The sequence below is a fragment of the Ranitomeya variabilis genome, chromosome 1 (assembly GCF_051348905.1).
Source record: "Ranitomeya variabilis isolate aRanVar5 chromosome 1, aRanVar5.hap1, whole genome shotgun sequence".
Taxonomy (NCBI): Eukaryota; Metazoa; Chordata; class Amphibia; order Anura; family Dendrobatidae; genus Ranitomeya; species Ranitomeya variabilis.
This window is the reverse complement of record NC_135232.1, coordinates 507,321,508-507,465,686: the sequence shown is the minus strand read 5'-3', so window position 1 is coordinate 507,465,686 and position 144,179 is coordinate 507,321,508. Positions and strand designations below refer to the sequence as shown.

At 45.2% G+C, this 144,179-nt stretch overlaps 1 protein-coding gene across 3 annotated transcripts; it reads left to right on the top strand.

The window, feature by feature from the left end:
- Nucleotides 1-74,162: 74,162 nt before the first annotated feature.
- On the top strand, nt 74,163-130,805 carry SLC35E1 (solute carrier family 35 member E1). 3 transcript variants are annotated; one of them, XM_077253039.1, is made up of 6 exons: nt 74,163-74,713; nt 114,518-114,588; nt 114,686-114,823; nt 117,567-117,692; nt 123,938-124,183; nt 127,698-130,805. In XM_077253039.1, the coding sequence occupies exons 1-6, from the start codon at nt 74,359-74,361 to the stop codon at nt 127,923-127,925; spliced, it is 1,164 nt and encodes a 387-aa protein (XP_077109154.1). In that variant the 5' UTR covers nt 74,163-74,358; the 3' UTR covers nt 127,926-130,805. The 3 variants fall into 3 exon arrangements, with proteins under 3 accessions (XP_077109154.1, XP_077109171.1, XP_077109162.1); XM_077253056.1 differs by having other exon boundaries at nt 74,346-74,457; XM_077253047.1 differs by lacking the exon at nt 74,163-74,713 and adding an exon at nt 105,281-105,340.
- The last annotated feature ends 13,374 nt before the right edge of the window (nt 130,806-144,179 follow it).

Genomic DNA, 144,179 nt, shown 5'->3' with positions numbered 1-144,179 from the left:
CAGAGGCCAGGTAGTGTTTGAACCTCTCTGTCACTGCCCAGACGATGGCAAGGAATTCCAGCTTAAAGGAACTGTAGTTATCAGGGTTTCTTTCCGTGGGACGGAGTTTCCTGCTGGCGTAAGCGATCACCCTTTCTTTGCCTTTCTGGACCTGGGACAGTACGGCTCCTAATCCCACATTGCTGGCATCTGTGTACAGCACAAACGGTTGGTCGTATTCGGGGTAAGCCAGTACCTCTTCTCCCGTCAGTGCCGACTTCAAACAAGTGAAGGATCCCTCCAGCTCCTCGTTCCAATCAAAGGGGGTGTTCCTCCCCTTGGTCCTCTTTGGTTGGCCCACCAACAGGTTTTGCAAGGGTGCGGCCTTCTTGGTAAAGTCCTTAATGAACCTCCGGTAATAGCCTACCAGCCCGAGGAACTGCCGGACTTCGTGAAGGTCACTGGGCTTTGGCCAGTCCTTGATCACCATGACCTTGTCGGGGTCTGGGGCCACTCCTTCAGCGCTCACCACATGGCCCAGGTACTGCACTTTAGGTTTCAGCAGATGACACTTGGACGGTTTCACCTTTAAGCCAAAGTTGGATAGGGCTTCAAACACCTCGGCCAGGTGCTTCAGATGGTCTTCGTAGGTCTTAGAGAAGACAATGACATCATCCAAATACAGCAGCACGGTTTCGAAGTTCATGTGTCCCAGGCAGCACTCCATCATCCTCTGGAACGTCCCGGGAGCATTGCACAATCCGAAGGGCATGTAATTGAATTCGCAGAGACCCATTGGTGTCGTGAAGGCTGTCTTCTCTTTGTCCGCCTCCGCTACAGGAACCTGCCAGTACCCACTGGTGAGATCTAAGGTAGAGAAGTAGTTAGCAGATTTTAAGGCAGCCAGAGACTCCTCTATCCTGGGCAGTGGGTATGCGTCCTTATGTGTAATGCGATTCAACTGCCTGTAATCAACACACATTCTCATTGTACCATCTTTCTTTTTAACAAGGACTAACGGAGCTGCCCAGGGGCTACAGCTGTCTCTCACCACCCCAGCCTCCTTCATTTCCCGCAACATGTCCTTGGCACACTGGTAATGAGCTGGGGGTACAGGGCGATATCTCTCTTTTATGGGTCGGTGATCTCCCGTGGGGATATGGTGTTGGATCCCTTTCACCTGCCCAAAATCTAAGGGGTGTTTGCTGAATACCTGCTCGTACTCGTGTACCACCCTGTAGGCCCCCTGTTTTTGATGGGATGGGGTAGAGTCAGTGCCCACATGCAATTCCCGACACCAGTCTTTCGAGTGCTCTGCAGAACCGTTGTCCTCCGCCACGTTTGACGGGACCAAGGGTTCAGGTGTCTGTATCACACTATTATTAACAGTGAACAATTTGGCAAGCGTAGCATACTTGGTGAGGTGAACCTCTTCCTCCCCACAATTGAGGACACGTACGGGCACTCTCCCCTGGCGAACGTCGACCACCCCCCGGGCTGTCAGAATAGTAGGCCTATTGTCTGAATATACGGGTTCTACCAAGGCCTGGTAGTCCTTTCCCCTGAGGCCTATGGCTGCCCGACACCATATTAACATTTCACTCCTGGGGGGTATCGCGATGGGGTTTGAATCACTCACAGTGACACGACCAATCTCACCACCAGTCAGCTCTACCTGCTGTCTCTGCATCAGAGCTCTGATTTCCTTCTGCAGGGCACGTTGCTCACTGTGGCCAGCGGTTTCTGCCACCTGCTGCAATAAAACAATAACTTCTGCAAGACAATTTTCTATAACATTAGTACCAAGAGTCATCATGGGATTACATTCTCGACGGTCAATATCAACAATCACAATCCCTTGGGCTTTCAATTCCACCCGCCCCACCTTGATGGTGACCTCCTTATACCCCACTTGTGGCAACGGCTGACCATTACTGGCTATTATGGTGAAATCATCATCAGGGCCACGAGTAATATCGGTGTCCTCCCAATACCGTCTATAAAGCACGTAAGGTATAGTCGTCACCTGAGAACCGGTGTCCAGCAAAGCGTTCAAGGGGATTCCATCAACCACTACAGGGAGAACTGGTCGTCCTCCAATGTACTTGGTTCTCCAATGCTGCGGGCCTGACCGTCCTACTCCTGGGGGTTGGCCCTTTGCCCCAGGGGTTGCTCGTTTAAAGGACAGTACCTTGCAAGGTGGCCCACCTGGTGACAGCGGCGGCAGATGGGTCGTCCGTCCTGGTGGAAGCGATCGTCGTTCCGGCCTCTGGTCGGCGGAGTCCTCCTCTGTCGCATCCAAGGGACATCCTCTGGTCTGGAGGCCAACTGGATCTTCTCCTTGGGGGCCTCCTGTAGGGACTGCACCGTCCGGGCCAGGGCAGCAACGCTCTTGGTTAGCTCCTGCATCTGGAGGCGAAGTCCTGCAGGGGAGTCGTCCTCTAGGCTCTGGGCATCGGTCTCGGCGGCGACTGGGGCATCCGACGCCACCTCCTGGTGGTATGTGAGCGCGGGGCGCCGGGGAGGTGCTGCACGGCTGGGCTGTCGCTCTTGCAATGCCTGGATAGCTTTATCTTTGAATTGCGCAAAAGTCAAGTCTGGATTTTGCATGGCCAAGAAGTGCAATTGGCCCCGCTGGTGACTGCACAGGAGCCCCTCAATGAACCGCTCCTTCAGGAGTTTATCCTCATCCTGCATGCTGCCGGGGTCACTCTGCTTAATGGCCCGCATCGCCTCCTGGAGATTAAGGGCATAGTCCCGTAAGCTATCCTGCGGTCTCTGTTTGCATCCATAGAAAGTCAGTTTAATTTCTGTAGCAGTGCGAGTATCGAAGGTGGCTTTAAGCTTTGCGAAAATCTGCTGTGCAGTTCCCTTATCCTCGGCGGGTCAGGACTTGAATTCTCTCAGAGCCGCCCCAAAGAGTTGGCCGGTTATCATATGAACCTTCTGAGGCTCTGTCAGGGGATAGAACTCGAGCAGGCTGCAGAGCCCTTCCTTAAAGTCAGTGAATGTATGCGACTCCCCGGAGTATCGCGGGAGCCAGGCCGCTCCGGGCAGGTATGGCATAGAGAAGAGCATTATGGCCTTTGTGGTAGCGGCAGTGTCCGACTGACTGCTGGGGGCAGCGGGTTCTGCGGCAGCCGGTGGTGGTATTAGGGCCGCGGCTTCGCCCGCTGCGGGGCCCGGAGGTGCCCCTGCATCCCCGGTTGCGGCCTCCTTCTCTGCTCCTCCCGACTCGGACATGGCTGGCCCTTCCTCCACTAACCTGCTGGAGATCGGGGTTCCTCTTCCGGGATCGGCACGTTCCCGCGCTTTCTCGTTCCGCGCTTCTTTTGGCCGGTTCCGCCCACGAAGCTGTGGCTCCTCCCTCTGCACACTGCGATGGCGAATCGTGGCGGGAACTCTTGGCGGCAATTGTCGACGTACAGTCTTTGCAATAAGTTACAGTCCAAGCACAATAAATCACAGTTCCAAGGCACACATGACCTGATTCTTCAGGCTTAAGTAGATCCTGTTCGTGACGCCAAGTTGTAGCGCCCCCACTGCCGCAGGGCCGAGGGGTACCCGGTACCGGGCCTATGAGTCTCTGCTCTGGGGTTGTCACGGTGGCTAGACCCGGTCCGTGACCCTGCTGAGGGGCACACAATGATAGATGTGATGGTAATGTTGCGGTGCAGTGTAGGTCGAAGTAAATAATGAGGACACCAGGTTGCAGTCTCTTTACCTCTTTACTGAAGGTTTTAGAGTCCTCAGTCCAGAGTGCTGTCAACAGGGCTGTCAGAGACCGGCCGGTCCAAAGGCACATCAGGAGTTCCCTTTACAGGTGGGAATCAGTGTCTACCTTCTAGCGCTGGGTGTTGTAGTTCTTCCCTGCTGAGCTCCCGGGATAGTCCTCACAACTGATTCTGCCTGTCTCTGATGTTCGTTCTCTCCGTCCCCCAGGTGATATGGTAGGACGCACCCGTATGACGGGGTAGGCCTGGAGTTCTTCCGGGACCCTAGAGTCGCCCCTCTCCCACAGCTGCCTCCGTTGTCTGCTTAGGTGATTTGTGTGAGACAGCCAACCTATAATTGGCTGTCCGGCCGTGGTTTGCAGTAATACTTAGAGTCTCTTACTTGCTCGGCGTTCCGGCCACCGACTGTTTGCGCCTCAGAAGGATGTTGCCTCGGTCTAACAGCACGACTCCTTCTGGTCCTAATTCCTCTTTACTGTATTCCCGTTGTTCACTGGTTAGTTCTGCTCTTAGGAGTCTGCCAGGATCCCATCCCTGACAGGTCCTCTCACTAGCTCTTCCCAGTTACTTCTCTCTCTGTCTTCCTGTCCAACCCCCAGTTTTACCAGAGTGTGAGGAGTGGCCTACTAGATAGAACCACCCCCCCTGGTGGCCGGAGTGTGAAGTGTAGTGTGAGTGTTACCTGGTCAGAGAAACTCCTTTAGTGCAATCAGACGTAACATCACTCCCCTTAGTGGCAGAGCGACATTACTGCAACGACCAGGACTCTGGGGTGCTGCATAATCAGTGGTAGTCGTTTCTTGCCTAGTTTTTGCTTCACATGAGGCATCTTTTTATCAATTTGTATTTATATGTTTAATAAAATGAATTTGTAAGATACACTCCTTTTCCCTTTTATTGTCTGTGAGGGTTTGTTGGATGCATATATTTTTGCCTAGCAGCATTAGATCAATATTTCTGAACATGAGGTTCTTAGTTTAACACTCAGATCAGACTGTATGAAGTCCACTGCCACGTCAAGTCGAACCTCTCAGGGTAGTCCTAACTTTCATTGCCTTAAAGGGAACCTGTCACCCCCAAAATCGAAGGTGAGCTAAGCCCACCAGCATCAGGGGATTATCTACAGAATTCTGGAATGCTGTAGATAAGCCCCTGATGTATCCTGAAAGATGAGAAAAGGAGGTTAGATTATACTCACTCAGGGGTGGTCCTGCTGCGGTCCGGTCCGATAGGTGTCGCGGTCCGGTCCGGGGCCTCCCATCTTCTGACGATGATGTCCTCTTCTTGTAGTCATGCTGCGGCTCTGGCGCAGGCATACTTTGTCTGTCCTGTTGAGGGCAGAGCAAAGTACTGCAGTGCGCATGCGCCGGGAAAGGTCAGAGAGGCTCAGCGCCTGTGCACTACAGTACTTTGCTCTGCCCTCAACAGGGCAGACAAAGTACGCCTGCGCCGGAGCCACAGTGTGAATACAAGAAGAGGATGTCATCGTAAGAAGATGGGAGGCCCTGGACTGGACCGTGACGCCCATCGTACCTGGACCACTCCTGGGTGAGTATAATCTAACCTCTTTTTCTCATCTTTCAGGATACATCGGGGGCTTATCTACAGCATTACAGAATGCTGTAGATAAGCCCCTGATGCTGGTGGGCTTAGCTCACCTTTGATTTGGGGGTGACAGGTTCCCTTTAAAGGAGTGGCGTTGTGCACCAACCACCGTCACAGCGACAATGCACCAGCAGGGTGGGTGGTCGGGTGCTTCACAGCACCCATGCTGCAAGCCTGACTCCCCAGGAGACTGCAAAAGGGGGCCAGCCTAGTTTTGCTCCTTTCACTTGGTGTTGGTGCTGTGAGGCGGCCATTGTTGCTGTGATTTTGTGCATGTAGGGCGGTGCCGACTGGAGTCATGGGGACTCAGTCTTGCAGCATGGGCGCTGTGAGGCACCTGGCCGCCTGCCCTGCTGGTACATTGTCGCTGCCATGGTGGTTAGAGCACAACGCCTCTCCTTTAAAGCAATAGAAGTTAGGAAACGTTAGGACCCCCTGAGAGGTTTGCTGTGACATGGCAGTGGACTTCATACAGTCTGATCAGAATGTTAAACTAAGAAACTCATCTTCAGTTATAAATATTTATATTTTACATATGGCTCTAGATCAATGTATGGTTTTTGAAAGTGCTGTCCATACTTTTTTTTTAAAGAATAGTTATTCATTTTGGATTATTACTTGAAAGAGGTTGTTACACACCCTGCACCATCTGAATGAGCTAGTTAAAAGGAACCTGTCACTGCTAACACCGTTGGGTCACACACCTCCCACCACTGTGATCACTTTGTCACAAATGACACCATTGCCACCTTTTGTCAAGGGAACGCAACTCAGCTGCTCCAATCATCAGGATAATTACACAATTGACTGATGAGCAATGGACGAGACCACCACTGCTTCCACTACTAGGTCATTATTTTGGAACTAACAGTGAGCATATGGTATATACACCTCTGATTTCAAATCATGGAATATATTTATATCCCCCCTGTATGGTCATACTGCCAGCTCTATAATAAAAGGAACTGGTAGCTTCCACCACTAATCGCTTATACAACTGATTGGACACCCATTACAGTGGTGGCTTCAGTGGTGCGGTTTACAGAGCAAGAGGAACATCTATTAAATTTTATATTTAATCCAGAAAGATAGGCAGTGATTATGAAAAAGTATACAAGATGGTATAAAATGGGTACAAACAATACGATATGTACAATTACTTTTTTTCAAACCATACATGTTTATTTAGAATAAAAATGTCATATTACATCATAATGACAATAAAATATTTGAAATTTAAACAGTATTGTTCTTGGTTATCTTAACATTTCAAGTCAGACATTTTACAATAGCTTCTTGATATAACACAACACATGTTTGGGGATTAAGAGGGGGATATAATTACATTAAAAAAAAGGAATATCTAAACCTGATGTCACGAAAATGGCTCAGAGCTGAGAGAAGGAAGGTTCTCCAGAAAAGCGGACAGAACTGACAGTAAGCTGCAAGAGCTTCCAAGAGCTGACAAATGACCCAGACCCAAATGCTGCTTTTTATTAGCTCAACGTTCAGTCACAATCCCCCTTTATGAGCTCATGTGGGGGTGGATTGTGGTATGTGCTGGATCTATTATAATTTTATGAGATCCCCAACTTACAGGATGTCTTTGCCACTGAAGGTTCCAGGCTGCAGATATTGATGTTCTATTTCTTTTACCAACAATTTTTATTGGTTTTATAACATTTTAAAGGATAGGGATATATGATAAAGGGCAGAAGGAAAGGAAGATAAAATAGTGGGAAGGAAAGGGACAAGTAAATTAGGGCAAGAAGGAAAAGGGACAAGAAATAAAAAGAAACCCCTATAAAGATAGGGGATAGACAAGCGCACATACACTTCCTTAGGTTTACACATAGTTAAAGGGGTTGTCCACTACTTTCAATTAACCCCCCAATGTATCCCCCCGGGGCCCCTGACGAATTGTGTAAATACCTTCCTTAGCCGTTTTCGCCTGTGAGCGGCGCTATGCTGGTGGCTGAGTCTGGGTCACGTGACCCCCAGGCTTCAGCCGCCGCTCATTTCCGCCGACGTCACGTCAATTTCCAGACTCTGGAAATTGACGTGACGTCAGTAGCAGGCGTGACCCCAGGCTCCACAGACAGCAGTCACTCATAAAGAGTGACTGGGCTGTGGGCGGGGCTGAGGCTGCCTGCGGGGCTGTGCTGGGGGCGGGCAGGGCTAGGCAGGGATGTGCGGGCGGGCGCTGGTGCTGTGCGGTCCCCGACGCCGGTGCTGTGCGATCCCGGGCGTCGGTGCTGTGCGGTCCCCGGCGCTGGTGCTGTGCGGTCCCCGGTGTTGTGCGGTCCCCGGCGCCGGTGCTGTGCGGTCCCGAGCGCCGGCGCTGTGCGGACCGGCACCGGTATGTGCTGGGGTCTGCTGGGGGGGTGGTCTTTGGGGTGTGAGTTGTGTGTGGTGTGTGTGTGTGTGTGTCTCTGTGTGCAGGCATCGTCCGATGGGACTACAAGTCCCATCGGGCTCTGCCTGCTACAGTGGCAGTGAGTGACACATTAGCCAATGATGGGACAGTAGTAGTCCCATCATCTGGCTAATGTGATGAATGTAAAAAAAAACAAAAAAAAAACACATATACATATACAGTACATACATACATACAACACACACCATGCGACGACACTCACCATGCGGCGCCATGCGCCATGCCACGACATGCACCATGCGGCGACATGCACCATGCGACGACATGCGCAATGCGACGACATGCAGCATGCGACGACATGCAGCATGCGACGACATGCGACATGCAGCATGCGACGGCGTGCAGCATGCGACATGCACCTTGCGACGACATGCGCCATGCGACGACATGTGGCATGCGACGACATGCGCCATTCACCAGGCGACGACATGCGCCATGCGACGACATGCAGCATGCGACAACATGCGACATGCAGCATGCGACGGCATGCAGCATGCGACATGCACCATGCGACTACATGCGACATGCAGCATGCGACGACATGCGACATGCGACGACATGCAGCATGCAACGACATGCAGCATGCGACTACATGCGACATGCACCATGCGACGACATGCGCCATGCGACTACATGCGACATGCAGCATGCGACGACATGCGACATGCGACGACATGCAGCATGCAACGACATGCAGCATGCGACTACATGCGACATGCACCATGCGACGACATGCGCAATGCGACTACATGCGACATGCACCATGCGACGACATGCGCAATGCGACTACATGCGACATGCACCATGCAACGACATGCACCATGCGACTACATGCGACATGCACCATGCGACGACATGCGCAATGCGACTACATGCGACATGCAGCATGCGACGACATGCGCCATGCGGCAGCATGCAGCATGCGACGGCATGCAGCATGCGACATGCACCATGCGACGACATGCAGCATGCGATGACATGCGGCATGCGAGACATGCAGCATGCGACGACATGCAGCATGCGACAACATGCACCATGCGACGACATGCAGCATCATGCGACATGCCACATACAGTACATACATACAGTACATACATACATACAGACATACAGTACATGTAACATAGAGTACATACTCACCATCACTTGTCACTTTAATCCCCGAAGCCAGTGTCATCTGTAAAAAATATTAAAATAATAAACAAACACTATACTCCCTGATCCGCAGAAATCCAATTAAAACTAGTGTCCCTCGATGATCTTCTGTGGAGAGCAGGAGCATCAGATGATGCAACCACTCTCCAGGGGCTCCAGGAACACAATGAGGGGAGGAAGGTATCCTTCCACAATGTATTCCCCACAATGTATTCCTACGCCCCTGTGAGAAAATAGTCCCTAGTCTCACTTTATGGCATTGCTGTGTGAGGAAGTTCCCACTCAGCTTTTTGCCATAAAGTGAGACCAGTGAACTATAGTAACCTCTCAGTGATGCACTGCAGGAGCCATTGTCTCCTGTCAGTGTGTCACTGAAGGTCCTATAGAGCGGTGACATCACCCGATGTCACTGTTCTATAGGAGAGATCGTCGTGGGACACTCGTTATTAATTGGACTACGGCGGACAGGTAGTATGCGGTTTATTATTTTACGTTTTTTGCATGGGCTGAAGTATGGTAAGTATGGTGAAATGAAGAATATGAAAATACTTTTTCCTAATGTGTGCGTGTTTTATTAACCCTTTTTTAGTATTGGATTAATAACGGATAGGCGTCTTATTGACGCCTCTCCGTTATTAACCCGGCTTAATGTTACCTTACAATAGCAAGGTGACATTAACCCCTTATTACCCCATATCCCACCGCTACACGGGAGTGGGAAGAGAGGGGCTAAGTGCCGGAATTGTAAGATGCGCCATTTCTGGGGCGGCTGCGGACTGGTATTTGTAGCCGGGGGGTACCAATATCCATGGCCCCTCTCTAGGCTATGAATATCAGCCCGCAGCTGTCTGCGTAGCCTTTCTGGCTATAAAATATGGGGGGACCCCATGTCATTTTTTTGGGGGGGTCCCCCTATTTTAATAGCCAGTAAAGGCTACGCAGACAGCTGCGGGCTGATATTCATAGCAGGCTACAAATATTGGCCCCCGGCCGTCGGCTTTCCCCCTCTGGTGCAGAAAATTGCGCGGGAGCCCACGCCGTTTTTTTTTCCGTTTTTTTAATTAAATTAAACGCTCATTAAGGCCTGTTTCACAGTTGCGTCGGTAAGGGTCCATCGCTATGCGTCGGGCCTACATACTGACGCACGTTTTGAAATTTGTGCACGTTGTGGGCAGCGGATGCAGTTTTTCAACGCATCTGCTGCCCATTCTGAAGTCCGAGGAAGAGGGGGCGGAGTTTTGGCCGCGCATGCGCGGTAGAAAATGGCAGACGCGACGGACGTGCCAACGGTCCGCCAAAACATGACGCATCCGTTGCACGACGGACGCGATGTGTGGCCATCCGTCGCGATCCGTCACTAATACAAGTCTATGGGTAAAAAACACATCCTGCGAGCATATTTGCAGGATCCGTTTTTTTACCAAAAAGACGGATTGCTAAAAATGCAAGTGTGAAAGTAGCCTTAGAAACATCGGCCTTTCTAGTATATATCTATGGATATATCTATCCATAGATATATTTATAGATAGATATATCTATAGATACATAGATGTATCTATCCATATATTTGGCTGCTTTCACACATCAGGTTTTTGCCATGAGGCACAATCCGGTGAGTTTTGAAAAAAACGGATCAATTTTTTCCGCAGGATACGTTTTTTTCTCATAGAGTTGTATTAGCGCCGGATTGCGCCTGATGGCCACACGTTTCATCCGTTTTTTGCCGGATCCGTCAAAAAAGCTGTTTCCGCCGGATGGAAAACACATACAGAGGAAAGTTTTTTCTGTCCGGCGAAAAAACGCACAGCGACGGATCCAGCAAAAAAAAACCTATGAAACTGAGCTGTGAAATTATGAATCCGGGCTTGGAATCCGTTTTTTCATGCATGTTTCCATTCAAATCATGCACATTTTCCGTTTATTTACTTATTTCAAAAAACGGCATTAAAACCGCGCATAAACCGCACCAAAAAAAGCATCAAAACTGCACCAAAAACTGCATCAAAACCTAGTGCAGTTTTGCTGTTTTGTTGCAGTTTGCAGTTTTGGTGCGGTTTTGATGCAGTTTTTGGTGCGGTTTTGATGCAGTTCTTGGTGCGGTTTTGATGCAGTTCTTGGTGTGGTTTTGGTGCGGTTTTGATGGAGTTTTTGGTGCGGTTTTGATGCAGTTTTTGGTGCGGTTTTTGTGCATTTTTGATGCAGTTTTTGGTGCGGTTTTGGTGCAGTGTTGATGCAATTATGGTGCGGTTTTGATGCGTTTTTTTTCAGTTTTGATGCGTTTTTATGCAGTTTTTTGCACGGTTTTGATGCATTTTTTAAATCGCTTTTTTTGCGGTTTTTGCATGGTTTATAGGCGTTTTGGTGCGTTTTTGAAAGCAAAATAAAGATGTATTATTGAACAAACAAAAAAAAGATTTGTGATGTCATTATTGTCCCACCTCCTCTTTTACAGTCCCGCACACACACGAACAGTCCTGCACAGGGCTGTACACATCTGAACAGTCCCAAACACATCCGAACAGCCCGCAGATCCCGCACACACCTGAACAGTCCCGCACACACCTGAACAGTCCCGCACACACAAGAAACAGTCCCGCACAGGGCTGTACACATCTGAACAGTCCCAAACACATCCAACAGCCCGCAGACCCCGCACACACCTGAACAGTCCCGCACAGCGCCGCACACATCCGAACAGCCCGCAGACCCCGCACACACCTGAACAGTCCCGGACAGCGCCGCACACATCCGAACAGCCCGCAGACCCCGCACACACCTGAACAGTCCCGCACAGCGCCGCACACATCCGAACATCCCGCAGACCCCGCCCGCACACACATACACGCACACCTAAGCAGTATATAAATGGCCGACAGCACTCACTTATCTGGGGCGCCTGTTCCAGATCCAGGGAACCCTCCTGGGTATAGCATAAATTCCAAAGTAAAAGGACAGCGCTCCAACCAGGTGTTTATAGTCCAATAAGAAAAATCTTTATTTTAGCCATGATAAAACGACAGCAACATTTCGACCGCAACCGGTCTTTTTTAAGCTTGAAAAAGACCGGTTGCGGTCGAAACGTTGCTGTCGTTTTATCATGGCTGAAATAAAGATTTTTCTTATTGGACTATAAACACATACACGCACACCGTCACCGCCCACACACTTCCATCCTCCCGAGCTGCAGCGTTTCTCGGACCCACATCCACCGCAAAACTGCAGATCTTTTTTACATCTGCGGCTTTGCTGCGGATGTGCCCAACTCAATGAAAGTGTAAAGTTGCAGAAACGATGCAGTTCCGCACAAAAGAAGTGACATGCTGCGAGAAAAAAAAGCTGCGTTTCGGTGCGGCTTTTTCCGCAGCATGTGCACAACCAGTCTGCGGCTCCCATAGACTTACATTGGTTGTGCACTACACTGCGGATTTGATGCAATTCAGTGCGGCAAAAAACGCTGCGGATCTGCAATCAAATCCGCAACGTGTGCACGCAGCCTTAACATTTAGTGAACCTAGCAAAAAAGCCAAGCAAAAAGCAAGTGTGGGATTGCAGTTTTTTTGCCATTTCATTGCACTTTGAATTTTTTTCACATTTTCTGTTACACGACATGGTAAAACCAATGATGTCGTTAAAAAGTAGAACTTGTCCCGCAAAAGATAAGCCCTCACATGGCCGTATTGATGGAAAAATTATGGCTCTGGAAAGAAGGGGAGCGATAAGCGAAAAAAGCTCCAGGAGTGATGGGGTTTAGAAACATGGATATGGACATATCTATGGAAATAGACATCTATCTATCTATCTATCTATCTATCTATCTATCTATCTATCTATCTATCTATCTATCTATCTATCTATCCATCTATCTATCCATCTATATCCCTCTATCTGTGTGTAATGGAGTGTGGGTTGGACAAATGTAAAAGAGGAGGTTGGACAGAAATGACATCACAAATCTTTTTGAAGCTAGAGGGGGGAGAGGAGGGAGGGGTTGGGGTGTGTTTTGGAGGGGGTGTGGTATGTTCGGGCTTAGAGGCCAGTGCAATGCATCATGGAACTTGTAGTATTAGAGCACAATATCTCAGGAGAAAGGAAGTTGTTGATTAACCCCATGAGAGCTGAATCCAGCACTAAAGCACTCAAGCACTACAGCATGATAAAAGGTAATATTGCTAAATTAAACACAGTAGATGTTTTCAGTGGCACATAATAGCAAGATTTATGGAAAAAAAAAAAAAAGGTTATAGTAGTGGACAACTTCTTTAAGTCTTGCTTAGTATTTCAGCACCTAGAAATATGCAAATTGTCTCTTCAGAGAGGAGGAGGACTAGAACTCTAGTGCCACCTATTGGAAGTGGCAATCTTAACAGTCAATGTCGACATGTCACTCTCCGCAAGGAGAAACGATACTCCTTGGATCTTGGTCAGACGCCTCTCAATCAGCCAAACCAGATCTCCACTTTGCACTGACAAGGGGCAGTACCTTGAAACACAGTGTCTGCAAACTGAGATTCTGTTTTGGCTTCCCCATTGCTACCGCTTCACACTATTCTTCTTTATCCCAGACCTCTCTGCAGTCGACATACTCCTCCAGGCCGGCGACGAGGATGACTCAGCATTCAACGCATACCGGCTTCTTTGCTCCACTGAAGACTTCTTTTTTCACAGAGTCCATGATTTCTTTCTTGAAATTCAATCAGGGCATGTTCCCACCAGTCTTCTGCTACCAATGGCTCCAAAAGTCCACTTTGTAAGTATGCCAAAGATGCTCTTTTTAAGGGAATCTCAGGAGCTCCCGTAGAACGCAGCTGCTCCTGGCCCTTGCAAACCACGCCCCCCCACGTTATATTTCTAATCATGATTTTACCATTACATAAAGATCAAACATTGCCTGGTTCGCATAATTTCCTAGACAGTTAAACTGGAGTGGTTCTAGTGGACTCATGGCATTATGAGTGAATGCATCACGTCCATTCCTCTGTTACGACACCAAAAATAAAGTTGAAACCAGAAGTTTACATACACTATATAAACACACATATGCATGATTTTCTCAATATCTGACATGAAATCAGAATAAACCTTTCCCATTTTAGGTCAATTAGGATTACCATAATTATTATTTGCCAAATGCCAGAATAATGAGAGAGAGAATGTTTTAAGGCATTTTTATTACTTACTGCAAAGTCAAAACTTTACATATATTAAGATTACTGTGCCTTTAAACAATTCTGGACTGCCCATATAGTGATGTCAAGAAGTTTCGGACAGTTTTTTTTTGCAACATCTGAGTTAATTAGAGACATACCTATTGATGTATGCAATCCTTATGAGAAAAGATGAGGGCACTCACCGGTCTTCAGTAAATTACTTCTTTATTAACAACGACAAATCCAGATAAAAATCATGGCCGGGGGAGAGGGAGCCGAAGCTCGTGTGAGCAGAGGAGGACAGTCCTCCTCTGCTCACACGACCTTCGGCTCCCTCTCCCCCGGCCATGATTTTTATCTGGATTTGTCGTTGTTAATAAAGAAGTAATTTACTGAAGACCGGTGAGTGCCCTCATCTTTTCTCATAAGGATTGCATGGATTGAAGTCTGTTGTTCTATGAAGGAGCACCTGAGGTCTCAAATGTACGGCGCAGTGAGGAGTCACATCTGGCATCCCCGCAAAGAGTTCATTTTCCTAGTTGGATAAAGGGTCGGTGCCGCTCAGTTTTTTACCTTTTGGTGGTTCTTTGGACATACCTATTGATGTATTTTAATGTACACCTGCAACACACTGCTTCTTTGTGTAGCATCATAGGAGAGTCTAAAGAAATCAGCCAAGATATCAGGAAGAGAACTATGGACTTGCAAAAGTCTGACTCATCCTTCTTGGGTACAATTTCAAGATACCTGAAGGGGCCTCATTCATCTGTACAAACAATTATAGGCAAGTACAAACAAGATGGAATTGTCCAGCCATCACACCGCTCAGGAAGTAGATGAGTTCTATGTCCCAGAGATGAATGTGCTTTGGTCCGACATGTGCATATCAACCCAAGGAAAAAAAGCAAAAGACCTTGTGAAGATGATGGCGGAAGCTGGTAAGATTGTGTCAGTTTCCACAGTGAAACGAGTACTGTATCAACATGGGCTGGCAGGCCACTCTGCCAGGAAGAAGTCATTACTCCGAAAGAAACATAAAAAAGCCAGATTAATGTTTACAAATGCACACAGGAACAAAGACCTTAATTTTTGGAGATATGTCCTGTGGTCTAATGAAACTAAAATTGAACTTTTTGGGCATAATGACCAACGTTTCGTTTGGAGAAAAAAGGAAAAAGCTTGGAAGCCTAAGAACACCATCCCACATGTGAAACACGGAGGTGGCAGCATCATGTTGTGGGGTTGTTTTGCTGCAGGAGGGACTTGTGCACTTCACAAAATAGATGGCATCATGAGAAATATGGATTAAGATAAAATAAGATTATGTGGCAATACTGAAGCAACATCTCAAGACATCAGCCAGGAAGTTAAAACTTGGGCGGAAATGGGTCTTCCAAATTGACAATGATCCCAAGCATATTGCCAAAATGGTAATAAAGTGGCTTAAGGATAACAAAGTCAATGTTTTCAAGTGATGTAGAAATATTTGGCACTCGTATAGGTATGTTCAAGAGCTTATTTATTGAGTGAAGAAATTCCAGAAATAAATGAGACGTTTCGGTCAATACCAGACCTTCATCAGTCATCTGGATAGAGGAGATCTGTGTTAGGCTGGTTTCACACTTGCGTTTCTAAACGCATGCGTTTAAAAAAAAAACGCATGGTGAAAAAAACGCATATAAACGCGTGTAAACGCGGCGTTTTAATGCGTTTACATGCGTTTTTTCCTGCGTTTGCATTTTTTAAACGCATGCAGAGAAGTGTGTGACAGCTGCCAATCATCAAAATCAACTATAAAACCCACAATAAACAGAAATAGGTTGGGTTAGGGTTAGGGTTAGGGTTATGATCCCTTGAAACCCTAGGGATCCTAACCCTACCCCTAACCCTAACCCTACCCCTAACCCTACCCCTAACCCTGACCCTAACCCTACCCCTAACCCTAACCCTAGGGAACCTAACCCTAACCCTAAGGGATAGGATCCTAACCCTAACCCTAAGGGTTAGGGTTAGGGTTAGGATCCCTAGGGTTTGGGTTAGGGTTAGGATCCCTAGTAACACTAGGGATCCTAACCCTAACCCAAACCTTAGGGATCCTAACAATAACCCTTAGGGTTACTGTTAGGATCCTATCCCTTAGGGTTAGGGTTAGGGGTAGGGTTAGGGTTAGGTTCCCTAGGGTTAGGGGTAGGGGTAGGGTTAGGTTTTTCATGTTTTTTCTTGTGTTTTCTTGTGTTTTTTCTATAAAAACACATGCGTTTTTAACGCAAATAAACGCATGTGCTTAAAAACGCATGCGTTTACATAGACAGCAATACAATTTTTTGCCACAAAAAAACGCATGCGTTTTTTTTCGGCAAAAAAACGCCGCTCGAAATTACTACATGTTGCATTTCTGCAAATGAACGCACGTGTCCAAAAACGCATGCGTTGCCAAAAAAGCATCAAAACGCACGCGAAAAAACGCATGCGTTTTCAATGTTAAGTATAGGAAAAATAACGCATGCGTTTTTTACCGCAAAAAGCTGCATATCAAAACGCAAGTGTGAAACCAGCCTTACTGCGTGCTGTGTGAGAGTCTGCAGTGTCCACTGCTAAGACAGGAAGCGTATTGACTGGAACGTCTCATTTATTTCTGGAATTTCTTCACTCAATAAATAAGTTCTTGAACGCGCCTATAAAAGTGCCAAGAATTTCTACATCACAGCTGACGAATTTGGTTATCCTACTTGTGCACCACCAGAATTCCAGAAGTGTCATGTTTTCCTAATTACTTAAATGTTTTAGAGTGGCCATCACAAAGTCCTGATCTCAATCCTATTGAAAAGTAATGGGCAAAGCTGAAAAGTCCGGTGCGAGCAAGGCGATCTACAAACCTGGGATTAGTTACACCAGGTTTGTCAAGAGAAATGGGACCAAATTCCAACTATTGTGAGAAGCTTTTGGAAGGAGATCCCAAATGTTTGACCCAAGTAATTCAGTTTAAGGGCAATGGTACCAAATACTAATGGAATGTATGTAAACTTTTGACTTTGCAGTAAGTAATAAAAATGCCTTAAAATATTCTCTCACTCTCATTATTCTGGCATTTGGCAAATATTAATAATTATTAGTGATGAGTGAATATACTCATTACTCGAGATTTCTCGAGCACGCTCGGGTGACCTCCGAGTATTTTTTAGTGCTCAGAGATTTAGTTTTCATCGCCGCAGCTGAATGATTTACATCTGTTAGCCAGGATGAGTACATGTGGGGGTTGCCTGGTTGCTAAGGAATCCCCACATGTAATCAAGCAGGCTAAGAGATGTAAATCATTCAGCTGCGGCAATAACAACTAAATCTCCGAGCTCTAAAAAATTCTCGAAGGACACCCGAGCGTGCTCAGGAAATCTCGTGTAACGAGTATATTCGCTCATCACTAATAATTATAGTAATCCTAATTGACCTAAATTGGGAAAGATATTCTGATTTCATGTCAGATATTGAGAAAAACGTGAATATGTGTGTATTTTCATATAGTGTATGTAAACTTCTAGTTTCAACTGTATATATCCTATAAATATCGGATGAATACAAAACCCCAATATTCAAATCTGAACAACAAAGACACAAAGGTTGGACCATTCTGAGAAGCATCCTTTGAACCCAGGTTGCTTCTTCCTTGGAACAGAGGCAACTTCACTTCTCCTCTGCATAAACAGATCTCACAGCTTACTGTCTATCCCCTAGAAGATATTGCTTTACTCACCGGTCCACAGCAGGAGGTCTCTGCTTCAAAGGTTGTCTCCTCCCTGGAGATGTCTTATTGATTTTAATTTTCCTCTATGAGAGATCCTGTCACCAGGTTTTTCCAATATAAAGTACAGCCACCACCTTTAATGCCTATTTTACAGTAGTCTAGCAAGATATATAGAATTCTCAACCCTCTCTGCATAACCCAACAAATACCTTTTATAATCCCCTGGTCCTATGGACATTGCTGGTCTTCCTGCGGCTCCTTGTTTGCTATCGCCATCTTCCTACTTGCTTCATGCGGATGATGGATCCTACGTCAGTACAGCATCCACACAGTGTCCCCTATTGTGCTCCTGCACAGGTGTACTTCGAGAGAGCAGAGTAAAGTACTGTAAAGTTTATGCGCCAGGAGAGGCCAAAGAGCGACGATGACCTGAAAGTAAAGCCGGCACATGCGCATTACAATGCTTAGCTCTACCCTCAGTGTGTGGATGACTTAGGACTCATTTTGCAAAGAGTGTGAGAAGCAGGGAAGGAAACAAACAGAAAAACATTGTATAGCACTCTGTAACAAATGGTTAAAGAAAACCTCCCATTAAGTTTTTTTAATTTTTACTAAATCTGTGTATATGTTCATGTAGTATAGTATGTGTGTGCTAATATACTTATCTACCACCACCTTCTCCAATATCCAGCACCGTTCTGTTCTACTTTTCTGTGACATCCCTGCTCTTTAGACTGTCCGGGTCACACTGCTCTCTGCATGACCCAGAAGTGGCTTTTACAGTGTAAACCTAGGCTCCATAGACTTACATAGTTAAGGAGACTTCAGGCTGAGTCATAGAGTATAGAGTAAAGGTACCATCACACATAACGATTTCGTTAACCATATCGTTGCTTTTTGTGACGTAGCAACGATATCGTTAACAAAATCGTTATGCGTGACAGCGACCAACGATCAGGCCCCTGCTGGGAGATCGTTGGTCGCTGCGAATGATCAGGACCTTTTTTTGGTCGCTGATCACCCGCTGTCATCGCTGGATCGGTGTGTGTGACACCGATCCAGCGATGTCTTCTCTGGTAACCAGGGTAAATATCGGGTTACTAAGCGCAGGGCCACGCTTAGTAACCCGATGTTTACCCTGGTTACCATTGTAAATGTAAAAAAAGCAAACACTACATACTCACATTCCGCTGTCTGTCACCGTCCCTCGCCGTCAGCATCCCGCACTGACTGTGAGCGCCGGCCGTAAAGTAAAAGCAGAGCACAGCGGTGACATCACCGCTGTGCTGTGCTTTACGGCCGGCACTGACACAGTCAGTGCGGGAAGCTGACGGCGAGGGACGTGACAGACAGCGGAATGTGAGTATGTAGTGTTTACCCTGGTTACCCGGGGACTTCGGCATCGTTGGTCGCTGGAGAGCTGTCTATGTGACAGCTCTCCAGAGACCACACAACAACTTACCAACGATCATGGCCAGGTCGTATCGCTGGTCGTGATCGTTGGTAAATCGTTAAGTGTAACGGTACCTTAAGAGTGGTGACATCATTGAGAAAAGGAGAATAGCAGCACGGGATCCCGGAGAGAGCAGTGGTAGGTGATTATATTAACACACATACACTACTCTGCAAACAGATATACACAGATTTAAAAATAAATAAATAAAACACCTTAATGGGATGGCTTTTTTCAACTTACATCAGAGCTTGATTCAGATCAATACCGCAGAGCTCTGCTATATAATATTTTCCATGCCGCTTACTGTCTGTGTCTCTGTGAGCTAAAAAAAATGAAGGAAGAGCAGGCATTCCCTTGTCTGTGCTGTGCTGTCTGGTCTGTGGGTGAAGTGACTGCAGCTCATGATTGCAAACTACAGATAGAGCATGCAGAGGGGAAAATTGGTGAGAATGCAGAATATAAGTCACTTAATGGCCAGCAATAATGTTATTATTCATGTCCACACACAGGACATGTTCCTCTGGATACTTTATTGAAAGTATGGTATCCCTTTAGGCTACGTGCGCACGTTGCGTATTTCCTTGCAGAAATTTCTGCCAGTTTTCTGCATCTCTTGGCAGAAAAACACAGCTGGAAATCCGCACGTTTTTTATGTTTTCGCATGTTATTTTTTCATGTGTTTTATAAATCCATAGCGCTAAATAAAGATATATGATTAAAAAAAAAATTGTGATGTCATTTCCTTGTTCAACCTCTTCAGCCAGATGCCCTCATTAATATTAAATAAAGACACACACACACCAGCCTATGTACGAGCATTAACATAATTAACCTACATATGCTGTAACAAAAAAGCAACTGTCAGAAATCTGCGTGAAATGCAATATCTGTTTATTTTTAAAAAAATGTAAAAAAAAAATTGCGTGGACTCCCGCATAATTTTATTAACCAGCAGAGGGAAAGACGATGGCTGAGGGCTGATGTTAATATTCTGGGAAGGAGAAAATTGCCAAAGATTCCCAGGCTATTAATATCAGCTCACAGCTGTTAGCTTAGCCTTAACTGGCTGGTTTACAGGGGAACCCCAGAAAAAATTTTGACATGGGGCCCCCCTATAAAATCGAACCAGCAAAGGCTAGGCAGACAGCAGCGGGCTGATTTTAATAGCTTGGGAAGGGGCCAATGGATATTGGCGTCCCCCCAGGCTAAAAACATCAGCTCTCAGCCACCCCAGAAATGGCGCATCTTAGAGATTGTTGGAAAAGTAGGCGGATGAGTTACCCCTGTGTGTCCTTGCTGGTGACGAGGATGAAAGACTGACCCATGAAAATGAGATTCCAGAGTTGGGAGTTTCTGGGGGTAATATTGGGACTGCCCAAATGCAAGATCTTATGTTGAAAGGGGCTTTTGATAATGTGTATGTGATAAATGGGGTCGCTCAAGAGCCGGTGGCCGACACCAGGTTTCCATATTTTACTTTAAATGAGAAGCTGCTTTTTCTGGTTACTAAACTAAGACTGGAAGTGATAGAGCAGTTACTGGTGCCGGGTCCCTATAGGCGTAGGGTATTAGATTTGGTCCATTCTTATGTCATGGTTGGTCATCTGGGAGTAGACAAAACTCAAAAGTGGGTCCTTCAGAGGTTCTACTGGCCTGGATGTTGTTTATTTCTGCCGAACCAGTCCGCTAACTGTCCACTTCCACAGTCCCCTAGTGCCTTTGCCCATAATAGAAGTCCAGTTTGACTGTATTGCCATGGAACTTATTGGGCCTTTAGTTAAGTTTGTACAGGGTCATGAATACATCCTTTGGTAATGGACAATGCAACCCTGTACCCGAAGGCGGTACCACTGAAAAACTCCTCCGCTAGGAGTATAGCGCGAGAGCTAGTCCATATGTTTTCCCAAATGGGCCTGCCAAAGGAAATCCTGATGGACCAAGGGACCCCTTTTATGTCCAAAGTGATGAGGAAGTTGTGTTGTGTAAGGCCCTCCATTACAGAAGTCTTACAGGCCTCTACGGGTTTCTCACCATTCAAGCTGTTATACGGACGGCACCCTCGGGGACTTTGGAACATAGCAAAGGAGACCTGGGAATCGGAGGTTACACCCCACCGAAGCGTCATTGATCATGTGGCCGATATGCAGGACAGAATCGTGAGAGTGATGCCGAATATCAGGGAGAGCCTCCTTCAAGCACAAGAGGCCTAGGCAAGGGTCTACAATCAGTTGGCAAGACTGAGACAGTTTAGCCCTAGACACCGGGTGTTGGTGTTGATCTCCACGGTGAAAAATAAGATGCTGGCCAAGTGGCAAGGGCCATACAAGGTGGTCAAAAAGTTGAGTGACATCAACTAAAAGGTCCACCAACCAGAGAGAAGAAAGTCGTACCAGGTATACCACATTAACCTGCTGAAACCGTAGAGAGACAGGGATCCGGTGGAAGCAATGCGCTTATGGGCCAATCCTGAAGCCAGGGTCGAGGATGTTACAGTTGCAGAGACACTGTCACCAGCCCAGAAGCAACAGTGCCGCGAGCTGCTTCAGTGAAACTGGAACCTGTTTTTGGAGTTGCTAGGTTGTATGCGAGTTGTGGAGCATGAAATCCTGACAGAACTGCATGTGAGGGTGAACCAAAATCCGTATTGAATTCCCAAAGCCTGCGGCGAGGTGATCTCCAAAGAGGTGAGGAGGATGATGAGCCTCGGCGTCATGAAGGAATCAAAGAGCAGCTGGTCCCTATTGTCCTTTTGTTGAAGCCACATGGAGAGTGGCAGTTCTGTAATGACTACAGGAAACTGGATGAGGTGCCCAAGTTTGACACGTATCTGATGTCCCGAGTTGATGAGCTCATTGAGAGGATAGGGTCAGCCAGGTATATCACCACCCTGGACCTAACGAAAGGGTACTTGAAAATTCTGCTATCCCCAAGTGCCAAGGAGAAGACGGCCTTATCTTCAACTGACTGGTGCTTTCAGTATACCAGGATGCCCCAGCTACCTTCCAGAGAGCTATGAACCGGATCCTAGACCCTCCAAAAAAAGTACACCGCAGCTTATCTGTCACGGAGTTAAGGTACCGTCACATTAAGCGACGCTGCAGCGATATAGACAACGATGCCGATCGCTGCAGCGTCGCTGTTTCATCGTTGTGTGGTCGCTGGAGAGCTGTCACACAGACAGCTCTCCAGCGACCAACGATGCCGAAGTCCCCGGGTAACCAGGGTAAACATCGGGTTACTAAGCGCAGGGCCGCGCTTAGTAACCCGATGTTTACCCTGGTTACCAGTCTAAATGTAAAAAAAAACAAACAGTACATACTTTCATTTCGGTGCCTGTTGCGTCCCCCGGCGTCCGCTTCCCTGCACTGTGTAAGCGCCGGCCCTAAAGCACAGCGGTGACGTCACCGCTGTGCTTTGCTTTACGGCCGGCACTGACACATTCAGTGCAGGAAGCTCTGAGCAGCAGCGCGGACGCCGGGGGACGTGACAGACATCAGAAGGTGAGTATGTAGTGTTTTTCTTTTTTCTTTTACAATGGTAACCAGGGTAAATATCGGGTTACTAAGCGCGGCCCTGCGCTTAGTAACCCGATATTTACCCTGGTTACCATTGTAAAACATTGCTGGCATCGTTGCTTTTGCTGTCAAACACAACGATACACGTCGATCTGATGACCAAATAAAGTTCTGGCCTTCTATCTCCGACCAACGATATCACAGCAGGATCCAGATCGCTGCTGCGTGTCAAACACAACGATATCGCTATCCAGGATGCTGCAACGTCACGGATCGCTATCGTTATCGTTGGAAAGTTGGTCAGTGTGAAGGTACCTTTACCGCGACAGAGCAGTACCAGAAGACCACGGCGTCTGATGGCTTCTGCTTCATCTCTGAGAAGAAGCACTTCTCCTGTGTATTAATGGTGTTTTGTTTTGTTTTCTATCAGCAGGACAGGGGTTAATAGGCCATGTGGAAATTCCTGCTTTCAGCTGTGCTTGGTTAGCCACTCCACTCTCCTATAAAAGCTAGGCCTTCTGATCAGACCTTTGTCTGAGATAGCACTTGCTTGATAGACCCGGAGTAGTGAGGATCTGGTGTTTGGAGAGCTGGAGGAATTTATTGTGCGACAGTTGTATGGTTTGTACGCTTGGAATATTCCTCATCCTTACCTGCCTTATTTACTCTCCCCGTCCTTCACACCCTGGTAATTACCCCTGTTATTTGTGAGAGCATATTTTGTGTGAGTGGAGTTTTCTTTTTACCCTTGTCTTCGTTCCCCTGTTTGTCGGGTTGGTGTACTGTTGTACACGGTAGCGCCTCTCTTCCCCGGGTGGGGAGGGGAACAGACGCAGGGCGGCAGTCAGGAGACAGGGCAAGGGCGGAGGCCCCGGCATCCTCGCCATCTGAGGTATCCCGGGGAACAGGGCGAGTTAGGGCGCCCCTAGAGCTAGGGCCAGGAAAGGTGCCCCTGGTCCCAGTTTACTCGCCAGTCCAATCGTGACATTATCTCAGACCCGAAAGCATTTTCTGATCCGTTATGGATCCTATTACAGCGCTGACAGGGCAGTTGCAGCAGCTCAGTCTGGAGGTGGCGGATTTACGCACGGTGGTTTCACAGCACTCTGTTACGTCTGGTGTGGGGATCTCACTTTCCAAACAAACCATTGTGGAGCCCAAAGTCGCGCTGCCAGACAGGTTCTCCGGAAGACGGGGCAAGTTTGTTGTGTTCCGGGAGGCCTGCAAACTTTATTTTTGGCTGCGTCCGGTATCCTGTGGTACGGAGGAGTAACGGGTGGGGATTGTTATCTCGCTCCTACAGGGGGACCCGCAGGCATGGGCATTTTCTCTTCCATCTGACTCACAGTCACATCAGTCAGTAGAGGGCTTCTTCCAGGCTTTGGGCTTAGTGTATGATGATCCTGATCGTGTCTCCTTGGCTGAGTCGTCTCTGCGCCAACTTCAGCAAAGAGACCGTCTAGCATAGGAATACTGCTCCGAATTCCGGCGGTGGGCCACTGACACTAGGTGGAATGACCCGGCCCTCCGTAGTCAGTTCTGCGAGGGTCTCTCCATAAGAGTAAGGGATGCTTTAGCTCTCTATGAGACTCTGGATTCCCTTGAGGCAGCCATGTCTCTGGCGATCCGGATTGATCGCCGTCTTCGCCAGAGGCATAGGGAGACACCTCTGGGGGCAGGAGGTCCAAGTTTGAGCGTGACCAGTACTGATTCTACTGTTGAACCCATGCAAGTGGGTGCAGCGTCCCAACCTAGCAAACTTGCATTTATTTGGCGTAAGGGGGGAGTGTGCTTTTGTTGTGGCAAGTAAGGTAATTTTGTGGGCGAATGTCCTACCCGTCACTTGTTTAAACAACCGCCGGAAAACTAGAGAGGTAGGCAACCCGGGTGTACTCCTAACCTCTGTGGGAAAGACTCGTTTTTTCCTTCCAGCTATTTTATATGTGGGTGAAAATAAGGATGACGTGTCCGCCTTCTTGGACAGTGGGGCGGGGTTTAATTTGGTCGACGCAGTGTTCGTCCGGGACCAAGGCCTTGTCTCACAAACCTTGTCTGTTATGATTGAACTGGTGGTTAGGAGCACTAGAAATGACCAGATGAGCAAACTAGTAATACAGGACGAGCTCTGGGAAGTGGGAGCTCTGCTGACCGCAACCCCTAATCCTATCACAACAACTAGAAATAGCCGTGGAGCGTTCCTGACTCTGCCTAGACGCCTCTTCACAGCCTAAGAGCTAACTACCCCTAAAGATAGAAAATACAGCCTACCTTGCCTCAGAGAAATTCCCCAAAGAAATAGGCAGCCCCCCACACATATTGACTGTGAGTTAAGATGGAAGTCACAAACACAGGAATGAAATAGGTTTCAGCAAAGGGAGGCCAGACCTTACTAAACAGACTGAGGATAGAAAAGGTATCTTTGCGGTCAGCATAAAAAACTAACAAAAAACCACGCAGAGTGTGCAAAAGAGAGCACCGCACCGACTCACGGCGCAGTGGTGCCACTCTGCATCCCAGAGCTTCCAGCTAACAAGACAAAATCATAATAGCAAGCTGGACAAAAACACAGTGGTAACAAATAAGCTAGCAGGGACTTAGCTTTTGCTGAAGTAGACAGGTCATCTGAAAGATCCAAGAGAACTGAACCAGTACTAGGACATTGACAGCTGGCATCAGGTAACGATCTGACTGGAGTTAAATAGAGCAGCCAGCCAAGGCCTAAACGAGGTCAGCTGGGAAAGGAACCTCAGAACCAGCAGCTCCACTCACAGCCACCAGAGGGAGTCCATGGACAGAACTCGCCAAAGTACCATTCATAACCACAGGAGGGAGTTCGAGAACAGAATTCACAACAGTACCCCCCCCTTGAGGAGGGGTCACCGAACCCTCACCAGAGCCTCCAGGCCGATCCGGACGAGCCAAATGAAAGGCACGAACAAGATCGGCAGCATGAACATCAGAGGCAACCACCCAGGAATTATTCTCCTGACCATAACCTTTCCACTTCACTACTAGATACTGAAGTTTCCGTCTCGAAACAGGAGAATCCAAAATCTTCTCCACCACATACTCCAACTCCCCCTCAACCAACACTGGGGCAGGAGGATCAACGGAGCGAACCATAGGAGCCACATATCTCCGCAATAACGACCTATGGAACACATTATGGATGGCGAAAGAAGCTGGAAGGTCCAAACTAAATGACACAGGATTAAGAATTTCAGAAATCTTATAAGGACCAATGAAACGAGGCTTAAACTTAGGAGACAAAACCTTCATAGGAACATAATGAGACGACAACTAAACCAAATCCCCAACATGAAGTCGGGGACCAACACAGCGACGGCGATTAGCGAAACGTTGAGCCTTCTCCTGGGACAATGTCAAATTGTCCACTACGTGAGTCCAAATTTGCTGCAACCTGTCCACCACAGAATCCACACCAGGACAGTCCGAAGGCTCAACCTGCCCTGAAGAAAAACGAGGGTGGAAACCAGAATTACAGAAAAAAGGCGAAACCAAAGTGGCCGAGCTGGCCCGATTATTAAGGGCGAACTCAGCCAAAGGCAAGAAGGACACCCAATCATCCTGATCAGCAGAAACAAAGCATCTCAGATATGTTTCCAAAGTCTGATTGGTTCGTTCGGTTTGGCCATTTGTCTGAGGATGGAAAGCTGAAGAAAAAGACAAATCAATGCCCATCTTAGCACAAAAGGACCGCCAAAATCTTGAAACAAACTGGGAACCTCTGTCCGACACGATGTTCTCCGGAATGCCATGTAAACGAACCACATGCTGGAAAAACAATGGAACCAAATCAGAGGAGGAAGGCAATTTAGGCAAAGGTACCAAATGGACCATCTTAGAGAAGCGATCACAAACCACCCAGATAACTGACATCCTCTGAGAGACAGGGAGATCTGAAATAAAATCCATGGAAATATGCGTCCAGGGCCTCTTCGGGACCGGCAAGGGCAAAAGCAATCCACTGGCACGAGAACAGCAGGGCTTAGCCCGAGCACAAGTCCCACAGGACTGCACAAAAGAACGCACATCTCGTGACAAGGAAGGCCACCAAAAGGATCTAGCCACCAAATCTCTGGTACCAAAGATTCCAGGATGACCAGCCAACACCGAACAATGAACCTCAGAGATAACTCTACTAGTCCATCTATCAGGGACAAACAGCTTCTCCGCTGGGCAACGGTCAGGTCTATCAGCCTGAAACTCCTGCAGCACCCGCCGCAAATCAGGGGAGATGGCAGACAAAATTACCCCCTCTTTGAGAATACCAGCCGGCTCAGGAACTCCCGGAGAATCAGGCACAAAACTCCTTGAAAGGGCATCAGCCTTCACATTCTTAGAACCCGGAAGGTACGAAACCACAAAATTGAAGCGGGAGAAAAACAGCGACCATCGAGCCTGTCTAGGATTCAACCGCTTGGCAGACTCGAGATAAGTCAGATTCTTGTGATCCGTCAAGACCACCACGCGATGCTTGGCTCCTTCAAGCCAATGTCGCCACTCCTCAAGCGCCCACTTCATAGCCAACAACTCTCGATTGCCCACATCATAATTGCACTCAGCAGGCGAAAACTTTCTAGAAAAGAAAGCACATGGTTTCATCACAGAGCCATCAGAACCTCTTTGAGACAAAACAGCCCCTGCTCCAATCTCAGAAGCATCCACCTCGACCTGAAACGGGAGCGAAACATCTGGCTGACACAACACAGGGGCAGAAGTAAAACGACGCTTCAGCTCCTGAAAAGCCTCAACGGCCGCAGAGGACCAATTGACCACATCCGCACCTTTCTTGGTTAAATCAGTCAATGGTTTAACAACACTAGAAAAATTAGCGATGAAGCGACGGTAAAAATTAACAAAGCCCAGGAATTTCTGAAGGCTCTTCACAGAAGTAGGCTGAGTCCAATCATAAATGGCCTGAACTTTAACAGGGTCCATCTCGATAGTAGAAGGGGAAAAAATGAAGCCCAAAAATGAAACCTTCTGAACTCCAAAGAGACATTTAGACCCCTTCACAAACAAGGAATTAGCACGAAGGACCTGGAACACCATTCTGACCTGCTTCACATGAGACTCCCAATCGTCCGAAAAGACCAAAATATCATCCAACTATACAATCATGAATCTATCCAGGTACTTTCGGAAGATGTCATGCATAAAGGACTGAAACACAGATGGAGCATTAGAAAGCCCGAATGGCATCACCAAGTACTCAAAATGGCCCTCGGGCATATTAAATGCTGTTTTCCATTCGTCGCCCCGTTTAATACGCACAAGATTATACGCCCCTCGAAGATCTATCTTGGTGAACCAGCTAGCCCCCTTAATCCGAGCAAAAAAATCAGACAGTAGCGGCAAAGGGTACTGAAATTTGACGGTGATTTTATTGAGAAGGCGGTAATCTATACAAGGTCTCAGAGAACCATCCTTCTTGGCCACAAAAAAGAACCCTGCTCCCAACGGTGACGACGACAGGCGAATATGCCCTTTCTCCAAGGACTCCTTTATATAACTCCGCATTGCAGCGTGTTCTGGCACAGATAAATTGAACAGTCGGCCCTTCGGAAACTTACTACCAGGAATCAAATTAATAGCACAATCGCAATCCCTATGAGGAGGTAGAGCACTGGATTTGGGCTCATCAAATACATCCCGGTAATCTGACAAGAACTTAGGGACTTCAGAAGGATGGGAAGACGAAATAGACAACAATGGGACATCCCCATGTACCCCTTGACAACCCCAACTGGATACAGACATTGATTTCCAATCCAATACTGGATTATGGACCTGTAGCCATGGGAAACCCAAAACGACCACATCATGCAGATTATGCAACACCAAAAAGCGAATATCCTCCTGATGTGCAGGAGCCATGCACATGGTCAATTGAGTCCAGTACTGAGGCTTATTCTTGGCCAAAGGTGTAGCATCAATTCCTCTCAATGGAATAGGATACTGTAAGGGCTCCAAGAAAAAACCACAGCGCCTGGCAAACTCCAAGTCCATCAAATTCAGGGCAGCGCCTGAATCCACAAATGCCATAACAGAATAGGACGACAAAGTGCAAATCAGAGTAACGGACAAAAGAAATTTTGGCTGTACCGTACCAATGGTGGCAGACCTGGCGAACCGTTTAGTGCGCTTAGGACAATCAGAGATAGCATGAGTGGAGTCACCACAGTAGAAACACAGCCCATTCTGATGTCTGTACTCTTGCCGTTCAGCTCTGGTCAAGGTCCTGTCACATTGCATAGGCTCAGGCCTCTGCTCAGAAAACACCGCCAAATGGTGCACATTTTTGCGCTCACGTAAGCGTCGATCGATCTGAATGGCCAAGGACATAGACTCATTCAGACCAGCAGGCGTGGTGAATCCCACCATAACATCCTTAAGGGCTTCAGAAAGACCCTTTCTGAAAATTGCCGCCAGGGCACATTCATTCCACTGAGTAAGCACAGACCACTTTCTAAACTTCTGACAATATACCTCCGCTTCATCCTGACCCTGACACAAAGCCAGCAAAATTTTCTCTGCCTGATCCACTGAATCTGGTTCATCATAAAGCAATCCAAGCGCCAGAAAAAAGGCATCTACATTACGCAATGCAGGATCTCCTGGCGCAAGGGAAAATGCCCAGTCTTGAGGGTCGCCACGCAGCAAAGAAATAATGATTTTTACTTGCTGAATGGGGTCACCAGAGGAGCGGGGTTTCAAAGCAAAAAACAGTCTACAATTATTTTTGAAATTCAGGAACTTAGATCTATCCCCAGAAAACAAATCAGGAATTGGAATTCTGGGTTCTAACATCGGGTTCTGAACTACATAATCTTGAATGCTTTGTACCCTTGCAGTGAGTTGATCCACACAAGAGGACAGACCTTGAATGTCCATATCTACACCTGTGTCCTGAACCACCCAGAGATTTAGGGGAAAAGAGATACCAAACACGCTGCAGAGAAAAAAAAAAAAATGGTCTCAGAACTTCTCTTATCCCTCTATTGAGATGCATTAACACTTTATGGGCCAGCTGTACTGTTATGATTGAACTGGTGGTTAGGAGCACTAGAAATGACCAGATGAGCAAACTAGTAATACAGGACGAGCTCTGGGAAGTGGGAGCTCTGCTGACCGCAACCCCTAATCCTATCACAACAACTAGAAATAGCCGTGGAGCATTCCTGACTCTGTCTAGACGCCTCTTCACAGCCTAAGAGCTAACTACCCCTAAAGATAGAAAATACAGCCTACCTTGCCTCAGAGAAATTCCCCAAAGAAATAGGCAGCCCCCCACACATATTGACTGTGAGTTAAGATGGAAGTCACAAACACAGGAATGAAATAGGTTTCAGCAAAGGGAGGCCAGACCTTACTAAACAGACTGAGGATAGAAAAGGTATCTTTGCGGTCAGCATAAAAAACTAACAAAAAACCACGCAGAGTGTGCAAAAGAGAGCACCGCACCGACTCACGGCGCAGTGGTGCCACTCTGCATCCCAGAGCTTCCAGCTAACAAGACAAAATCATAATAGCAAGCTGGACAAAAACACAGTGGTAACAAATAAGCTAGCAGGGTCTTAGCTTTTGCTGAAGTAGACAGGTCATCTGAAAGATCCAAGAGAACTGAACCAGTACTAGGACATTGACAGCTGGCATCAGGTAACGATCTGACTGGAGTTAAATAGAGCAGCCAGCCAAGGCCTAAACGAGGTCAGCTGGGAAAGGAACCTCAGAACCAGCAGCTCCACTCACAGCCACCAGAGGGAGTCCATGGACAGAACTCGCCGAAGTACCATTCATAACCACAGGAGGGAGTTCGAGAACAGAATTCACAACACTTGTCCAGACCTATACCCATAATAGCTATCGATTCCGGTCCTTTAAGACAGGGGCACTTCACGCAGGTAGTCCATGACTTACGGTTACAGGTAGGGGCCATACACTTTGAGGTGTTAAAATGTTATGTGCTTGAGGGCCTGCCCTCACCTGTGGTACTGGGACTTCCTTGGCTCACTCTGCACAATCCAGTAATTGATTGGCAGACACAGGAAGTGGTAAAGTGGAGTACATACTGTCAAGGACACTGTTTGGGTACCCGCTTGGCAAGGGTGGATACCCAGTCTGTGCCCCATTACCTGTCAGACTTCGTGGATGTGTTTTCTGAGCAGGGGAGCCAAGAGCTTCCCCCACATCATCCTTATGATTGTGCCATCAATCTGGTTCCTGGTGCCAAGCTGCCCAAGAGCAGACTCTATAACATCTCAGGTCCAGAAAGGCAGGCCATGAAGGACTATATTACAGAAAGTCTGGCTAAGGGCCATATCTGACCTTCCTCTTCTTCCCTTGCTGCAGGGTTCTTTTTCGTAAAGAAGAAGGATGGTGGGTTACGTCTTTGCCTGGATTTCTGGGAACTTAATGCTATCACGGTCCGTGATCCGTATCCGCTACCTCTTATACCTGACCTTTTTAATCAAATTGTTGGGGCAAAATGGTTCTCTAAAATGGACCTCAGGGGGGCGTACAATCTCATCCGCATTAAGGAGGGTGATGAGTGGAAGACTGCATTCAATACGCCAGAAGGACACTACGAGAATCTAGTGATGCCTTTTGGGTTAACGAACGCACCCGCCGTCTTCCAGCACTTTATTAATGACATCTTTATTCACCTTGTAGGCAGGTTTGTTGTTATCTACCTGGATGACATTCTTGTGTACTCACCTGACCTTGAGTCACACCAGCAACATGTCAGACAAGTCCTACAGATACTTCGTGACAATAAATTGTATGTCAAACCTGAAAAGTGCATGTTCTCGGTTGAGGAGATCCCTTTCCTTGGATATGTATTATCTGCCACCGGTTTTCGCATGGATCCAGCGAAAGTCCGGGCGGTATTGGAATGGGATCGTCCTGAGGATTTGAAGGCCTTACAAAGGTTTTTGGGTTTTGCCAACTACTACCGTAAGTTCATAAAAAACTTTTCAGTAGTAGCTAAACCGCTCACTGATATGACTAAAAAGGGGACGGACTTCTCCAAGTGGTCCTGCCAGGGAGGCATTTGACACTTTGAAAGGGTGTTTTGCTTCTGCGCCGATTCTTATTCAGCCTGATGTCACTCAGCCATTCATTGTGGAGGTGGATGCATCCGAGGTGGGAGTGGGGGCTGTATTATCGCAAGGTGCATCTCCTGGTAAATGGCAACCATGCGCTTACCTTTCTAAAAAACTGTCACCAGCTGAGAGAAACTATGATATTGGTAATAGGGAACTCTTAGCTATCAAATGGGCATTTGAGGAGTGGCGTCATTTCTTGGAAGGAGCAGTTCACCCTGTGATGGTGATCACTGACCATAAGAATCTGGTTTACTTGGAGTCAGCAAAACGTCTTACACCTCGTCAGGCAAGATGGGCTTTGTTCTTTACCAGATTTAACTTTTTTGTTACTTTTAGGCCGGGAAGCAAAAATGTTAAGGCAGATGCTTTGTCCCGTTGCTTTCCTGGGGGAGGCGATAAGTGCAAACTAGTACCTATACTACAAAAAGGGGTAGTGATGGCGTCCATATGCTCCAATCTTGAAAGAGATGTGGCGGACGCTCAGGGGGATGCCCCTGCTACCTGTCCTCTTGGTAAACTGTTTGTACCAGTAAATCGCTATCTTAGAATCCTCAGTGAACATCATGATACGGTGCTGGCTGGACATCCAGGGATTAAGGCTAACGCGGATCTACTTATTCGGCGTTTTTGGTGGCCAGGTACTTATAAGGATGTTCAGGAGTATGTCGCCGCCTGCAATATCTGTGCGCGTTCTAAGACTTCACATACTCGTCCGTCAGGGGCTCTCCTACCATTGGAGATTCCCAGCAGACCTTGGACTCATTTGTCGGTCGATTTTATTACGGATCTACCTGTGTCTGCAGGGAACACTGTTGTGAATTAGACTTTTTGGCTCCCTCTTGTGGTTACTAGTGATATGACTCTGGGATTGTCTTTCCTCAGTTTGGCACCCACCTGGGTCGTTAGTCCAGGGGTGTTGCTATATAAACTTCCTGGATCCTTAGTCCAGTGCCTGGCATCGTTGTAATCAGATCCTTTCTGTTTGCTCCTGTCTGCTGGTCCTGGTTCGTGCAAAATTAAGCTAAGTCCTGCTTCTTTGTTTTTTGGTTATCTGCTTGCTCTTATTTTTGTCCAGCTTGTACTAAATGTGATTCCTGACCTTGCTGGAAGCTCTAGGGGGCTGGTGTTCTCCCCCCGGGCCGTTAGACGGTTCGGGGGTTCTTGAATATCCAGCGTGGATATTTTGATAGGGTTTTTGCTGACCATATAAGTCATCTTACTATATTCTGCTATTAGCTAGTGGGCCTCTCTTTGCTAAATACCTGGCTCATTCTTACGTTTGTCTTTTCCTCTTACCTCACCGTTATTATTTGTTGGGGGCTTGTATCCAACTTTTGGGGTCTTTTCTCTGGAGGCAAGAAAGGTCTTTCTTTTCCCTTCTAGGGTTAGTTAGTTCTCCGGCTGGCGCGAGACGTCTAGGACCAATGTAGGCACGTTCCCCGGCTGCTGCTATTTGTGGTGCTAGGATTAGATATATGGTCAGCTCAGTTACCACTGCCCTATGAGCTGGTTTTTTGTGATTGCAGACTTAGTAATTATTTCTGAGACCCTCTGCCATTGGGGTCATAACAGTATGCCAGGCCAACATTGAATGTTTAATGCATTGCAGAAGTGGGATAATAAGAAAGGAAATTCTGAGTTTTTTTTTTTTTTTTTCCTCTCTTCCTCCCCTTTACCTCTGAGTGGCTTGTGCTTGCTGCAGACATGAATGTCCAGACCTTGATTACAAGTGTAGACCAGCTTGCTGCTCGTGTGCAGGGCATACAAGATTTTGTTACCAGTAGTCCAATGTCTGAACCTAAAATACCTATTCCTGAACTGTTTTCTGGAGACCGATTTAAGTTTAGGAATTTCAGGAATAATTGTAAATTGTTTCTATCTCTGAGACCCCGTTCATCTGGAGATTCAGCTCAGCAAGTTAAAATTGTTATCTCTTTTTTACGGGGCGACCCTCAGGATTGGGCTTTCTCGCTAGCGCCAGGAGATCCGGCATTGGCAAATATTGATGCGTTTTTTCTGGCGCTCGGATTGCTTTACGAGGAACCCAATCTTGAAGTTCAGGCAGAAAAAGCCTTGCTGGCTATTTCTCAGGGCCAGGATGAAGCTGAAGTGTATTGCCAAAAATTTCAGAAATGGTCCGTGCTTACTCAGTGGAATGAGTGTGCTCTGGCCGCAAATTTCAGAAATGGCCTTTCTGAAGCCATTAAGAATGTGATGGTGGGTTTCCCCATTCCTACAAGTCTGAACGATTCCATGGCGCTGGCTATTCAAATTGACCGGCGTGTGCGGGAGCGCAAAACCGCTAATCCTCTGGTGGTGTTGTCTGAACAAACACCTGATTTAATGCAATGTGATAGAATTCAGACTAGAAATGAGCGGAAAAATCATAGACGTCAGAATGGGTTGTGTTTTTACTGTGGTGATTCTACACATGTTATATCAGCATGCTCTAAACGCCTAACAAGGGTTGTTAGTCCTGTCGCCATTGGTAATTTGCAACCTAAATTTATTTTGTCTGTGACTTTAATTTGCTCATTGTCTTCTTACCCTGTTATGGCGTTTGTGGATTCAGGCGCTGCCCTGAGTCTTATGGATCTGTCATTTGCCAAGCGCTGTGGTTTTGTTCTTGAACCGTTGGTAAATCCTATTCCTCTTAGAGGTATTGATGCTACGCCATTGGCGGAAAATAAACCGCAGTTTTGGACGCAGGTAACCATGTGCATGACTCCTGAACATCGGGAGGTGATTCGTTTTCTTGTTCTGCATAAAATGCATGATTTGGTCGTTTTGGGTCTACCATGGTTACAGACCCACAATCCAGTCTTGGATTGGAAGGCAATGTCTGTGTCAAGTTGGGGCTGTCAGGGAATTCATGCTGATTCTCCGCCGGTGTCTATTGCTTCCTCTACTCCTTCGGAAGTTCCTGAGTATTTGTCTGATTATCAGGATGTATTCAGCGAGTCCAGGTCCAGTGCTCTGCCTCCTCATAGGGACTGTGACTGCGCCATAGATTTGATTCCAGGTAGTAAATTTCCTAAGGGAAGACTATTTAATCTGTCTGTACCTGAGCATGCCGCAATGCGTTCGTATATCAAGGAGTCTCTGGAGAAGGGGCATATCCGTCCATCCTCTTCCCCTCTTGGTGTGGGATTCTTTTTTGTGGCCAAGAAGGACGGATCTTTGAGACCTTGTATTGACTATCGGCTTCTAAATAAAATCACTGTTAAATTTCAGTATCCTTTGCCTCTGTTGTCGGACTTGTTTGCCCGGATTAAAGGTGCCAAGTGGTTCACCAAGATAGATCTTCGTGGTGCGTACAACCTTGTGCGCATTAAGCAAGGAGATGAATGGAAGACTGCATTTAATACGCCCGAAGGTCATTTTGATTACTTGGTGATGCCTTTTGGGCTCTCTAATGCTCCCTCAGTGTTTCAGTCCTTTATGCATGATATTTTCCGGAAGTATCTGGATAAATTTATGATTGTTTATCTGGATGATATTCTGGTTTTCTCTGAAGATTGGGACTCACATGTGGAGCAGGTCAGGATGGTGTTTCAGATTTTGCGTGAGAATGCTTTGTTTGTTAAGGGCTCAAAGTGTCTCTTTGGAGTACAGAAGGTTCCCTTTTTGGGGTTTATTTTTTCCCCTTCTGCTGTGGAGATGGACCCAGTCAAGGTCCGAGCTATTCATAATTGGACTCAACCCACGTCAGTTAAGAGTCTTCAGAAGTTCTTGGGTTTTGCTAACTTCTACCGTCGTTTTATCGCTAATTTTTCTAGCGTTGTTAAACCTTTGACGGATATGACCAAGAAAGGTTCTGATGTTGCTAACTGGGCTCCTGCAGCTGTGGAGGCGTTCCAAGAGTTGAAGCGCCGGTTTACTTCGGCGCCTGTTTTGTGCCAGCCTGATGTCTCACTTCCCTTTCAGGTCGAAGTGGATGCTTCTGAGATTGGGGCAGGGGCCGTTTTGTCGCAGAGAGGCCCTGGTTGCTCGGTAATGAGACCATGTGCTTTCTTCTCTAGGAAGTTTTCGCCTGCTGAGCGGAATTATGATGTTGGCAATCGGGAGTTGCTGGCCATGAAGTGGGCATTTGAGGAGTGGCGTCATTGGCTTGAGGGTGCTAAGCATCGTGTGGTGGTCTTGACTGATCACAAAAATTTGATGTATCTCGAGTCTGCTAAACGCCTGAATCCTAGACAGGCCCGCTGGTCATTGTTTTTCTCCCGTTTTGACTTTGTGGTCTCGTATTTACCAGGTTCAAAGAATGTGAAGGCTGATGCTCTTTCAAGGAGCTTTGTGCCTGACTCTCCTGGAGTCGCAGAACCAGTTGGTATTCTTAAAGAGGGAGTTATCTTGTCAGCCATTTCTCCTGATTTGCGACGTGTGTTGCAGAGATTTCAGGCTGGTAGACCTGACTCTTGTCCACCTGACAGACTGTTTGTTCCTGATAAGTGGACCAGCAGAGTCATTTCCGAGGTTCATTCCTCGGTGTTGGCAGGGCATCCGGGAATTTTTGGCACCAGAGATCTGGTGGCTAGGTCCTTTTGGTGGCCTTCCTTGTCACGGGATGTGCGGTCATTTGTGCAGTCCTGTGGGACTTGTGCTCGAGCTAAGCCTTGCTGTTCTCGTGCCAGCGGGTTGCTCTTGCCCTTGCCTGTCCCGAAGAGGCCTTGGACACACATTTCCATGGATTTCATTTCAGATCTCCCGGTGTCTCAGGGCATGTCTGTCATCTGGGTGGTATGTGATCGCTTTTCTAAAATGGTCCATTTGGTGCCTTTGCCTAAGCTGCCTTCCTCTTCCAATCTGGTTCCTGTGTTCTTTCAGAATATGGTTCGTTTACACGGCATTCCTGAGAATATTGTGTCTGACAGAGGATCCCAGTTTGTTTCCAGGTTCTGGCGATCCTTTTGTGCTAGGATGGGCATTGATTTGTCGTTTTCGTCTGCCTTTCATCCTCAGACTAATGGACAAACGGAGCGAACTAATCAGACTCTAGAGGCTTATTTGAGGTGTTTTGTTTCGGCAGATCAGGATGATTGGGTGACCTTCTTGCCGTTGGCTGAGTTTGCCCTTAATAATCGGGCTAGTTCCGCTACTTTGGTTTCGCCATTTTTCTGCAACTCTGGTTTCCACCCTCGTTTTTCCTCGGGACATGTGGAGCCTTCTGACTGTCCTGGGGTAGATTCTGTGGTGGATAGGTTGCAGCAGATCTGGAATCATGTGGTGGACAACTTGAAGTTGTCACAGGAGAAGGCTCAGCGTTTTGCCAACCGCCGCCGCGGTGCGGGTCCCCGACTTCGTATTGTGGATTTGGTATGGCTGTCTTCTCGATTTGTTCCTATGAAGGTCTCCTCTCCTAAATTTAAGCCTCGCTTCATCGGTCCTTACAAGATATTGGAAATCCTTAATCCTGTGTCCTTTCGCTTGGATCTTCCGGTGTCGTTTGCCATTCACAACGTGTTCCATAGGTCTTTGTTGCGGCGGTACGTTGTACCTGTGGTTCCTTCTGTTGAGCCTCCTGCTCCGGTGTTGGTTGAGGGCGAGTTGGAGTACGTGGTGGAGAAGATCTTGGATTCTCGTCTCTCCAGACGGAGGCTTCAGTATCTGGTCAAGTGGAAGGGCTATGGTCAGGAGGAAAATTCCTGGGTGGTTGCCTCTGATGTGCATGCGGCCGATTTAGTTCGTGCCTTTCACGCTGCTCATCCTGATCGCCCTGGTGGTCTTGGTGAGGGTTCGGTGACCCCTCCTTAAGGGGGGGGTACTGTTGTGAATTAGACTTTTTGGCTCCCTCTTGTGGTTACTAGTGATATGACTCTGGGATTGTCTTTCCTCAGTTTGGCACCCACCTGGGTCGTTAGTCCAGGGGTGTTGCTATATAAACTTCCTGGATCCTTAGTCCAGTGCCTGGCATCGTTGTAATCAGATCCTTTCTGTTTGCTCCTGTCTGCTGGTCCTGGTTCGTGCAAAATTAAGCTAAGTCCTGCTTCTTTGTTTTTTGGTTATCTGCTTGCTCTTATTTTTGTCCAGCTTGTACTAAATGTGATTCCTGACCTTGTTGGAAGCTCTAGGGGGCTGGTGTTCTCCCCCCGGGCCGTTAGACGGTTCGGGGGTTCTTGAATATCCAGCGTGGATATTTTGATAGGGTTTTTGCTGACCATATAAGTCATCTTACTATATTCTGCTATTAGCTAGTGGGCCTCTCTTTGCTAAATACCTGGCTCATTCTTACGTTTGTCTTTTCCTCTTACCTCACCGTTATTATTTGTTGGGGGCTTGTATCCAACTTTTGGGGTCTTTTCTCTGGAGGCAAGAAAGGTCTTTCTTTTCCCTTCTAGGGTTAGTTAGTTCTCCGGCTGGCGCGAGACGTCTAGAACCAACATAGGCACGTTCCCCGGCTGCTGCTATTTGTGGTGCTAGGATTAGATATATGGTCAGCTCAGTTACCACTGCCCTATGAGCTGGTTTTTTGTGTTTGCAGACTTAGTAATTATTTCTGAGACCCTCTGCCATTGGGGTCATAACAGAACACTGTAATACTGGTGGTGGTGGACAGGTTCAGTAAAATGTCTCATTTTATTGCTTTGCCTAATGCCAAAACTCTGGCGCAAATCTTCGTCAGGGAAATAATAAGACTGCATGGGATTCCTACGGATATTGTTTCTGATCCCCCCCCTGCAGTTTATCTCCAAATTCTGGAGGGCGTTTTGCACCTGTCTGGGGATCCATTTGTCTTTTTCTTCGGCGTTTCACCCACAGTCTAACGGGCAGACTGAACGGGTTAATCAGAATTTAGAGACATATCTTAGATGTTTTGTATCTGAGAATCAGGAGGACTGGGTTACCTACTTACCATTGGCTGAATTTGCAGTTAATAATCGCTGTCAGGAATCAACTGGTAAGTCCCCGTTTTTCGGGGCATATGGGTTTCATCTGCAGTTTAGTTCGTTCAATGGTGATCACCCTTCTGTTTTACCGGAGGAGGAACGGTTCTCTTCTTCTATTTCTACAATTTGGCAGGGGGTGATTAATAATTTGCAAAAAATGGGCTCCAAATATAAGAGTGTGGCTGTTCGGAGACGTTTGCTGGGTCCGAACCTGAGTGTTGGTGACTTGGTGTGGCTGTCCTCAAGGAACATTAAGCTAAAGGTTCCATCTTGGAAATTGGGTCCCAGGTTTATTGGTCCCTATAAGATCCTAGCCGTTGTCAATCCGGTAGCATTCCGCCTTGCTCTACCACCTACTTTTAAAATCCACAATGTGTTTCACCGTTCTCTTCTCAAGAAGTACGTGGCATCTGCATCTTCACCTCTGCCACCTTCTCCTGTCATTGTCGATGGTAATCTGGAGTTCCAGATAGCAAAGGTTTTAGATTCTCGTCTTGTTCGTCGGTCACTTCAATACATGGTGCATTGGAAGGGATACGGTCCTGAGGAGAGGATGTGGGTTCCAGCTTCCGACGTTCATGCGACCAGACTGGTTCGGGCCTTTCATTCGGCCCACCCAGATAAACCAGGTCCTGAGGTTCCGGAGGTCCCTCATAGAAGGGGGGTACTGTCACGGAGTTACAGCGACAGAGCAGTACCAGAAGACCACGGCGTCTGATGGCTTCTGCGTCATCTCTGAGAAGAAGCATTTCTCCTGTGTATTAATGGTGTTTTGTTTTCTTTCAGCAGGACAGGGGTTAATAGGCCATGTGGAAATTCCTGCTTTCAGCTGTGCTTGGTTAGCCACTCCTCTCTCCTATAAAAGCTAGGCCTTCTGATCAGACCTTTGTCTGAGATAGCACTTGCTTGATAGACCTGGAGTAGTGAGGAGCTGGTGTTTGGAGAGCTGGAGGAATTTATTGTGCGACAGTTGTATGGTTTGTACGCTTGGAATATTCCTCATCCTTACCTGCCTTATTTACTCTCCCCGTCCTTCACACCCTGGTGATTACCCCTGTTATTTGTGAGAGCATATTTTGTGTGAGTGGAGTTTTCTTTTTACCCTTGTCTTCGTTCCCGTTTGTCGGGTTGGTGTACTGTTGTACACGGTAGTGCCTCTTTTCCCCGGGTGGGGAGGGGGACAGACGCAGGGCGGCAGTCAGGAGACAGGGCAAGGGCGGAGGCCCCGGCATCCTCGCCATCTGAGGTATCCCGGGGAACAGGACGAGTTAGGGTGCCCCCTAGAGCTACGGCCAGGAAAGGTGCCCCTGGTCCCAGTTTACTCGCCAGTCCAATCGTGACATTATCTGGATGATATTGTGATATTCAGCCCGGACTTGGGAAGTCTCCTACAGAAGGTCCAGGCAGTACTGGATGCACTGAGGAAGGCAGGGTTTTCCCAAAGAAGTGCACCATAGGAAAAGAAGAGGCAAAATACTTGAACTACGTAGTCAGGAGGAGCAAAACAAAGCCTCAAATAGATGAGGTGGAGGCAATCCAGAAGTGGCCTCAACAGGTCTCCAAAAAGCAGGCTAGGGCATTCTGGGAATTGTGGGATACTATTGGCGATTTATCCTGAATTTCGCCATGATAGCCGCCCTCCTGACTGATCTTCAATGCACAAATACGGTGATGGCCAAATGGTCCTCTGAAGCAGAGATGGCATTCCAGAAGTTGAAGCTCGACCTCTGCAAACAGCCTGGCTTCACTAAGGAGTTCATGCCCCAGACGGACACCTCCAATGTCAGTTTGGGAGCTGTGTACTCCTATGAAATAGATGGGGATGAACATCCAATCCTATACCTGAGTAGGGAGCTCTCCTCCTGTGAAAAGAAATATGCCATTGTAGAAAAAGAGTGCTAGGCCATCAAATGGGGAATTGACACGCTGAGATACTACCTGTTAGGCCGGAAGTTCAGGCTAGTGTCAGATCATGTGCCCCTGAGATAGATGAGGGAAAGGAAGGGGAAGAATGCCCTGTTGAATAGATGGTGATTAGTGCTCAAGGACTTTAGTTTTCATGTCGAGCACAGGCCAGGGAAGCTGCATGGTAGCGCAGATTCCCTGCCCAGACTCCCCTGTTTGGCAAGTGAAGGTGCCAAAACTCCTGGCTTTGGGCAGGGGGAATATGTGACAAAGTCACTAGCAAGATGCTGGAGGGGAGATACAGTATGTTTCACGGAGACTATTTGCTTCCATGATGTGAAACCAGAAGTTTCCTCCCGCACATTAAGTGTTACAAGAAGTTAACATACCAATTTATTTAAGGACTGGGTTTTTGTGGACAGACAAAGAGCGGGTGGAAGGTTGTCCACCATATCTCCACCCCAGGGTGTGGTCTAGGGTTTAAATAGAAAGCCTCCTAAAGTGTGTGTATTTGTGCTAAAACCTGAACTGAGTGTTGCTAACCCTAAACAGGCTGATTCTCCCAACACAAGGACTGTGTTTTGCTATACCACTTTGTTTTGTTTTGCCTGTTTTTGCCCAGAGGGCTGTGTTTACTTTTTGCTTCATCTTGCTTTATGCTGCATGTAATAAACAAAGGAAGTTCCTGCCTTAAGTACATCTTCATTTCTACCTGGTGTTCACATCTTTTATCCCAGTCTCTGATTATGACTCACTATTGGTATACATTTCCCTATACCTTGGTATATACCAATATATTTTTTCCAGAATTATTACGTTTTGTTTATTAATTCTACCTCTGGAAGAAGGTAGAATCTTGCAAGATGTCTTATTGTTTGGAAAAAGTGACCAATTGAGCGGGAGTCTTTAATTCAGGGGTGGGGGGCAAACTTTTCTCTAGAAAGATTTAAAATGGTGATAAGATATAATCTGTGGAGGCTACAAGGGGTCGGCCTGGGAAATTGGTGAGGAATTTGTGGATGTTGGGTAAGATAAAAAATAGGAATAAATGGGATAAGATTTGGTAAGGAATGTAGCGGTTATTTTATCAATGCTATTCAGGTTTAGGTGTCTAGTATTAAATGTTGGAATTTGTTTCTGATGGTGGAGTTGGGGGTCATGAGGGATTTTTTTTATATGTAGATGTGTCAGATAATTAGCGATTGATTTCACCTAAATATTGATAGCGGTCCATTACAACAATAGTCCCACCTCTACAGTGGGGAAAAAAAAGTAGTCAGCCGCCAATTGTGCAAGTTCTCCTACTTAAAACGATGAGAGAGGCCTGTAACTGACATCATAGGTAGACCACAACTATGAGAGTCAAAAGGAGAAAACCAATCCAGAAAATCACCTTGTCTGATTTGGCAAGATGTATTTTGCAAATTATGGTGGAAAATAAGTATTTGGTCATTAACAAAAGTTCATCTCAATATTTTGTTTTATATCCTTTGCTGGCAATGACAGAGGTCAAACGTTTTATGTAAGTCTTCACAAGGTTGGCACACACTGTTGGTGGTATGTTGGCCCATTCCTCCATGCAGATCTTCTCTAGAGCAGTGATGTTTTGGGCCTGTCGCTGGGCAACACGGACTTTCAACTCAATCTAAAGGTTTTCTATGGGGTTGAGATCTAGAGACTGGCTAATCCACTCCAGTACCTTCATATGCTTCTTATGAAGCCACTCCTTCATTGCCCTGGTGGTGTGCTTGGGATCATTATCATGCTGAAAGACCTGTTTCATTTTCAATACCCTTGCTGATGGAAGGAGGTTTGCACTCAAAATCTCACGATACATGGCCCCATTCATTCTTACATGTACATGGATCAGTCGTCTTGGTCCCTTTGCAGAGAAACAGCCCCAAAGCATGATGTTGCCACCCCCATGCTTAACAGTAGGTATGGTGTTCTTTGGATGCAACTCAGAATTCTGTCTCCTCCAAACAGGACGAGTTTTGTTTCTACCAAACCGTTCTACTTTGGTTGCATCAGACCATATGACATTCTCCCAATACTCTTCTGGATAATGCAAATGCTCTCTAGAAAACTTCAGGCGGGTCCGGACATGTACTGGCTTAAGCAGGGGGACATGTCTAGCACTGCAGGATCTGAGTCCCTGGCGGCATAGTGTGTTACTGATGGTAGCCTTTGTAACGGTGGTCCCAGCTCTATGCAGGTCATTCACTAAGTCCCCACATGTTGTCCTGGGATTTCTGCTCACCGTTCTTGTGATCATTTTGACCCCATGGGGTGAGATCTTGCGTGGAGCACCAGATCGAGGGAGATTATCAGTGGTCTTGTATGTCTTCCATTTTCTTATTATTGCTCCCACAGTTAATTTACTCACAACAAGCTGCTTGCCTATTGCAGATTCAGTCTTCCCAGCCTGGTGCAGGGCTATTTTGTTTCTGGTGTCCTTCGACAGCTCTTTGGTCTGCACCATAGTGGTGTTTGGAGTGACTGTTTGAGGTTGTGGACAGGTGTCTTTTATACTGATAACAAGTTCAAACAGATGCCATTACTACAGGTAATGAGTGGAGGATAGAGGAGTCTCTTAAAGAAGTTACAGGTCTGTGAGAGCCAGAATTTTTGTATGTTTTAGGTAACTAAATACTTACTTTCCACCATAATTTGCAAAATAAATATTGCCAAATCAAACAAGGTGATTTTCTGGATTTGTTTTCTCATTGTGACTCTCATAGTTGTGGTCTACCTATGATGTCAATTACAGGCTTCTCTCATCTTTTTAAGTGGGAGAACTTGCACAATTGGTGGCTGACTAAATACTTTTTTCCCCACTGTATCAGCTGTTTTGATGCTATTTTTGTTAATCCTAAGTGAGTCAATAGCCTGTTTCTCAATATTAGTTAGGTAGTTGTGTATCGGGAAGAAGACCCTATCCTGTTTGATTAGTATATCATTAATATTTCTGTGAATAAGGTCAATATAGGCCTCAGTCGCGTGATATGTATGCAGGGGTTGAATGTACTTGGGTACAGGAGACCCAGTTGGGATATTGACAAGTCCGGAATACAGATACCCTCAGTAAGGGTTCTGTTCTCAGTAGTCGCATCTTGTCGCCTGAAGTGAGACTTCAGTCTAATATCACGAACAAAACGCCGAAGATCCTGCTTCAGCTGAAATTTGTTGCAGTTGGGAGTTGGACAAAAAGATAAGCCACATTGCAGTAGTTAGTTCGGTGTTATGTGTATAGGTTGACCATTAGGTTTCAGGTCTTACCTTTGATCAAGTGGTCATTCGATCTCCTGTGCCTGTGGGTGGACCTCCGTATTGATCTCCTCTTGGTGGTCGTGTATTCCCTCCTCCTGTTTGTCACTTTGAAAAAAAACAGGGACACACTGCTGAAATCGGAAGTCCCCCCCCCAGCATATAACTTTGAAACAACTCCCCCCGCTTCACATTGACTCAGAAAAGTGTGTGCTGCGCCTATATCACTCCAGCCATCCTTCTCTATGGAATAAGGCAATCTCCCATAGCTGGTGCTCATGCGCCTATCTTTATACATTGATGTGTATATATGTTTCTCCTATGCCATTTTTCAGCATCAAAAGATTATAAGTTTGAGTGCGATTGATTTATCTACAATTGACTATTTGGGTTATTACCCAGTTCAACCCGCACCTCTTCACCACACTGAGTGCACACCAAATCTCTCATTGATATTACCATCATACATATTGTGCTAAAATCAGTTCTACACCAGTGCTCTGCAGACCATATAAGTGTACACTGCATGCAGAATTATTAGGCAAGTTGTATTTTGATCACATGATACTTTTTATATATGTTGTCCTACTCCAAGCTATTCAGGCTTGAGAGCCAACTACCAATTAAGTAAATCAGGTGATGTGCATCTCTGTAATGAGGAGGGGTGTTGTCTAATGACATCAACACCCTATATAAGTTGTGCTTTATTATTCGTCAACTTCCTTTCCTTTGGCAAAATGGGTCAGAAGAGAGATTTGACAGGCTCTGAAAAGTCCAAAATTGTGAGATGTCTTGCTGAGGGATGCAGCAGTCTTGAAATTGCCAAACTTTTGAAGCGTGATCTCTGAACAATCAAGCGTTTCATGGCAAATAGCCAACAGGGTTGCAAGAAGTGTGTTGGGCAAAAAAGGTGCAAAATAACTGCCCATGAAATGAGGAAAATCAAGCGTGAAGCTGCCAAGATGCCATTTGCCACCAGTTTTGCCATATTTCAGAGCTGCAATGTTACTGGAGTATCAAAAAGCACAGGGTGTGCAATACTCAGGGACATGGCCAAGGTAAAGAAGGCTGAAAAACGATCACCTTTGAACAAGAAACATAAGATAAAACGTCAAGACTGGGCCAAGAAGTATCTTAAGACTGACTTTTCAAAGGTTTTATGGACTGATGAAATGAGAGTGACTCTTGATGGGCCAGATGGATGGGCCAGAGGCTGGATCAGTAAAGGGTAGAGAGCTCCACTCCGACTCAGACACCAGCAAGGTGGAGATGGGGTACTGGTATGGGCTGGGATCATCAAAAATGAACTTGTGGGACCTTTTCGGGTTGAGAATGGAGTGAAGCTCAACTCCCAGACATACTGCCAGTTTCTGGAAGACAACTTCTTCAAGCAGTGGTACAGGAAGAAGTCGATATCATTCAAGAAAAACAAGCCCCCAACTACTCCACAGCGTGGTTGGTCAGTAAAGGTCTCAAAGAAGAAAAAAAAAATGACATGGCCCCCTTGTTCACCTGATCTGAACCCCATAGAGAACCTGTGGTCCCTCATAAAATGTGAGATCTACAGGGAGGGAAAACAGTACACCTCACGGAACAGTATCTGGGAGGCTGTGGTGGCTGCTGCACGCAATGTTGATCATAAACAGATAAAGCAACTGACAGAATCTATGAATGGAAGGCTGTTGAGTGTCATCATAAAGAAAGGTGGCTCTATTGGGCACTATTTTTGGGGATTTTGTTTTTGCATGTCAGAAATGTTTATTTCTATACTTTGTGCAGTTATATTGGTTTACCTGGTGAAAATAAACAACTGAGATGGGAATATATTTGTTTTTTATTAAGTTGCCTAATAATTCTGCACAGTAATAGTTACCTGCACAAACAGATATCCTCCTAAGATAGCCAAATCTAAAAAAAAAAACACTCCAACTTCCAAAAATATTAAGCTTTGATATTTATGAGTCTTTTGGATTGATTGAGAACATAGTTGTTAATCAATAATAAAAATAATCCTCTAAAATACAACTTGCCTAATAATTATGCACGCAGTGTATACTTTACAGGTTCTCACTAGTGGCGTTCTTGCTGATCACATTAACCCTTTCGCGTCAGAGCCTGTTTTCGCCTTCATGATCAGGCCAATTTTTTGAATTATGACCAGTGTCACTTTGACGTAATATCTCTGAAACGCTTCAATGGATCCCACTGATTCTGAGATTGTTGTCTCATGATATATTGTATTTAATGATAGTAGTAACATTTGTTTGATATAACTTGTGTTTATTTCTGAAAATATTAGAAATTTTAGAAAATGTTGCAATTTTAAAATTTTAATTTTTATACCCTTAAGACAGAGTTAAGTCACACATAATAGTTAATATTTCCCACATGTCTACTTTACATCAGCACAATTTTTTAAACATTTTTTTTTCTCATTTTTCCAACAAAATTTACAAAGCCAGTTTTTTTTTAGGACTCACATCACATTTGAAGTGACTTTGAGGGACCTATATGACAGAAAATACCCCAAAGGTACACCATTGTAAAACCTGCACCCTTCAAGGTGCTAAAAAAACACATTCAATAAGTTTATTAACCCTTCAGGTGCTTCACAGGAATTAAGGGAATGTGGAAGGAAAAAAATGTACATTTAACTTTTTCCCATAAAAATGTTACTTTAGTAAAAAAAAAATATTTTCACAAAGGTAGCAAGAAAAATAGACCCCAAAATTTGTTGTGCAATTTCACCTGAGTATGCTGATGCCCAATGCTGTTGGAAAACTAATGTCTGGGAGGACGGCAGAGCTCGGAAGGGAAGGAGCTCCATGTGACTTTCGGAATGAAAAATTGGCTGGAATTGATAGCGGACACCATGTCGTGTTTTCAGAGCTCCTGATATGCCTAAACAGTGGAAACCTCCCACAAATGACACCATTTTGGAAACTAGACCCCTTGCGGAATCCATCTGCTGGTATGATGACCATCTTGATGCCACATCTGCCTCACAGAATTTTAAGATATTGGGACATGAAAATGAAATATTCCTTTTTTTTGTGAAAAAGTTGATTTAGCCTCAAATTTCTTATTTTCACAAGGGTAAAAGGAGAAAATGGACCCCACAGTTGATTGAACAATTTTACCTGAGTACGCCAATGCCCCCTATGTGTTTGGAGACTACATTTCAGCCACAGTAATAAATAGAAAACACATATAGCTAGGGAGATACGGCATATTAGCGTTTAGTACCATACATATATACATATAAATACCCCATAGCAAATCGCAGGACGTGTTTAGACACACTGAGATCCAACTAGATAAACACCACAACACTATTCAGTGTAATAAAGTCCAAATAATACAAAACTATATTGCAAAAATGTTTATTAATAATTACAAAAGATACATGGCAGACACATGGCTAAAAATGACAGATCTTACCACACAGCGGTAAGGGAGCATGTGACCACCCTGGGAGACAGCACTAAGTAACAAACGTTAATAGAAAGGCCATGAATAGGCAAAGGTCATAATGCACAGTGGCAGCGTCTCCAATCACATACCTGATGACGCAGGGAAACACACACTCACTCGCCCGCCCTCCCCAACGCGCGTTTCGGAAGTGGTAACTTCCTTCCTCAGGGGGTATGGGTAAGGGGCCGCAGGCACAAATAAATACAGCGCCAGACCGGAAGTGTACGCCAGCCGACAGGGGAAGCACCGCCCCTCCACAGGCACCGTACAATACAGCCGACGTCAGATCACATGGGGCCCCATGTGACCAAAACGTCAGACAGTAGGCGGAGCCAAGGGTAAGGCGGGGCAACACCCAACCCAGCAGCACACACAGGCAGCCATATTAGTATTGGGCAGAAGCCCTGTTTACATCCAGTGATAATTAATAACAGAAAAAAATACATAAGTGCAATTGCGGTACAGTAGTAACATCCAAGAGCTTCGATGCACGGCGGCCGACAGGTGCATGTCACCCACCCAGAGGCGCCGCCATCACCACGGACGCCAGGACACATGAGACATGTGACCAGCGCGTCAGACAGCGGGCGGGGCCAGAGGGTCCGGCAAGCAGCGCCCCACAGCCGACGTGCATCAACCACAGTATTCAGCGTGAGCAGCAAAACAGAGTATGTATACAAGAGAGTACATGACATATTGCACACTAAGACCAAACAAAATTATAACACAACATATAAAATACATAAATACAGACATATAAAATACATAAATACGGACATTAGTAGCATGCAACCACCCCAACAATACAGCATAATAACAATAATAAAGTAATAATAAGGTGATTGTAATGCAAAATATCAATACTTGTAATACATACATATAGCATTAACATGCATATCACGTGCAATCCATAAACAACACAATAATAAACATAGTACCAAAAACACGTTTCACATAAGGAATATAATAATTGGACAACATGTGGAAAAAAGCAAAAAACCGCAACGACTAAGTCCTAAACACATAGGATATAAACAGATGACATCACTTGGGCCACTTCTTTCCCATAGAATACATAACATATACGGCAGATGGAACATTGTCACTGAAATATAAGTAGAAGAAAAAACAGTTAAAAACAAATAAAACAATGTACATGGAAGAATCCGCATTTATTAGTGCACATCACCCAGGGGACCCCAAGAATGGGGCAAACGACAGGCACTCATTAAGACCGAACGGGTGGACCGTGTTCAATGTCCAAATCCACCTTGTCTCCAACCTCGCCAGTCGCCCAGATAGACCTCCACCTCTAATATTGATCTTCAAAGCATCGATACCACGTGCCCTCAACAGGATACTATCACAATTATGTAGATTTTTAAAATGTCGTGGTATCGTCTTGAGGGTGGAAGTGTTCGTGTGGCTGGCCGCCGCCTGAATACCCAACACGTGCTCCCTCGTACGTACCTTAAGTTGGCGTGTTGTTAATCCAACATATATAAGGCCGCAAGGGCACGTGGCATAATAAATCACATACCTCGTGGTACATGTGATACGCTGACGAATCTCAAAGGACCTAGTGCCGTCAGAGCTGGAAAAACTATCGCAGCGGTCAATGTTGGGACAGGCGACGCACCTGCCACACGGAACACACCCACCCCTCATCTCAAATCTATCCAAAAAGGTGGGAAGTGGGCGCTGATTGAGGTTGATTTAGCCTCAAATTTCTTCTTTTCACAAGGGTAAAAGGAGAAAATGGACCCCACAGTTGATTGCACAATTTTACCTGAGTACGCCAATGCCCCCTATGTGTTTGGAGACTACATTTCAGCCACAGTGCAAAGCTCAGAAGGGAAGAAACGCCATATCACATTGTCAGATCCCCTGAGGTGCCAGAACAGCAGAAGTCCACAAAAGTGACCGCATTTTACAACCTTTCCCCTAAATGAATTCATCTAGTGGTGCAGTGAGCATACTGACACCACAGCTGTTCCATAGAAATTCATACCATTCGGGAGTGAAGAAAAAATAATTACACTTATATCACTAAAATGTTGTTTTAAACTCAGATTTTACATTGGAAAATAGGTAGATACAGTGGGTACGGAAAGTATTCAGACCCATTTAAATTTTTCACTCTTTGTTTGATTGCAGCCATTTGTTCAATTCCAAAAAGTTAAATTTTTTCTCTGCACCCCATCTTGACTGAAACCCCTCCCCCCAGAAATGTAGTAATGTTTGCAAATTTATTAAAACAGAAATATTGAAATATCACATGGTCATAAGTATTCCGACCCTTTGCTTAGACAATGTAGTAATGTTTGCAAATTTATTAAAAAAGAAAAGCTGAAATATCACATGGTATAAGTATTCAGACCCTTTGTTCAGTATTGAGTAGAAGCAGCCTTTTGAGCTAATACAGCCATGACTCATGAGTCTTCTTGGGAATGATATAACAAGTTTTTCACACCTGGATTTGGGGATCCTCTGCCATTCTTCATTGCAGATCCTCTCCAGTTCCAAATCAAGTCCTATCAGTTTAATTAAACACAGCTGGCCTCCAATGAAGAAGTAGAACCATCTCAAGGAGGATCACAAGGAAATAGACAGAATGTGACTTAAATATGAGTGTCTGAGCAAAGGGTCTGAACACTTATGACCATGTGATATTTCAGTTTTTCTTTTTTAATAAGTTTGCAAAAATTTCTGCATTTCTGTTTTTTTTTTTTTCAGTCAAGATAGGGTGCCAGAGTGTATGTTAATGTAAAAAATGAACTTTTTTTGAATATACCAAATGGTTGCAATGAAACAAATAGTGAAACGTTTAAAGGGGTCTGAATACTTTCCGTACCCACTGTAGGTAAATGATCACTACACCCATAGATGAATTCCCAGAGGGGTGTCATTTCCAAAAGGGTGTCACGTCAGTCGGAATTCTGCTGTTTTGGCTCAAAAATGAGGTCACTTCAGGGGGGATTCTGCTGTTCTGGCACTTTGCAGGACATCTAAGTGCCAGAACAGCAGAATCCCCCCTGAAGTGACCCCAATTTTGGAAATTACACTCTTCTTGAAATTTATCTATGGCTGTACTGACCATTTTCACTCCATGTATGATTTCCAGAAACAAGCACATAGTGGAAGTTTTAGAGCACAAATTGCAAATACCGTATGCCTTTGTAGTGCCAAATATATTGTGTCCAGCTTATGTGAGCTCTACTCCAATGTCATTCACCAAATAAACCAAATGCTTAAATGACAAAATGGGATAAATTAATACAGTTTAAAAACGTGGTTCTGCGTGGAAGATTTTAAAGCAGTCAGTGAGGCATAAGGCTGGCAAAGATGAGCATTGTGGGCAATAGTAGCGAGTATCATGCCTCATTCCTCTCTTGGAACATACCCATCTTCTATAGGGGTTCTTTCTTGTTTCTATTGCTGGGATGAGTGCAATAAAATGTCGCTTAGTGAGTTTTTTTACATCTTCAGAATCTAATGGATGAGCGGGCCAATATTTTCAAAAACAATATTTTCAATTACCTTTTCCTGATAATCAAGGAAAGTATCTGCATTTCCAGCTTTTTTGTATTACAAAAGAATTATATGTGGCCACCTGAAACAAATATGTATATGATTTTTGTGATACCTGGTATGGCTGTTGTAGTGCAGTGGTATCCTCGCTGTGCAGTGATGAGGCAGTGACCCAGCAAAATTTCAAAATAAAGTCTCTTTTAATGTACAGCGTACTCACAAACAGAAAGTAAATCGGATCCTCCGGATTGCAGCCAGGAAAACAAAGTCCGTGACCGGTTGCCGTGGGCTACGGCACTGCCGTGTATGCTGAGGGTGCAAGGCCTTTTGGCTTCGCTTGGCCCTGTGTTGTCCCACACAGGTAGTGCTCTGCAGAACCGACTGCTCTGTACGCTTGTAAGACCAAAACTGACACACCGAACCCTCTGCTGCAGGGGATTTTACAAAAGAACCTGTGGCAGTCGCCACATGGAAAACCAGGGGCCGAGGAGGAAACGGACTGCCCTGCTGCCATCCTGTAGTCCATTTAAAAAATAAAAGCCCAGAACAGGTTTTCTTATATCTGCCCTGGACACATAGCATGCCCAAGACCCATACTCACTTTTATTTTGCATTGCAATCACAGCTATGCCTGTGACTGCAATGCACTCCTGCGGCCTCCATATGCTTCTTTGCACATCCTGGGGGACACATAGCGACTCTCGCACATAACACCGGTCACTGCCTCACTCTGTAAAACCTGGTCTGCAAGGACCACACCCCCCATGTATGTGTTGTAGTCATTGACTGACACAGATTTTTTCTTTGGAGTAGTGGATCCTAGTTCTACAGTGGCCCTTGTGGCATCTGTGTTGATCGAGCTGAGGATGAAAATATCTATCTTATTCTCATGGGCAAGCAGCTCTCCATTGTGTACAGCCCCCGACTGCCACTTTTGGAACTTTTTTGTTGACCAATGATTGTGGAAACCCTTGATGGTTTTAACGAATGGTCCTACAAGCCCCTATGTTATGTTCAACCAGACTTTTAAATTCAGGTATGCTGATGTAGTCATTGTCACCATACAGATTGTAGCCTTTTTGCAAAAATGGACTTAGCAGATCCCAAACATCCTGGTGGGTTTAGTTGTCTGTTTAGTAGTTAGTAGTCTTTCCCCTCATAAATGCAAAAGCTGATGTGTATCGAGTTGAACTGTCGCACATTTTATAGAGCATTATTCCGAACCTTGCCCTCTTAGACAGAATAAATTGCTTGAGGTGCAATCTTCTTTTGCATTTGAAGGGACTCATCAATAGAAATGTTTTCTGTCAAGTCTTAGATGATGGGTCTGATTTTGTGTAGTCCGTCCAAAAGGGTCTGATCTTGGACTGCAATGCACAGACTGACCGTGGCTCTTTGAGCATTTCAAGTGGAAACTACTTCATGAAACGCTAATTTCAGCGCTGTGGAGTCGGTAAGCCACAGTTGCGACTCCGACTCCTGGATTTTATCAGGTTCCGACTCCGACTCCGACTCCTTCATAAATGGCCAATTCGTAACAATAAATTTACTGTTGTAAAATATTAACATCGTGCTTATTCAATTTCTCACCATCATATAAGTAATCAGACCACTTAGAGCAAAAACTATATTTATTAGAATACAATTAGAATATAGCAATTAACTTTTATAAACTTTTCTAAACTCTTGTAAGTAAATATGCAATAAACACTGTTATGCAGTTAATAAGGAGAAATCTATAAATTTGTCCTCAGAAAAAGTATTGCCTCTGTCAGATCCTCCTTCATGGATGCCCTCAAATCTGATCTAATTATTTTGAGAGCAGAGAACAACCTCTCTACACTAACTTGGGTTGGTGGCAAAGCAGTAACCACTTGGGCAACATCTCTGACAATGTCAGGATACAGAGGAATCGCTTGTTGCACTGTTATTTTTGATGCACGGTCAAATTTCTCAATTTCTTTTAGTGCACATTAAAAATTCTGCTGAAATGTACTGGCTGTGTTCTTTGATGGGGATGACTCTTCTTCTATGCGGGAACGCTTTGCACGGTCCTTATGATTCAAATATTTTTCGAAATTAAATTCTTCATCAGTTGATGAGGGTGAAGATGTGGCAGGACGACCAAATTCTTCTTGTTCCTCCTGACTGTTCTGCAACCCTTTCATCCTTACTGCTATTTCAAACAGAGCTTCTTTTCCTTTAGTTAGTTGTTGATCATCTAGAAGAATCCGATGCATTGGGTCTACATAAACAGCTGCCAAAAGAATGTTATTTTGTAATAGTAGCTCCTCTCTCCGTTTCATTGATGTAGCAATGCCACTTGCAATTAACCAGGCTCGGACTGGCCCACCGGAGAACCGGAGGATTCTCCGATGGGCCCAGGCACTGACACCTGCTGGCATACTGGCCAGCAGCTGCCTAGGGCCCCCATTGCTCCAGGGGCCCCTTGCCAGTGGCTATAGGGCCCCTGAGTCAAGGGGGCCTGCCCTGTGCCAGTAGCAGCAGCTGGAGACAGGATCCTGTCCCTGCTGCTAAAGCCAAATGAATATTCATGCTTCCCCACGCCCCTATGGGCGTGGAGAGGCGTGAATACCATTTCTCTTTAATAGCGGGCAGCGTTAGCCGCAGGGTGCAGCTAACACTGTCCGCATGTAAAGCCGCACCACCCCCCCACACACACACAGCACCGCACACATACACACACATATGCAGGCACACAGACTCAGAGCAGCTCACCTCCCGGCGTCCTGCTTCCTGTCTGAGACAGCCCAGCTGGATGACGTCATCATCCAGCGTGCTGCTGTCTCAGAAAGCTTCCAGGAATCCAGCGAGGAAGAGGCTGCTGGAATAAGCTGCTGCTGCAGGGAGGTGAGCTGTGCTGTGTGCCTGTGTGTGTGTGTGTGAGAGTGTGTGTGAGAGTGTGTGTGTGTGTGCGAGAGTGTGTGCGAGAGTGTGTGTGTGTGTGAGTGTGTGTGTGAGAGTGTGTGTGTGTGAGTGTGTGTATGAGTGTGTGTGAGAGTGTGTGTGTGTGTGAGAGTGTATGTGAGTGTGAGAGTGTGTGTGTTTGTGAGTGTGTGAGAGAGTGTGTGTGAGTGTGTGTGTTTGTGAGAGTGTATGTGTGAGAGTGTGTGTGTGTGAGTGTGAAAGTGTGTGTGTGATGAGCTGCTGCGGTGAGCTGTGTGTGTGTGGTGAAGGACAATGATATTGGTGGGGGGAGACAATGATGGAGGTGATGGGCAATGATGGAGATGATGGGCAATGATGGTGGTGGGGAGGCAATGATGGAGGTGAGGGGAGGCAATGATGGAAGTGATGGGCAATGATGGTGGGGAGACAATGATGGAGGCGATGGGCAATCATGATGAGGGAGGGAATGATGGAGGTGATGGGCAATGAGGGTGAGGGGAGGCAATGATGGAGGTGATAGGTAATGATGGTATGGGAGGCAATGATGGAGGTGATAGGCAATGATGGTGGTGAGGCAATGATGGAGGTGATGGGCAATGATGGTGGTGGGGGAGGCAATGATGGAGGTGATGAGCAATGGTGGGAGGCAATGATGGAGGCGATGAAATGGGCAATGGTGGTGGGATGTTGTGAACTCTGTTTTCGGGCTCCCTCTTGTGGTCACTGGTGGTATGGTGTGACTTTTGCTTTGGGCTCCCCCTGGTGGCTTTGTTTGTTATCCTGCTGGTCTCTGGCTATCAGCTGGTTCGTTATCCTCTGGGAGGTTCCTATATAGCTCTGTTTTACTTCCTCTTGTTGCCGGCTGTCGATGTAATCAGTGCTACTCAGATTCCTTCTGACTACCTTGCTCCCAGTCCATCCAGGACAAAGCTAAGTTTTGTTTGCTCATTTTTTGATCAGCAGTGTTTATCATGTTTTCTTGTCCAGCTTGCTAAAATGTGATTTCCTCGCTTGCTGGATGCTCTAGTGGACTGAGTTTCTCCCCACACACCATTAGTTGGTGCGTGGGTTCTTGTAATCTCAGGATGGATATTTTGTAAGGGTTTTTTATTGATCGCATAGACCCCTGCTCTATTTTCTGCTTTCTAGTACTAGTGGGCCTCTTTTGCTGAATCTGATTTCATCCCTACGTATGTGCCTTCTTCTTACTTCACCGTTAATATTTGTTGGGGGCTTCTATATCTTTGGGGATTATTTCTCTGGAGGCAAGCGAGGTCTTTCTTTCTCTTTAGGGGTAGCTAGTTCCTCAGGCTGGCTCGAGACGTCTAGGAATTTTTTAGGCACGTTCACCGGCTACCTCTAGTTGTTGTGGATAGGTTCAGATTTGCGATCAGTCCCTAGAGCTTGTCCTTAGTTTATTCACTTGCTGGTCTATTCGTGATCCTCAGTCACTAAGGATCATAACAGTACAGCCGGCCAGTAAAGTGTTAACTGCATGGCAGAAGCAGGAGAAAAGAAGCATTGAGAATTTTTTTTTTTTTTTTGCCGTGTGTCTAGCTGCTGTGGCTAGCTTCTCTCCTCCTCTTAATCTTGGTGTGGCTCTGAGTTCAGCTGCTGACATGGATGTCCAGAGCTTGGCTTCCAGTCTGGATCATCTTGCTGCTAGGGTTCAAAGTATTCAGGATTTTGTTGTTCACAGTCCTAGTTGTTTTCTGGAGATAGATCTAGGTTCCTGAATTTTAGGAACAATTGTAAGTTGTTTCTTTCTTTGAAACCTCGTTCCTCTGGTGATGCCGTTCAGCAAGTTAAGATTATCATTTCCTTTTTGCGTGGTGACCCCCAAGATTGGGCCTTCGCATTGGCGCCAGGGGATCCTGCATTGCTTAGTGTAGATGCGTTTTTTCTAGCCCTTGGATTGCTCTATGAGGAACCTAATCTTGAGAACCAGGCTGAAAAAACGTTATTGGCCCTCTCGCAGGGGCAAGATGAAGCAGAGGTGTACTGCCAGAAATTTCAGAAATGGTCGGTGCTTACTCAGTGGAATGAGTGTGCCCTGGCTGCAAATTTCAGAGAAGGTCTTTCTGAAGCCATTAAGAATGTCATGGTGGGGTTCCCTACGCCTGCAGGTCTGAATGAGTCAATGACTCTGGCCATTCAGATTGATCGGCGTTTGCGGGAGCGCAAACCTGTGCACCATTTGGCGGTGTCTTCTGAACAGACACCTGAATCTATGCAATGTGACAGAATTCTGACCAGAAGTGAACGGCAAAATTATAGACGGCAAAATGGGTTGTGCTTTTACTGTGGTGACTCAGCTCATGTTATCTCAGCATGCTCTAAGCGCAAAAAAAAGGTTGATTAATCTGTCACCATTGGTACTTTACAGCCTAAGTTCATTTTGTCTGTTACCCTGATTTGTTCCCTGTCATCTTACCCGGTTAATGCTTTTGTAGATTCAGGTGCCGCCCTGAGTCTGATGGATTGGTCATTTGCCAGGCGCTGTGGTTTTGATTTGGAGCCTTTAAAATTCCCTATTCCACTAAGGGGAATTGATTCTACACCATTGGCTACGAATAGACCTCAGTACTGGACACAAGTGACCATGTGCATGACTCCTGTTCATCAGGAGGTGATTCGCTTTCTTGTACTGCATAATTTGCATGATGTCGTCGTGTTGGGTCTACCTTGGTTGCAGACTCATAATCCAGTCCTGGATTGGAAAGCTATGTCGGTGTCAAGTTGGGGTTGTCAGGGAATTCATGGTGACGCTCCTGTGGTGTCTATTGCTTCGTCCACTCCTTCTGAAGTCCCTACGTTTTTGTCAGACTACCAGGATGTATTTGAGGAGCCCAAACTCAATTCTCTACCTCCTCATAGGGACTGTGATTGTGCTATAAATTTGATTCTTGGTAGTAAGTTTCCTAAGGGACGACTTTTCAATTTATCTGTGCCGGAGCATGCTGCCATGCGGAGTTATATAAAGGAGTCTTTAGAGAAGGGACATATTCGCCCGTCCTCATCCCCTCTTGGTGCAGGATTCTTTTTTGTGGCTAAAAAGGATGGTTCCCTGAGACCCTGTATTGATTATCGCCTTTTGAATAAAATCACGGTCAAATTTCAGTATCCTTTGCCATTGTTAACTGATTTGTTTGCTCGCATTAGGGGGTCTAGTTGGTTCACCAAGATAGATCTTCGTGGTGCGTATAACCTTGTGCGTATAAAACAGGGTGATGAATGGAAAACTGCATTTAATACGCCTGAAGGCCATTTTGAGTACTTGGTGATGCCTTTTGGACTTTCTAATGCTCCTTCAGTCTTTCAGTCCTTTATGCATGACATCTTCCGTGAATATCTGGATAAGTTTATGATTGTGTATCTGGATGATATTCTGGTTTTTTCGGATGATTGGGAGTCTCATGTTAAGCAGGTCAGGATGGTCTTTCAGGTCCTACGTGACAATGCTTTATTTGTGAAGGGCTCAAAATGTCTTTTTGGAGTCCAGAAGATTTCTTTTTTGGGTTTAATTTTTTCTCCTTCTACTATTGAGATGGACCCAGTCAAGGTTCAGGCTATTCATGACTGGACGCAGCCTACATCTGTTAAGAGTCTTCAGAAGTTCTTGGGTTTTGCTAATTTTTATCGTCGCTTCATGGCTAATTTTTCTGGCGTTGTTAAGCCTTTGACGGATTTGACCAAGAAGGGTTCTGATGTGACTAATTGGTCTTCTGCGGCTGTGGAGGCCTTTCGGGAGCTGAAGCGTCGGTTTTCTTCGGCTCCGGTCTTATGTCAGCCAGATGTCTCACTTCCCTTCCAGGTGGAGGTTGATGCTTCCGAGATTGGAGCGGGGGCTGTTTTGTCGCAGAGAAGCCCCGATGGCTCTGTGATGAAGCCATGTGCTTTCTTTTCAAGAAAGTTTTCACCTGCCAAGCGGAATTATGATGTCGGTAATCGGGAGCTGTTGGCTATGAAGTGGGCATTTGAGGAGTGGCGACATTGGCTCGAGGGAGCTAAACATCGTGTGGTGGTCTTGACTGACCACAAGAATTTGATTTATCTCGAGTCGGCCAAGCGACTGAATCCCAGACAGGCTCGTTGGTCATTGTTTTTCTCTCGTTTTGATTTCATGGTCTCGTACCTGCCGGGTTCGAAGAATGTGAAGGCTGATGCTCTTTCTAGGAGTTTTGTGCCTGACTCTCCTGGAGATTCAGAGCCGGCTGGTATCCTTAGAGAAGGGGTGATTTTGTCTGCCATCTCCCCAGATTTGCGACGTGTGCTGCAAGAGTTTCAGGCGGATAGACCTGACCGCTGTCCACCGGAGAGACTGTTTGTCCCGGATAGATGGACCAACAGAGTCATCTCCGAGGTTCATTCTTCGGTGTTGGCGGGCCATCCTGGAATATTTGGTACCAGAGACTTGGTGGCCAGGTCTTTTTGGTGGCCTTCCTTGTCGCGGGATGTGCGTTCCTTTGTGCAGTCTTGTGGAATTTGTGCTCGGGCGAAGCCTTGCTGTTCTCGTGCCAGTGGTTTGCTGTTACCTTTGCCTGTCCCGAAGAGGCCTTGGACGCACATTTCCATGGATTTTATTTCAGATCTCCCTGTCTCTCAGAGAATGTCTGTCATCTGGGTGGTGTGTGATCGTTTTTCTAAGATGGTCCATTTGGTGCCCTTGCCTAAGTTGCCTTCCTCCTCCGAGTTGGTTCCACTGTTTTTTCAAAATGTGGTTCGTTTGCACGGGATTCCTGAGAACATTGTTTCTGACAGAGGATCCCAGTTTGTGTCTAGATTTTGGCAGACCTTTTGTGCTAAGTTGGGCATTGAATTGTCTTTTTCGTCGGCCTTCCATCCTCAGACGAATGGCCAAACCGAGCGAACTAATCAGACCTTGGAGACTTATTTAAGATGTTTTGTTTCTGCTGACCAGGACGACTGGGTTACTTTTTTACCGTTGGCCGAGTTTGCCCTTAATAATCGGGCTAGTTCTGCTACTTTGGTTTCTCCTTTTTTTTTTAATTCGGGGTTTCATCCTCGTTTTTCCTCGGGTCAGGTGGAGCCTTCTGACTGTCCTGGAGTGGATGTTGTGGTGGATAGGTTGCATCAGATTTGGAATCATGTGGTGGACAATTTGAAGTTGTCACAAGAGAAGGCTCAGCTCTTTGCCAACCGTCGTCGCTGTTTGGGTCCCCGACTTCGCGTTGGGGACTTGGTGTGGTTGTCTTCTCGCTTCGTTCCTATGAAGGTCTCCTCTCCTAAGTTCAAGCCTCGGTTTATCGGTCCTTATAAGATTCTGGAAGTCCTTGGCCCTGTGTCATTCCGTCTGGACCTCCCGGCATCATTTGCTATTCATAATGTGTTCCATCGCTCGTTGTTGCGGAGGTATGTGGTACCTGTGGTTCCTCCGGTTGAGCCTCCTGCCCCGGTGCTGGTTGAGGGAGAATTGGAATACGTGGTGGAGAAGATCTTGGATTCTCGTGTTTCTAGACGGAGGCTCCAGTATTTGGTCAAGTGGAAGGGCTATGGTCAGGAGGATAATTCTTGGGTTGTCGCCTCTGATGTTCATGCGGCCGATTTGGTTCGTGCCTTCCATGTGGCTCATCCTGATAGCCCTGGGGGTTTTCATGAGGGTTCGGTGACCCCTCCTTAAGGGGGGGGTACTGTTGTGAACTCTGTTTTCGGGCTCCCTCTTGTGGTCACTGGTGGTATGGTGTGACTTTTGCTTTGGGCTCCCCCTGGTGGCTTTGTTTGTTATCCTGCTGGTCTCTGGCTATCAGCTGGTTCGTTATCCTCTGGGAGGTTCCTATATAGCTCTGTTTTACTTCCTCTTGTTGCCGGCTGTCGATGTAATCAGTGCTACTCAGATTCCTTCTGACTATCTTGCTCCCAGTCCATCCAGGACAAAGCTAAGTTTTGTTTGCTCATTTTTTGATCAGCAGTGTTTATCATGTTTTCTTGTCCAGCTTGCTAAAATGTGATTTCCTCGCTTGCTGGATGCTCTAGTGGACTGAGTTTCTCCCCACACACCATTAGTTGGTGCGTGGGTTCTTGTAATCTCAGGATGGATATTTTGTAAGGGTTTTTTATTGATCGCATAGACCCCTGCTCTATTTTCTGCTTTCTAGTACTAGTGGGCCTCTTTTGCTGAATCTGATTTCATCCCTACGTATGTGCCTTCTTCTTACTTCACCGTTAATATTTGTTGGGGGCTTCTATATCTTTGGGGATTATTTCTCTGGAGGCAAGCGAGGTCTTTCTTTCTCTTTAGGGGTAGCTAGTTCCTCAGGCTGGCTCGAGATGTCTAGGAATTTTTTAAGCACGTTCACCGGCTACCTCTAGTTGTTGTGGATAGGTTCAGATTTGCGATCAGTCCAGTTACCATCTCCCTAGTGCTTGTCCTTAGTTTATTCACTTGCTGGTCTATTCGTGATCCTCAGCCACTAAGGATCATAACAGTGGGAGGCAATGGGAGGTGATGGGCAATGATGGTGGTGGAGGAGAGGCAATGACGGAGGTGATGGGCAATGGTGGTGGTGGGAGGCAGTGATGGAGGTGATGAAATGGGCAATGATGGTGGGAGGAGGCAATGATGGAAGTGATGGGCAATGATGGTGGTGGGGGAGGCAATAATGGAGGGGATGATGGAGGTGATGAATTGTTGGACAATGATGGTGGGGAGGAGACAATGATGCAGGTGGTGGAATGGGCAGTGATGGAGGTGGTTGGGGAGAATGATAGGGGTGGTGGGGAGAAGGCAATGATGGAGGTGGTGATGAGGACAATGATGGCGGTGGAGAGGGGCTGCATTATACTTTATGAGGGGGCTACACTATATTCTGTGGGGGGACTGCATTATTCTCAGGGGACTGCATTATATTATGGGGGGCTACATCATACTATGTGAGGGGGCTACAGTATACTCTATGGGGGGCTGTATTATATTCTGTGGTGTGGCTGCATTCTCACAGTTGATTACATTATATTCTGTGGTGGCTGCATTATACTATATAAGGGGGCTGTATTATACCCTATGAGGGTGCTGCATTATATTCTATGGTAGGGACTGCATTATACCTGAGGGGGTTGCATTATATTTTGTGGGGTGCTGCATTATATTCTGAGAGGGGACTGCGTTATATTTTATGAGTGGGCTAAATTGTATTCTGTGAGGGGGCTAAATTATATTCTGCTAAGACGTGAACTACCTTATATTATACCCTGATAGTAGCGCTTTTTACCGCATAATTGGAGGTCTTGTATCTATTTCTATGTAGCTACATAGTGGGCCCCAAGAATGATTTTCTCTGGTGGGCCCAAGGTGCTCCAGTCCAACGCTGCAATTAACCCTCCTCTTTGGGACAGGCAAAACATCAGGTTCTTCCACTCCTTTAAGAAAATACCTGGAGTTAAGTCCTCTGCTTGTAATTTTTCAGTCACTGTAAATGGGTGCTCTAGCAATTTTTCCAGCTCAGTCACCTGATTCCACTGACTTTCATTTAGCGGCAGTTGAGGGTTAGCCATGTCTACAAGAAAGGTTTTCAGTTCAACCAAGCGCTGAATCATTAAGTAAGTACTGCCCCATCGTGTGGCTTGATCAATAATTGCCCCTTTTCTAGCACGTCTCTTCAAAATTGAGTCAACTTTAGGGGTTCTGGCAACAGTAGCCAATTTTCTCACCTTGCCAATCAGTGCAGCATGTCCTTCTTGCAGACTGTCTCTTATAGCCAGCTGTAGTGTATGCACAACACAGCGCATGTGACGAAAGAACGTATTGACACAGTTTCAACAAGATCATCTAAACTATCATGTTGCTGTTCATCTGAAGCAACTTCAGTTTGCTCCTCAGTTACAATACTGTGTTCCTTTATTTCAAACATTTCTGTGTCTGTGGACCCAGAATGTTCTTCTAGCTGCTGGTCACCATCATTACTCTCATTCATTAGCTTAATAGTACTTATCATATTTGAAGCATTGTCAGTTACGACAGAAAGAACTTGCTCTTTTTTAAGTTCATAGTCTTGCAGAACCTTTTCCACCAAGACCTGGAGAAACTCACTGGTGTGATGAGCTTTGGTGTCTTTTACTGCCAATGTCTTGGTAACTATTTCATTTTTGTCACAAACAAATCGGACATTGATGGCAAAATAGTTCACTCTGTGACGTGTGCAGGCATCCATTTTAAGAAACAGAAAGCGTCCCTTGAGAGTTTTTTTAAGTTCTTCCTTTTGTTTAAAAGCTTCTTCGATTACTAATTTTCTAATACTCTCTCTCTCCAGAGAAACACCAAGCTTGCGGGCCATTTCCCCATTCAGACACATAAAAGCTGGTCGTGAAAATAATGAAATAGGCACACTATCCTTTACAACAAGCTCTATGATTTGTTTTTTAAATGTATCTACTGTCATTGTCACAGTAACTTTGTCACTGACAAAATATCTTGCAACTGATGGCTGCAAAGTTCTCTGCTCCTTTGTTTGGCTGGAAGAGCTGGGCACTGGTTCATTGGTTTGGATGCACTTTCTCATCCACTGCTTTCAGTACTTCTGGATGAAAGTGCTGTAAATGTCTCTTTAGATTAGAAGCTCTGGTAGGAGCATTTTTATCTTTGCCTGAACATGCACTGATCTTGGCTTCACAGCATTTGTTTTCGTCTGGATCATTTGTCATACACTGACAGACATAATGTTTTCTATCTTGAGTGATGGTGAAATGTTCAAATACAGCTGATTTAATGTGACGCTTCTTTGACATTCTCAGGTTTTTAATTCTGCATTCACAATCTAAATGACAATTGTTTTTCCTAAAAACAATTATACAAAATTATTGCCAGGTCGTACAACTGATATAGTGGTCAGTAATACTGTTATTCCTCAAGTACTCACAGTTAACTGATGCAAAGTTTGTTGAAAGCATAATACTTCTTACAGTCTTCCTCTTCTGAGTAGCAGCTGTGAGATGCTTGGAAGACGCACACCTAGTAAACATCTAGTCTAGAGGAGGAGCTTTACTACTAAGAATTTGCAACACATTTTCATTTTCAGTTTCATACATTGTAAGTAGGGGGGTTGGGGCACCATGAGGTTAACCAACTATAAGATTAGATAAGGGCAGTGGAGAACAGTGACACACAAGAAGTAAGAAATGTCTCTATCTTCAGCAGAACTGCTTATCACTGTTGTTCATAGTTTGATAGAACATATATATTTGAGTAACATTTATAAAATTCATATGAAAGTTCAATTATGAAATATTAATACATTTTTTTTTAAAGCTGGAGTCGGAACATTTCTACCGACTCCGACCAAAACTAACTCCAACTCCACGACTCCGACTCCACAGCCCTGGCTAATTTTGTGGAGTTTTTAGTTTTATCAAGAGATTTTAAAGTGTTTTGAGTCTTTTGGTTTTTGCAATCTTCTGATTTCAGGGTGCCTAGTTTGTAGGGGATTCCATCAGAATCCACTTCTGAGAAGAGACATGCATTTTATTTTGTTCCACATTACACAGGGAAAAAAAGCTTTCAAAGGGTATATGCACATGACTTCTTTTTCAGATGGATTCCGCCTAGAAAATCAAGGCAGAAATTAACATAGTGTATGACAATGTAAAAACTGCTTTGCTGGGCATATGTTCCGCCATGGTTCGGAAAGTAACATGTTCTTTCTTCATTTCCACTATAATGGAAAATAGAGAGAAAAGGCACCAGTGCCTGAGTGGCCGCAAAAAGTCTTTTTGAAGTGGCTTTTGATAAGGATTTTGGAGCAGATCGGTTTAGAAAAACTTCCTGTGGTATGTGCAGCAGATGTCGGCGGAACTGCCGAGTTTTCCAGGCGGTCATTTTCCTGAAGTGTCTTCTTAGCCATCTTTTCAGCCTTGTCTACGGACTTGAAAACATAGAGCAAAGACAGAGCCTCCCACACTGGAGAAAAAGGAAAATCCAGCAATTGCCAGAAAAAATATTAAAAACCTCATATTTATTTTAGATTATTAAAAAAAGTGAAAGAATTAAAAATGCATATTAGCGCTAATGTTGACGTGTTTCGAGTTGTACAAGCTCTTAATTTTGACCAAGTGAACATAGCCTTTGAAGTATTTCCGTCATCCCTTCATTGATATTCCTATTTATGGAGCTGAAATAGCAATTTTTGGGAACCACTCAACAGATTGACACTGCCCAAACCATGGGCAGCAAGAACTAGAGTCTGATGGGCTCTGATGCAAGATTTCGACTCCCCCCTCATCCTGGGGTGCATGCGTGCGTGTGTGTATGTATATATATATCATCCATCCTGGCATGTACAGGGGCTTCTCGCAAAATTAGAATATCATCAAAAAGTTAATTTATTTCAGTTTTTCAATACAAAAATGAAACTCATCTATATATATATATATATATATATATATATATATATATATATATGAGGCATCGTGATTACTCGCTAATCCCGCCCCCTGCACAGTAGCTCCGCCCCCACCACATCACCACACACAATCCCGCCCCCCACATTACCACCGATAATCCCGCCCCTCACATTACCACACATAATCCCGCCCCATCACATTACCACACATAATCCCGCCCCCCACCACATTACCATACATAATCCCGTCACCCCACATTACCACACGAGGCTCCATCCCCACACATTACCACACGAGGCTCCGTCCCTACACATTACCACACGAGGCTCCGTCCCTACACATTACCACACGAGGCTCCGTCCCCACACATTACCCCACGAGGCTCCGTTCCCCCCCATTAGCACACAATACTCCGTCCCCCCACATTACCACACGAAACTCCGTCCCCCCACATTACCACACGAAACTCCGTCCCCACACATTACCACACGAGGCTCCTGAGCGTGCCGAGCGTTAGGTGGCTGGAAACAGCTAGTATATTATACAGAGTCATTACAGACTGATCCATTTCATGTGTTTATTTCTGTTAATGTTGATGATTATGGCTTACAGCCAATGAAAACCCAAAAGTCATTATCTCAGTAAATTAGAATAATTAACAAAAATTGCCTGCAAAAGCTTCCTAAGCATTTAAAAAAGGTCCCTAAGGCTACGTTCATACTTATCCGTCGGTACGGGCCCGTCGCAATGCATCGGGCAAACGTACCGACGGACGCTGTGAATAACTGCAAGACGTGGGCACGGATGCAGTTTTACAATGCATCCGCTGCCCATTCTGCAGTCCGAGGAGGAGGGGGCAGAGTTTCGGCCGCGTATGCGCGCTCAAAAATGGCGGACGCGACGCACAAAAAAAGTTACACGGAACGTTTTTTTGTGCCGACGGTCCGCCAAAACACGACGCATCTGTCGCACGACGGATGCGACGTGTGGCAATCCGTCGCAATGCGTCTCTAATGCAAGTCTATGGAGAAAAAACGCATCCTGCGGGCAACTTTGCAGGATGCGTTTTTTCTCCAAAACGCGACGTACGTCACATGACGCTAGTGTGAAAGTAGCCTTAGTCTGTTTCAGTAGGCTCCACAATCACGGGGTAGACTGTTGACTTCACAGATGTCCAGAAGGCAGTCATTGACACACTACGCAAGGAGGGTAAGCCACAAAAGGTCATTGCTAAAGAAGCTGGCTGTTGACAGAGTGCTGTATCCAAGCATATTAATGGAAAGTTGAGTGGAAGGAAAAAGTGTGGTAGAAAAAGGTGCACAAGCAACCAGGATAACCGCAGCCTTGAAAGAATTGTTAAGAAAAGGCCATTCAAAAATTGCAGGCCGGGTGAAAGGGTTAACTCCAATTTCACCCGACCTACAGGGACATGGGGAGTGGTACTTCAGCCCGGGGGAGGGGGGGGTGTGGCTTCGCCCCCCCATGGCTACGATGGCTCTGATTGGCTGTTGAAAGTGAAACAGCCAATCAGAGCAATCTGCAATATTTCACCTATGAAAATTGGTGAAATATTACACTCCAGCCATGGCCGATGCTGCAATAGCATCTGCCATGGCTGGAGACCCCGATCTGCCCCCCCCCCACCACCACCGATCTCCTCCTCTCCGTCCTTTCATGTCCCATGCTCCCCTCCGTCCTCCTGTCCGCTCCCCCGTCCTCCTGTCTGCTCCCCCCGTGCTCCGATCCCCCCGTGCTCTGATTGCACCCCCCCATACTTACTGAGCTCCGATGTCCCTACCGGTGTCCTCAGTCTTCTCCATGGGCGCCGCCATCTTCCAAAATGGCGGGCGCATGCGCAGTGCTCCCGCCGGATCTGCCGGCCGGCAGATTCTTTCCAGGTACATTTTGATCGCTGTGATAGGTTCTATCACAGTGATAAAAATAAAAAAAATAGTAAATAACCCCCCTCTTTATCACCCCCATAGGTAGGGACAATAATAAAATACATAAATTATATTTATTTTTGTTTTTCCATTAGGGTTAGGGTAGGGATAGGGTTGCACTTAGGGCTAGGGTTGCACTTAGGGTAGGGTTAGAATTAGGGTTAGAATTAGGCCGGCCTCACACTCAGCGTATGTAAATACGGTCCATTTTTTATGGCCGTAATACGCAGAAAAGTCCCCAAAATAGTGATCTGTATGTCATCCGTAGGCAGGGTGTGTCAGCGTATTTTGCGCATGGCATCCTCCATATGTAATTCGTATGGCATCTGTACTGCGATATTTTCTCGCAGGCTTGCAAAACTGACATCTAATGGATTTATGTGCTCAAATGCTCGTTAAAACATATATACAGTTAGGTCCATATATATTTGGACAGAGACAACATTTTTCTAATTTTGGTTATATACATTACCACAATGAATTTTAAACAAAACAATTCAGATACAGTTGAAGTTCAGACTTTCAGCTTTCATTTGAGGGTATCCACATTAAAATTGGATGAAGGGTTTAGGAGTTTCAGCTCCTTAACCTGTGCCACCCTGTTTTTAAAGGGACCAAAAGTAATTGGACAATTGACTCCAAGGCTATTTCATGGACGGGTGTGGGCAATCCCTTCGTTATATCATTCTCAATTAAGCAGATAAAAGGCCTGGAGTTGATTTGAGGTGTGGTGCTTGCATTTGGAAGGTTTTGCTGTGAAGTAAACATACGGTCAAAGGAGCTCTCCATGCAGGTGAAACAAGCCATCCTTAAGCTGCAAAAACAGAAAAAAAAAACATCCGAGAAATTGCTACAATATTAGGAGTGGCAAAATCTACAGTTTGGTACATCCTGAGAAAGAAAGAAAGCACTGGTGAACTCATCAATGCAAAAAGACCTGGGCGCCCACGGAAGACAACAGTGGTGGATGATCGCAGAATAATCTCCATGGCGAAGAGAAACCCCTTCACAACGGCCAACCAAGTGAACAACACTCTCCAGGAGGTCGGCGTATCAATATCCAAATCTACCATAAAGAGAAGACTGCATGAAAGTAAATACAGAGGGTTCACTGCACGGTGCAAGCCACTCATAAGCATCAAGAATAAAAAGGCTAGACTGGACTTTGCTAAAAAACATCTAAAAAAGCCAGCACAGTTCTGGAAGAACATTCTTTGGACAGATGAAACCAAGATCAACCTCTATCAGAACGATGGAAAGAGAAAAGTATGGCGAAGGAGTGGTACAGCTCATGATCCAAAGCATACCACATCATCTGTAAAACCCGGCGGAGGCAGTGTGATGGCTTGGGCATGCATGGCTGCCAGTGGCACTGGGTCACTAGTATTTATTGATGATGTGACACAGGACAGAAGCAGCCAAATGAATTCTGAGGTATTCAGAGCCATACTGTGTGCTCAGATCCAGCCAAATGCAGCCAAACTGATTGGTCGGTGCTTCATACTACAGATGGACAATGACCCAAAACATAAAGGCAAAGCAACCCAGGAGTTTATTAAAGCAAAGAAGTGGAATATTCTTGAATGGCCAAGTCAGTCACCTCATCTCAACCCAATTGAGCATGCATTTCACTTGTTAAAGACTAAACTTCAGACAGAAAGGCCCACAAACAAACAGCAACTGAAAACCACCGCAGTGAAGGCCTGGCAGAGCATCAAAAAGGAGGAAACACAGCGGCTGGTGATGTCCATGAGTTCAAGACTGCAGGCAGTCATTGCCAACAAAGGGTTTTCAACCAAGTACTAGAAATGAACATTTTATTTAAAACTATTTAATCTGTCCAATTACTTTTGGCCCCTTTAAAAACAGGGTGGCACATGTTAAGAAGCTGAGACTCCTAAACCCTTCATCCAATTTTAATGTGGATACCCTCAAATGAAAGCTGAAAGTCTGAACTTCAACTGCAGCTGAATTGTTTTGTTTAAAATTCATTGCGGTAATGTCTATAACCAAAATTTGAAAAATGTTGTCTCTGTCCAAATATATATGGACCTAACTGTGTATATATATATATATATATATATATATATATATATATATATATCATTGAGACACATATATATATATATATATATTCTGTATTTATATTTAATTCAGCGCGATATATGTGAAAAGCCAGTAATTCAATTGCCGGCTTTTCATTTCTCCTTCCCAAACCCGACAGGATATGAGACATGGTTTACATACAGTAAACCATCTCATATCCCTTTTTTTTTTTGCATATTCCACACTACAAATGTTAGTAGTGTGTATGTGCAAAATTTGGGCGCTGTAGCTTGTAAAATAAAGGGTTAAATCGCTGAAAAAATTGGCGTGGGCTCCCGCGCAATTTTCTCCGCCAGAGTGGTAAAGCCAGTGACTCAGGGCAGATATTAATAGCCTAGAGAGGGTCCATGGTTATTGCCCCCCCCCTGGCTACAAACATCTGCCCCCAGCCACCCCAGAAAAGGCACATCTGGAAGATGCACCTATTCTGGCACTCTTCCCACTCCCGTGTAGCGGTGGGATATGGGGTAATGAAGGGTTAATGTCACCTTGCTATTGTAAGGTGACATTAAGCCAGGTTAATAATGGAGAGGCGTCAATTATGACATCTATCCATTATTAATCCAATAGTACTAAATGGTTAATAAAACACACACACGATTACAAAAGTATTTTAATGAAATAAAGACACATGTTGTTGTAATATTTTATTAGACTCTTAATCCACCTGAAGACCCTCGTTCTGTAACAAAGTTAAAAAAACAAACAACAATATTCCATACCTTCCGTCGTTATGTCCCACGATGTAAATCCATCTTAAGGGGTTAAATCATTTTACAGCCAGGAGCTGTGCTAATGCACTCGCTCATGCCTGTAAACCCCGGGTACTGAATGGAAAGCTGGGTGATCTGTAGTTACCTTGAGTTGCGGTGATGCGCCCTCTGCTGGATGTCCTCATATGAACTCGAGCATGGGAACTTTTCCAAGGCTCCAGTTCATGAGGACATCCAGCAGAGGGCGCATCACACTGCTGGTCCGTGTGGAATCCGTATTTTTCTCGCCCCCATAGACTTTCATTGGCGATTTTTTTGCGCAATACGGTGACAAACGCAGCATGCTGCGATTTTCTACGGCCGTACAAGACCGTATATTACAGATGCGTAATATACGGCAGATAGGAGCTGGGCCATAGAGATTCATTGGGCCGTGTGTAATGCGTATTTTACGGATGTAGTTTATGCGCTCATACGTCCGTAAAACTTGCTAGTGTGAGGCGGGCCTTAGGGTTAGAATTAGGGTTAGGGTTGCAATTAGGGTTAGGGTTACAATTAGGGCTAGGGTTGGAATTAGGGTTAGAATTAGGCTATGTGAACACGGTGCGGATTTGGCTGCGGATCCGCAGCGGATTGGTCGCTGCGGATTCGTAGCAGTTTTCCATCACATTTACAGTACCACATAAACCTATGGAAAACCAAATATGCTGTGCCCATGGTGCGGAAAATACAGCGCAGAAACGCTGCGTTGTATTTTCCGCAGCATGTCAATTCTTTGTGCGGATTCAGCAGCGTTTTACACCTGCTCCATAATAGGAATCCGCAGGTGAAATCCACACAAACACTGGAAATCCGCGGTAAATCCGCAGGTAAAGCGCAGTGCGTTTTACCTGCAGATTTTTCAAAAACGGTGTGAAAAATCCGCACACAAATTCGCAACGTGGGCACATGGCCTTAGGGTTAGGGTTGGAATTAGAGTTAGGGTTGGAATTAGGGTTAAGACTAGGGTTAGGGGTGTGTTGGGGTTAGGGTTGTGGTTAGGGTTGGGATTAGGGTTAGGGGTGTGTTGGGGTTAGTGTTGGAGTTAGAATTGAGGGGTTTCCACTGTTTAGGTACATTCAAGAGGTCTCCAAACGCGACATGGCGCCACCATTAATTCCAGCCAATCTTGTGTTGAAAAAGTCAAATGGTGCTCTCTCCCTTCCGAGTCCCGACGTGTGTGCCCAAACAGTGGTTTACCCCCACATATGGGGTACCAGCGTACTCAGGAGAACCTGGACAACAACTTTTGGGGTCCAATTTCTCCTGTAACCCTTGGGAAAATAAAAAATTGCAGGCTAAAAAATTATTTTTGAGGAAAGAAAAATTATTTTTTATTTTCACAGCTCTGCGTTATAAACTTTTGTGAAGCACTTGGGGGTTCAAAGTGCTCACCACACATCTAGATAAGTTCCTTTGGGGGTCTAGTTTCCAAAATGGGGTCACTTGTGGGGGGTTTCTACTGATTAGGCACATCAGGGGCTCTGCAAACGCAACGTGACGCCCGCAGAGCATTCCTTCAAAGTCTGCATTTCAAAACGTCACTACTTCCCTTCCGAACCCCGACGTGTGCCCAAACAGTGGTTTACCCCCACATATGGGGTATCAGCGTACTCAGAAGAAACTGGACAACAATTCTTGGGGTAAAATTTCTCCTGTAACTGTTGGGAAAATAAAAAATTGCGGGCTAAAATATTATTTTTGAGGAAAGAAAAATTATTTTTTATTTTCACGGCTCTGCGTTATAAACTTCTGTGAAGCACTTGGGGGTTCAAAGTGCTCACCACACATCTAGATAAGTTCCTTTGGGGGTCTAGTTTCCAAAATGGGGTCACTTGTGGGGAGTTTCTACTGTTTAGGCACATCAGGGGCTCTGCAAACGCAACGTGACGCCTGCAGAGCATTCTATCAAAGTCTGCATTTCAAAACGTCACTACTTCACTTCCGAGCCCCGGCATGTGCCCAGTGGTTTACCCCCATATATGGGGTATTAGCGTACTCAGGAGAAACTGGACAACAACTTTAGGGGTCAAATTTCTCCTGTTACCCTTGGGAAAATTAAACAATTCTGGGCTAAAAAATTATTTTTGAGGAAAGAAAAATTATTTATTTTCATGGCTCTGCATTATAAACTTATGTGAAGCACTTGGGGGTTCAAAGTGCTCACCACACATCTAGATTAGTTCCTTGGGAGGTCTAGTTTCCAAAATGGGGTCACTTGTGGGGGAGCTCCAATGTTTAGGCACACAGGGGCTCTCCAAACGCGACATGGTGTCCGCTAATGATTGGAGCTAATTTTCCATGCAAAAAGCCAAATGGCGTGCCTTCCCTTCCGAGCCCTGCCGTGCGCCCAAACAGTGGTTTACCCCCACATATGGAGTATCAGCGTACTCAGGACAAACTGGACAACAACATTTGGGGTCCAATTTCTCCTGTTAGCTTTGGGAAAATGTAAAATTCCGGGCTAAAAAATCATTTTTGAGGAAAGAAAAATTATTTTTTATTTTCACGGCTCTGAGTTATAAACTTCTGTGAAGCACCTGGGGGTTAAAAGTGCTCACTATGCATCTAGATAAGTTCCTTGGGTGGTCTAGTTTCCAAAATGGGGTCACTTGTGGGGGAGCTCCAATGTTTAGGCACACAGGGGCTCTCAAAACGCAACATGGTGTCCGCTAACGATGGAGATAATTTTTCATTCAAAAAGTCAAATGGTGCTCCTTCCCTTCCGAGCCTTACCATGTGCCCAAACAGTGGTTTACCCCCACATGTGAGGTATCGGTGTACTCAGGAGAAATTGCCCAATAAATTTTAGGATCCATTTTATCCTGTTGCCCATGTGAAAATGAAAAAAGTGAGGCAAAAAGAATTTTTTTTGTGAATAAAAAGTACTTTTTCATTTTTACGGATCAATTTGTGAAGCACCTCGGGGTTTAAAGTGCTCACTATGCATCTTGATAAGTTCCTTGGGGCGTCTAATTTACAAAATGGGGTCACTTGTGGGGGAGCTCCAATGTTTAGGCACACGGGGGCTCTCCAAACGCGACATGGTGTCCGCTAAAGATTGGAGCCAATTTTTCATTCATAAAGTCAAGTGCCGCTCCTTCCCTTCCAAGCCCTGCCATGCGCCCAAACAGTGGTTTACCCCCATATATGAGGTATCAGCGTACTCAGGACAAACTGGACAACAACGTTCGTGGTCCAGTTTCTCCTTTTACCCTTGGGAAAATAAAAAATTGTTGCTAAAAGATCATTTTTGTGACAAAAAAGTTAAATGTTCATTTTTTTCTTCCATGTTGCTTCTGCTGCTGTGAAACACCTGAAGGGTTAATAAACTTCTTGAATGTGGTTTTGAGCACCTTGAGGGGTGCAGTTTTTAGAATGGTGTCACTTTTGGGTATTTTCAGCCATATAGACCCCTCAAACTGACTTCAAATGTGAGGTGGTCCCTAAAAAAAATGGTTTTGTAAATTTTGTTGTAAAAATTAGAAATCACTGGTCAAATTTTAACCCTCATAACTTAGCAAAAAAAAATTTAGTTTCCAAAATTGTGCTGATGTAAAGTAGACATGTGGGAAATGTTATTTATTAACTATTTTGTGTCACATAACTCTCTGGTTTAACAGAATAAAAATTCAAAATGTGAAAATTGCAAAATTCTCAAAATTTTCACCAAATTTCCGTTTTTTTTTCACAAATAAACGCAGAAATTATCGACCTAAATTTACCACTAACATGAAGCCCAATATGTCACGAAAAAACAATCTCAGAACCGCTAGGATCCGTTGAAGCGTTCCTGAGTTATTACCTCATAAAGGGACACTGGTCAGAATTGCAAAAAACGGCAAGGTCATTAAGGTCAAAATAGGCTGGGTCATGAAGGGGTTAAAGTAAATTTTGCATTTCATTTGGAAATCAAGGTCCCAGAGTCTGGAGAGGCCACAATCTAAGCTGCTTGAGGTCTAGTGTGAAGTTTCCACAATCAGTGATGATTTGGGGAGCCATGTCATCTGCTGGTGTAGGTCCATTGTGTTTTATCAAGACTAAGGTCAGCGCAGCCGTCTACCAGGAAGTTTTAGGCTACGTTCACATTTGCGTTGTTGTGTGTAGCATCGGCGACGCAACGCACAACGCATGCAAAACGCATTGTTTTGTGATGCATGCGTCGTTTTTTTGCATGATTTTGGACGCAAAAAAAATGCAACTTGCTGCGTCCTCTGCGCCGACGCGTGCGCCCAAAAAGACGCATGCGTCACAAAACGCAACAACGCATGTCCATGCACCCCCATGTTAAATATAGGGACGCATGCGGCGACACTGCAGCGCCCGACGCTGTGGCGCACAACGCAAATGTGAACGTAGCCTTAGAGCACTTCATGCTTCCCTCTGCCGACAAGCCTTTTGGAGATGGAAATGCCATTCTCCAGCAGGACTTGGCACCTGTCCACACTGCCGAAAGGGCGTGTAGTACAGCGCAGGGAGCTGGTGGGTTTCTGTGCCACCATACACTTCAGCTAACCTGCGTCCAATGATGCACGTCCAGTTGAAGTTTGCGCTGGTGTCGGCGTGCCCCCTCCTGCACGGCCCAGTCGTGACCTCTGCGCACTTGGTCCTTACACCCCTGCTTGGCTGCATGACGTTGGAGACTAGAGGGAGAGCCCTAACTGGTCCAGCTGGCCGGTGGGCGACTCCTCCGTCCCCAGCTGCTGACAGGTCTCCCCCATACACGCACGCGGAGCACAACGCTTTCCCATTACTTGTGGTCTTCTTCAGACCCGTGGACCTCGCTCCGAGCAGGGACTGCAGAGTACGGACAGGCCGCGGGTCTCCGGTGCATGGTGGCCTCATCTCCGTGACACTGTCACACTCGGCCAGTCCCTGATCGCCCCGAGCCCCACACCATGCCAGGCTACCACTGTGTACCCGAGCTCTAGTTCATGCTGCCCACGGTTTGAGCTGCCTGAAGCTGGTGACGGGTTCCCTTTAAATGCCCCAACCATGGAGCCGGCACGTCACCATGTCCACCTCTCCCACCATCTGCCCGCAGCAGCTTCTCTGTCCCAGCTCCAACATCAGCTGACAAAATAACGAGCAATTAAGAAGTAATAAAACTAATCTCTGCAAATCAGCCCCGACAAGACGAAACCAAACAGGTAACGTCAGGGCCGGACGTGACGTAGAAGAAAGCGAGCGTCCCACCGGAAGTGATGTCATTGTGAAAGTGCTCTATCACCACCCATTCTCTTGACGTCTCCACTTCCACGTATCTGTTGTGTGTGTCCCGGTGTGGTGTGCGGCTTCCCCGTGGGGAAGGAGGAGGAGGATCGGGGTCATGGCGGTGGTGTCCGGAGCGGGGGGCGGTGGAGCAGTGGCGCCCGGTAATGTGCGAGAGGGGGCCCGTGTAGCCGTGCTCTGCCTTCTCTGGTACTCGGTGAGCTCTGGCGGCAACGTGGTGAACAAGATCATCCTGAACGGCTTCCCCTACCCTGTGACTGTGTCCCTGTTCCACATCCTGGCTATCTGCTGCTTCCTCCCCCCGATGCTCCGTGCATGGGGGGTCCCGCACACCCAGCTGCCCGCCCGGTACTATCGCTGGTACATTATCCCGCTGGCGTTCGGAAAGTACTTCGCCTCAGTGTCCGCGCATTTCAGCATCTGGAAAGTGCCCGTGTCCTATGCGCACACTGGTGAGTAGTGCCTGCTGCCCCTGGTGGTACTGGCTGTGCGACCCTCTAGGACTGCATTACTGCTGCCCCTGGTGGTACTGGCTGTGCGACCCTCTAGGACTGCATTACTGCTGCCCCTGGTGGTACTGGCTGTGCGACCCTCTAGGACTGCATTACTGCTGCCCCTGGTAGTACTGGCTCTCTGACCCTCTAGGACTGCATTACTGCTGCCCCTGGTAGTACTGGCTCTCTGACCCTCTAGGACTGCATTACTGCTGCCCCTGGTAGTACTGGCTCTGTGACCCTCTAGGACTGCATTACTGCTGCCCCGGTAGTACTGGCTGTGCGACCCTCTAGGACTGCATTACTGCTGCCCCTGGTGGTACTGGCTGTGCGACCCTCTAGGACTGCATTACTGCTGCCCCTGGTAGTACTGGCTGTGCGACCCTCTAGGACTGCATTACTGCTGCCCCTGGTAGTACTGGCTGTGCGACCCTCTAGGACTGCATTACTGCTGCCCCTGGTAGTACTGGCTGTGCGACCCTCTAGGACTGCATTACTGCTGCCCCTGGTAGTACTGGCTGTGCGACCCTCTAGGACTGCATTACTGCTGCCCCTGGTAGTACTGGCTGTGCGACCCTCTAGGACTGCATTACTGCTGCCCCTGGTAGTACTGGCTGTGCGACCCTCTAGGACTGCATTACTGCTGCCCCTGGTAGTACTGCCTGTCCTGGCAGGGCGATGCTCTAGGACTGCATTAGTACTGCCCCTGGTAGTACTGCCTGTCCTGGCAGGGCGATGCTCTAGGACTGCATTAGTACTGCCTGTCCTGGCAGGTCGACCCTCTAGGACTGCATTATTCCTGCTGCCCCTGATAGTACTGGCTGTGTGACCCTCTAGGACTGCATTACTGCTGCCCCTGATAGTACTGGCTGTGTGACCCTCTAGGACTGCATTACTGCTGCCCCTGATAGTACTGGCTGTCCTGGCAGGTCGACCCTCTAGGACTGCGTTACTGCTGACCTATCGTATTTCAGCTCTCATTGTTTCCACTTGCTTGTTAGTGAGTGCTTAGTGATGTGATTTGGTTGCTAGGGAACTGACTCTTGTGTGCTGGGTCTGGGTAGGATGTGGGGTGCTTCCTGCTTGTATCAGAGTATGATAATTTACAGGACAAATTGTCATTTTACCACATAATGCGCTAGAACACAGGAAACTAATAGCCAAAGAATGGTGAAAAGAAAGGCGCCTCCATTGCTCTATAGGGTGTATAGTAAGAATGACCCAGCAGTGTCATTCTGTAGGCCAGGATAAATGGCAATACCAAACGTTTTTTTACTAGAATCTTACTTCACTAGTGTAAGTAACCTCAAGTGTGTGTACATTGGATATAAAGTCTACACACCCCTGTTAAAATGGCAGGTTTTTGTAATTTGACAAAAAATCATGCAAAGAAGTACAAATTCAGAACTTTTTCCACCTTGCCAACGATAATCTGATAATCTGTATAAATCCATTGGGAAACAAACTGAAATTGGTTTGAGGGGGGAAATCAAAATAACAAAAGTAAAATAGTGTTTGCATAAGTGTGAAAACCCTATTAATATTGGGGATATGGTTGTTTTCAGAATTAGCCAGTCACATTTAAACCCATGATAATTAGTCGTCAGTACATAGCTGCCATCATTTACAGTGATTCTGAATAACGTGTTATAAAGTTTAGCTGATCTTATAGGATTTTCTTGTCTTTTCCAACAAAGGCCATGACCCGTAAACAGCTAACAACACAGCAAAGGCATCTCATTGTTGAAAATGATTAGTCAGGAAAAGGGTACAAAAAAACTTCCAAGGCATTAGATAGATATACCATAGAACTCTGGAGACGTGACGTAAACTTGACACACCAATGACATTACCTAGAACAGTATGTAACTTAAAAATTGAACATATTAGAAGAAGGTTGGTTTTAAATGCTGCCAAGAGATTTAAGACAACATTAAATAAGAAGCTGCAGGAATTTCTGGCAACTACCAGATGTAACAGCAATCTCTTATATTCTATACATGTTTGGCCTGTAGAGTAACAAAAAAGGACTTAAAAAAAACCCAAACAAACAAAATGTCCAAACAAAATATCCAATCATGGCTATGCTTTGCCAAAACCTACATCAATTCTGCCAAAAGCATGTGGCCTTCATTCCAAAAGGTGTGTTTGGCAGAAAGTCAACACTGCACATCACCAAAAGAACACCATACCCTCAGTGAAACATACTGGAGGCAGTATAATGCATTGGGGATGGTTTTCTGCAATTAGAACTGGAATTTAGTCAATCGATCAATTTTTCATCAAAATCTTCAGGCCCCTGCTAAAAAGCTGAAGATTAATTTTACCTTTCAGCACAACAATGACCCCAAGCATAGGTTCAAATCAATAAAAGAATTGGCTTGCCAGAAGATCAGTATTGCAATGGCCCAGCTAGAGCCCAGACCTAAATCCAATAGTAAAATCTGAGAGTTGACCTGAAGACAGCTGTAAACAGGAGATGCCCTCAGACTGTCATATTTGGAGCTCTGGTTCAACGGAGAGTGGGCAAACCTTGCCAATTCTAGATGTGCCACGCTGACTTACTCCTGCCTAAAAAGACTGAATATTGTCAAATTCGAAGGGTACGTCAAAGTATTAGTTTAATGGTGTGCATATTTATGCAACCACATTATTTTAGTTTTTTCCATTAAAAGTTGAAAAAGTTCTGATATTCTGCTTCTTGGTGTGATTGTGTTTTTGTTTGTTTTTTTTTATTGGAGTGCATACAATATTTTGATTGGTTTTATTGCATTTTAGGGGGAGGTTCAGCATTTGTAATGCAGAAGTTTTCCTTTAATTTTAAAATGTATCCATTTTTAAGGTCTCCCATGCCTCCTTTCCACACAGCGGACTTGAAGCTGTGATCAGCTGCTTGTTCTGTATACTGCAGTACCACAGTAATTCAGTATATAGCAACAATTGTGTTCTTGGATGAAGCCTAGCTTGTGGCTGGACTCACAGGAGTGACAGCATGGCTACCATGGGGCATTAACAACTTCTGGCTTGGCTACCATGGTAGCTGTTCGGCACCTCACGATTGCACGGTCAGGATATCATGCTTTAAATGCTGTAAAAAGGCTCACAGTAACAATCTACCACGAAGCAGCAATGAAGACACAGCGGCCTTCAGTAGGCCGCCACGACAGCACAGTCAGCACCACTTATTAAAATGTGTGGAAGGGTAGTAAAGTTTAGGGGTAGGGAGTCGGTGGGTGATAGAAGGGCCCTCTTTCTGCAGCCACATAGATGTAGTATGTAAGGGTTACTGTAGTGATGAAAGTGCAACTGTATTACACAGCTGGCACCTGCTAGGTATGGTGCAGGTTTGGCTCCTGAGCCTATTCCATGCATCTGATGTATGTTTTTGTCTACTTCAGGGAGGATGAGTTAGTTTCTAGGAATACCTCTTCATCTGATCGCTGGGGGTTCAGAGTTTGGACATTTCCCACAGTCCTGTAGACTATGAATGGAGTAGAAGTTACTCATGTCCACCTATGTTCCATTCAAGAAGGGGCACCACCCGATTTTAAGGATCAGAGTTCCAGCGATCTGTTGGTTATCCTAAGAGTAGGGGATGGCTATAATTTCTGAAAATGGACCTTTTAATACATACCTGTTGTAGGTGACTTTTTAGAATAAGATGTCATGTTTGTACATGTGGAAAAACACTTATTTAACTTGTATCCTGCACTCGTCACTAGTTTTCCGATCTGCTTCTAATTGACTCTTGTCTCTGAGTTAGTGAATGGAGGCTAGCTGTTATATTTCCCATACATTGCACACACAAACTTGAGGCATTGCTGCTCTTCTGACTCTAACACCTGCTCAGAAGCAGCAGCAAAGAGGACATTATACAGCAGCGCTGTACAGTGTAGCTGTGAATCCAGCTCTGGGGTGATTGACACTTACTGCACTTAAAAGCTACACCACCATCTGTTGGCTAAGCAGAGTACAAAGTGACAGTCTGCCTTAGTTATTGGCACAGTCGGGGGTTCCTTGTGAACTTTGTTTTTCTGGGATTTAATGGAAACCCAGATGCACATTATGAATATGAACCTAGCCTTAGAGAGGTATTCTTAATGAGCCTCGGTACAGTGGCACACAGAGTTCCAGTTGGTTTATGTCAGGGGACTAGTGATGAGCGAACGTGCGCGGATAAGGTGTTATCAGAGCATGCTCCGGTGCGAAGTGTCTTCAACGTGCTCTAAAAAATGTTCTAGTCCCCTCCTCAGCATGTGTTGTGGCTGTTAGACAGCTGCAACACATGCATGTCTCCCTAACAAACAGCCAGTCCCTGCATGTGTTGTCACTATCGATCAGCCACGAGATATGCAGCCGATGGGACTCGCGCATATTATTCGAGCACGCCAAAGAAACTGTTAGCACCGGAGCATGCTCAGATAACACCTCAACCGGCCACGTTTGCTCATCACTACAGGACACGCGACTTTACTGCCTCTAGTCGTTGGGCGAAATCTTTGGAAAATGTAAAAAGTTCACGCTACCGGAATATTTTATCATGAAAGTAGGGCATTTAAGTAGAAGCATGCAATGGTAATTTCCTCATCTCTAACAATTTATTGAAATAAAAGCCAAACACAGTGGTGGATATACCCCAACCAAAAATGTCACTGTCTCTCAATAACTTGTCATGTGGCCTTCAGCATCCATTACAGCTTGACTACAACATCTCCCGCTGTGCACAAGTGGAGTTATTGTCTGCTGAGGCATAGCATCCCACTATTCTTGAAGGGTGGCCCTCGGGTCATTAAGTTTCTGGGGTACAGAGTTATAGGTTGCCGTCACACTAGCAGTATTTGGTCAGTATTTTCCATCAGTATTTGTAGCCAAAACCAGGAATGGAACAATCAGAGGAAAGTATAATAGAAACATATGCACCACTTCTGTATTATCACCCACTCCTGCTTTTGGCTTACAAATACTGATGTAAAATACTGACCAAATCCTGCTAGTGTGAATGTGGCCTAACCATTAATCTCCCTGTTGGAGAACAGCAAGCTGTGCATAAAGTACTGAAACATTGAACAGTTGGACATGTGTATTGAAAAGGTTAGTGTGCATTTTATATTCATCCTGAAATTTCCCCCGAAAGCCAAATATCTCTAGCGGGAAGCTCGTACCTCTCTGAGTATAAGAATCCTAGACTTGGTGGCTGGCTCTCAGTAGATCCCCTGCTGTAATTACCTGTTCACAGCAGAAGGTCCTACTTCAGTGTAGATTGACGTGCCAGCTCTTTCTCACTTCCCCGGTAATAATTACCGTAATCCATATGCTCAATGTGAGGGTGATATGTCCCCTCTCCGGAGTGGTCTTTATGGATTTTACTATTTTTCTCTAGAACAGTTCATACTTGTGACCCTCATGTATTCTTTACTTCGACAGCATCCATGTTTCCTGCATTACCCTATGCACAAGTCTGAATATGTTGGAGCAGTTCTGCATGTAGCAAACTCTCTGTAACTTCTTGTGCACCTGTAAGTTGGTAGTAAGCTTCCCACAAGGGGTTCGTTGGAAAATGTAGTGTTGGTTTAGTGGCTGTACAGTCCCAGGCTGACGACAGCCCTAAGCTGTTTGTTTAGTTAAGGAGGTAAGGTGCTATGATAACTGCGGCTGTACACACAGGCAGACTCCTCAGTGTGGCGGGGGACATTGCCGGAGCACCCACACATCTATGGCTATGGGGCATCTTCAGTTTGGGCAGGAGCCCTGCGTCTGGTCTGTGATTACACTATGACACATGGATGTGTGAATGCGGACTATGGCTATACTTTCATGTGGCAGATTTGTTGCAGAAAATTCTCCTCTTTTTAAATGAACGTACCTTGTGGAAACCCATGCGCTTGCCAACTTCCTTTATATGTATGGAGGGATTTTCAGTCCCAGAAATACCTGTAATTCTTCTGTGTGTGACTATCCATTTGGGGTCAGAACTACAATTTTGGAAACTTCTCACTATATGTACTATCCTAAGATTACAGCAGATGGCATGATGTCCGAAGCTTGGCGGGCCACCGGCAGAACGACTGCGAACCACAGCCGGGCAGTACTTGGCCAAGCCTTACCCTGTTTGGGAGTGTTTGATTTTTTTTTCCTTAAGTGGCAGGATTGCTTTCTAATTACTGATAGATTTCAGCTGGTGTCATGGCTTTCCATGGCTTTAGCAGCCCTCGTTCCTCATATGTTTAACCTCTTTCTGACCTCGGACGGGATAGTACGTCTGAGGTCAGAACCCCCACTTTGATGCAGGGCTCCGGCGGTGAGCCCGCATCAAAGCCGGGACATGTCAGCTGTTTTGAACAGCTGACATGTGCCCGTAATAGCGGCGGGTGAAATCGCGATTCACCCGCCGCTATTAACTAGTTAAATGCCGCTGTCAAACGCTGACAGCAGCATTTAACCTGCGCTTCTGGCCGGGCGGCCGGAAATGAGCGCATCGCTGACCCCCGTCACATGATCGGGGGTCAGTGATGCTTCTGCAGTGTAACCATAGAGGTCCTTGAGACCTCTATGGTTACTGATCCCGGATAGCTGTGAGCGCCACCCTGTGGTCGGCGCTCATAGCACACCTGCATTTCTGCTGCATAGCAGCGATCTGATGATTGCTGCTATGTAGCAGAGCCGATCGTGTTGTGCCTGCTTCTAGCCTCCCATGGAGGCTATTGAAGCATGGCAAAAGTAAAAAAAAATAAAAAAAAAAATATAAAAGTTTAAATCACCCCCCTTTCGCCCCATTCAAAATAAATCAATAAAAAAAAAAATCAAACCTACACATATTTTGTATCGCCGCGTTCAGATTCGCCCGATCTATCAATAAAAAAAAGATTAACTTGATGGCTAAACGGCGTAGCGAGGAAAAAAATTAGAAATGCCAGAATTACGTTTTTTGGTCGCCACGACATTGCATTAAAATGCAATAACGGGCGATCAAAAGAACATATCTGCACCGAAATGGTATCATTAAAAATGCCAGCTCGGCACACAAAAAATAAGCCCTCACCTGACTCCAGATCATGAAAAATGGAGACGCTACAGGTATCGGAAAATGGCGCATTTTTTTTTTTTTTTTTTTTTTTTTTTTTTTTTAGCAAAGTTTGAATTTTTTTTTCACCACTTAGATAAAAAATAACCTACCATGTTAGGTGCCTATGAGCTCGTAATGACCTGGAGAATCATTGTGGCAGGTCAGTTTTAGCATTTAGTGAACCTAGCAAAAAAGCCAAGCAAAAAACAAGTGTGGGATTGCACTTTTGCAATTTCACCACACTTGGAATTTTTTCCCCGATTTGTAGTACATGACATGCTAAAACCAATGATGTCGTTCAAAAGTACAACTCGTCCCGCAAAAAATAAGCCCTCACATGGCCAAATTAACGGAAAAATAAAAAAGTTATGGCTCTGGGAAGGGGGGAGTGAAAAACGAACACGGAAAAATGGATAATCCCAAGGTCATGAAGGGGATAATACTTTTTCCTGTGTCATTCTCATTATTACACATAATTTATGGACATCTATGGTATGATCTCTTTACCGGTGAGGATTGGATGGGTTGTTACTGACATCTGGTGAGAATTTCATGTCAATAGCACCTTTAGAAATATATTTAACTTAGAAAATTGGTGACCTGTTCAATAGTTCTTTCATCCCCTGTATGTGTACTTGGCTTTAAAGGGGTTGTCCGGTCCAAACAGATAGGCCTGTAGTCACACTATACGTCAGTTTCAGACCCAGGACCGGTGGGTATGTATGTATTATACATACTCCCGACCAGGGAGTTTGGCCTCCCTCTCCATACACTTATATGGATCTATGGAGTGAGGCTGCATCACTAGACTGGGTGCAGCCTCGCTCCATACAAGTTTATGGAGCAAGGCCAAGCCCAGTGGGAGTTTGTATAAGGCTGGCGTCACACTCGGCGTAAGACAATACGGTCCGTATTTTACGGCCGTAATACGGAGAAATGTTCCCAAAATAGTGATCTGTAGTCAGGGTGTGTCAGTGTATTTTGCGCATGGCATCCTCCGTATGTAATCCGTATGGCATCCGTACTGCGATATTTTCTCGCAGGCTTGCAAAACCGACATCTAATGGATTTATGTGCTCAAATGTTCGGGAAAACATATATACAGTGTGTGTGTGTATGTGTATGTATGTGTATATATATATATATATATATATATATATATATATATATATATATATATATATATATATATATATATATATATATATATATATATATATATATATATATATATATATATATATATATATATATATATATATATATATATATATATTTATATATATATATATAGTCTGTATTTATATTTACTACAGCGCGATATCTGTGACAAGCCGGTAATTCAATTGCCGGCTTTTCATTTCTCCTTCCCAAACCCGACAGGATATGAGACATGGTTTACATACAGTAAACCATCTCATATCCCCTTTTCTTGCATATTCCACACTACTAATGTTAGTAGTGTGTATGTGCAAAATTTTGGCGCTGTAGCTGCTAAAATAAAGGGTTAAATGGCGGAAAAAATTGGCGTGGGCTCCCGCGCAATTTTCTCCGCCAGAGTGGTAAAGCCAGTGATTGAGGGCAGATATTAATAGCCTAGAGAAGGTCCATGGTTATTGGCCCCCCCGTGGCTAAAAACATCTGCCCCCAGCCACCCCAGAAAAGGCACATCTGGAAGATGCGCCTGTTCTGGCACTTGGCCACTCTCTTCCCATTCCCGTGTAGCGGTGGGATATGGGGTAATGTAGGGTTAATGTCACCTTGTTATTGTAAGGTGACATTAAGCCAGATTAATAATGGAGAGGCGTCAAATATGTCACCTATCCATTATTAATCCAATTGTTTGAAAGGGTTAAAAAACACACACACGGACCAGCTGCGATTTTGTACGGCCGTAGAACGCCGTATATTACGGATCCGTAATATACGGCTGATAGGACGAGACCCATTGAGAAGCATTGTGCCGTATGTTATGCGAGTTTTACGCACGTAGTTTCTGCGCTCTTACGTCCGTAAAACTCGCATGTGTGACGGCGGCCTAACTCATACATACCCTCCAGTCCTGGGTCTGATACCGGCGAATCCTCAGTGCTCACTGCCTGCACTGGGGGGAATCATAAGTCTGCAGTCACACAAACTGTTTGCAGACTTATCAGTTTGGACTGGACAACCCGTTTAATAGGCCTTTAAGGACTGACCGCAGTTTCAGGGAAGTAGTAGTGTACTGCACCATGAGGTCTGCATCCTGGAACGCTAATTTCCACATCCGGCAACCTGTTTGACCGTCCAGATAAGTTTCTTAATTTTCTTGTTCAGAAGCCTGTGCTACTTCTGGTATGTTAATGCTAAATGGGACTGTATAATGATACATTAGCTTTAGGTCACTGGCCCATAAACTGCTTTCTTACTGATGTTTGCGGAGGTGTTAATCAGAAGGATTTCCTGCCATTCTCCTAGTGGATACCACTGTATTGGCCGGCTATGCCGCTTAAAGCATCACATGGTAGCGAAACATATACTGCGTAGTATACAATCTTACTGGATTCTGTACATATTACCAGACCAACACTTTTGGCCTTTGTCAAGCGAGTGGCGGCTATGGATATGCTTACCTGGGATGTGCAGCACCCTCTGTGAATCCATCTTTGCAGAGTTCAGTTGCTCCACAGTCCTGATGACTTCTATTTGCTGCTGCTGCTACAATTGCTCATAAGTCTCCTTTGTTATAAATCTGTTCGGAGAAGGACTGTAGGAAATGACTGCATTCCTGGGTGCAGCGTCTGGGACGCCTGCCTCCCACTTTCCTCTGACCGTTGTGTATACAGGCCACGACTAGTGGTGCCGGGTGCTGTGCACTGTGTATACAGGCCACGACTAGTGGTGCCGGGTGCTGTGCACTGTGTATACAGGCCACGACTAGTGGTGCCGGGTGCTGTGCACTGTGTATACAGGCCACGACTAGTGGTGCCGGGTGCTGTGCACTGTGTATACAGGCCACGACTAGTGGTGCCGGGTGCTGTGCACTGTTTATACAGGCCACGACTAGTGGTGCCGGGTGCTGTGCACTGTGGATACAGGCCACGACTAGTGGTGCCGGGTGCTGTGCACTGTGGATACAGGCCACGACTAGTGGTGCCGGGTGCTGTGCACTGTGGATACAGGCCACGACTAGTGGTGCCGGGTGCTGTGCACTGTGGATACAGGCCACGACTAGTGGTGCCGGGTGCTGTGCACTGTGGATACAGGCCACGACTAGTGGTGCCCGGGTGCTGTGCACTGTGGATACAGGCCACGACTAGTGGTGCCGGGTGCTGTGCACTGTGGATACAGGCCACGACTAGTGGTGCCGGGTGCTGTGCACTGTGGATACAGGCCACGACTAGTGGTGCCGGGTGCTGTGCACTGTGTATACAGGCCACGACTAGTGGTGCCGGGTGCTGTGCACGGTTTATACAGGCCACGACTAGTGGTGCCGGGTGCTGTGCACGGTTTATACAGGCCACGACTAGTGGTGCCGGGTGCTGTGCACTGTGGATACAGGCCACGACTAGTGGTGCCGGGTGCTGTGCACTGTGGATACAGGCCACGACTAGTGGTGCCGGGTGCTGTGCACTGTGGATACAGGCCACGACTAGTGGTGCCGGGTGCTGTGCACTGTGGATACAGGCCACGACTAGTGGTGCCGGGTGCTGTGCACTGTGGATACAGGCCACGACTAGTGGTGCCGGGTGCTGTGCACTGTGGATACAGGCCACGACTAGTGGTGCCGGGTGCTGTGCACTGTGGATACAGGCCACCTTTCCCACACACTGTCACTTTCCCGCACCAGTAGTTTCATGCACAACCAGTGAGTTCCATTGGTCAGTGTGCTCACCATCGCAATTATAAGCAGTGTAATAATGCTAAGGCTACGTGCACACGTAGGAAAAGTGGTGCAGAATTTTCTGCACAAAATCCGCATCTCCTGGCAGAATCCCCAGCTGCGTGTTTTTTTGTTTTTTTTTTTGCTGATTTTGTGTGGATTTGCCGCGGAATTGATGCGGATTTTGTGCGTTTTTTCAGCAGTTTTTTGCCACTGCGGATTTTTAACATGGAGGGGTGCAGAAATGCTGCGGATCCGCACAAAAGTGACATGCACTTCCTTTAAATCCGCAGCAATTCCGCACTGATTTTTTCCGCACTATGTGCACAGCTTTTTTTTTTTTTTTTTTTTACATTGAATTACATTGTACTGTACATCAGTGTGGATCTGCAGCGTTTCTGCGTGGAAAAATACGCTGTGGATCCGCACGAAATCCGCATCGTGTGCACATAGCCTAAAGCTGGTCATGAATGTGTGATAAATGTGTCAGGGACTGTTAACCCCTTCACGACACTTGAAGTATAAATGTCATAGAAGGGATGGACTTCCCCAATGAAGTATATATACACGTCATGGCGATCGCATGCATACAGCTCTGTAAGTGTAGTGCTTTATAACCACGATCAGACTGCTGACTCTGAAAGTCCCATGGAGGATATGTTTTTTTTTTTTTTTTTTTAAATAATCACAAAATGATAAAATAAAAATATATTTTACCCATAAATATTTTTATGTAAGAAAAGTACACATTTGGTATCGAGGTGTCCAAAACAAACCGACCCTTAAAACTGTCACTAGTTAACCCCTTCAGTGGACACAGTAAAAAAAAAAAAAAAAAAAAAAAAGGCAACAAGCTATGCTTTTATCATCATACTGCCAAATAAAAAGTTGAATAAAACACAATTAAAAGGCAACTAAGTAAAAAATGGAATCTCTGAAAACTCCATCTTGTCCCGCAAAACACAAGCCGCCATACAGCTCCATCAGCGGAAAAATAAAACCTATAGCTCTCAGAATAAAGCGATGCCAAAATAATAATTTTTTTAAAAAGTTTTGTGTAAACCCACCAAAACATATGAATGTGTTATAGCTGTAACCGTACTGACTCGACGAGCAAAGCTGCCTTACCAATTTTACCACACACAGAATGAATGACATACAAAATAGAATTCCTGTAATGCTGGTTTTTGTTCATTCTGACTAGAAAGTGATCAAAAAACATTGTTAACCAAAAAGGGAACCACTAAAAAAATGCGACCACTCGTCCTGCAAAAAAAGCCTTCATATGACTGTCTGCAGAAATAATAAACCAAAAATAATAATAATAATATTGCTTTCAAAATAAGGTGATACACATTTTTTTTTTTTTTTTACAAAAAAAGCATCTTTTTGTGTGAGAGCAGCCAAACATAAAAAAAATAAATCTGGTATCTCTGTAATCGCACCGACCTGAAGAATAACGTTGCCTAATCACTTATACCGCACGAGGAACAGCGTAAAAAATAAATAAAAACAGTTCTTGACATTCTGTTTTATTTACGGTATTCTTCCTTCCAAAGATCGCAGTGAGTCTCGGCTCACATTTATCCTGCGCACTGTGTTGAGCACTTACACCGGGGTTTCCATGTAAATCCCTGAAATACGTGATTCAGAAGGAATCCCCAACTGAAGATTCCCTGTAATGAGGCAGATAGAGGCACTGCAGACACTGTGTGGCTTGTGATCCAGCGACATCCATCTTTTTAATCTTGCATAAAAGCATGCTCCACAACAGTTTTATGAATCTTTTAATGGGACAACACTAAACAGAGACCAGACTGTGTCCAGAGTAACTCGTCTGGCTCATTATAGTGAATGGATCAGTCAGGTGTATCATCCTGAGATATAGATGGAAGGTCTAATGTAAGTGCTCAGTGTAGCGCACAGGATAAATATGATCCCAAAGTTCTATGTAAAATGTTCCCAATAAAAGCTTCAACTTAATCCACAAAAAAAGCAAGTCTCCACTCAGGTCTGTCAGCTGTTAATGGAAATATAGGGAGCTTCCACGTTACTGGTAACACAAAGGCTCTAGAAAAGCTAAATGGCTCCTCACCCGCCAAAAGAAATTCAGCAAATTCTCCGCTCCCAAATCCAAATGCCCCCCTCCCTTCTGAGTCCCAGCGTGCCTAAGCCACATGTTTGGTATTTCTGAAGCGATGAGAGCCCGCCTAACTTACGGATGTGTGTCTCCAGAACCATGAGCTGGGCACTAGAAGGTCCCGGGCACTACAATAGCAGATTTGCAATTTTCACTATGCAACTTCCATTGCTGCTTGTTTCTGTAAAACACCCATGGAGTCAAAATCGTCACTACACCTGTAGATAAAATCCCAAAGGGGTATAATTTCCACTTGAGGGGGGATTCTGCTCTTCTAGCAATTAGGGGCTCTGTATATGGAGTCTGCAAACTATTCTAGAAAAATCTGTGCTCCGGGAGGCAAATAGCGCTCCGTCCCTCCCGAGTCTCTCCGTATGGCTAAGCAGTACTGTACTGCCACATATAGGGTATTGCCTTGTGGGTTAACCCTTTACTGACATCGGACGGGATAGTACGTCCGATGTCAGCTCCCCTGCTTTGATGCAGGGCTCCGCGGTGAGCCCGCATCAAAGCCGGGACATGTCAGCTGTTTTGAACAGCTGACATGTGCCCGCAATAGCGGCAGGTGAAATTGCGATTCACCCGCAGCTATTAACTAGTTAAATGCCGCTGTCAAACGCAGACAGCGGCATTTAACTACCGCATCCGGCCGGGCGGCCGGAAATGACGTCATCGCCGACCCCCGTCACAAGTCGGCGATGCTTCTGCATCCTTGAGACCTCTATGGTTACTGATCGCCGGTAGCTGTGAGCGCCACCCTGTGGTCGGCGCTCACAGCACACCTGATTTTCTGCTGCATAGCAGCGAACAGCAGATCGCTGCTATGTAGCAGAGGCGATCGTGCTGTGCCTGCTTCTAGCCTCCCATGGAGGCTATTGAAGCATGGCAAAAGTTTTTAAAAAAAAAAAATTAAAAAAAATGTGAAAAAAATAAAAGTTTAAATCACCCCCCTTTCGCCCCAATCAAAATAAATCAATAAAAAATCAAATCTACACATTTGGTATCGCCACGTTCAGAATCGCCTGATCTATCAATAGAAAAAAGCATTAACCTGATCGCTAAACGGCGTACGGATAAAAAAAATCGAAACGCCAGAATTACGTTTTTTTGGTCGCCGCGACATTGTATTAAAATGCAATAACGGGTGATCAAAAGAACGTATCTGCACCGAATTGGAATCATTAAAAACGCCAGCTCGGCATGCAAAAAATAAGCCCTCAACCGACCCCAGATCATGAAAAATGGAGACGCTACGAGTATCGGAAACTGGTGCAAATTTTTTTTTTTTTTTTTTTTTTTTTAGCAAAGTTTGGAATTTTTTTTCACCACTTAAGGTAAAAAATAACCTAGTCATGTTAGGTGTCTATGAACTCGTAATGACCTGGAGAATCATAATGGCAGGTCAGTTTTAGCATTTAGTGAACCTAGCAAAAAAGCCAAGCAAAAAACAAGTGTGGGATTGCACTTTTTTTTGCAATTTCACCGCAATTGGAATTTTTTTTTCCGTTTTCAAGTACACGACATGGTAAAACCAATGATGTCATTCAAAAGTACAACTCGTCCCGCAAAAAATAAGCCCTCACATGGCCAAATTGACGGAAAAATAAAAAAGTTATGGCTCTGGGAAGGAGGGGAGTGAAAAACGAACACTGAAAAACGAAAAATCCCACGGTCATGAAGGGGTTAAAGGGGTTGAAGAGGTTAAAGAGTAACTGCTAACCATTTAAATGTTTTTTTTTTCTTAAATTAATAGTACATAAAGATATATTACAAAGCTTCTTATTTTCTTATTGGGGAGATCTGCTTCTTTCATGCTATGTTCCATTGAGGATTTGATGCTGTGTATTTAAAAAAAAAAAAAAAAAATCCAAGTAACCTAGCGTGTGTTGCATATAGGTGCAGAAATTCTGCAACATGAAAAGCTCATTCTGGGAACGTAGGCTTACATTCTGGAGTGAGGATTTACATTCAAAATTCTCAATCCTGAGCACAGACGTTCCCACTACTTAGATAGGAGATGCTGGGCCCCGCTGCTCTACATAGACTATCAGCAGTAACGGCCATCTCCTAGCTCGGTAAGGTAAATATGTCTTCACCGATTTAGTTATTAAACCTGATCACGGAGAATTTTGAAAATTACTGACCAGTCCTGGCAGGAGAAACAGATTTCCCTGGTAACATCTATTATTACAAAGTTCTATATTTTCACGTGTACTACTGATTTATGAAATAAAAATGTAAATGATGGTTACACTGTAAATACCTGGGGACAGAAGGCCTGAACAGCTTTCCAATGATCAAAACTGTCTTGGTAATCAAAAAAAAACCAAAAGTTTTCAACTGTTTCACATTCAGGGTGTCAGTCTATGTATAGCTGGCTGTAGGCTGGGGCTACATAGTGACATTTGGTTGTATGCCAGAATGTTCATGCTGCATGTCTGAGTGTTTCCATTTCTCTTGAGGGAAAAATCTAGACAGCAGGGTTCTCCGTACCAGCGCCTAATGTTGTCGCGAACACTATTGACCTTCGGATTATACCCCATATCTGATCTGGTTGATAGCGTTATTTTACATGACAGGTTACATTTAAGATGTAAATGAGCTGTTCAAATCTATGGGCCTGACACTGATCTGCATAAGAATCTGCCTCCAGAGATTATTATATATGAAGGGGGGGGGGGTTTCCCGGTGTGATGTGTAATGGATACTGGTTGCGATGTGTCATGGATACCGGTGCGATGTGTAATGGCCATGCTCTGCCCTCCTGATCTCCCTGCAGGGCTGTGTGTGATTATAACTGACACATCTGCAGGTTCCTTTCAGCTTCTATCTCACAGGCAGACAGTGGTGCAATATTGTTACAATACAGCAGAGCTGTGAGAGCTGAAGCTGCTAACGTGTTTGTAAGGAGATAGTTAAGTTCAAATGTTCTGTGTTGGGTACATGTCTCACATTGGTAATACTTCCTTTTATATAAAAATAATCTTTGGAGGCAGATTCTCATGCAGATCAGTGCTCAGGCCATAGATCTGAACAGCTCATGTACATGTCAGGAAACAAAAATGTGGATTTATTCAGTCGCCATGACAGCACCACAAGAGAGGGGATCCGCCCTTCAGGGACAGGAAACCTACAGAAATAAAAGGGCGGCACCTCTCTCCCTCGTCAGTTGGTTTCCTGTCCCTGACAGGCGAAACTCTTCAGGCAGACCTTGTGAAGAAGGTTGAAGAAAGAAGACTACCCAGTTTTGGTGGTCCGACGAAGGTAGCGGGAGGGCCCCTACCTCGGAATGTCCAGGACGCAGGAAGCACCACACAGCAGGGGGACTGTCTTGTGTAGGTGTCAGCAGAGGGAAGCAGCCTTCAAAACGGCTTGCTTCCTAAATGACCCTTCGCCGCAGGTACCCGGTAAGTATGTGGTGCGTGCTCCTGGGGCCGTGTCTGGCGGGCCTTTCCTGGTCCGGTTGTGTCCTGCGGAGGTAAGCGCTTCGGTTCGAACGGCGGCCGGCGTGTCCGGGTGTCTGAGGAGGCGCCGCAATCGCGACCGGAAGGGGCGTTCCCTGGCGAGGCCGGCGGCGCATCCTGATGAAGCAGCCAGCGGCGCAGTCTGATGACACGACCGGGCATGCGCGGTGGAGCCGCACCGGAATCGTGGAGTATCCCTCTGGATGGACAGCGGAAGCAGGTGCGGCACGGCCTGGGGGGGGCCCATTGTCAGCTGGGGGCGTGACCTCGGAAGGGGGAAGCCAGTCCTCACGTTGGTGCCGGGCAGGTCACATGGAGATCCTGCTGACCCCCATGCGGGGGAGGTACTGTTGGGGGCATATTTAAGGAAGGATATGGAAGCTGCTCAGTGTCTCAGACCCATTTACTCAAATGGAGTCGCCGGAGCAAGAAGCACCGCAGCTTGAGAAGCGGCAGCAGCCTCAGGCCATTGAAGAGACCCATGCTATCTCCCAGCGGCGATCTAGTGGCAGTAGTCGCGCTGGTGGAGCCAAAAGTGTTCAGAAGTCCTCAGGCCTTAAAACATCACTGGCCAGGAGGGACCCCCCACTAACTACAGTACCATGAACCACGCATCTGGGTAAGTGATCTACGTGAAAGTTCACTTAATGATCCTCTGCCCCTCTTTATGTTCCCTCTCTCCTTATTAGGGGAGAAAATGTTCCACCAAGGCCAAACACAGGGAGTGTGGCGAATGTGGGGAACCACTCCCGGATAATTAAAGGGCCACTGTCACCCCCCTCCAGCCGTTCTAAACTAAAAGAGCCACCTTGTGCAGCAGTAATGCTGCATTCTAACAAGGTGGCTCTTTTAGTTTTAGGTTCAAGTATACCCCAAATAAAGCGTTTTTATACTTCGCCACAATTCCTGTCTCTAGCCAGGTAGGCGGGTCCTCACTCCCCAGCTTGACCAGCTCCTCTGCCGTCACTCCAATCTTCCTGCGCTTTTGGCGCCGCCCCCTCAGCGCTGTTATCGTTTCAAAACCAGCGCCTGCGCTGTGTACTGGTGTCCTGCGCAGGCGCACTGAGCTCTGGCCATCTGACATCACAGCCAGGCTTGCAGACTGCGCCTGTGCGGCCGCCCTGCTTGTGAATCCCAGCCCCGCACTCTGCATAATGCATAACACAGTGCGGGGCGGGGATTCCAAAGGTGGCTGGCCGCAATGCAGGCGCAGTGTGCAATCCTGGCTGGGACGTCAGATGGCCAGAGCTTACTGCGTCTGCGCAGGACACCAGTACACAGCGCAGGCGCCGGTTTTGAAACGATAACAGCGCTGAGGGGGCGGCGCCGAAAGCGCAGGAAGATTGGAGTGACGGCAGAGGAGCTGGTCAAGCTGGGGAGTGAGGACCCGCCTCCCTGGCTAGAGACAGGAATTGTGGCTAAGTATAAAAACGCTTTATTTGGGGTATACTTGAACCTAAAACTAAAAGAGCCACCTTGTTAGAATGCAGCATTACTGCTGCACAAGGTGGCTCTTTTAGTTTATAACGGCTGGAGGGGGGTGACAGTGGCCCTTTAAGAGAAAAGGTTGTGCAAGCCTTGCATACAACGTTTAATAATTCAGAAACAGGAGGGGGGGGGGAGGGGAAAGGGTTGGAGCTTGACACGCCGAAACATACATCTAGGAGCCGTTGCAAATGAATATAACCGGTGGGTGCCGTACCTGCTGGTGATTAACAGCTGATGTAGAAGAGAAGAGAAGTGGAAATTCCCAGCACGTCCATCCAGTATGAGTAAAATAGCCAAAATTTATTAGAACATTTTAAAAAACAATTTTAAAAAGAGAGAAACTCTCTTTGCCTGACGCGTTTCTGGCGCACCACAGCGCCCTTAGTCATTAAACAACGTTTAATAGAGGAAGAGGCCCTTGACCTACGTCTACCTTAAGAGATATGGTTAGACGGGAAATCAGAAGTTCTATTAAATCCCAAAAGTCAGATTCTAAAAAGGGGAAAAAAATTAGATCCCCAATGTCGGACTTTAGTTCAAATTCGGGCGAGCTAAGCTCAGATTCCTCTCAATCTTCCTCTTCATCCATGGACGCTGAGTCGGGACACTCCTGCTTACCACTAGTTAGAATTAATCGGCTGGTTAAAGCAGTGAATAATACAGAAGAGCCCAAGTTGGAGTGCTCCATGCAGGACATAATGTTTAAGGGGTTAGATAAAAAATCCCGTAGATCTTTTCCGGTGATTGATAAAATAAAAGCTTTAATTACAAGGGAGTGGAAGAAACCGGAAAGGATCACTTCCACCGGCATTTAAGAGGAGGTATCCATTCGAGGAAGAAGCTTCATCCTCATGGGATAAAGCTCCGAAGCTAGACGCGGCAGTAGCCAAAGAGTGTAAAAAGACATCGCTACCGTTTGAGGATCTAGGCAATCTAAAAGACCCGTTAGACAGAAAGGCTGACGTTTTTCTTAAGGGTTCTTGGGAAATGGCGGCGGGATCTCTGAGACCAGCAATTGCGGCTACTTGTACAGCACGGTCGCTAATGGTGTGGCTTGACCGCCTGGAAGGTCAACTTAAAAACAAAGTTCCTAGAAATGAGATCTTAGCCTCCCTTCCTATAATTCAAGAAGCAGCAGCTTTTCTTTCAGACGCTTTGGCAGATTCGGTGAAATTGTCAGCCAGATCTTCAGCCCTGTCCAATGCGGCCCGCAGGGCTTTATGGATAAAATGTTGGCCAGGAGATTTACAAGCCAGATCAAAATTGTGTGGCATTCCCTGTGAGGGGGTGCACTTGTTTGGACCAGTACTGGATGAGCTGTTAGAAAAAGCAGGCGATAGTTTTTTATTATTTCCCTTTCTAGGAAGACCCTCATACAGATGGGAATACAATAAAAGATGGTTGAACCGCAAAAGATCAAGCAGAGACAGATCCAGATATGACAGTAACAGGAAAAGAGGTAGAGGATATATGTTTAACACCTCTCGGGACTATAAAAAGCCTCAATGACTGCTGGACCAGGTGGGGGGGGGGAAGACTTTCAGCCTTCTACCCTGCCTGGTTGAAGATTTCCAATAGCCCATGGGTCCTCAGTATTATTGCAGCTGGTCTAAGGTTTGAGTTCCAACGGTTTCCTCAAGATAAATTTTGTCTAACACCTGTACGTTCTTCCTCTGCAGGACAATTAGCACTGGAATCGGAAGTCCAGGAACTTCAGCAAAAAGGAGTACTGGTTAATGTACCAACAATACAGAGAGGTAAGGGGTTTTATTCCCCCCTCTTCCTGATTAAAAAACCTTATGGGTCCTTCCGTACCATCATTAATTTAAAAGGCCTTAATAAACTTCTCCTGGTTCCTTCCTTCAAGATGGAGTCTGTAAAGACGGCAATAAAGCTTATGTTTAACAATTGCTTCATACTTGTCTTAGATTTGAGATGCCTATCACGTCCCGATACACGCAGACCACCAACAATTCCTTAGAGTAGCAGTTTCAATTAATGGCACAATAGAGCACTTCCAATACCGAGCACTTCCCTTTGGTGTTGCGATTGCACCCTGTGTATTCACTAAAATAATGGTAGAAGTCATGGCGCACCTTCACGAACAGGACATCTTAATAATGCCCTATTTAGATGACTTATTAATCGTGGGACATTCAGAATCACACTGCTCTGACCAGTTAGGAAAGGTGACTTCAATGTTGCAGGAATTGGGTTGGATCATTAATTTAAAAAAAATCCCTCTGGGCTCAATATCATACCAGAACACTACAGTGGGACGTTTTACGTAACACCCGTCACTTGACGGTATTTTTTCACTATCCACTGATTCTATACAATCCTTACATTGGTGGACACATATACCAAATTTACGTAGAGGTGTTCCCTGGACAAACTATGTGTCCCGAATAGTGACTACAGATGCTAGTCCCAGGGGATGGGGAGCGCACATGGAGCATAGTTGGATCCAGGGACTATGGTCTCAATCTGAACAAAATTCATCGTCCAACTTAAAAGAATTATTAGCGGTAGAACGCGCTTTAAAAAATTCTTATACCCCTACAGGGTAGACATGTCAGATTTTTTTTTTAGACAACCAGGTGACCGTAGCCTATATTAACCATCAAGGAGGTACTCGGTCAGGTTCGTTAATGGATGTTGTGGATCGTATTTTTCAGATGGCCGAAAAACATCTATTATCTCTTACGGCTCTTCACATAAAAGGAAAGCTCAATGTCATGGCTGACTATCTAAGCCGCAACAAACTCGGACCGGGAGATTGGACATTGAATCAGACCATCTTCAATCAGATTATACAATTATGGGTGTGCCCAGATATAGACCTTTTCGCAAGCAAAGAAAACAGAAAGCTACATCGATTCTGCTCCTTAAACCCCAGGGAAAACCCATATGCAGTGGACGCTCTCTTAATTTCATGGCACTTCCCCCTCTAAACTTAATTCCGATAGTTCTGAGGAAGATACGGGATGACAGGGCCGGGGTAATCATGGTAGCCCCGTTCTGGCCCAGAAGGTCATGGTTTCCATGGCTCAGGAAGATGTCCATTTCCCAGCCTTGGATTCTTCCAGAGATACCAGATCTCCTCTCCCAGGGCCCAATTCTCCATCCACGAGTCGCCAATTTACATCTAGCGGCGTAGAATTTGAGAGGTCATTACTAAGAGCGAAGGGTTTTTCTCGAGAGCTAGTAAATACTTTATTAAAGAGTAGAAAGATATCAACGACAAACATTTGTCAGAATTTGGAAGAAATTTTTAGAGGTCTCAGGGGCACATATTGGCCAAAAATTCTGTATTAATAAAATTTTGGAATTTTTACAGAGGGTTTTAGAGATGGGTTTAGCCACAAACACTCTGAGTTCAAGTGTCGGCTCTGGGGGCACTGTACAATAGTAAGTTAGCCAGCAATCACTGGATATCTAGGTTCTTCAAGGCTGCAACTAGGTCCAGGCCAGTTATTAAGCAGAAATTGGTTCCATGGGACTTAAACTTTGTACTGGCAGCTCTGATGGAAGCGACATTTGAACCTATTGACACTGTCTCGATTAAGATCCTATCTTTTAAAATGGCCCTTTTAGTCGCGCTCACATCCGCGAGAAGGGTTAGCGATCTACAAGCCCTATCTAGACAGCCTCCATATATGCAGTTTAGAGAAGATAGTTATCTTGAAACCTGATCCTCTTTACCTTCCGAAAGTAGCTTTAAAATTTCACAGATTACAGGAAGTGGTTCTACCTTCGTTCTGTTCTAACCCCACTAATGATAAAGGGCGAAAATTCCATTCGCTAGATATAAAAAGATGTAGTCTTAAATATATCTCGGTTACTAACACTTGGAAGAAAGAGAATTCCCTATTTGTATCCTTCCAGGGAGTTAGAAAGGGACTTAGAGTGTCCAAAAACACATTAGCTAGATGGATCAGGGAGGCAATTTCTTTGGCTTATTCAGCAGGTGGTGTGCAGATCCCGGAAGGTATAAAAGCTCACTCCACTCGAGCCATGGCTACTTCCTGGGCAGAGAGATCAGAGGTGTCGACTGAAGACATTTGTAAGGCGGCCACATGGTCTTCTCCATCTACTTTTCTTAATTTCTTAAGCACTATAGACTAGATTTGGGTAGCTCCTCCGATCTCACATTTGGGAGAAGGGTGCTTGAAGCAGTTGTCCCTCCCTAGTCTCTTTACTTCTCTGAAAGTCTCTCGTGGTGCTGTCATGGCGACTGAATAAATACGTAAGTTACTTACCGGTAGCGGTGTTTTTTAGGAGCCCATGACAGCACCCTTATATTCCCTACCCTCTTCTTGTGTGGGTCAACACCTTCTTTCCATTAAGTCCTAAGTTTATTCACTGGGTGAATTGTACCATGTTTTAAAATTGTTTATATGCTACTAACCTAGGAGGTCCTCTCATGCTCTGTAAACCAACTGACGAGGGAGAGAGGTGCCGCCCTTCTATGTCTGTAGGTTCCCTGTCTCTCGTGGTGCTGTCATGGGCTCCTGAAAAACATCACTACCGGTAAGTAGCTTACATATTTCTGTAGTATAAAACATCGGACCACATATACCAATGTATCATTTTATTCTGCTTCCTATGACCTGAATGCCTATATTGATGGTTTAGGAGGATTGACCTTACAGACAGATTTTCTCTGACCTGCTTGTCAAATGGGTATTTTGGCTTCAGAAAAAAACAATGCATTACTCACCCTCCCTGGGTCTAGTGCTAAATTGAATCTCCATCATTGTTCCCTATGTCCATTATTATCTGCAATGCTGGCATGTAGACAGCACTTCAGCCAAGCGCTCACACAACTCAGAGCTGCTGAGTTCACTGATTGGCTGCAGTGCTGTCTACATGATGTCAGGATTGCAGATATATATATATACACACACACACACACACACACACACACACACACACACACACACACACACACACACACACACACACACACACACACACACACACACACACACACACACCTATATCACACACACACATCTATATCACACACACACATCTATATCACACACTGCTAAAAAAAAAAAATAGAGAACGCTTAAACACGATGTAACTCATGCACACTTCCGTGAAATCAACCTGTCTAGTTATGAAACAACACAGATTGTGAATCAATTTCTAATGCTGTTGTTTAAATGGAACAAACAGGTAGAAATGATAGACAATTGGCAAGACAACCCCTATAAAGGAGTGGTTCTGCAGGGGGTGACCACAGACCATTTCTCTATTCTCTTCCTTTTTGGCTGTTTTGGTCACGTTTACATTGACATTTTTCACCACTAGAGGTACTGTACAGTATTATGAGGCGGTATCTACAACCCACAGAAGTTGCTCAGGTAGCTTATCCAGGATGGCACATCAATGCAAGCTGTGTCCAGAAGGATAGCTGTGTCTGTTTATGGAGCAGATACCATGAGACAGGCCAGTACACCAGGAGATTTGGGAGGGCAATAACCCAGGCCCCCTACCTCCTCCTTTGTGCAAGGAGGAACAGGAGGATCAGTGCCGGAGCCCTGCTAAATGACCTCCAGCAGGCCGCTAGTATCCATGTGTCTGCTCATACTGTCAGAAACAGACTCCATGAGGGTGGTATGAGGGCCTGGCATGCACAAGTGGGTGTTGTGCTTGCAACCCAACACTGTACAGGGCGATTGGCATTTGCCAAAGAACACCAAGATTGGCAGATTCAACATTGGCGCCCTGTGATCTTCACGAGTGAGAGCAGGTTCACACTGATCACATGTGACAGTCTGGCACTGCCCGTGGAGAATCTTCTGCTGCCTGCAAGACACTCCAGCATGACCTGTTTGGCAGTGGGTCAGTAATGGTGTGGGGTGACATTTCTTTGGAGGGCCGCACAGCCCTCCATGTGCTAGCCAGACGTAACCTGACTGCCATGAGGTAGCGGGATGAGATTCTCAGACCCATTGTGAGACCAGATGCAGTATGCCCTGGGTTCTTTCTGATGCGGGACAATGCTAGGCCTCATGTGGCTGAAGTGTCAGCAGTACCTTCAAGATTAATGCATTGATGCTATGGACTGGCTTGCACGTTCCCCAGTCCTGAATCCAATCGATCTTGTCTTTATTCATGTTGCACCACACTGTCCAGGAGTTGACTGATACTTCAATCCAGGTCTGGGAGAAGATCCCTCCGTAGAACATCCACTGAGCTCTTCAGGAGCATGCCCAGGCATTGTAGGGAGGTCATACAGGCACGTGGAGGTCACACACTACTGAGCATCATTTTCCCTTCCCCCATGACGGCACACCTGAGAGAGGGGATCCGCCCAGTCAGGACAGGAAACCCTACTGAAAATAAAAGGGCGGTACCTCTCCCTCGCTTCAGTTGGGTTTCCTGTCCTGACAGGGACCCTTGTACTGAACACGGCGGTTCAACTTACCCAGGTCCCGTCCCGGCGTGGAAGAACAGGCAGCGCCTGTGCGTCGGAGGTTCGGGTCCTGGAGGCGCCGTCCGCAGGTCCCCCCGGGTCACTGCGTCCGTGCGGGCGTTGCGCAGCATGGTTGGAGGACCGGGTTCCTTCCATGGCTGCCACGCCGCCCTCCCCTCTCTGCCGGCGTCCAGGCGCGGCGGCCGCTTCCGGGTCGCTCTTCTGACGTCACACGCCAGGCACGCTGGGAATGGGCGTGCCCGTGTGGCGTCGGAGGCAGGCGCCGGATCCAAGATGGCGGCGCCCATGAAGAAAACGCCGGCCGGTGAATGAAGACTCCGGCGGCATGGCAGAGAGGGGGAGGGGCCATTACTGGGCACCGGAGAGGCGGGGAGTGCAGTGGTCCCCCCATAAAAGGGTGGTAGACCACAGAAGACGCGCTCATGTCCAAAAACTTCACCATGGAAGTAGGACAACAAGAGCAGCTGCAGCAGCCGCTTTCACAACAGCAACAGCAGCAGGAGCTCTCACCAGATGCCTTGCCGAGCCACCAGCATACCAGGAGCAGCCGCTCAAGTGGTAGAAACAGTGGTCGTTCCGTCCGGCAAGATTCGTCGGCGTCCAGGAGGGACGCTTCACGTGCATCTGTCCAGCCTCCAAAATCGGTACCCTTGATTGTCGGCGGTGGTGAGTGATCTACGTGAATGTATCCCTTATGGTAACAGGGTCCATTTTTCTGTTTTGATCACTAGGGGTCCAGGAAAGCTACCGGTAAAACAAAGAACCGAGAGTGTGCCCTTTGTAAAAACCCGCTTGCAGTGCAGTATCAGAAGGATCTCTGTGCTGACTGCATTAATAAGACTATTCAAGAAGAAACCCCTAATTTCGCCACTAGCCTTAAAGCCATAATACAGGCTGAAATTAAAGACTCCTTGAAATTGGCCCTTAGCGAGCCAAGAGGGAGAAGCCGTAAGGCATCTACAGAGTCGGATACCTCTCAGAGACAGGGGAGTCATAAAACATCCCGATCTCCCTCTACTTCTCCAGCCTCGGTCCACTCTTCAGATTCCTCCTCGGACAGTGATTCAGGGGGTCGTCCATGCTTTCCCACTGAGGACGTGGACAAATTAGTCAAAGCAGTTAGGTCTGCAATGGGCCTTAAAGAAGAGAAGACACCTAGGTCACTAGAGGAAAGGGTTCTTCAGGAGGTTCCTGCTCGGGAGGAGAGAGAGGGATTTTACTCCCCCCTCTTCTTGATCCAAAAACCGGATGGTTCTTGGAGAACTATTATAAATTTGAGAAAACTCAACCAATCCATAGAGAACTACTCTTTCAAGATGGAGTCTATAAATACGACCATAAAACTCCTTTTCCAACACTGCTTCATGGCAGTAATCGACTTGAAAGACGCGTATTATCATATACCAATACATCCGGAATATCAGAAATATTTGAGAGTAGCTCTCTATGTCCAGAACCAGATAAAACATTATCAATACACAGCCCTTCCGTTTGGTCTGTCTACAGCTCCCAGGGTTTTCACCAAGGTGATGGTGGAGGTTATGTCATACCTCCGGTCCCGGGATGTAGTCATTGTCCCATATCTGGACGATTTCCTGGTAATAGGAAGATCAGAGTCCCACTGCACTCATCAAGTATCAGTGGTAACATCAACTCTAAGGGAGCTGGGTTGGATAATAAATATCCCCAAGTCCAGACTGCTGCCAGTAAAATTACAATCTTTCCTGGGGTTAATACTGGACTCCGAACGTCAGCTCTGCCTTCTTCCAGAAAACAAGGTAGACAAAATAATAAATCTGACCAGTACAGCAATACGCCAGCCGACAATGACTCTGAGAAAGGCAATGTCCCTTCTAGGCTCGTTAACATCGTGTATTCCGGCAGTAGAATGGGCACAATTCCACCTAAGACAACTACAGTGGGAAGTTCTCTCAGCTCAAAGACTACTAAAAGGGCATTTAGAAGGAAATCTATGTCTCTCCCTGGGCGTAAGGGATTCCCTAGTTTGGTGGACTGTGAGAAACCACCTGACAATGGGGGTCCGGTGGCAAAATCCGGTCATAGACATTATCACGACCGACGCAAGTGGTACAGGTTGGGGGGCTCACCTGAGGTCTCACTCTGTACAAGGGACCTGGTCCATACGAGAAAAGAACTATGGATCAAACGAAAAAGAGCTGTGGGCAGTGGAGAAATCCCTAAGACATTTTCTTCCTTTACTCCGGGGTCGCCATACTCGAATCCTGACGGACAATCGAGCAGTGGTGGCGTATGTCAATCATCAGGGGGGAACGAGGTCCAAAGGCCTCATGCAGGCATCAAACATACTCTTTCAACTAGCAGAACAACACCTGTCATCTCTGTCGGCATTGCACATCAAAGGCACAGAAAACACTCAAGCGGACTTCCTGAGTCGCAGAGGCTTAAAGCAGGGGGAATGGTCATTAAACCCCCAGATATTTCAACAAATAGTCCAAGCCTGGGGCACACCAGAGATAGACTTGTTCGCCAACTCCCACAACAGAAAAGTCAGGAGGTTCTGCTCCTTGAATCCGAGAGAACATCCCTTCGCAGTAGATGCCCTACTGATACCTTGGAAGTTTTCTCTGGCCTACGCATTCCCCCCGATAGTGATGATTCCAGCTGTGATCCGGAAGATCAGAGAGGATCAGGCGAATATCATCTTCATAGCTCCTTTTTGGCCAAGGAGACCTTGGTTCTCCCTTCTAAGGCAGATGTCGGTAACAGACCCATGGATCCTGCCAGAGGTTCCGGACCTGCTAACCCAGGGCCCAGTGACCCACTCTCAGGTGAAGGGCTTCCATCTCGCAGCCTGGAATTTGAGAGGGCGTTACTAAGTCGCCAAGGATTCTCTCCAGGGTTAATCTCCACCCTGTTGAAAAGCAGAAAACCCATAACCTCCAGGATCTATGGTAGGACATGGAAAAAATTCCTCGACTTCCTGGGTGAACCATTGGGGGAGGTGGCTCCTATAGGTCCTATCTTAGAGTTTCTGCAAGCAGGGTTACATCTTGGGTTGGCAACCAGCACCCTTAAAGTTCAGGTTTCTGCCCTGGGGGCCCTATATAATTGTAATCTTGCCTCAAATAGATGGGTCTCACGATTCATAAAATCTTGCAGTAGATCTCGGCCGGTCATTATCCCAAAAATCCCTCCTTGGGATCTAAATTTGGTCTTAGAAGCCCTGACTAAACAGCCCTTTGAGCCTTTGCAGGAGTTATCACCTAAGTTACTTACCCTTAAAACAGTTTTACTAGTAGCCTTAACATCGGCACGTAGGGTAAGTGATTTACAGGCCCTGTCAATATGCCCTCCTTATACTCAGGTTTTTGATGACAGAATTGTTCTAAGACCAGACCCGGCTTATCTCCCCAAGGTGGTTCAAAAGTTCCATAGAAGTCAAGAGATTACTTTACCATCATTCTGTAGTAATCCTAAAAATCCAGGGGAACAAAAGTTCCACATGTTAGATGTGAGAAGATCTATGTTACATTACATGTCTATGACTAGTCAGTGGAGGAAAGACCAAACCCTATTCGTAGCCTTTCAGGGTAGCAAAAGAGGGTGCGGGGTAGCTAAAAGTACTATTGCTAGATGGATCAGGGAGGCCATTAGTTTATCCTACTCTGCAAGTGGCACTCCGGTTCCTGACGGCATCAAGGCTCACTCCACCAGAGCTGTGGCTACCTCCTGGGCAGAGAAAGCTGAGGTATCAATTGACCAAATTTGCAAGGCCGCTACCTGGTCCTCACCCTCAACTTTTTTCAAACACTACCGGCTAGACCTTTCCTCCTCTGCTGACCTAACCTTTGGTAGAAGGGTGCTCCAAGCAGTGGTCCCTCCCTAAAGGTTTCATTCTACAAAATTCTCTCAGGTGTGCCGTCATGGGGGAAGGGAAAACACCAAGGTTACTTACGGGTAGCCGGTTTTTCCGGAGCCCATGACGGCACCCGTATATTCCCCCCCTTTTATCACCCTTCGGTGTGCACTATTGTTTTGGGTGTGTTTAGTTAATATAATGTGGTGATGGATTTGCCATGTGTACTAACCAGGGGGGCCTCTCATGCTCTGAAAACCAACTGAAGCGAGGGAGAGGTACCGCCCTTTTATTTTCAGTAGGGTTTCCTGTCCTGACTGGGCGGATCCCCTCTCTCAGGTGTGCCGTCATGGGCTCCGGAAAAACCGGCTACCCGTAAGTAACCTTGGTGTTTTCTTGTCTTGAGGCATTTCCACTGAAGTTGGATCAGCCTGTGATTTGATTTTCCACTTTGATTTTGAGTATCTTTTTCAAATCAAGACCTCCATGGGATAAACATTTTAATTTACATTGATCCTTATTTTTGTTTTATTGTTCTCATCACATAGTGGATTGCAATATCTAGGATGTGGTATTTTAGTCTTCACTTTAGTTTTTTGAGGGGTGTGTGTACTGCACCTCACAAACTGTACTAAGTACTGTGCTATACATACACACTTATGCGTGGGGACAGTTTTCTAGAACTGGAAAACTCCTTTAAAATGTCTACAGATAAATATATTCTCACAGAAGACGGACGCGGTATAGAGTTTGTCAGGATACTTCAGACTGAACCTCCACAGTGCTTTTCAGTAGCCGCAATGTGGATGTGATTTTTCAAAACATCCTGCTATATTTAGACATGTTGACTGCCACCATTAAACACCCACCGAATGGTTACGGTACTTACAAGCCGATCAGTAGTCGCTTTGTTTAGACCGGTGGACTATGCTTCCATGCACACGGAAGGATTGTAAATATGGTCCTTACTCGGCGTCTGTTAGAGGGGAACCAGCAATGTCCCTAGCAGAGCTGATCTGGGTGTACTAGATTGCAGCAGCTCTGGTATGCCTGCAGACATCCCACCATCATGTGAACACCTACAGAAACACGGCTTCTGTACACTACACAGCATTCATTGAGCTCTGTGTAGCTAGCGATATAGAAGACAAAAGCGGTAATAAGCCACTTCCATTTTCTTTCCAGGGTCCCTGGCTATGTCTGACCACCGGGCACTGGACCTGCTCCTCCCAGACAGCAGGAGCTTTACATTTACAGTGGCCTAGGGCCAAGCTCCATATATCCCATGTTTATTGTGGTGTGAAAGCCCCATTGCTGTTCATAATGCAAGTCTTGAAAACCTCACAGGAAAAGAAAGTGATATGCAGATTCCCCATGGGACAAGGGCGGGAAAAAACGCTTCCAAACCACATTAGATCTGAATGCCTCAACGAGACACCACATGTATTCCTAACATGGATATGTCTTAAGCCTTGTTTAATTTGTCAGCCTTGGGGAAGGCCATGGGAATTGTGCCAGTTTTTCAGGCAAAGCAAGAATTTACAAGCCACAAAACCCAATTGTTGGCCCAACCGTTGATGTTCTCTCACTGTCTATACTCTTGTAATCCTTCTATATTATTTCAAAACACTCTTTTTCGGTGATTACTTTGTATCTCCGTTCATACTGCACCCACACACAAATGATACACCAATTGAAAGGTAAAGTTGCCCCCTTTAGCAAGAAAATAGCCAAACAAACCACACATCCACGATGTTATCACAAAATACAGTTTAAACATTAATTTTCATAAACCTGCAGTAAGGAAAAACAACCTGAAAGTGGCACCACACTACCCCAAAGCACAAAAATACAAAGCTGAAACAGATCCTAACATTTGCCTTGAGGGCTTTCCATCTTGCTGAACTCCTTGCCCACCTATTTCAGGCAGGTACCTATAAAATATTTGCTACATATGTGGAAGTAGAATAAAAGTAAAACTTTACTTGTTTAAGACTTCAGCTTTCAAACTGAAGATATAAATGAATGCAGCCTAAAAGGGACCGAACAGGAGGAGAGGAGACTGTCCTTAGGGATATACTTACCTTCTGATGGCCCCAGGAGTCCTCCCGCCTCTCAGCGGTGCACGCGGTGGCTTCCGTTCCCAGGGATGAATGGCGCGAATCACCTGAGATGACGTCGTGGTCATGCGACCGTGATGTCACAAAGGTCCTTTGCGCAAAGCATCCCTGGGAACGGAATGTACTGGGAGCGCTGCTGAGATCAGGGGCCGTCTGAAGGTGAGACTAACAATATTTTCTATTTTTTTTTTTTTTTTTTATTATTATTTTTAACATTTTATCTTTTACTATTGATGCTGCATAGGCAGCATCAATAATAAAAAGTTGGTCACACTTGTCAAGCACTATGCTTGTGTGACCAACCTGTCAATCACTTTTCCAAGTGATGCTTCAGACTGCTTGGAAAAGCGCAAGCATTCTGCAAGCTAAAAACACTTGCAAAAAACTTGTTTTGCGGAAAAACGTATCCGAATTCCGCATGCGTTTTACCCGCGGCAGCAAGTTGCGGAAATGCGGACATTTCTGCAGAGTGTGCACATAGCCTAAGGTTGTAGCTTATTGGTGACCTGGAGTCACCTCTGGTTCCAAGTAAAAAAAACTGCAGCGTTGACATAACTCACACTGCACATTGTTTCCCAATGGGAGAGATTGGTGGAAACAACCTTGCAAATTTTTTTTTTTTTTAACCCCTTAATCCCGTATGACGTACTATCCCGTCAAGGTGACCTGGGACTTAATTCCCGGTGACGGGATAGTACGTCATACGCGATCGGCCGCGCTCACGGGGGGAGCGCGGCCGATCGCGGCCGGGTGTCAGCTGCATATCGCAGCTGACATCCGGCACTATGTGCCAGGAGCGGTCACGGACCGCCCCCGGCACATTAACCCCCGGCACACCGCGATCAAACATGATCGCGATGTGCCGGCGGTGCAGGGAAGCATCGCGCAGGGAGGGGGCTCCCTGCGGGCTTCCCTGAGCCCCCCGCAGCAACGCGATGTGATCGCGTTGCTGCGAGGGTCTTACCTCCCTCCCTGCCTGCTCCAGACCCGGATCCAAGATGGCCGCGGATCCGGGTCCTGCAGGGAGGGAGGTGGCTTCACAGACGCCTGCTCAGAGCAGGCACTGTGAAGCAGCCTGCACTTCTCTCAGATCGGTGATCTGTCAGAGTGCTATGCAAACTGACAGATCACCGATCTGTATTGTCCCCCCCTGGGGCAAAGTAAAAAAGTTAAAAAAAAAATTTCCAAATGTGTAAAAAAAAATATTCCAAAATAATGAAAAAAATAAAATAAATATTATTCCCATAAATACATTTCTTTATCTAAATATATAAAAAAAAACAATAAAAGTACACATATTTAGTATCGCCGCGTCCGTAACGACCCGACCTATAAAACTGGCCCACTAGTTAACCCCTTCAGTAAACACCGTAAGAAAAAAAAAAAAAAGAGGCAAAAAACAACGGTTTATTATCATACCGCCGAACAAAAAGTGGAATAACACGCGATCAAAAAGACTGATATAAATGACCATGGTACCGCTGAAAGCGTCATCTTGTCCCGCAAATAACGAGCCGCCATACAGCATGATCAGCAAAAAAATAAAAAAGTTATAGTCCTGAGAATTAAGCGATGCAAAAATAATTATTTTTTCAATAAAATAGTTTTTATCGTATAAAAGCGCCAAAACATAAAAAAATGAGATAAATGCGGTATCGCTGTAAGCGTACTGACCCGAAGAATAAAACTGCTTTATCAATTTTACCAAACGCGGAACGGTATAAACGCCTCCCCCAAAAGAAATTCATGAATAGCTGGTTTTTGGTCATTCTGCCTCACAAAAATCGGAATAAAAAGCGATCAAAAAATGTGACGTGCCCAAAAATGTTACCAATAAAAACGTCAACTCGTCCCGCAAAAAACAAGATCTCACATGACTCTGTGGACTCAAATATGGAAAAATTATAGCTCTCAAAATATGGTAACGCAAAAAATATTTTTTGCAATAAAAAGCGTCTTTCAGTGTGTGACGGCTGCCAATCATAAAAATCCGCTAAATAACCCGCTATAAAAGTAAATCAAACCCCCCTTCATCACCCCCTTAGTTAGGGAAAAATAAAAAAAGTATTTATTTCCATTTTCCCATTAGGGCTAGGGTTAGGGCAAGGGTTGGGGCTAGGGTTAAGGCTACAGTTAGGGTTGGGGCTAAAGTTAGGGTTAGGGTTTGGATTACATTTACGGTTGGGAATAGGGTTGGGATTAGGGTTAGGGGTGTGTCAGGGTTAGAGGTGTGGTTAGGGTTACTGTTGGGATTAGGGTTAGGGGTGTGTTTGGATTAGGGTTTCAGTTATAATTGGGGGGTTTCCACTGTTTCGGCACATCAGGGGCTCTCCAAACGCAACATGGCGTCCGATCTCAATTCCAGCCAATTCTGCGTTGAAAAAGTAAAACAGTGCTCCTTCCCTTCCGAGCTCTCCCGTGTGCCCAAACAGGGGTTTACCCCAACATATGGGGTATCAGCGTACTCAGGACAAATAGGACAACAACCTTTGGGGTCCAATTTCTCCTGTTACCCCTGGGAAAATACAAAACTGGGGGCTAAAAAATAATTTTTGTGGGAAAAACAAAGATTTTTTATTTTCACGGCTCTGCGTTATAAACTGTAGTGAAACACTTGGGGGTTCAAAGTTCTTACAACACATCTAGATAAGTTCCTTGGGGGGTCTAGTTTCCAAAATGGGGTCACTTGTGTGGGGCTTCTACTGTTTAGGTACATTAGGGGCTCTGCAAACGCAATGTGACGCCTGCAGACCATTCCATCTAAGTCTGCATTCCAAATGGCGCTCCTTCCCTTCCGAGCCCTCCCATGCATCCAAACGGTGGTTCCCCCCACATATGTGGTATCAGCGCACTCAGGACAAATTGGACAACAACTTTTGGGGTCCAATTTCTCCTGTTACCCTCGGGAAAATACAAAACCGGGGGCTGAAAAATATTTTATGTGGGAAAAATTTTTAGTTTTATTTTTACGGCTCTGCATTATAAACTTCTGTGAAGCCCTTGGTGGGTCAAAGTGTTCACCACACATCTAGATAAGTTCCTTAGGGGGTCTACTTTCCAACATGGTGTCACTTGTGGGGGGTTTCTACTGTTTAGGTACATTAGGGGCTCTGCAAACGCAATGTGACGCCTGCAGACCATTCCATCTAAGTCTGCATTCCAAATGGCGCTCCTTCCTTTCCGAGCCCTCCCATGCGCCCAAACAGTGGTTCTCCCCACATATGGTGTATCATCGCACTCAGGACAACTTGGACAACAAATTTTGGGGTCCAATTTCTCCTGCTACCCTCGGGAAAATACAAAACTGGGGGCTAAAAAAATAATTTTTGTGGGAAAAAATTTTTGTTTTATTTTTACGGCTCTGCATTATTAACTTCTGTGAAGCCCTTGGTGGGTCAAAGCGCTCAAAACACATCTAGATAAGTTCCTTAGGGGGTCTACTTTCCAAAATGGTGTCACTTGTGGGGGGTTTCAATGTTTAGGCACATCAGTGGCTCTCCAAACGCAACATGGCGTCCCATCTCAATTCCTGTCAATTTTGCATTGAAAAGTCAAACGGTGCTACTTCCTTTCCGAGCTCTCCCATGCGCCCAAACAGTGGTTTACCCCCACATATGGGGTATCAGCGTACTCAGGACAAATTGTACAACAACTTTTGGGGTCCAATTTCTCCTGCTACCCTTGGAAAAATACAAAACTGGAGGCCAAAAAATAAGTTTTGTGGGAAAAAAAAGATTTTTTATTTTCACGGCTCTGCGTTGTAAACTGTAGTGAAACACTTGGGGGTTCAAAGTTCTCACAACACATCTAGATAAGTTCCTTGGGGGGTCTAGTTTCCGATATGGGGTCACTTGTGGGGGGTTTGTACTATTTGGGTACATCAGGGGCTCTGCAAATGCAACGTGACGCCTGCAGACCAATCCATTTAAGTCTGCATTCCAAATGGCGCTCCTTCCCTTCCGAGCTCTGTCATGCGCCCAAACAGTGGTTCCCCCCCACATATGGGGTATCAGCATACTCAGGACAAATTGGACAACAACTTTTGGGGTCCAATTTATCCTGATACCCTTGTAAAAATACAAAACTGGGGGCTAAAAAATCATTTTTGTGAAAAAAAAAAAAAGAATTTTTATTTTCACGGCTCTGCGTTATAAACTGTAGTGAAACACTTGGGGGTTCAAAGTTCTCACAACACATCTAGATAAGTTCCCTGGGGGGTCTAGTTTCCAATATGGGGTCACTTGTGGGGGGTTTGTACTGTTTGGGTACATCAGGGGCTCTGCAAATGCAACGTGACGCCTGCAGACCAATCCATTTAAGTCTGCATTCCAAATGGCGCTCCTTCCCTTCTGAGCTCTGTCATGCGCCCAAACAGTGGTTCCCCCCCACATATGGGGTATCAGCATACTCAGGACAAATTGGACAACAACTTTTGAGGTCCAATTTATCCTGATACCCTTGTGAAAATACAAAACTGGGGGCTAAAAATCATTTTTGTGAAAAAAAAATTTTTTTTATTTTTACGGCTCTGCATTATAAACTTCTGTGAAGCACTTGTTGGGTCAAAGTGCTCACCACACATCTAGATAAGTTCCTTAGGGGGTCTACTTTCCAAAATGGTGTCACTTGTGGGGGGTTTCAATGTTTAGGCACATCAGGGGCTCTGCAAACGCAACATGGCATCCCATCTTAATTCCAGTCAATTTTGCATTGAAAAGTAAAATAGCGCTCCTTCCCTTCCGAGCTCTTCTATGCGCCCAAACAGTGGTTTACCCCCACATATGGGGTATCGTCGTACTCAGGACAAATTGCACAACAACTTTTGTGGTCTAATTTCTTCTCTTACCCTTGGGGAAATAAAAACATAGGGGCGAAAAGATCATTTTTGTGAAAAAATATGATTTTTTTATTTTTACGGCTCTGCATTATAAACTTCTGTGAAGCACTTGTTGGGTCAAAGTGCTCACCACACATCTAGATAAGTTCCTTAGGGGGTCTACTTTCCAAAATGGTGTCACTTGTGGGGGGTTTCAATGTTTAAGCACATCAGGGGCTCTCCAAATGCAACATGGCGTCCCATCTCAATTCCAGTCAATTTTGCATTGAAAAGTCAAATGGCGCTCCTTCCCTTCCGAGCTCTGCCCTGCGCCCAAACAATGGTTTACACCCACATATGGGGTATCAGCGTACTCAGGACAAATTGCACAACAATTTTTGAGGTCCAATTTCTTCTCTTACTCTTGGGAAAATAAAAAATTGGGGGCGAAAAGATCATTTTTGTGAAAAAATATGATTTTTTATTTTTACCGCTCTGCATTATAAACTTCTGTGAAGCACTTGTTGGGTCAAAGTGCTCACCACACATCTAGATAAGTTCCTTAGGGGGTCTACTTTCCAAAATGGTGTCACTTGTGGGGGGTTTCAATGTTTAGGCACATCAGGGGCTCTCCAAATGCAACTTGGCGTCCCATCTCAATTCCAGTCAATTTTGCATTGAAAAGTCAAATGGCGCTCCTTTCCTTCCGAGCTCTGCCATGCGCCCAAACAGTGGATTACCCCCACATATGGGGTATCAGCGTACTCAGGACAAATTGTACAACAAATTGGGGGGTCTATTTTCTCCTGTTACCCTTGGTAAAATAAAACAAATTGGATCTGAAATAAATTTTGTGTGAAAAAAAGTTAAATGTTCATTTTTATTTAAACATTCCAAAAATTCCTGTGAAACACCTGAAGGGTTAATAAACTTCTTGAAATTGGTTTTGAGTACCTTGAGGGGTGCAGTTTTTAGAATGGTGTCACACTTGGGTATTTTCTATTCAAATGAGATGTGGTCCCTAAAAAAAAATGGTGTTGTAAAAATGAGAAATTGCTGGTCAACTTTTAACCCTTATAACTCCGTCACAAAAAAAAATTTTGGTTACAAAATTGTGCTGATGTAAAGTAGACATGTGGGAAATGTTACTTATTAAGTATTTTGCATGACATATGTCTGTGATTTAAGGGCATAAAAATTAAAAGTTGGAAAATTGCGAAATTTTCAAAATTTTTGCCAAATATTCATTTTTTTCACAAATAAACTCAAGTTATATCGAAGAAATTTTACCACTATCATGAAGTACAATATGTCACGAGAAAACAATGTCAGAATCGCCAAGATCCGTTGAAGCGTTCCAGAGTTATAACCTCATAAAGGGACAGTGGTCAGAATTGTAAAAATTGGCCCGGTCATTAACGTGCAAACCACCCTCGGGGCTTAAGGGGTTAAAGTAAAATAATCTGCAGATATGACTTTTTTTTTTAAAGGGATATTACCAATTATTATACAATGGTGTAAATACGCTCAGTTATGGGGTCAATTCTCATTCATCATTTTTACTGTGAAAGTGGCACTGCTGTACAGGGAGCTGCTCCGTTCACATACATAGGGCTGTGTTGCACTTCCCTACACTGCAGATAGATGGCAGTGCTGCTGTGGAGAGGGAAAAAAATGCTGCTGCTCCTGTTCTTTTGCAAGGTCCTGACAACCAGACTCCTGATCAGTAAGTAAAATACCATTGTTTAATGTTGGGGGATCTCCTTTAGGCTGGAGTCACACACATCGTATTAAAAAAAAAAAAAAAAAAAAAAAATCGGTCCTTTTTACACGGACGAGAATCTCAGAAATGTTCCCTGATCCATATGTCATCCGTGTGCAGTGCAGGATGCGATTTTCTCGCATGTAAGCATCCGTATGGCGAGATTTTCTTGCCGTCTTGCAAAAATGGACATATAATGGATCCATGGGCTCAAATAGTCGTGAAAACATATATACAGACTATACAGTCATGGCCAAAAATTTTGAGAATGAGACAAATATTAATTTTTCCAAAGTCTACTGCGTCATTTTTTCTAATGGCAATTTGCCTATACTCCTGAATGTCAGAGTGATCAGCTTAACAGCAATTACTGTACTTGCAAAGTCAATATTTGCCCAGAAAATGAACTTTAACCCCCAAAACACATTTCAACATCATTGCAGTCCTGCCTTAAAAGGAGCAGCTAACATCGTTGTAGTGATTGATCCATTAACACAGGTGTGGGTGTTGATGAGGACAGGGCTGGCGATCAGTCAGTCATGATTAAGTAAGAATGACATCACTGGACACTTTAAAAGGAGGCTGGTGCTTGGTATCATTGTTTCTCTTCAGTTAACCATGGTTATCTCTAAAGAAACACGTGCAGCCATCATTGCACTGCACAAAAATGGCCTAACAGGGAAGAGTATCGCAGATACAAAGACTGCACCTCAGTCAACAATCTATCGCATCATCAAGAACTTCAAGGAGAGAGCTTCCATTGTTGTCAAAAAGGCTCCAGGGCGCCCAAGAAAGACCAGCAAGCGCCAGGACCGTATCTTAAAACTGTTTCAGCTGCGGGATCGGACTACCAGCGGTGCCGAGCTTGCTCAGGAATGGCAGCAGGCTGGTGTGAGTGCTTCTGCACGCACTGTGAGGCGGAGACACTTTGAGCAAGGCCTGGTTTCAAGGAGGGCAGCAAAGAAGCCACTTCTCTCCAGAAAAAACATCAGGGACCGACTGATATTCTGCAAAAGGTACAGGGAGTGGACTGCTGAGGACTGGGGCAAAGTCATTTTCTCTGATGAATCCCCTTTTCGATTGTTTGGGACATCTGGAAAACAGCTTATTCGGAGAAGAAGAGGTGAGCGCTACCACCAGTCTTGTCTCATGCCAACTGTAAAGCATCCTGAAACCATTCATGTGTGGGGTTGCTTCTCAGCCAAGGGAATCGGCTCACTCAGTCTTGCCTAAAAACACAGCCATGAATAAAGAATGGTACCAGAATGTCCTCCAAGAGCAACTTCTCCCAACCGTCTAAGAGCAGTTTGGCGCCCAACAATGCCTTTTCCAGCATGATGGAGCACCATGCCATAAAGCAAAGGTGATAACTAAATGGCTCATGGAACAAAACAGAGATTTTGGGTCCATGGCCTGGAAACTCCCCAGATCTTAATCCCATTGAGAACTTGTGGTCAGTCATCAAGAGACGGGTGGACAAACAAAAACCAACAAATTCTGGCAAAATGCAAGCATTGATTATGCAAGAATGGACGGCTATCAGTCAGAATTCGGTCCAGAAGTTGATTGAGAGCATGCCAGGGAGAATTGCAGAGGTCTTGAAGAAGGGTCAACACTGCAAATATTGACTTGCTGCATTAACTCATTCTAACTGTCAATATAACCTATTGGTACTCATAATATGATTGCAATTATATTTCTGTATGTGATATAAACATCAGACAAACGCTAATAAAAACCAGAGGGCAGCAGATCATGGGAAAATATAATTTTGGTGTCATTCTCAAATTTTGGCCATGACTGTAGATAGATGTAGATGGATAGATATCAGTGAGACACATACCTGTCTGTGTTCATTATCTCATTGAATATTTACATTTGACCAGTTTGATTGTCCTGAAAATGCCTGCGTCCCCGACAACCAATGTGCGAAAATTTCACATGGGCCAACTAGTAGATGTAATAAAAGGATCTTTTTGATGTCCTCTCATAGGCGTCCGGGGAATTGACATTTTCTTGAACATTGGAGCAGCACACCGTTTTAGCCACAAGAGGGCCTTGCTCAGTTTTCTCTAGGCCGTGTCTTTAGACTGCCCTGCATAATTACCCTGTGAGCAATGCCCATTTCATAACTTCCATACCAAATAGCAGTAAAGAAAAAGGCCCAAACCTCTGTAGATAAAAAAGAAACACACGGAATACTTGGGAGCAGCAGTAATGACATAAGAGAAAGTACTGGCCACTGTTCCCTGGTGATTGGTTGGCTTAAAGGAGTTGTCCGGCCCAAATCGATAAGTTTGCAGTCACTGTGTGGCTGTAGACTTATGAATCCCCCAGTGTACACAGTGCGTGTTGAAGGGGTTTGCTGGCTTCACACCTGGGACCAAAGGGTATGTATGAGTTGTACATAGTTGTGGCCTCGCTCCATACACTTGTATTGAGCCGACGCTGTGCCCCAACCAGTGAGGCAGATGGCCAATGGGCGTGTCTGACTAGAGGGTGTGGTCTTGCTCCATAGACGTGTATGGAGCAAGGCTGCGCCCACTGGCCGGGGGTGTGTATAGCACGTACATAACCTCCCAGTCCGGGTCAGAGACCAGTAAATGCCCAGTGTGACTTAACCGTTTGGAAATGACCCCTGGGTTATTTAAGCCATTACCAAGAATGCAGTATTGCAATTTCCCATAAATATATTTTCTGTGAAGTCTTGGATTTTTGTTCTTATCTCACTGTCAATGTTTTTTCCCTTCCATTTCAGTAAAGGCTACTATGCCAATATGGGTGGTACTTCTTTCCCGGATAATAATGAAGGAAAAGCAGACTACGAAGGTGAGACTGACATGACCGAATCCCATTGGTTTGTGTTTTTAAACTGATTAGATATGTAATGTCTCTGATCCTATGAACGTCCGGCTCCTCTCTCTAGGTGTACGTGTCCCTGATTCCAATCATAGGAGGCGTTCTTCTGGCCACGGTCACGGAAATCTCCTTTGACATGTGGGGTCTGATCAGTGCACTGGCTGCGACGCTCTGCTTCTCTCTGCAGAACATTTTCTCCAAGAAGGTTGGTGTCAGTGATTGCTCTACATAGCCTAATACCTTCATGTATGTATTGAACGTTCTTTTATCCCACATACCAGGACAGCATCTGGAAGGCCAGTTAGTATTTCTATTGGTCTGTATTAGCACTGACAAACATGAGGTTTCTTTCCCCTACCATGTGCTGCATGTACACCCATGTTAGTTTTAGGCTGTGTTTACACAAAGTGTTTGTTTTTTTCTGCAGCCGCCTTTTTTTATTGCAACATGTGTGATTAGTTTACAGTACCTGTTAAAATTAGTTTTCTTAACTAAAAACGCAGCAACCTGTTTGCTGCACTTCTTTTTTCTATGAATGAAAAATGACTGAAAATAATGAAAATGATCATGCTGCAAATTTAACCCCTTCAATTACCTATGAGGTGTGTGTGTATATGTGTGTGTGTGTATATATATATATATATATATCTCTATCTATCATAGGTCGTGTCCCTGCATTCCATGTGGGCTCCAGCACTGAGCTCACATGTTTTCCGGCACATGACAGCTGATTTCATGTTTCCCTAACAGCCGCCGATAGAATCGCGATCCACCCGCTGCTGTTAAACATGTTGAATACTGTTGTGAATCTCCCGACAGCGGCATTTAGCATGGCAGCTGCAGAAGTGCGTCCCTAATCTCGCCCAACAGCGCCCCTGTCACATGATTGCAGGGCACCGATGGATTGGCATGGGAACCTGTGGTCTGCAGGAGACCCCTGTGGTTGTCATTGCCGAACTGCTATGAGCTTTACCCAATGGCTGGCACTCATGGCAGATGATCAAGTCTGCTACACATAGCAGGGCTCAGTAGCACAGGCGATCGGAGTATCGCAGCTTCGTCTCCTATGGAAGCAAGGAAAATAGAAAATTCTTAATAATTTTATTTATTTTTATTTTTTTAAATATTAAAATAAAATTTCAAATCACCCCCTTCAAAACAAAATAAAAAGTATGAAAAATACATATTTCATATGTAATCATTATCAGAAACGCCCGATCTATCAAAATAGATCAACTAATCCAATCTGTAAACAGCATAATGGCAAAAAAAATGTAAACTCCAGAATTATGGGTTTTTGGTCACTGCAACACAGCAATAAAACGTGGGGGTTGGGGCTGCAGTGGAATAGGGTCGCTGGTGCAGGAAGCTGGCGGCGGCCGCAGCAGTTGAGTGAAGTTGCCGGCCCAGGGCTTTCAGAAAATGTCAGCGGAGTCCTCGCACTTCCCATTGTTTTCAGTGTGGTGGACCACAGGTAAATGGCTGCCAGAGGTGGCGCATGCGCAAATTGAGATTTCTGCTACCGATATCTCATGCTGGACATGCGTCACCTCTGAACCCCCCCACTTCAACCAGCGCTACAGATATCTCATGCTGGACATGCGCCACCTCTGAACACCCCCCTTCTCCCAGCGCTACAGATATCTCAGGCTGGGCATGCGTCACCTCTGAACCCCCCCACTTCAACCAGCGCTACAGATATCTCATGCTGGACATGCGCCACCTCTGAACACCCCCCTTCTCCCAGTGCTACCGATATCTCAGGCTGGGCATGCGCCACCTCTGAACACCCTCTTCTCCCAGCGCTACCGATATTTCAGGCTGGGCATGCGTCACCTCTGAACACCCTCTTCTCCCAGTGCTACCGATATCTCAGACTGGGCATGTGCCACCTCTGAACACCCCCCCCTTCTCCCAGCGCTGCTGATAGCTCAGGCTGGGCATGCGCCACCTCTGAACACCCCCCCCCCCCCCCCTTCTCCCAGCGCTGCTGATAGCTCAGGCTGGGCATGCGTCACCTCTGAACACACCCTTCTCCCAGCTCTTGGCCCGCAGCATCGCCCCACTCCTGCTGCCGCCACCAGCTTCCTTACCCGGTAAACTACAGTAAAGATGCACCGCCAGTTTATTAAAAAATTTTTTTTTTTTCCTCCCCAAAATTTGGGGTGTCTGATAGTCCGCAAAATACGGTAGGTGAGATTTCTGAAGTCTTACTGCTTTAGTAATTTCTGTAAAATGCAGCTTATTTTCATAAAAAAGATTTTCTAGTGGAGCCTTGCTATGGTTGGAACTGCAGATTGTCCGCACTCAGGTGACAGAGGGGACGCTGCGCTCTGCTGGCACAGGAAGCTTTCAAGTGCTCGCTGTGCTAAACCAGAGCTGTGGGCTGTGAATCAGTGACAGGCTGAAAGGATGGACCCCACTGATCATAGTCATGGCCTGTCCGGGCGTTATGGTGTCGCTTTATGAGCGGGAATAAAAAGATCATGAATGCGAGGTTGGACCCATTGATAGGGGGATGAATAGGCAAGCTTGTAGGACCAAAGCAATCCTTTTACACACTGCATGAAATGCATGTAGTGTTTTTCCCTTATGTGAAAATCCTGTTAATTGTGTGAGCAGGAATTTAAAAATTCTCAACATTGTAACATCTGGCTGCTATATTATGAGTAGCAAAACCATACATCTGAAGCAACTTTGAAAAAAATGCATCAGCCCGTGGTCCTTGTGTTCCTATTGAGCTGTATAATGAAGGGTGTCTGAAAGCCACTGATCTCCGAATAGGTATAGAACAGTACAGTGTGTAGCACTATGTAGCAGCGAATAGACATCGGCGCCCGACTGTGTTCCTATACATCCTATGCAGAGATGCTGGCTTATTTGCATTGCATTGTAGTACATAGGAATGTCATCACTGCTTACATAACAGGTCCCCTTTAATTCTGCAGGTGCTCCGAGATTCTCGCATTCACCATCTCCGCTTGCTCAACCTCCTAGGCTGCCATGCGGTCTTTTTCATGATCCCCACATGGGTGTTATTAGACCTGTCGTCCTTTCTAGTGGAGAGTGATCTGGTGAGTGGGTCTGCTGCGGATTCTGCTGACTGCTATAGAATGATTAGCTAATACATTAAATTGCCAAAAATGCCTCAGGTGTTTTTTTAATTTTTTTTTTTGTTACAGTTTGCTTATGTTTTAGCCAGATAAAAAGCAGTAATGTGAGCAAGTTAATATATTCATGAATAGGCACATAAACACTCCAGGCTGCTCCATATTAAAAATGCCTTTATTTCTTCACACAGTGAGTAATAAGAAAGCAGCATAATATCCTTGGAGGCCAGAGATAAAATGGATAAAGAGCTTCACTTATCAAAATATATTTAGACTGAATAAATAATCTGAGTACCATGTGATTATTAGGTTACATTGTAGATCTTCCAAATGAAGGCTCCTCGGCACACTTCACTGCACTGCCATTTGCCATTTACATATGGGATTGGTCAATGGGTCATTCCATGTCAAGTGGACCAGTGGTCCCCACTCGACCTTCTCCGATTTTGCTGAAAATTTATAAGGATGTACATGTATGTTTGAAAAGAGGTTCTGTAAATTTTTAGGGCCAGATCTCAAATACATTGGGCACTGTTGACCTTTCACTGGAGGTTCCACCAAGCCTGCGGCTTCAGCTAAGAGGATTTTGCAAACTTTGGCACATAGCCATTAGAGTTCTATACTGGCTATGATGCTGAAATTTGGCATACTAGCACAACTTTTGCTGCTAAACACGATAAAATTATTACCGGCTATGACAAAACAATATTTCGGCCGCAATTTTGTGTCAAAGTAGCTTGAAAAATGCATCGCATAAAATTTATGCCAAACTTTGCCCATATATAACTCAAGACCAAAAACCAATAGTAAGTGGTGCTTTGCCCTGTACACCAAACATCTACATGACTTTGCATTGCTGCAATATCATGGTCAAAGCATATGTATTTGTGGAAATATTCACACCCACATATGATGAAAATCTTAAAAAAAACGAATTTTACCTATTTTTAGGTCAAATTTCTCAAAGGGTACCCCTAAAATATATTAATTCTGATATCATTAGAAAGAGCACATTTTTCTCTACAAGGATCATTGTTTTTTTTTTGGAGTCTCTCAGTTTAAGAAATGAAAAATGCCACTGAACATGGTGTTATTTATTAATACGCAATGAATGGTAACTGCACTATTCAAACCCTTGCGTTGGTCCATGGTGGTTATACCACAACCAATTCCCTAAGAATTGGTATTATAATCCTATTAAGAATTGTAATAATGCTGTCTTTCGAGAATTGGCAGCCCCATCGCCTAGGAGCCATGGCCGATAGCCGTGCAAGGCGAGCCTCGGGCGGCCTCGTTATCGCAGGTTCCGAAGCCTGAGGGTGGGTGTCTTTGCCTAGGATCCCAAGCCTAATATTGGGTATCTTTTGTTGGTTCCCAAGCCATAATGTTCAGTCTAAGTGGTCTGGAATTGTTGCTGAATTTGCAACATAATCGGTTCAGAGAAGCTGTATTGTCGGCCCATTGCTGTTGCAGCTAGTGCTGGAATTATTGCAATGATTGACTGCTCGGGAATCCAGCATGTATCATTTCTCACAGGCCAGTGAAAGAAGCTAGCTGGTCCATGAAGATGCATAAAATTTATTAATGCATCATGCTCGTCGACTGAAATTTCAAAAATATTTCCAATCCACCAGTTCCTATCGTAAATGCAGGCAATGTATTGCCCTGGCTGGAGGCTTGCAATTGGCACAAAAGGCATTTCTGATCTGACAGATCTATCTACATGGGCAATGAAAGATGATGGGTCATTTGACACCCTTGAAATGCAAATCTTTTTGTCATCAATTGGCACAAACTGGTGATTCTCTCTTGTTCCAGCAATTGTATGTCCATCTTTGAACCTTTCCTCTTGAACTACCCGTATTTCGTAAATTTTTTCTTTTGGAACAAAAAAAACCAAACTTGATTCCATGCAGTTGCTCGTTGCAAAAGTTGAATAAATCCACCGGGGTCAGAATTTGGTTTTCAGTTGGGCGTTGAAGACTGGCACGAGCTGCCAACCTCTTTGCTGTCCCTCCAATCCCACATCACAGGGCGACTTTCCATGACTGGTACCAAAAAAATGCAATGCAAAGTCATGTAGATGTTTGGTGTACAGGGCAAAGCACCAGTTACTATTGGTTTTTGGTCTTTGAGTTATATATGGGCAAAGTTTGGCATAAATTTTATGCGACGCGTTTTTCAAGCTACTTTGACACAAAATTGCGGCCGAAATTATGTTTTGTCATAGCCGGTAATAATTTTATCGTGTTCAGCAGCAAAAGTTGAGCTAGTATGCCAAATTTCAGCATCATAGCCAGTATAGAACTCTAATGGCTATGTGCTAAGTTTGCAAAATCCTCTTAGCTGAAGCCGCAGGCTTGGTGGAACCTCCAGTGAAAGGTCAACAGTGCCCAATGTATTTGAGATCTGGCCCTAAAAATTTACAGAACCTCTTTTCAAACATACATGTACATCCTTATAAATTTTCAGCAAAATCGGAGAAGGTCGAGTGGGGACGATTTTTAAAACTGGTCCACTTGATGTGGAATGACCCCAATGCCTTTACGTTCTCCTCCATAGGCTGGGGTCACACTTGTGAGTGCAATGCGAGAAACTCATCTCTTGCATCAATACCCGGCTGCTGCCGGCACTCGGGAACGGAGCATGTGGCTGCATATATTTCTTTGTAGCTAAAAGCTCCGGTCCCGGGTGCTGGCGGCAGTGTCTGGTATTGATGCAATCAATGCAAGTGTGACCCCTGCCATAGACCTATTCAAGCACTGGCAAATTACTTGAATTAACTTTGAACAGACACGTTTGTGCACTTTTGCTTCATTTAGCCTATGAGAATGGTGGAGGTAACCTATATAAAACCTACAAGAGAAATGAGCAAAAACCCTGCTGTAACTAAGTAAATAAAAAGCAAAAAGTCCATTTAAATAAGAGTTTTTAGTAATACTGTTTTTGATCCAAAATAGCATAAAAGCCATCCCACCACGACAAGGTAACTCTGATCGGGATGGCCCTACTCTGTCCAATACTGCAAACCTTACCATGTGTTAATGTTGACCTCAGTGTGAATAAGGGCAGACAAATAGACCAGGCCCAACCAGTGGACACCAGCCTGGGGGAGCTTCATATACAATCTCCAGCTCAGAAACAGGGAGGCCACACCACAGCTTGCACAGAATGCAATAATACAAAGAAAAAGCACAAAAATTGAGCTTCGTTTGAGTTGGTACACATGCAGCGCATAAGTGCATGTTCACATTGGCCATAAAACATATAAACCCTACAAGAGAAAAAACCTAGCGCTGTTCGGTCAACCCCCACTCCATTCATATGAGGGGTGCGGGACTTGTAATTGAATTTACTGGGACCTACTGCTATAGATTTTGTGTAGTGTCTGCACTAGTGTAGTTTAAAGAGGTTCTCCACTACTTTATCTCTGATAAGGCATTAATACCCAAGAATAGCTTATCAGTTGGGGTCCGACACCTGGCACCTCCACCGAACAGCTGGACTGTGTCGGCCAGCTTGATTGCAAAGCTGCTAAGTCTTCTGATAATGGCTGGGTACAGCTCATTGGCCTCCTATTCAAATCAGTAGGAGGCGGATCTGCAGTACCCGGCCACTATCAGAAAACATAGCTCCACTATTGAGTATTGGCGGCCGCCGCCACAGAACAGCTGACAGGGTGGGGTGCCAGGTGTCTGCCCCGACGGATCAGATGTTAACTACCTATCCTGAGGATAGGTCATCAGTGATAAAGTGGTGGAAACCTCTTACAAGCTCTGTACATCAGCACATTCCTACATACAGTCATGGCCAAAAGTTTTGAGAATGACACCAAAATTATATTTTCACATGATCTGCTGCTCTCTGGTTTTTATTAGTGTTTGTCTGTTTATATCACATACAGAAATATAATTGCAATCATATTATGAGTACCAATAGGTTATCTTGACAGTTAGGGTACCGTCACACATTGAAATTTCCATCGCTACGACGTTACGATTCGTGACGTTCTAGCGATATCGTTACGATATCGCAGTGTCTGACACGCAGCAGCGATCAGGGATCCTGCTGAGAATCGTACGTCGTAGCAGATCGTTTGGAACTTTCTTTCGTCGCTTGATCACCCGCTGACATCGCTGGATTGTTGTGTGTGACACCGATCCAGCGATGTGTTCGCTTGTAACCAGGGTAAACATCGGGTAACTAAGCGCAGGGCCGCGCTTAGTAACCCGATGTTTACCCTGGTTACAAGCGTAAACGTAAAAAAACAAACCGTACATACTCACCCGTCGGTGTCCTTCAGGTCCCTTGCAGTCTGCTTCCTGCTCTGAGTGCCGGCCGGAAAGTGAGAGCAGATCACAGCGGTGCTGCGCTCCGCTCTCACTGTATGGCTGCACTCAGAGCAGGAAGCAGACGGCAAGGGACCTGAAGGACACCGACGGGTGAGTATGTACTGTTTGTTTTTTTACATTTACGCTGGTAACCAGGGTAAACATCGGGTTACTAAGCGCGGCCCTGCGCTTAGTTACCCGATGTTTACCCTGGTTACCCGGGGACTTCGGCATCGCTCCAGCGCCGTGATTGCAACGTGTGACCGCAGTCTACGACGCTGGAGCGATGATCATACGATCGCTGCGACGTCACGGATCGTGCCGTCGCAGCGATGAAAATTTCAATGTGTGACGGTACCCTTAGAATGAGTTAATGCAGCAAGTCAATATTTGCAGTGTTGACCCTTCTTCAAGACCTCTGCAATTCTCCCTGGCATGCTCTCAATCAACTTCTGGACCAAACCCTGACTGATAGCAGTCCATTCTTGCATAATCAATGCTTGCATTTTGCCAGAATTTGTTGGTTTTTGTTTGTCCACCCGTCTCTTGATGACTGACCACAAGTTCTCAATGGGATTAAGATCTGGGGAGTTTCCAGGCCATGGACCCAAAATCTCTGTTTTGTTCCATGAGCCATTTAGTTATCACCTTTGCTTTATGGCAAGGTGCTCCATCATGCTGGAAAAGGCATTGTTGGGCGCCAAACTGCTCTTGGACGGTTGGGAGAAGTTGCTCTTGGAGGACATTCTGGTACCATTCTTTATTCATGGCTGTGTTTTTAGGCAAGACTGAGTGAGCCGATTCCCTTGGCTGAGAAGCAACCCCACACATGAATGGTTTCAGGATGCTTTACAGTTGGCATGAGACAAGACTGGTGGTAGCGCTCACCTCTTCTTCTCCGAATAAGCTGTTTTCCAGATGTCCCAAACAATCGAAAAGGGGATTCATCAGAGAAAATGACTTTGCCCCAGTCCTCAGCAGTCCACTCCCTGTACCTTTTGCAGAATATCAGTCGGTCCCTGATGTTTTTTCTGGAGAGAAGTGGCTTCTTTGCTGCCCTCCTTGAAACCAGGCCTTGCTCAAAGTTCTCCGCCTCACCGTGCGTGCAGAAGCACTCCCACCAGCCTGCTGCCATTCCTGAGCAAGCTCGGCACCGCTGGTAGTCCGATCCCGCAGCTGAAACAGTTTTAAGATACGGTCCTGGCGCTTGCTGGTCTTTCTTGGGCGCCCTGGAGCCTTTTTGACAACAATGGAAGCTCTCTCCTTGAAGTTCTTGATGATGCGATAGATTGTTGACTGAGGTGCAATCTTTGTATCTGCGATACTCTTCCCTGTTAGGCCATTTTTGTGCAGTGCAATGATGGCTGCACGTGTTTCTTTAGAGATAACCATGGTTAACTGAAGAGAAACAATGATACCAAGCACCAGCCTCCTTTTAAAGTGTCCAGTGATGTCATTCTTACTTAATCATGACTGATTGATCGCCAGCCCTGTCCTCATCAACACCCACACCTGTGTTAATGGATCAATCACTACAACGATGTTAGCTGCTCCTTTTAAGGCAGGACTGCAATGATGTTGAAATGTGTTTTGGGGGTTAAAGTTCATTTTCTGGGCAAATATTGACTTTGCAAGTACAGTAATTGCTGTTAAGCTGATCACTCTGACATTCAGGAGTATATGCAAATTGCCATTAGAAAAAATGAAGCAGTAGACTTTGGAAAAATTAATATTTGTCTCATTCTCAACATTTTTGGCCATGACTGTACACTATTCTTTCTCTTAACAGCAAACCTTAAAATCCAGGGAGGAAAAATTGTTGCTGGGAATAATTCTGCTGACTTATTTTAGCACTAATTTTCCATTTCTCCTCTTCAGACCTCTGTTTCCCAATGGTCATGGACTCTCCTCCTCCTTGTGATCAGTGGGACATGTAACTTTGCACAGAACCTCATTGCGTTCAGCATTTTGAACCTCATCAGTCCGCTTAGTTATTCTGTTGCGAATGCCACCAAAAGGATCATGGTCATCACAGTATCTCTGTTTATGCTTCGCAACCCGGTGACCTTCACAAACGTTCTAGGAATGCTGACTGCAATTCTTGGGGTGTTTCTTTATAACAAGGTGAGCATAGAACATGAATGACTTTCACACTATGGCATCAATACTGGTTATACTGTTTTATGGTTGGGAGTAAATGGTCTTGAATTTCTAATTGCTCCATTTCAAAAGCAAACTTTAACGTGAAAAGAGTTTTCCAGGAGCTATAAGATTCCTTGCCGACCCTGGTACCATAGCTCACTTAGTTAAAATGAATGCGTCTGAGCTGCAGTATAAAGCTGGAGTTACACTAAACGACTTACCAACGATCACGACCAGCGATAGGACCTGGCCGTGATCGTTGGTAAGTCGTTGTGTGGTCGCTGGGGAGCTGTCACACAGACAGCTCTCTCCAGCGACCAACGATCAGGGAAACGACTTCGGCATCGTTGAAACTGTCTTCAACGATGCCGAAGTCCCCCTGCAGCACCCTGGTAACCAGGGTAAACATCGGGTTACTAAGTGCAGGGCCGCGCTTAGTAACCCGATATTTACCCTGGTTATCATTGTAAAAGTAAAAAAAAAAAACATACACACACATTCTGATGTCTGTCACGTCCCCCGCCGGCGTCCACAGGGTTAAAACTGCTTTCGGCAAGAGCGCTACTAATATGCACGCGCTCCGGCCGAGAGCTTCCCTGCACTGAATGTGTCAGCGCCGGCAGTAACAGCGGTGACGTCACCGCTGTGCTCTGCTTTACGGCCGGCGCTGACACATTCAGTGCAGGGAAGCTCTCGGCAGCAGCGCGTGCATATTAGCAGCGCTCTTGCCGAAAGCAGTTTTAACCCTGTGGACGCCGGGGGACGTGACAGACATCAGAATGTGAGTATGTAGTGTTTTGTTTTTTTTTTTTACTTTTACAATGGTAACCAGGGTAAATATCGGGTTACTAAGCGTGGCCCTGCGCTTAGTAACCCGATGTTTACCCTGGTTACCATTGTAAAAGTAAAAAAAAAAAAACACTACATACTCACCCTCTGATGTCTGTCACGTCCCCCGGCGCCCGCGCTGCTGCTCAGAGCTTCCTGCACTGAATGTGTCAGTGCCGGCCGTAAAGCAGAGCACAGCGGTGACGTCACCGCTGTGCTTTAGGGCCAGCGCTTACACAGTGCAGGGAAGCGGACGCCGGGGGACGCGACATGCACCGAAATGTAAGTATGTAGTGTTTGGTTTTTTTTACATTTACACTGGTAACCAGGGTAAACATCGGGTTACTAAGCGCGGCCCTGCGCTTAGTAACCCGATGTTTACCCTGGTTACCCGGGGACTTCGGCATCGTTGGTCGCTGGAGAGCTGTCTGTGTGACAGCTCTCCAGCGACCACACAACGATGAAACAGCGACGCTGCAGCGATCGCCATCGTTGTCTATATCGCTGCAGCGTCGCTTAATGTGACGGTACCTTAAATGTAATCCAAACCCTAGCCCTAACTCTAGCCCTTGCCCTAGCGGGAAAATGGAAATAAACACATTTTTTAAATTTTATTATTTTTCCCTAACTAAGGGGTTAGTGAAGGGGGTTTGATTTCCTTTTATAGCGGATTTTTATGATTGGCAGCTGTCACACACTAAAAGACGCTTTTTATAGCAAAAAAGTTTTTGCGTCTCCACATTTTGAGAGCTATAATTTTTCCATATTTTGGTCCACAGAGTCATGTGAGGTCTTGTTTTTTTGCGGGACGAGTTGACGTTTTTATTGGTAACATTTTCGGACACGTGACTTTTTTTGATCGCTTTTTATTCTGATTTTTGTGAGGCAGAATGACCAAAAACCAGCTATACATGAATTTCTTTTGGGGGGGGTGTTTATACCGTTCCACGTTTGGTAAAATTGATAAAGCAGTTTTATTCTTCGGGTCAGTACGATTACAGCGATATCTCATTTATATCATTTTTTTATGTTTTGGCGCTTTTATACGATAAAAACTATTTTATAGAAAAAATTATTATTTTGGCATTGCTTTACTCTGAGGACTAACTTTTTTTATTTTTTCGCTTATGATGCTGTATGGCGGTTCGCTTTTTGCGGGACAAGATGACGTTTTCAGCGGTACCATGGTTATTTATATCCGTCTTTTTGATCGCGTGTTATTCCAATTTTTGTTCGGCAGTATGATAATAAAGCGTTTTTTGCCCTGTTTTTTTTTTTTTACGGTGTTCACTGAAGGGGTTAACTAGTGGGACAGTTTTATAGGTCGGGTCATTACGGACGCGGCGATACTAAATATGTGTACTTTTATTGTTTATTTAGATAAAGAAATGAATTTATGGGAATACATTTTTTTTTTTTTTTTTTTTTTTTACTTTGTCCCAGGGGGGGACATCACAGATCGCTGATCTGACAGTTTGCACAGCACTGTCAGATCAGCGATCTGACTTACTGTGCTGCAGGCTTACCAGCGCCTGCTCTGAGCAGGCGCTTGGTAAGCCACCTCCCTGCAGGACCCGGATGCAGCCCCGCGGCCATTTTGGATCCGGTCCTGCTGCAGGGAGGAGGAGGGTAAGAGATGCTCGGAGCAACGCGATCACATCGCTTTGCTCCGAGGGTCTCAGGGAAGCCCGCAGGGAGCCCCCTCCCAGCACGATGCTTCCCTATACCGCCGGAACACTGCGATCATGTTTGATCGTGGTGTGCCGGGGGTTAATGTGATAGTCAGCTGACACCCGGCCGTGCTCCCCCCGTGAGCGTGGCCGATTGCATATGACGGTACTATCCCATCACTGGGGATTAAGTCCCAGGTCACCTTGACGGGATAGTACGTCATATGGGATTAAGGGGTTAATGCAATGTTGCGGTGACCAAAAAAAGTAGTTTTGGCATTTTGACTTTTTTTTTTTTGCGCTACACCATTTACCTATCGGATTAATTTTTTTTGTAGCTTGATAGATCGGGTGATTCTGAATCTGACGATACCAAATATGTTTTTGTTTTTTTATTGTGAATGGGGCAAATGGGTGATTTTAACTTTTATATTTTTTTTTCCATATTTTTAAAAACCTTTTTTTTTTCCCCCACTTTACACTGGCTTCAATAGTCTCCATGGGGCACTAGAAGCTTCAGGTGTCTGCCTCTCCTGCTACACACAGGCGATAATCAGACCGCCTGTGTGTAACAGAAATGCTCTCTTGCTATGAGCGCCGACTGCTGGGCGGCGCTCATGGCAATCCGGCAATGACAACCACAGGGGTCTGCTGCAGACCCCTGATTGTCATGCCAACATATCGGCGACCCACGGTCATGTGATACATGTGGCAATGGGCGGGATTAGTGACGATGAGATTGAAAGCGGCATTTAACGGGTTAACAGCTGCAAGTGGATCGCGATCCAATCCTGGCTGTTAGAGGCACATGTCAGCTTTTCAAAATTGCTGAGGTGCCAGGAAAGATGTGGGCTCATTGCTGGAGCCCACATCAAAGGGAGAAACACGACATGTACAGTACATGTATGACGCATGTCATGAAGGGGTTAACTGTTGTATTTGTATTAGTTTTACACTTTGGTGTACTATGGGTATTAATCGATGTATTCTTATTCCAGGCCAAGTATGATGCTAACCAAGAGGCAAAGAAGCAACTACTTCCTCTTGCAAGTTCAGAAATTCAGGGCCTGGACCATCACCGTGAGGTTCCTGAGAAGCTCCAGAATGGACTGCCCTCCTTTACTCCAGGAAGGGACTATCAGTATGGTCGGACCAGTGTACTGACTGATCACTTTCAGTACAGTCGCCAGAGTCACCCCAACACACACAACAGATATGACGTCTGAAGCATCTTTCCTAATGAGCATTCCCCTTACTCCTTCCTGCCTCACACTGCTCATATTCCGAATGCAACACAGCAAATTGCCTCCCCTGCAGTTTGCCTAACCTCTGATCACTGGCTGGTGCCGAGTATGACGTGTGCTCATTGAAAGCAGAGAAACTCTTGGGTGGGCCATGGTCATATGCTAACGACAACCACGCCATGTTCCATAATAACTGTTGGACTGCAGATGTTCCAGGATATGCTGAGTAACTCACACCCCAATCGACTATTAAGTTCTTTCCATGTCTTCAGAAGTAATCTCAAAGCTGCTGCATGCAATCCTTTGACCCATTAAGGAGTGGGATAACAACCTGTTTTTTAGTCTGCATTTTTTTTAACAGCAAATCAAATGTATAAAGGACTTGATGCCAATTAGTGGCTCATTTTTGGATTTTAGAATTGTACACATTGGAGTGTAAAGTAGTTGTGAGTATACATACCCATTTCTATTACAGCTTAGATCAGAATTCATAGTTTTAATTATTGCCCTACCAGCCCAAACGAGGGCCTTCTCCTTTGGTAATGATGAGTAAAGAGGGCGCTCTATACCCACAGATATATGTATGAAACATATCTTATTCCTAGGAGCTTAAAACACACATTGGCCCCACACATCAAAGTGTATAAGGGCTCTTGCACCCAACCGATTTTTCTTGTACAAGTGGTCTGTGAAAAAAAATTGGAGACATGTCTGCTTTTGATCCAAGGGGTCAGATCAAAATTGGCAATGGAAGTTTATGGGTCCCTGAAAGAAATTGGAACGTGCTCTGACATGATGGCACTCTGATTTTTCACGGACTGATGGGACAAGGCAGAGATTTTTTTCCCCATGTCTATTTTTCACATATGTGGAAAAGTCTGTTGTGTGAGCCTACCCTAAGCCAGAAATCTGGCATAAAACACTTTGAAAAATAACAAAGTTGTGTAAATATTTAGCGATTTTTGTTTTATGACCGTTTTGGCCTGCTCTGCCCAAATGGCTGGGGCATGGCGATGCCTGCTGGTCAGATTCATACTAGACGTGGTACACCTAAGGATGCTTGCACATTGCCTCCAGGCGCCCATTTGTTGGCCTTGTTGGGGTTTGCGTCCGAATCCCCCCACATACACACACTCATCAAGACTGGCGTAAACAACGTTGGTTTTGATTAATCGGGGCCATTATTACGCCTACAAATTTTTGCACATAAGAATCCAAAAAGCCCCCGACAAAAGCACAATGGTTGCTTTCGAATAAGTGATTAACGAATGTAAGCCTAGAACGGGCACAACTGTGGTGTGACCTATAGTAATGAATGCAATCTTGGCTTGCAGCAGTAGGTAGACCATGAAGCCAAGTATCTGATTGCTCAGTGTTAATTGTTCAGATGAGCGTCTGCACCTAAGGTCTGTTTGGGGAGGAATCTTGCAGCATGCACCGTTTTGACCCAACTTACGGGCCAAAATAGCGTTTGCTATATTAGCTCCTGGACACATTCACGATGCGGACATGGATCATTTTCAAATTGGGAACGTGACTGGCCCGGTTTTTCATACTGCTGTCTGCACCTGACTTTATGGTGGTCTTTGCACATTCTAAAAGCCTTGCCACCAATATCTCCGCTAAATGACTGCAATAACTACTGTGTAGTGAAACAATAGTACAGCAGTTGTGTGACAAGGATCCAATGTCTGGACTGATGGCAGGCCTCCTTCAGATATGACACTGGACCTGTCTTACCTATAATATCACATCGGATTATTCCTTTTGCCTAGCACAGGCCATAGGAATAAGGGAGCAGTCTGGTTAGTTACTGTGGTCAAATGCTGTGCTGTTGTAAATACATGAAGAATATTTCCAATTTTGTTTTTATGTTCCTTTTAAGAAATATTGTTTAACCTGTTATTTATTATAACTGGCTGTTACTCTACTGAGTAAAAGGAAACTGATGGTGTGGCTAGTCCGAGACAGCATTATCGTCCCCATACGACCGCTTATTCATGGAAATGTCCTCAATGTAAACTACAAACACTCCATAAATGTAAGAGATAAAACCTACATATACTGTGCACCATGCGGTATATATAGTCTTTGCTTAACCTGGACCCGTCATCGACAACATCCGTCATTAGACAGCTACTGCAAATCAATCTTGGCTTAGGTCTCCATTGTTAAATACCCTGAAAGCTTTATAATCTGACATTTGGCTCAAAGCTGGACATGAGGGCGAAGCTTGCTAATGTTTACTGGTTACAATGGTCCAGTTTAGGGCTAAAGCTGGTCATCTTGATATCCTGTGAGAGTAGTGGGTGCTTTTTTTTTTTTTTTCCTGTCCCCTCAATGATATTTAGGATTTGTTGATGAAAGGTTCATTTTAAACAGAATTGCACCCCTGGCTACGCAATAATATACGAAGTCCTTGGGGAACAATTATTTTCTAGCTACCTTCTATAGCATTTTTTTTTCATTTCTTTCATGTTTGCTTTTGTTAGGGTTACATAAGGAGTGCATGCAAATATTATGCACCTTTTAAAGGGAAGCTATTAGAAAATGACATGTTAAATCAGATATTTACTTTAAAAACAAAAAACGTTTTGGCAATGTTTGCCTGATAACATTGCCTACTGTGGACAGTGGAGCCCATGTCATGGCTGGCCTTGTTCCCTCGTTTTCACATGATTAATACACCCTTCTATACAAAAGATAGGATCTAATGGTTGTCACTATGTACACGTGTTGTTTCCTGAAACACAAGGAAATTAGTCTTTAAAAAAAACAAAAACAAACGCTAGTGTAAACATTGCAAGATTTATTATTTTGAATGCAGATTTTGGTATGTTAAAGTCAAACTTTAATAACTTTTTTTCTAAAAAAAAAAAAAAAAAATCTGCATGTTAATAGCATTCTAAACTGACACCTAGAGCCCTGGTTTCTGGTAGGAAATTAACTTTTCCACCTAAACGCGTTTGGGTTCCAGTCATGGAGGTGGCTCAGTCACCGCTCTGTGTATAGAGAGCAGTAGCTGTAACCTCTGCCCCAGTACTGATTGTCAGTAGTGATGAGTGAATATACTCGTTACTCGAGATTTCCCTAGCACACTCGGGGTCCTCCGAGTATTTTTTTATTGCTCAGAGATTGTTTTCCTTGCTGCAGCTGAATGATTTACATCTGTTGGCTAGCATAAGTACATGTGGGGATTCCCTAGCAACCAGGCAACCCCCACATGTACTTATGCTGGCTAACAGATGTAAATCATTCCGCTGCAGCAAGGAAAACAATCTCTGAGCAATAAAAAATATTCGGAGGACACCCGAGCGTGCTCAGGAAATCTCGAGTAACGAGTATATTCGCTCATCACCAGTTATTACCCCAAAAATGTGATGGGTGTTAATTTGCTGATCTGCAGCAGTCTTGACAGCAGGGCTTTGAAACCCCAATAATGCGGCTCTGCAGCCACATCCTTAAATGAGCAGCATTATGCATAAGCTCAATTTACGGTCAGTGGTTTATTATTGAGGAAGCAAAGTACATCACTCTGCTCCATTCATTGTTGATGGAATGGATGGAGAAAGCGGAGGTGGAACATATGTACCTATGCTACTCTCCATTCAACATGGAGCTGCAGAGCGCAGTTCTTGGCATCAGTCAGGGTCCCAGCATCCCCTACAAGTTTCATTCAGATTTACATTTTAAATGCGATATGCTAGATATCCTGGTGAGTAAAATAATCTTGTAGGGAATTGCTATGGAAACTTCCATAGCAATTCCGCAAGAGAAATCCACAGCGAATAAGATATTACTGCTATGTACTGTACTGAGCGAAAGCATGCAGCAGCTCTGGGATAAAGCAAATGTGCGAGATCTCGCTCTTTGCACTTTCACACGGAGGAGGGCGTCGAACCATTGTGGGATCCTGCTCTGCAGATCAGGATCTAACAACCCAGAAGTTAGTACCAGACTTGTGCTAGAAAGTTGGGTCATTTAAGGGAACATTAGATCTTATAGAATCTGCATGCTGGGATCTCACAACTTGAACATCGAGACTCCGTTTTTACTATAAAGTCTAGTCCTCTAGTGGGGACATAATAGATAGTATTTAGAAAAATCACCAGTCTGGAGCTGCCCACTTTTTTTTTTTTTTATAAAGCGAAGAGCCAATAGTAGTGGTTTCAGTCAACTTTAGTTTAATGCATATGGAAATTTAGGGGCCAATTCATTAAAGAGGTTGTCCACTACTTTTATACTGATGGCCTATCCTTAAGATGGGTCATCCGTGTCTGATAGGCCGAAGTCCAACACCCAGCACCCCTGTCGATCAGCTATTCTATGTGGTGCTGGCCAGAAATAGTTAATCAAATCAATAGGAGGTGGATGTGTAGTGCCCTGTGGCAGCCACTACAACTAGGCTGCCAGCTCCGCAAGTAAGTACTTCTGGCCGGCGGCTGCTCCCACCGGTAACAGTTGAACGGTTTGGGTGCCGGGTGGTGGACCCTGGCCACTTGGACGTTCACACATTCAAGAACCATTCTCTTAAAAAAAAAAAATTATCCTCTTAATATATTGCAGTTATCATATTCTACAGTAATGTATACTTCCAGTGGTTTTTACTCAGCTAATTCTTTTCCATCAGGTCTATGACATCACATGATTAAAAACGGACTAGCTGAATCCTTCCAAGCACTATGCAGAAACAGGAGATCAATTTTCATTCTGAGTCAAAAGTCACTGCAAAAGTCCCTGGCAGGGGGAGGAGGGAGCTGCTCGGTCAGGAGTTAGAGGGGAATGAAAAATATAGGGACAAGAGACTTCCTGTTTGTACATAGAGAAAAGAGAATTATCTAAGTAGAAAGGCAAAATGAGCAATTGTAAGTACGCAGTGCTGTATAATATGATGGCTGCAATATATTAAGAGGATACAAACTTTGGTGGTAGGAGGAGTGATTTTTTTTTTTTTTAGTATTTGGTCAGTATTTTATCTCAGTGTGTGTAAGCCAAAACCAGGAGTGGGTGATAAATACAGAAGTGGTGCATATGTTTCTATTATACTTTCCCTCTGAATGTTCCACTCCTGGTTTTGGCTTATACATACTGAGGTAAAATACTGACCAAATACTGACTGCGGCTTTAATGAATTTGCCGCATCTTCTCAGTTGCTTGCACCTCACCAGAAATGTTACTGACTGGAGTAGCAAATAAGGAAAAAAAATGGCTATGATGTATCACCACCGCAGACTACACAGACCTAAAATGTGGCAGTTTTCAGTGCTTCATGATAGTGATGAATCGGACTGCTTTGTGTAGACTGTCTAGTCTGTCTGCAGCACCTATTAGTTGAATTGCTTTGGGCCTAAAGTGTGTGCCACAGTTTGACATTCGGTGTTGCACATGAGGTCCCACCATTAAACCAAGCATAGCAAGTTAACGCTCCTTTGTTGGGCAAGGCTACAAAAATGTTTAACACATTTGATAAATGTGCAAATCATGAGACAGAATTGTGGCACAATTTGCATCAAATAACTGACTCCTTTAGCTACAGTACACTAATCGGCCCCACTGTTTTAGTAGGGCATTGCTGCTTAAGGCTATGAAGGTGTAGCCCATACGCATATTGTATTACTAATACGTGTGGTTTAGTATGAGGTGTAAATAAGAAGTTTTCTGTAACTATGGATGAGTAACTGTATAGGCAAAAAAAAATTAAAATTGTGTATGTCTTCAGGCAGGGACTGTACAGTTGTTCAGGATATGCTGGTGCTCCCATCAATGTATATATGCTTTCACGATCATTTCAAACATGTCGCCATGTAAAAAACTAGGAGGAGCTTTTTATCTAGACCCCTAGTTTCCTTTGGGCTTCCTTTAAGTAGGTGTTAAAGTAAAGACCTAAGCTGCTCAGGATAATCTGTGCCACCCTGACCGCTGTTCACATGAGCCGGTATTGTGTGAACATTACTGGGTCTCTATGGAGCCATGACATTTGCATGTACAATAATGGGCTTATCAGGGGAATATGCAGAGCTTGTCGGGGGTACGGATGTCTAATTGCACAGCAGGAACTGAAGGAGAACCTGCCATAAATGACTTGCATTAATAAGCTATAGGAATACATTTTAAGTTACCTTTTTTGTCCATATCGCAATTAATAGAAAACTGAAAATCTACTCAGAATTGTTTAAATAAAATGCAATCTCTTGGTAGGGAAAGAAGAAAAAGATTAACAGTTGTCAAAAATCGCATTAATTTCTTAGTAAAAGTACAAAGCGCTAGGATTGTTTAGAGCAGCACCTAGGCCTGCCATGACGCTGTCTCCATCCACACGGGCCACCTAGCACTGCTGCTAGGGCACGTTATCTCTAGTATGGCACATGCCAAGGGGTCGGGTTGGTTTTGCAGACTATTATGAAGTATTACACTGACACAGAAGTTGTTTTTTTTGTATGAATTACATTTCTGTACAATCCTTGATATTTGTGTGTGCGTGTGGCCTTTTAGTATTTGCTCATATCTGCTTATCAATGGTTAATCATACAATACTTTTTTTTTCTAAAATTTGACACAGATGCAGAGATAATTTGGTAGAAGCATACGTGTGAATCTCCAAACCATTCTGTAAATTATTATGGGTTCAAAACCATATTTCAATCTTCACAAATATAGGCAGTGAGGAGGAACTTAAAGGTACATTCCTACAAGGCCCAAACCGTAGACTATACAGTATGAGCATTGTCCATGAGTTGTAGAAATGGGCAATATCCGTATTGCAAATTGATTGTCTTGCATTCTATGAGTGTTTGAAGTGAGAAATGTACTTGTTTTAACTACTCTCTTTATCACTGACACACCGGTTAGGTGATAACTTTCTGAACAGTGGGTATCCCACAGCTGGGACCTACACTGATCACCAGGAACGTCTATCCCCATTACAAAATGGCACGGCAGGTTGGATGACTGCCGGACTGCACTGTCGCTTTATCCCAAGGGGAGAAGAGTTCCTGTTCTGTCGAGCAGTCGAACATACAATGATTAACAAGTTATCAGCTATCCTGTGGCTAGGAGATATTTGGTTTTCACTGGACAACCCCTTTATCTATGCCATATAAATATTAACAGCGGAAATGCCCTATGAAAACATGCCCTTATTGTCTAAACCCATACTAATAGTATGGACTTTTTCACCCCAGCAGGAGTCAACGCTAAGGGTTAACTAAACATGGGATTTATACCCTGCAGAAGACATAAATCATTCACGTTTTGGCATAAATTGACAAAGTGGTGCGAAATCTGCAGCTTTCTTGCACTGTGGATGTATGTGATCTTGTAAAAATGTCATCCACAATGCTTGTATAGTAATCCGCTGTTTAACTTCTTGCTGTAAGATTCACTGCCTATATGGCCATGTGACCATACCCTAAAAGAAATGGTTCAAAGAGAAGACATAAGTAACAGCAGCCAGTGTATGATTTTACAAAGCTTCGAAATCCTGATACTTTTTTTATAACTGTCAATAAATGTGAGAAAACAGTCCTGCTGACAAATAGTAGGAGTAAAGCCCCAGAAGAAGATTGCATGTGCTTACTGTGAGCCTTAAAATGCATTTCATTCATGTAGTCCCCCAGTGCAGGTCATTGCAGTTCTGGTTGCAGAACTTTCCCCCCCATTAGGCCACATGTATTTGTTTTGGACCAATTCAAACATCCAATTTTTATATAAGCCAAGAATTTGGAAAGGTACCAAATATGTAAAAATGATTACAAAAAAAGTGTGCAACATTTTATGCATTTTTTTTCTTTAGGGGAATCTGTCTCAGAAGCCTCCCAAACCACCACTATTAAGCTTTGGATTGGGAAGCCTGAAGTCAGAGAGACTTTAGACTTGGTGTGTGGTGTGCACGCTGTCAGGATTCTCATATTACCGGTGAGTGCGGCGGTCACATGACTTTAAATATGACTTTCATACTTCAGGCCACAGTCAGACTAGACATGGCCGGCTTCTCCCAACACAAGTGAATTGAGTGAAGCTGAGCACATCTAGTCAGAACATGTGACTGCCCGCACTCACCAGCGGTACCGGTGAATCTTGACAACTTGTGCACCGCAGGCTGTCGAGATCCAGAAGTCTACAGTCATATAGTGACTTTAGACTTATCAGAAGACTTGAGTACTCCTTTAATGTCACAAATCTTCATGTGTAGCAAAACTACTTATATAGCCAAGATTACTATGGCCTCTGATGCTGTAATCAGAATGCTGCTGTTTTGCACCGTTAAACAGCAGCATTATGCCTCCATGGCAAGCGCAGTACACTGATGTTGGGGAGCGCACCCTCGAAGCCGCCGTGTATGAAGTATCTAAACAGCTCTGCAGTTCTCTGTATTTGGGAAGACCCTGCTTGCCCTATCCACTTCGCTGAAGTATGGCTTCTGTATGTGCCATGTTTTCCATAGACAGTAAGTCTATTTGTTTCCTTATGGTCTTCATATTTACCAGCATTTAATGGGGTGAGTGATGTAACCGTCATTTGAGTACATCCTGAAGACCTGCATGCATTACTCGGAGCGGAGCCCTCACTACAGTACCCCTTCTGCTCCTCCACTCCCTTCCTGGATAAAGTAAAACACTGGCTCTGTATGTGGAATGATCCTATTTATTGGCAGAGTGTGTATATAGAAATGTTACAATTTATGTATATATGTGTGTCCTACAGAAAAGAATGAAGGCTTCTAGTAGAACTTTCATGTGTGGTGTGATGACACTGAAAATCTCAAACTGTACAAAAAAATGTAGTTTGTCTTAGTGTATTTTGTGTCCTTAATTTTGGGATAAGTTGACTTCTTTTGTTGGGGTGGGGGAATTTTGATTACTGTGTTTGATTTGCATCCTGCAAAAGATAATAAAAAAACAAACTGATGCACATTTAATTTTGGATGCAGGACTTTTTTTTTTTTTCCTCCTCTGTCATTGTTTCTGACTTCAGATTGCCATTATAATGAACTTAGGGTACCGTCACACAGTGCAATTTTGATCGCTACAACGGCACGATTCGTGACGTTCCAGCGATGCATTTACGATATCGCTGTGTCTGACACGCTACTGCGATCCGGATCCCCGCTGAGAATCGTACGTCGTAGCAGATCGTTTGAAACTTTCTTTCGTCGTCTAGTGTCCCGCTGTGGCGGCATGATTGCATTGTGTGACACAGGTTGTATACGATGTGCGCACAGTAACCAACAGCTTCTACATCGCAAATACGTCATGAAATTATCGCTCCAGCGCTGTGTATTGCAACGTGTGACCGCAGTCTACGACGCTGGAGCGATACTTATACGACGCTGCAACGTCACGAATCGTGCCGTCGTAGCGATGAAAATGGCACTGTGTGACGGTACCCTTATTTCAACTTTTGTTTTTAAATATTTTAGCGTCTCAAAAGCTTCACAGCATGGGCACATCTAAGAGTAAAGCCCATTGCAAATTGTGCGTCATCTGGTGATCCAGCTGGTGAGGTCCCATCTATAGATATCTGCCTGCTCCTGTGTAAAACCTGCCACGCATGTTGGATGGAAAGCTGACACCCATCTATAACTGCCGCCATTAAGGCTAGTGTCAATTACAGCAGTTTAACCTCTTCCTGACCTTGTACGTACCCAGTACGTCATGGTTGGTAAGTACATGGCTAAGTAGTCATGGCTATAATGCAGCACTGCAGTCGCGGTGATCGCATTAAGATGCCTGCTGAACCAGGGCTCGATGTCATGGGGGAGATTTTGACCCCCCCTCCCCCTTGCAACTACAATCACAGCGCTTGAAACACTGATGTCAAGCCTATGATCGGTGATTTAACAGCACCTATAATAGGCTGGAGCCTATCAATGGCAGTGTTGCAACGGCCAGCTCTGATTGGTGCGATCGGACGATGACTTTGATCTCGTCAATTCGTGCACAGAGGTGATCTGACCTCAGAATGACCGCCCTGTACTTCTTCATTCTAGCTTGATGTGTGCAGGGCGGTCATACTGCCATTCTGTGCTGGGCCTTGTGGTGCCACAGATGACTTTTTCAAGCCTGTGCCATCGCTTTTGTTTGTGCTTTTGAAGAAAGACATTCCTGATCTTTATTAATCCACCCCAATTCCCCACAACAGTGAAGTTTCCACAATCAGTGATGGTTTGGGGAGCCATGTCATTAGCTGGTGTAGGTCCACTGTGTTTTTATCAAGTCAGTGCAGCTGTCTACCAGGACATTTTAGAGCACTTCATGCTTCCTTCTGCTGACAAGCTTTTTGGAGATGGAAATTTAATTCACCAGCAGGACTTGGCACCTGTCCATAGTGCCAAAGGTACCAATACCTGGATTAAACACTGCAGTATCACTGTGCTTGGTTGGCCAGCAAACTCACCTGACCTTAACCCCATAAAGAATCTATGGGGTATTGTCAAGAGGAAGATGAGACACCAGACCCAACAATGCAGATGAGCTGAAGGCTGCTATCAAAGCAACCTGGGCTTCCATAACACCTCAGCAGTGCCACTGGCTGATTGTCTTCATTCCACGCCGCATTGATGCAGTAATTGATGCAAAAGGAGCCGCGACCAAGTATTGAGTGCATTTACTGAACATACATTTCAGTAGGACAACATTTTGGATGTTAAAATTGTTTCAAGCTGGTGTCATAAAGTATTCTAATTTACTGAGAATAATGACTTTTGGGTTTTCATTGGCTGTAAGCCATAATCAACATTAACAGAAATAAACACTTGAAATACATCACTCTGTTTGTAACGACTATCTAATACAGGTCCTTCTCAAAAAATTAGCATATAGTGTTAAATTTCATTATTTACCATAATGTAATGATTACAATTAAACTTTCATATATTATAGATTCATTATCCACCAACTGAAATTTGTCAGGTCTTTTATTGTTTTAATACTGATGATTTTGGCATACAACTCCTGATAACCCAAAAAACCTGTCTCAATAAATTAGCATATTTCACCCGTCCAATCAAATAAGTGTTTTTTAATAACAAACAAAAAAAACATCAAATAATAATGTTCGGTTATGCACTCAATACTTGGTCGGGAATCCTTTGGCAGAAATGACTGCTTCAATGCGGCGTGGCATGGAGGCAATCAGCCTGTGACACTGCTGAGATGTTATGGAGGCCCAGGATGCTTCAATAGCGGCCTTAAGCTCATCCAGAGTGTTGGGTCTTGCGTCTCTCAACTTTCTCTTCACAATATCCCACAGATTCTCTATGAGGTTCAGGTCAGGAGAGTTGGCAGGCCAATTGAGCACAGTAATACCATGGTCAGTAAACCATTTACCAGTGGTTTTGGCACTGTGAGCAGGTGCCAGGTCGTGCTGAAAAATGAAATCTTCATGCTTCCATCGGCTGAAATGCTTTATGGAGATGAAGTGCTCCAAAATCTCCTGATAGCTAGCTGCATTGACCCTGCCCTTGATGAAACACAGTGGACCAACACCAGCAGCTGACATGGCACCCCACACCATCACTGACTGTGGGTACTTGACACTGGACTTCAGGCATTTTGGCATTTCCTTCTCCCCAGTCTTCCTCCAGACTCTGGCACCTTGATTTCCGAATGACATGCAAAATTTGCTTTCATCAGAAAAAAGTACTTGGGACCACTTAGCAACAGTCCAGTGCTGCTTCTCTGTAGCCCAGGTCAGGCACTTCTGCCGCTGTTTATGGTTCAAAAGTGGCTTTACCTGGGGAATGGGGCACCTGTAGCCCATTTCCTGCACACGCCTGTGCACGGTGGCTCTGTATGTTTCCACACCAGACTCAGTCCACTGCTTCCTCAGGTTCCCCAAGGTCTGGAATCGGTCCTTCTCCACAATCTTCCTCAGGGTCCGGTCACCTCTTCTCGTTGTACAGCGTTTTCTGCCACATTTTTGCCTTCCAACAGACTTACCATTGAGGTGCCTTGATACAGCACTCTGGGAACAGCCTATTTGTTGAGAAATTTCTTTCTGGGTCTTACCCTCTTGCTTGAGGGTGTCAATGATGGCCTTCTTGACATCTGTCAGGTCGCTAGTCTTACCCATGATGGGGGTTTTGAGTAATGAACCAGGCAGGGAGTTTTTAAAAGCCTCAGGTATCTTTTGCATGTGTTTAGAGTTAATTAGTTGATTCAGAAGATTAGGGTAATAGGTCGTTTAGAGAACCTTTTCTTGATATGCTAATTTATTGAGACAGGTTTTTTGGGTTATCAGGAGTTGTATGCCAAAATCATCAGTATTAAAACAATAAAAGACCTGACAAATTTCAGTTGGTGGATAATGAATCTATAATATATGAAAGTTTAATTGTAATCATTACATTATGGTAAATAATGAAATTTAACACTATATGCTAATTTTTTGAGAAGGACCTGTACATGAGTTTCACTCTTTGTATTGAAGAACTGAAATATGAACTTTTTGTAAGATGCACCTGTATGTGTGTTCTGCAGTCATTGATCAGTGACAAATCACTGATCGGCACTTGGGCTCGCTGTTATCCAGGACTTTTTTTTCCCCGCTTTTCACGAGGATTTTTTTTTGTTAATCCCCTTTTTCCTAAAGCTGTCGAGTGTTGGTTGGTGACACAAATCACTGATCGGCCTCCGGTTGTTTTTTTTTTTTATGTGAAAAAAAAACTATTGACTAAAAAAAATTTAGATAGTAAAGCGGAAAAAAAGCAAAAAAATAAGTTAGTTGACAGGACTAGATTATGAACAGTAGAAACACACCATAGTAATCGGTGTCTACTACAGTATTTTTTGCTGAATATAGTCAGGGTTAGTGTCAGGTGCGAGTGCTCAGTTTTGATTTTATTTTACGGATGTCCATTCAGTACTTTATTTTACCAAACTTTATATATATTTTTTCTCTTCTAAATAATAAAAGTTTACATCAAATCCGCACCTGAATAAAATTTGATACATACACCGCAAAAATGTTGTCCCGCTCGTTCTAAACACAGTATTCAGGGGAGTAGGCATACGCTTTCCTTGCCTCAGACACTGACAGTGAGGGATTGGATTCCACCATCCTTTATTTTTCATCCTTAAGTGATATCGATCCACCACAGATGCCCCAGGACAGAAAATGAACCAGTGTGCACCGTTACTGACCCCATAAGCACCTCATCCCCAAAGATTATAAGACACAGAATTCCTGATTTTGTGGCACAATCAGGAATCAAATTTGATACCACCGGCCTCACAGAAATGGATTTTTTCAAAGTCTTTTTCTCTAAGGGTATGTGCACACGTAGAATGGTCCTCTGCGGATTAATCCGCAGGGCAAAAACACTTCGTTTTTCCTGCGGATTTCACTGCGGTTTTACACCTGCGGTTTTCTATTATGGAGCAGGTGTAAAACCGTTTGTGGATTCCACACAAAGAATTGACATGCTGCGGAATGTAAACCGCTGCGTTTCCGCGCGTTTTTTTCTCGGTCTCCCATGACAGCACTACGGAGAGAGGGGATCAGCCCTTCAGGGACCGGAAACCTACAGATAAAAAGGGCGGTACCTCTCCCTCGCATCAGTTGGTTTCCTGTCCCTGATGGGGAACCTCTTTTTCGGTGGTACCTGACAAGACGCTGTATTCAATGGACCGGGACTGGACAGTCGGGTTCCGGCAGCGAGGAGGCTCCTGCCGCGGCTCGTCCGGCACCGGAAACCGCCATCGCTGGAACTGAGGGGTTCTTCAGGATGTGCGGGGGGAGAATGGCTGCCACTCAGGAGAGGAAGGGGCGCGGAGACACCCGGAGCTCCTGTGCCGACAAGCGCACGCTCCGGGTGTACAAATATGGCCGCCGCTCCGGAAACGCGGCAGGACTTCTGGGTCATCTCCGCGCGCATGCGCAGTAGCTTTTTCTCCCCGGGGTACGTGACGTAGGAGCCGGAAATACGCCGAACGCCGGGGGTGGTGCCAGATTCAAATAGGGAGAGAGTGCACACATGGTTGTCGCACTAACTCCCTGGAAACATGGAGGACAGCGACTTGCAGCAGGAACCGGAGCAGCCGAGGCAGCAGCACCAGCACCATAGGAAGCAGACAGACCCTAAGGTTACCAGGAGAAGCGGGTCCAGCAGTTATTCCACGCAGCGCAGCAGATCTGCTGCAGTGACCAACTCTCCTCCTCAAGAGTTTCCTCTACCAGACCCGGGCCCTCCTCCAGAACCGGTACCTACGTTCACGTCTGAATGGTGAGTGATCTCCGTGAAAGTTCATATTTTATAATGGGGTTCCTTCTTCTCCCTTAATAGGGAAAGAGGTTGGAGAAAAAGAAAAATAGATCCTGCCCCACCTGTAACAAAGCTTTGCCGGTAGCCTGGAACACAAAGCTTTGTAAATCATGTATTCAACGGTTATTATGTGAAGAGACCCCCGATTTCGCATCTGAGCTAAAAACGATAATTAGATCTGAGGTTCAGAATGCCCTTACATCTTTCAAAAAAGTGAAAGATAAAAAAGAGACAGCATATTCCCACTCTGACCAGTCTTCACCTGAGGACACGGATTCTAACAAATCTAATTCCTTATCTTCCTCCAACGAAGATTCAGGCTGTCACTGCTTCCCACTAGAGGAGGTAGATACTCTAGTAAAAGCAGTTAGAGCTACTATGGGGGTAGAAGATCCCCGTCCCGATAGAATGGCTCAAGACAAAATGTTCGGTGGTCTGGGGCAGAAAAAGCGGAGAACATTTCCCCTAAATTCCAACGTCCAAACACTGATTAAAAAAGAGTGGGAGAAACCTGATAGGAGAAATTCCTCAGTACCCTCGCTTAAAAGGAAATATCCTTTCGAAGACGAGGCGTCTACTTCCTGGGACAAGGCACCTAAATTGGATGTCGCGGTAGCCAAGGCTTCGAAAAAATTTGCGCTCCCGTTTGAGGATATGGGTACTCTTAAGGACCCTTTAGACAAAAAGGCGGATACTTTTCTTAAAGGGGTGTGGGAATCGGCTGGTGGTAGCTTGAGACCTGCGGTTGCTGCGACATGCACCTCCAGATCTTTAATGGTGTGGATTGACCAATTAGAAAAACAGATTAAAGATGGGTCACCCAGGAATAAGATGCTGGATTCAATCCCTGTAATTAGAGCGGCAGCCGTGTTCCTAGCGGATTCCTCAGCGGACTCTGTGCGCTTAACATCCAAGGCCGCTGCCCTCTCCAACGCTGCCAGAAGAACTTTATGGCTTAAAAGTTGACCGGGGGATCTCCAGACGAAACTAAAATTATGTTCTATTCCATGTGAGGGAAATTTCTTGTTTGGGGAGACCTTGGATGATATCCTTCAGAAAGCTGGGGATAAAAAGAAAGGTTTTCCAAACCTGGGACCAGCTCCATTTAGGCAGTCCTTTCGGAACCGGAGATTTTTTTACCGAAGCCCTCCCAGAGAGCAGAGTAAATGGGAAGAAGGAAGAAAAGATAAGGGTTACCTCTTTGGCAACACCTCCCACCTCCCGTGACAAAAAACCCTCTAAATGACATTTTCCCTATGGTGGGGGGAAGACTCACTTCATTCATTCCTTCCTGCCTGGAAGAAAATATCCAACAATACCTGGATTTTAAATCTAATTCACTACGGTTTAAAAATAGATTTTCTCTCTTTACCTCCCCAAAATTATGTAGTAACAAAAACAAGGTCTTCTGCGGCAGAGCAAGCCGCACTAGAAAAGGAAATTGTTTCCCTATTACAGAAATCTGTAATTCAAGAGATCTCCCCTCAAGAAATAGGGAAGGGTTTTTACTCCCCACTATTTCTAGTGCCAAAACCCGACGGCTCTTTCCGAACGATAATAAGTCTAAAAAAACCTGAACAAATACGTAAAAAAATCAAAAATTCAAAATAGAAACAAAATCTACCATAAAAATCCTTTTCCCGAACTGCTACATGGTCGTGATAGACCTAACCGACGCATATTACCATGTGCCCATCCACAAACAATCCCAAAAATTTCTCAGGATGGCGGTCTCCATAGAAGGTCAAGTAAGAAATTTCCAATACAGATCATCCAAAACAAAGAAAAAAAATGGAGTGCACTCACCGGTCCAAAATGCAAACAGTCCTTTAATCAAAACATGTGCAGGTACACTGGGAGAACGTGGAACAGAAGGACACGTTCCACGTTCTCCCAGTGTACCTGCACATGTTTTGATTAAAGGACTGTTTGCATTTTGGACCGGTGAGTGCACTCCATTTTTTCTTTGTTTT

Coding starts and splice junctions, on each gene's coding strand:
- SLC35E1 (XM_077253039.1), top strand. CDS start 74,359: ATGGCGGTGGTGTCCGGAGCGGGGGGCGGTGGAGCAGTGGCGCCCGGT. Junction 74,714..114,517: donor CGTGTCCTATGCGCACACTG/GTGAGTAGTGCC, acceptor CTTCCATTTCAG/TAAAGGCTACTATGCCAATA. Junction 114,589..114,685: donor AGGAAAAGCAGACTACGAAG/GTGAGACTGACA, acceptor TCCTCTCTCTAG/GTGTACGTGTCCCTGATTCC.